This window comes from Adiantum capillus-veneris, chromosome 15, assembly GCF_014529385.1.
Source record: "Adiantum capillus-veneris isolate H3 chromosome 15, ASM1452938v2, whole genome shotgun sequence".
Taxonomy (NCBI): domain Eukaryota; kingdom Viridiplantae; phylum Streptophyta; class Polypodiopsida; order Polypodiales; family Pteridaceae; genus Adiantum; species Adiantum capillus-veneris.
The window spans coordinates 101038118-101182296 of record NC_140945.1 but is presented as its reverse complement, the minus strand read 5'-3'; the positions used below and the strand labels follow the sequence as shown (position 1 = coordinate 101182296).

Sequence of the window (144179 nt, the reverse complement as noted above, 5' to 3'; positions counted from 1 at the left end):
GGCAGGCACACCATTTTGCACATTATCTAAATTGTTGTTTATGAACCTACCACAACGTAATTTCTCTCCGGGGAGAACACCAAAACATGTCATTTTTCTACGAGACTCAATGCGCCTAATTGCCCAAACAATCCGAGGCACCTTTTTCTCTGGCCAAAGACTAGGAGTAGCGGAAGTATTTTGCTGGCTATGTGGTACATTGTAAATTGGAATAGTGACAGTAACAAACTCTGGCCTATGAGAGTCTTCTTCAAGAGTTTCATCGGCATCAAGAAAGATTGAGCATGATTTTTGCACACTCTTTTCCCTTACTGGAGCTCTATTCATCTCTGGACTTGGTATTTGCATTTCTAGAATTGCTGACTGAGCTACATCAAGAAGTTTTCTTTTCGATGTTGATGCTGAATGATTGCTCATAAATCTGGCTGCCAAGTCTGCCATCATTGGTCCTGTGAATGAATGCATGCCCTTCAAGTAGGCATTGTAGCGCACACTTTGAAGAACTGCTAGTGACATATCTGCACAAGTGACTTCATACAGACCAATGTTATTCTTATAACCAATTGAAGCACGCATACTTGCATGTTTTGCCCGAGAAAGATTTGTTCTAGGGACAAAAGCACCTGTCTCATCTTGAGCAACAAATCTGTCTCCCCAATGTGGCACTTCAACATCCCACCATGACAACCATGTTTCCAATGTTGGAATCTCATCCAAAATAGCATGGCCCATTTTCCAAAATTGTTTGAGTTCATCCTTGCATACTTGTGCTGCATGTTCTGAAGGTGCATGTAACCATTTTTGACACAATATTTTATGCTCCTCTTGATAAGAGCAATGTATAAACTTGACAGTGTGCTTAACCATGCTTTGCTCCCAATGAAAAACACATGATCTCTCTTTCTCAAGCATCTTTTTTTTCGCTCCACCAAAATAGACAGTATGAACTGCAATCCAATTTTCATTTGCCTCATCTGCCATAAAACCTCGAAATTCACGCTTATCAAAACCATGATCAACTACAACCTTATTAAGAATTTTCCAAAACTCTATCTGTGCATGCTTGTTTTCCACAGTAAATTCACATATTGCCAATGTTAATAGCTCTCTTACATATGGGTCGTAAACATGCGCCGACATAGTAGGCTAGCCCTCCACACGATGAACATGATCAAAATGCACCCACATATCTTGCAAATTTCCACCAGGGCGCATACGGTTCACCAAATCAACACCACTCCCTGGTCCCATATTAGACATTTTAAATATATGAGGTTGTTGTCCAGGTCCAAGCTGACCAGCAAAAAGAACACTGTGGAGGAAGGGATACCTTGATTTTGACTTTAAAGTCAAAATAGACTCCAAGCCAATAGGTGTAATTCCTTTTGCCCGTTTAGCTGACTCTAGGGTTCTTTGAACACGGTGCTTGTCTGACAATGGGGTTACGGAATCTAGAAAACAAGAGAACTCTCCATCTGTCATTGGTGAGTCACCACCAACTACTTGAGAAACAAGCTTGTCCATAATTAGGTCTTCTGTAGTTTTTCTTTCAAGCTGTTTGGCAGTTGTTAGAGTATCAAAGGTAGCTCGATGCATTAAGGCATCAGATATTGACTGGTCTGCAAATCTGCTCTTCCCCTCTGCAAACAACAGGGTGTTTATGAAAACCTAAGTGCAATACACATCTAGTTTTGACGGCAATGAAAGCATATAAGCTTTCCATTACCAACATCCAAGTGGCCTTTACTAGGAGCACGTGTTAATTTTCCTCGCCATTGAGACTCATTAAATTGTCTCCTTCCCTGATAGTATGGACATTCTATATTGGAGCATCTCAAATGCCCTCCACATCGACTAAAACGAATAGCCCCATTGAATATATCATTACTGCAGGTAACATATTCTGTCCAAACATGCCCATCAAATCTATGTTCCATCCCATACATAGCAAAGTTGTCATTTTGAGGAGGAAGTTCATAGGCAACATACCCATCATAATAAGTAGGCATTTCCAAAACCTTAGTGACACTTGTAGCAGAGGAGAGTGCAATATATAGATTGGTTTGCAGAGGAAGAGAACGAATAACATCAAGTACACTTCTGATGCATGCAGTGCCATCTTCAACATTGATTGGAGAATCTTTTGAGCCAGCATTTGACGTTGATGGCTGTTCGTTGCAAAGTACCTTGTAAAACTGTGAATATTCATGATCCAAATGGTAAAACAACTCATTTGAATCATTACGTGTAGGTTCAATTCTAACCTGCTCACCTTGTAGTGTAAGTGGATGCAAAGAGAAATTTTTGTTCTCCAACTCAAAATGTTGTGTTAAAGCTTCAACAATGATAGTGCAATGCCTACTTTCAAACATTAGCACAAGCTTCTGCTTATGCTTGGGACCGAAGATAGTGATATGACGAGCCATTGCATGGATTGAACAACAATCAACCTGGAGAGTAACAGAGTGTGTTTGTTGCAGACAACAATCTCTTGGAAAAGGCAAAATGTCTATATTAAATCACCTATGCCACGCACGTCTTGATATTAAGTGTGAAAAGGCCAAAACTTAGGGTTAAAAAACGTTGTTTTTTTGTTATTCTATTCCACTCTGCATGAGGAGATATGTCGGCCTCAACATTAGATAAAAACACCCTATGCTAAACGATTACTGATTTGCCTACACATGTATGCTCAACTTGTACTGATTTGTCTCGAAGTTTAAACCTATTGAAAGCATTAACGTATTTTTATTGCAATGTAAATGTCCCTCGATGTATTCATACAGAATTTTTTTTATTGCATTATTTTACTTTATTTTGGAGCGCAGTTTTTCTTTTTTCCCCTTAGTCACAACCGGCCGAGACACATTTTGCCCGACAACATCTCATAAGCTTGAGATTATTTGAAATTTGCATTTTATTTTTTTAATCTGGACTTAAGGTTTGGGATTTTCTAAAAACCTGCGCTCTGCTCTGCTCTGCTCTGCTCGTGGTCGCTGTCTGCAAGAAGCCTTGCGCCCTGCGAGCCATACACGGAAGTCGATGGTGCCTAAACGCTGTCCCCCCACAAGGTAGAAGCACGGGACACTGCCCTAACTGATACCGCATCGGCGCGGGACTATTTACGGTAGAGTCCCATTTTATTTTTCAAGTTTATTCAACGCTTAAGAGTTCGGTTATGTCTATGTATGACGAAATCTTGTTACTGCACTGAGCCTCAGATAACAAGAATGGACCTTGTTATTTACTGGTTATTTCAGTAAAATTAAGTCGTTTTTTATGGGGCAGGCCCGTCGTAGCAAGGCGGTGATGTTTTTGGCAGGGTCTGTTGTCTCTATGAAATCTTTGATCCCCTTTTTCGGCATCTAAGAGTGCGCAGAGAGGCTGTCAGAGAGTTGGTCGTCAGCACGAGGGAGTAGGGCTTGGTGGGCTTTTGAGAGCGCTATCACCACCATTGCACCATTGTCAACAAACATGCGAACTGTGGTCTCGCCTACAAGCAAAATGCAAAATGAAGGTGAATTAAACTTCGACATGCAATTTGCAGGGAAGCACAAACTTAGGTAGTTATAGCGACTAAAGATGGAGGCATGAAGAAGTTGTGAGAAAGGATAAAGATGAACAGTGAGTCTTCTTATGACTTATGACTTACCAATGCCACTAACTCCACCTGTTACTATGGCTACCTTCCCCTCAAGCCTACACACACACACACACAACCAAACACTTGACGTTAAGAATGGTGGTAAATGGGTTGACCGGTGGGAGGGGGGGGACTGTGTTGTTTGAACCCAGCTCGCAAAGAAACATGAAGCTGTAGCTTGCATAGTGGGCTCACATGAAGGAAGAAGAAGTAGAAATGATCCAACTGCTTGCTGCACCTACGATCTCCAGTGTTTTGAGATACTACGGATTTCATTTTGTAGCCGATATATCAATTTGACCAATCGATCGCATCTTGACTCTAAAGACTCCTGGTCAGTACTGTGCCCTTATCGCGTTGTCATGGAAGCCTCAAGCCTTGCTGTTATGACTTACTCTTTTTTAGTGTAGCATGAAGCTGGTATTTATGGCGAAGACGTCAAGGCTGGCTGCCAGAGCGTGTCAGTGTGCTATTGCTTGCTGAGAACAGTGGCCACCAAGTCAAATAAGCAATTTCACCAATGTCTTCACTTGTTTTGGGCAGGCCCGTCGTAGCAAGGAGCAGCTGGAGGGTTGGCCGTGGGTTTCTTTTTTGCTTGTATGTCAATACTGCGTATATTATTGCTTACTTGAAATGTTTTGGGACACTGCCCTAACTGATACCGCATCGACGCGGGACTGTTTAGGGTAGAGTCTCGATTTTAGGTTCTGGGAAAGGTTGATGTCCAGCTTGATGGTCATGCATTTCACCTCCACTGGCTGTGGTGTGATCTTAGGCACTGTCATATGAATTTCTGTGTATTATTTTATCTCATTGCATTATTTTGTGTATCCACAAGGGTCCTTAGCACACTGTCTTGTTGATACTTGTAGCGCCCATTAGTGAGGGGAGCCCTTACACCATGGTTTCACATTGCTTGCTGATTCGCATAGGCTCTACTTTGTGGGTTTTTGTCTACCGGGATCATGGCATAACCAGTCCCGCGCCAACGCGGGATGTTCTAGGACTGTGTCCAGCTAGGTTGGTATTACAACAATGGAATATTTTTATGTCAAGCATGCAATACTTTTCTTCAACGGGATAGTGGCATAACTAGTCCTGCGTCGACACGGGATAGTTTAGAGCAGTGTCTCAAAGTATAGAATAAGCTCAGTACAAAGCTTCTTCACATTGGCTTCAAGCCTCAAGCCTTGTTGTTATGACTTACTCTTTTTTAGTGTAGCATGAAGCTGGTATTTATGGCGAAGACATCAAGACTGGTTGTCAGAGCGTGTCAGAGTGGTATTGCTTGGCGGAATGTGCTAAGGGCTCTTCCTTCCTCGAGCTGAAATGTTTTGGGACACTACCCTAACTGATACCACGTCGACACGGGACTGTTTAGGGTAGAGTCTCGATTTTAGGTAGACACGCATTTCACCTCCAATCGCAACAAGTAGAGATGAGTGGCTTGCAGCATGAAACGTTGGCAATCTTTCATAGATGCTCAATTCATGTGGTTTCAATGTACCTTTGAACTCACAATTCTCTTCAAAAGGCAAGCAATTTTTTTTCAAGCTTGGCAGACTGCATGATACTCTGTTTTCTCACTCTTTTATTCCCTGAAGATGCTCTTCACTGGCTTTGTCGCTTGCATCTAATTTCAAAGCTCTCATACGCTTGCCCCCCCAGTTAGGTGGAAGTGTCTTCATCGACTCATTCCTTTTCCACTTATGCTCACCTAATGCCACATCACACCAAACCTTGAATTGACTTTCTATTTCCTTGGTGGTTTCAAAAGCCTGTTGCTTCAAGAAACACCTCTAATTTCTTGATCATCTCTGTGGATGATGTCTGCATGAATTAAGCTTATTGGCTGGTTTTCACTGGCATTGAAGACTTGTTGTTATGCTTTGGAGTTGCTGTAAAGCTTCATCAAGTGCCTGAGCACCTTCGTCAAGAAGGAAGTTAATATCCATCTGGTCGCATTGGCTTTCAATTCCACTCTTGATGATGTTGCCTGCTTGATAGTTTTCATCAGACATTAACTCGTTTTCCTCAACAAGTCGTTTGGAGTTCGCTGTCTGGTCAGTTTGCTTCATTTGCACAACATTCTGTAGATATTGACAGTTCAGGCAGGTTACACGCTCGCATACATGCCAACAACTAAGTGAGAAGCCATACAGAAACTTATTCCCTGATGATTTTCAAAGGAAAAGAAAAAATGGCAAACATTTTTCTCAGCAGATGATGTTTTGAGAGGGACGGTAGCTCTTATATCTTACGTGTGTATATGAGTTGGTCTGTTCCTTGTGTATGGAATGCATAGCATTGCCTTGATGGTCCCGATTTTATGTTCTGGGAAAGGTTGATGTCCAGCTTGATGGTCACGCATTTCACCTCTACTTTGTGGGTTTTTGTCCACCGGGATCATGGCATAACCAATCCCTCGTCGACGCGGAATGTTCTAGGACTATGTCCGGCTAGGTTGGTATTACAACAATGGAATATTTTTATTCAAGCATGCAATACTTTTCTTCAACGGGATAGTGGCATAACTAGTCCCGCGTCGACGCGGGATAGTTTAGAGCAGTGTCTCAAAGTATAGAGTTTGCATAAGTTTGTATGACCTTTAGTTATCAAACATGAATTTTTAAATGAAATGTACAAATGTCTTTATTATTAGGTCTGTTTAATAGAAAGTTTATTAGTGTTATTTTTTAAGGTATTATTTTTTTTTTTATGTAGCCCCTCCACTGCTAGGGGAGGTTCAAGAAGACGCGGCAGGAGTGCATCAGTTTCATAACCTGTTTGTAGTGATCAAGTTAGCTCGGTGGCCGAGACGGAGTTGCCAGATGAGAGCGATAGTCATGATATTGTTTTGGGTTCTTTGCATGAAGTGGACCAAGAGATAGCTAATGTTGAAGCTGCTATGCAAATAGTGCCATTTAGAATGAGACCTGAAATACGTCCAAGTGTTGCAGATGAGGATGATAGCACATTGCACTTGGATCAAGGAGAGGACATTCTAAGTAAAACAAGGGTTTTTAGTTGCTTTGAATGTCCTCCCATACCTCTTTGCAGGCTTATACCTCATGCTAAAGTTTGTGGTTTAAGGCCATATGTAAGTGGCTTGAGGTCTGCATTTGCCAGAGAAGGCTACATCAAAGACAAGGGTGCATTTATAGTTTCATTGTCTACATGTCAAATGGAAGAAACTCTAGTCAAAACTCTAGTCACACAGGTATGCTTTCTTATTTTTACCTTTCTTCATTTCTTTGATGATCATAAGTAAACGTATGTCTTTTTCTTGTAAGATGCTATTATTGATGGATGGGATCCAATATGGAAACAAGTCAATATAGAGTTTGAAGAAGAGGTAGCTGCACATCCACAATTTGAATCCCTTTCCCAAAAAATGTTCTATGTGTGGGAAGGGAATCATCGGACAATTGCTTGGTGATAAGAAATTAATGAAATGTACTCTACTAACAAAGAGAGGCATTGTAGAGTTTTATGTACAATAATTGATACTACAAAGGTGTCAGAGATTGCATTGTTGACTAGTCTTCAAAGAATGAACTTGTAAATAAAATGCTAAATCAAGTGCATTGTTTGATGTATTTATATTATTTTGGCACTTCTTTAAAAACAAATTATTCATTTATGTAGCATGAACACACATGCTTTGGTTACCTCTCACTTGAGAGATGAACTTGTCAATTGCTCAAATATTTGTGCGGCCGATCATGAAGATTATCTCCGTGCACTACAAGAGGTAGATCAGAAACTCATTGACACTCTCCAAAAGAGAGGAACAAAAGGGGAAGAGCCTTGGCATCCTCTTACACGGAGATATCTTGCTCGTTTGTTATTTGATGTAAGTGTACTACATTCTTAAATTTTAAGTATAATTGCTTTGTGATTTTAATGTTTTTATTGAATACTTATTGAAAGGTTCAAATGTCAAAGGAGCTCCAAAGTAAGATAGAGAGCAAGAAAGATACTCTATCGCCACAAGATCTGAAACAAGAAGAGAAACAAATAATCGGAGACTTGTACATCAAATATGGGGATTGTGCTGGAAAGGTATGGTTCTTTTGACTAGGTTACAGTTTGTCTTTAAGTGCTTTTTTTAATGGAAGTTATGTGGCAGATTTTGAATATTGTTGATCCTCGACATGGTAGAGAGTGTTTTGATAAAGTAATGAGTTTGAAATGGGGCCAAGAGAGTTGGGCGACATTAGAGAAGCTTAATTTAATTGCTCTTCACGATGCAAAAATGAAAAATAAGATCTTATGGTTATCATTGCTGGAGTCTAGCAAGATTACACGAGCGCCTTACGGATTGACTCAAGGTGACCATAGATTCCGTAGGTAGGTAACACGAGTTTGGGTTTCTATATTTAGTTGTTTCTTTTATAATTTATCTTCTTTTAGATTATATCACTTGATTGTTATAGTTGGTTGAAAAGAGAGGGTGTTGTACAAAGAGTGCGTGATGGTGGTGAGATACTTTTGCTTGACTATGTGGATGTGCCGGATGGAATCACAATTCCTCCAGCAGCTACATTGGAGCTCTACTATGGAGAGATGATAGTAGAGGCTCGTAAGTTCATGTTTCCATTAGAGGTGTCTTTGAAGGGCAGAAATAGTGATGCTAAGCTGCAAGCTCTTAAGAAGATCGACTACTATCGAATGGCTTCACAAAGACTGCTATATAGGTAGTGGTCACTAAAATGTAACTTAATTTTGTATTTTGTGAGTTTCATGGTGATAATCTAAAAGTTTGCTATATATTTTTTGTTAGATACTTTTATCATTTGTTCGAGAAACAACACGTTCTAGTCATTCCTTTGCTTGCTCAATCTTGGGTCCGTGTTGATAGTGAGGATAGCATGTATCCTCCCACTATGCATCATCGATCACAATGGGAGCTAGATCACTGTCCTTGGTGGATAGACATGGATCAAAATTATGTGTTGGGTCGTGAAAGAGAGATCTACAATGCACATAGGACTTCAAATCCCTCTACAGTTGTTGACACATCTGATGCAAATGCAAGGAGCGAGACCATACATGATAATAGATCCGTTCATGCATGTGAGTCTCTTTAATGACTTTGTCTATGTTTTGTGAGATATAAAACAATCTTTGTTGAATTTTTTGCGTGGCTATTGAGCATGATTAATGTATTCTTGACAGCTTTGCTCCCTAAAGATACAGGGAAGCAACACGAGACAATTGTTGCAACAGAAATGGCAGGTGTGAGCATAAAGAAAAGGTTAACTAATCTTATGACATGTGTGAGCATGTACTTTTATTGATCTCTTTGCTATGGCTCACTAATATCTTTGCTTGGTTGTGTTCCTTGATAGCTTCTCTACCAAAACATAAGGGGAAGCAACATGAGGTAGAGGATGAGCTTGATATGAGAGGTGCGTCCATAAATAATATAGTTTTCTTAACTCACAAAGGATTGCTAATCTTGTAATTTTCTTTTATTGCACTATGTTATGAAAATGCACCCATGGTTTGGTGATCTCATTGTTTATAACTGACAGATGCTATTGGCACACAGAGCTTGCATCATTCGGTGTGATTTGTTTTCACTAGAGAGCATTCTGTTCTACAGGCACCAAGAGATCATAGATGTTTAGCTATATCAGGGGATTATATTACCATTGCACGTGAGTTTTGTTCTGGTGTGTAGTCATTGATATGGATGCCCCACACGAGCATATGGTCAGAGTCCGGTCTACAAATGTTGGTGGATACATGAGAGATGGTAGGCTCATTCCATGGGATGTTGATTTTGTGTTTCTTGACTTGCCTTTTGGAGGTATCCTACATTGTACACCCTCACAACCTCCATGGGATACTTGCATTGAGGAGCATGTGAGAGCCGCCATTCATTTGACGCACAGTACATTGGCATATTCTGGATGGCTTGTTGTTTTGGGATCTATTGCAAGTATCGATATCTTCTATACTAAGCAAACCTTATTGTTGCTTTATTTGCATTTGTTGAAAATCATATTTCTATATAGTAGGTGATACTCTTCATTGGATTGAGAAGATGAGTAGAGCATCTAACATGGTTATTCATCGTCGAGTGATTGTTATTCATCATTCATCTTATGGATTTGTGGATGTGGGTGGAGATCATCAAGAGGTTGATTTTTTTTTTCTTTTGTGCCTAGTGTATGTAATGATTAAACTATAACATTCTATGTGTTTGTCATGTTTCTTTGCAGTGTGATAGTTCAATTCTATTCTTCATTCATAGGCAAGGTGCACCACCTCTAGTTTACCTTGATGAGAGTATGTCATTGTTTTGTGCAATGGGCATGACTCCTACAGATACCATCATGCAACACTACTTGCCAGAGTCCGCTTACGCAGTCATGGATTCTGGACTTGCATGGCGAGGATGCATGAAACGTAGCTCTTACTTCATTGCTAATCTTGTTGAGCTCTTATGTAGGCCGAAGGGCCTTTGTTTGGATTTTGGTTGTGGGACTACTCCTGTTCTCAAAGCATGTCTCTCTTCAGGACGTGCTTGTGCAACATTGGATAGTGATGATGCTTTGATCTCGACATATGTGTCATCTCTACTTCATCCCCAATCCAGAGGGCAAGACAGCCATGAGGCCTCAACTTCTGCAGATGTGGTGGATGAGGAGAATAGACCTCTCGTTGAGAACCCATTTGATCATTTGTGAGCATTCCATTTCTTTTGTTCATGGACATGTTATTTTTTGAGTGCCTCTCCTTACTTAAATTTTGCTTTTTCTAGCTATGTATGCTCATGGCAATATTTGACAATAGTTGGGTGGCTATTGATGCGATTTTAAATGATTTTGCAAAATCTTTTTTTGCACTATTCAAAGTCCATTTATTTGCTTTGATGTGTTCATTTTTTGCTTAATTGAAGTGCCTTGCCAGTGTACATTGAGGCTGAGGTAAAAAGGATGGTGCGAGATCCACGATACAATGTTCAAACCTCCGACAAGCCAAACAAAAGACATGCCTTCATCGATGATGAGTGCGATTCATGCTAAAGTACCATGTTTTATACTTGATGAAACCAAATGTTATAATTAATTTGTTGTTCAAAAATGATATCAATGTTCACTAAATTATTGTTGATGACTTGAAAATGGCAACAAATAATTCCTTCTCTTGTGATATCATGATGAGTGATTCATGCAAAAGTATCATGTTTTGTATATAATTTGACCAAATTTTCTCACTGTGGTCTCTCTCTCTCTCTCTCTCTCTCTCTCTCTCTCTCTCTCTCTCTCTCTCTCTCTCTCTCTCTCTCTCGCGTGCGCGCACGCGCGCGTTTGGATATCGCTCGGTTTTTTTCTTCGCTCGATAAAGTTTGCTCGGTGCTCGGTAAAACTTTGGATTTAGCAGTGTTATTCGGTAAGGCCTTGGCTTCAACCCACTTGCTGACATAACATGTGGACATAACAATATACGTGTTCTTTCTAGGAGTGACTTTCTCAAATGGCCCCATGAAATCTAAACCCCATTTCAGAAATATTACAAGTGGTTAAACTAGAGTTAATGGTGTCATATCAACTGTCGTTGGCCTTCCCATCCTTTGGCTAATGTCACAAGTCTTACAGAAAGCTCCAGCATCAGCCATCATTATCTGTCACTATTACCCTGCATGGAGGATCTTCTTATATGTAATATCAGTTGAGAAGTGCATCCCCATTATGGATTTTAGTGACTATTTGCATGCGTCCTCTCATTGGCACACATCTCCAAAGTACACCATCGATTCCTAATCTGTAAAGTGCTCCAACAAAGATGGCAAAATTCAAAATTTTGATAATCAAAGCCGCTTTCTTATATAGAGACCAATCTTCTGGAAAACTTCCCAGCTGAAGAAACTCATAGACATCTTGCCACTTTGGATCCGGCGGCTCCTCCTCAACTATAGTTTGATAACTCAACATCTACTGGCTCATCTCTCAGTGATGTTTCTGAACATCCCTCTCTGTCCTGGCGTCAGCATTGCATGTAGCCTTAGCTTTAGACCACTTCATCACATAATTAGTGGCAGCAATAATATACCAAATTAAGTGTTAAAGGCCATAGGACTAATGGGACCTACAAAGACAAGCCCCACTTTTCAAACGGTTAGGTTATCTTAATAGGATCTAAGGGTATTTTATCCTTTTGCTGTGTTGTTTTGTGACGATGCATTCATCACATCATTTTTCAAAAAATGATGCATCCTTAAATAAGGTGGCCACCAATAGCTTGATTATAACGCTTTCTAGTAGTAAATCTCCTCAAAAATCACCTCTAGATACGTCCATATGTGCTTCTTGAGAAATGTCAAAAAGTGCCTACTAATAATGTCATCTTTTCCAATTTAGCAATGAGGTTCACATTCTTTCATTCTTGGGGCAATCCTAGCTTATCCTAGCTTATGGAGCCTTCCCCTAGCTTCCCATGACGATGTTCACATCCCAAATGATGCCCATACATGTATCTCATCGAGGGGGGTCACTATGTATAAATTGTGTATATCGCGTCCGTTCAAGGACTATTTTTAGAACTCCTTATTTGTGAATTTTTGACAAGTAAAATACACCCTTTTGCCTTTCAATCTGTAATTTTTTTTTCCAATTTCATTTTGCAGTACCCTTTTGTATGCACGAAAATGTGAGAAATATGAAAATAAATAACCCCTTGTTTGAGAACATTATTACACAATTCAAATATCCCCTTAAAATTGTGAGTGACAATGGTACCCATTTTATAAATGAGGTGATAACGAGCTTGCAAGAAACATTGCTGAAGTGAGTGTGCCCATTCATGTCATCATTAGGTCCATACCCTCATATGTAGCTATTACGCCTCTCGTGGCATCATATAATTGTTTGAAAATTTATAATGAAAAAGGTCTCTCTTGAGTAAATATATGTGTGCAGTAGTCTAGTATATTTTTGCATGTCCTTTATGCTTTCTCATTCGATACCTATGTTGTGTCATAAGGGAAAAGAATCAGGCATTAATTGCCTTGCATGATTTAAATTTTCCCCTTGACTACAAAAAGCTATGGAAAAGACAAATTTCCAAAGCCAGGCGGCTTAAAAGAGAAAAAATTGAGATTGAGAAGCACCTAAACCGCTACGGTCAACGACTCTCAAAAATTATAGAGTACTTGAATTATGTTCATCCCTCTGGGGAGGTTATATATATGCTGAATGGTATCCTCTACCGGACCCAATATGGGTGTTGAAGCTTCTAACAAATGATAAGAAGGTTGTCATACTTGATTTGAATGGCCTACTAGTCAGTGTTGTAGAGAGCAAGTATGGCAAAAATCCCTCTGCATATGCAGAGGAAATGCTTGAGTACAAAGTTGATGCTCAAGGGATAGTGTTTTGTCACGCAAAGATAGCCACAGATTTTTGGATTGGTGCCTTCGATTTTTCCATGTTTTTATATGGAGCATCAGCATGCCAGGCAAGGTGAATGCAATTCTAGATAGTGTATTCAAAGACCAGACATCAATGTTGGAATTTGTTTTTACACAGTTCCATTGCATTGGTCTGAAGTGGAAGATTAGGGATAAGCCTGTGTTCTTTAGGAATTTAAAGCTCTTTTGGAAGAACAATCCAGATTTCAGGCCCAAAAACACTATCATCAGCGATGATAGTACATACAAAGTGTGCTAGAACAATGAAGGAACTTGGCTTATTAGTCCCAAGTTAGAGCACCAGACTATTGAGCAGCAACAACAGTTTTTGGGATGCATTTTGATTGGTTGGCTCTTTTTATTGATGCAATCAGAGGATCGTGCTAACTATACATTTGAAAACATGTTTGATATCGGCCCTAACTCATTTTTTATGCGGTCATTAGCATGATAGCATCAAAAATAAGAGCCACGGATGAAGTTGAGTGGAAGAATGAGCTCCCAAAAAACAAAGGATGATGACCTAGAAGCTAAGTGGCATGAGAGGGAAAGGCTAGACAGGGAAATATTGGAGAAGCAGATGCAGAAAGAAGAGGTTGAGCAGGAGCAGGAACCAGTGAAGCGTAAATACAAGCACCCTAGGCACGCCAAAAAGGCTCATCAGTAGAATTTCCTTTATGTGTATTCTTTTGTGATGTAACTTTATTAGCAACGGTACACTCTTTGTAGAATTCAAAACTATGTAAAGTCATTTGATGTTGTAGTATCATTATGGATCCGGATCACCGTTTCAATGTCCAAAGCTATTCTGACTTACATTTGAGATGTTAAGAAACAACTTTTGTGGTATGCGATTCTTTTGTGACCAAATCAAGGTTTCTATGTGCTAGCATAATGGGTATGCTAACTACCATATTGGATATACTGACTAGCATATTGGGTATGATAACTAGCATATTGGGTATGGTAACTAGCATGTTAGCTAGCATACTGGGTATGCTAACTAACATATTGGGTATGATAGCTAGCACACATATAGTTAAAATATGCATTATGAGCACAGTAGAAGTATGCTACATAGCATACAAGGTATGCTAGTTAGCATATTGAACATACTAACTAGCATATTTGGTGTGCCAACTAAGCATGCTTTGAGGTACATAGAGTATGCTAACTAGCATACTAGGTATGCTAACCACCATGGTAACTAGCATATTGGGTATGCTAGCTAGCATACATATAATTAAATAAGAATTCTGAGCATAGTATTAGTATGTTGCATAGCATTCTGGGTATGCTAGTGAGCATATTGAACATACTAGCTAGCATATTTGGTATTCCAACTAAGCATGCTTTGAGGTATACAGGGTATGCTAACTAGTATATTGGGTATTCTAACTAGCATTCCAAATAGCATATTGGGTATGCTAGCTAACATACATATAATTATAATAAGCATTCAGATCATAGTAGTAGTATGCTACAAATCATACTAGGTATGGTAGTTAGCATATTGAACATACTAACTAGCATATTTGGTGTACCAACTAAGCATGCTTTGAGGTAAACAAGGTATGGTAGCTAGCATACTGGGTATGCTAACTAGCATGTTAGCTAGCATACTGGGTATGCTAGTTAGCATATTGTACATACTGGCTAGCATATTTGGTGTGCTAGCTAATCATGTTTTCAGGTATACTAGGTATGTTGACTAGCATACTGTGTATGCTAGCTAGCATACTTGGACTGCTAACTAGTATGTTAATTAGCATATACTTTGTATGATAACTATCATACTTGGAGTGCTACTTAGTATGCTACTGAGCATATTGTGTATGCTAACTAGCATACCCAATATGCTAATTAGCACAACTAGAGCATACCCAATATAGATGTTAGCTTACCTATCATAATGTCTAGCATACCAAGAGGTAGCATAATCAGTATAGTAGTTAGGATACAGAATATGCTTGTAAATTGACTCTCAAGAAAAGTTGAGAACTTAAAAATGCTAATGTTGGTTTACTGAACATGGCTGTAAAGATAGTTGTAACCAGCATACAAGATAGTTATCATTATTGACTGCAATAAAATCCATAGCCATAATCACACACAAGAGATAAGAAATTGAGAGAACTGCATTACCCATAGTAAAAATTATGTTTAAAATCCATAGGTTACATCTTACAAACTAAACGGCATGCTATTATAGATTGCTTTATAGCTTTCTGGGGTAACTATGTACAATTGACTTCTCTTTGGGATGTGTTGCATATGTATTTTGATACATCGTACTAGATGTGAAAATATGTGGACGATGGGTTGTGCACTGTCTAGCTTGAAGGTGTATGCATTTAGTTGCTTGTAATACAATCCTTGCACAACATACGAGCCTCTGTCAATTACATTGCTCCATTCATCAATGTACATCTTCTCCAACTTTTCCCTTGCTGCAACACACTTGACTAGGTATAAATCCACATCCTTAGCATTGGTTGACGAATTTTGATTTACTGCAAATGTGTCACCAACACATAGAGCACTACTTAATGCATCATGATGGCCTTTGTATGTGAATTCATGATAGCCAATGACTTCATCTACTAGAACATCATCTGTCGGCTCAGAATCAGTTTCAATCTCATCGAGTAATGGCATCAAAAGATGATATTCCCAAGGTTGCACGTGAGCTTTGTTGACGCATTGATTCCAATTTAAGTGCATGCATGCATCACAAAAGCATGCCAATGGTCTTGTTGCAAGGGTAGTTGGATCCTGTAAGTTGTGACCACAAAAAGTATGCAAAAATGGCACAATTCCACTTGAACTCTTTGTTCACGTCCCCTAATTTAACTTTCCAAAACACACGGGTGCAAGTGGTGCTCCCTGTGTGACAGGTTGGCTTGGCAAAAAGCAACCACATCTTTTGCACATTTTAGAATAGCTCCAATAGGCTTCAGCTTTTCATGGGTCAAGGTTCTTTTCAAACTACTCTTGCACCATCGTGCTCTTCCTTGCCATGCCCTAATCCAAAGAAGAACCAGCTCATCTCGATCCCTGTCAGTCCACCATATCTTGCCACAAAATAGAAAGGCATGGCTCCCTTGAACTACAAGGCCACACCATTGGACCACACCCATTGTTGTTTAGGAGTCACACCCTCTTGTTGTAACCAGTCACAGTGTATCATGAAGCAGACCAAAATCACGAGAGTGCATGTGGTTCAATGTGTCGTTTAGAAAGGACATTTACACATGGTATTCATAAAAGCATGTGTATCTATCCTTCAGCCACATATAAAATAATGGCTTCAACATCTCAAACATTCTCATGCCAATCTTGCAATCTGGATGCTTCTCTTTGAACTTGTAAAACAAATCAACCTGCAATATCCATAAATGATCAACTTATGCTCCTAGAATTCTAACCAATATACAAAATTTCAACCAGGACATCGAGCATGCTCTTCAAAACAAATTAGTGTGTTAATCAACACACTCAATATGCTAACACTGTGTTAACAAGAAAAGTTACTAGCATACCAGGTATTCTAACTAGCATAACAGGTATGCTAACTAGCATATACTATATTTTGACTATATACCTGGAATGCTAACTAGCATACCATGTATGTTAACAAGCACACCTAGTATGTTGATCTTTGAATGGTAACTAGCATACAAAGTGTATTAGCTTGCATACCCAATATGCTAATGAGAAAACTGGGTATGCTAATTAGCATACTGGATATTCTCACTAGCATACAGTTTGTAAGCCAGAATATTGTATGCTCACACAATTTGTTAGCAAGAATACCAGTATGCTAATTAGTACAACAGGTATGCTAACTAGCATAAAGGTTGCTAGACTCCATCCCCACTCATTATGCTAGTTAGCATATAAGAAATGCTAGCTAGTAGACACATTGTGCTTACTAGCATATTAGGTATGCTAACTAGCATACTCATAGTCGACTTGCATATGAGGTATGCTAAATTGAATAACATGTGTGCTAACTAGCTATGATACTTAGCATGGTGAGTATGCTAAGTAGCATACACATTGTGTTGATTGCTAGTTAGCATTTAAGAAATGCCAACTAGTAGACACATTGTGCTTACTAGCATACTCATTGCCAATAAGCATATGAGGTATGCTAGGCTGAATAGCATGTGTGATAGCTAGGTATGCTAATTAGTATGGTGAGTATGATAAGTACTCAATAGGTAGCATACACATTGTGTTAATTGCTAGTTAACATATTAGAAATGCTAACTAGCAAGCACATTGTGTTTAGTAGCATACTAGCTATACTAACTAGCATACTAGATGTGCTAATTAGCATACTCAGTGCCAGCTAGCATGCTTAATTGAATAGCATGTGTGTTAACTATGTATGTTAATTATCATGGTGAGTATGCTAAACAACATATACATTTTGTTAATTGCTAGTTAGCAAATTAGAAATGTTAACTAGCAGACACACTGTGTTTACTAGCATACTAGGTATGCTAACTACCATACTAGGTATGCTAACTAGCATAATCAGTGGCAACTAGCATATGGGGTGTGTTCAACTAAATAGTACGTGTGCTAACTAGGTATGTTAATTAGCATGGTGAGTATGCTAAGTGGCATACTTGACATGGTAAATTTCTATCATACACAGTGTGTTAACAAGCATCCTTAGTGTGCTAACTAGTACACTAACAAGCATACTAGGTATGTACTAACTAGGTATGCTCACATAGTATGATGTCCAGCATTCATAGTATGGATACTATTATTAGACTATCGAATAGTATGATACTTATCAGATGATAGAAGCTATTATGCACTAAATATGTAATGCATATAATACCAAAGTTATGGCGTATCAATTGGCTTGATCATTTGAGGCTCATCCAGGAGGTGCACAAGGTGTGTCACGTAGCTTTTCCTCCCCATTCTCTTTCAACAAACATCCTTCTTGTTGGGGGATATGCAAGTCTCCTCTCTCCAAAATGTGTGGACCAATTCCTAGATTCTGTCTGTGATAGGGCTATGACGGTGTTGCCTATGACATGCAGCCAATGAGAACAATCAACCCATTGATAACATGCTTCATCCGTGATTTCAACTTGTGCAAGGAGCGATGGCCGACTTTAAGGACCCTTGATATTTTTGCAATAGGCATGTTATCCTTTGAATTCAACATCATCTGCAGTGTTGCATTTTAAAAAAACAACTCCTCATTAGAACCTAGATGCTTGAAAATATTCAATGTGTTGTGGACATTGGAGACAATTGAGCTCTATACAGTAGCCTCCTCCATTGAGGAATGTTCCTTGATTGCCTGAACAACAGGATGTTCAACAACTAGATTTTAGATTTCCCATTTTGCTTTTGTCCCAAAACCTCCAGTCCTCCTCTTCAAAGCCATCACAATCTTGGAGGAGGTTTTCTTTTTCTCCTCATCATTGAGGGCATGATGTCCTCGCTCACCCTGCATCTGTTTTTGCTCCTCTGTTTCCCTCTGTTTCCTCTTTTCTTTCTCTCTTGTATTTTCCAATAACAGAAAGAGGTGGATCTTGGGCGTTATGATTCATCACCTGTAATGGATCCCTTTTGCAAGTTTCTCTTGAGGATTGCAAACATACATAAAACATTAATTACTTGAAATCACTTAAATGTCATATATGCCTTCATCATAAGTTAACACTGACAATTTACTGACCAACATTGAACACATTGTCTTCATATCCAACATTAGAGCTAGTGAAAATATTGTTGTCTGGTTATCCATAGCTCTATGGAGATGGGAGGAGAAAGGGAAAAAAAAAAGAAGGGCAAGTCAAGGCCAACTAGAGAGAGAGAGAGAGAGAGAGAGAGAGAGAGAGAGAGAAAGAGAGAGAGAGAATGTTGACCATGCATGTGAGTCCACGACCCCACAACTTCAATAACCAAAAAAGAGGCCTCATTTGAACGGATAATAATTGTTTATAGACATTTTAATTTGAAAATGGACATTGTCTTGGATTTCAACATATGCTAACAAGCACTACTACCTAGCATTGTCACGGACAACATTTTCAGTGACACATTACTAACATGCTTGCACCCTATGACGTATGTGGGGGTGAGACGAATGATGCTAGACTAGAAAGACGTCAAGTATCACAGTCAAATAGTCTGCAAATTGCCTCCATATCTAAGTTGTGTACAAGTGCTAGAGAGGGCTTGAGAGTGGTGAGAGTGGTATCTAACCACTAACGACCAGGCAGTAAACTAACCATAACAAATGTAGCTATTGGTGACCTCAAGTCCTTGGGGTTATAAGTAGAAATGTTTTTAGGCACAAAACCTACCTACTATTGCATGAAGGACATCCGTATTTTCCAAATCAATTTGAAGGTAAAGGCCATAACAACATATTATTATGAGTAATTTCCAAAATTTTACTAACAATTTGATTCAAAAAACAATAGTCATAACTTGTTATGCCAGAACTTTCCATACAAACCATATTGGGCCATAAATAGTACTTTCATTCATTCAAATAGACAAATATCAATTGCAATGTAAATAAAAAGGCAGCTACAATGGTCGACAATGTCAAAAGTATATATGTCTCCATCAAAAAACAATAAACTCTCTGAAGAATCATATCACAATATCATCATCAACAAAAATATACAAAATCACCATGTCAACATGTAGTACCTATAGCTGATACCACAATAAAAACATGTGTGCTCTAGCAAATGAATACACGATAAGTAAACGATGACTACCTATAAATGCTAAAGCGGAGCAAGTCCTATGTCAAATGGTCAACAACCTTGTCAACAGTATTTGGAGTTAAAATACATGCATCATATATAGCAAAAATAATTAGATCCATCACATAAAAAGTACGTGTAAACCATATAAAAAATAGCATATCTCATGCTCTCACCTCAAGACAATAAAAAGGACCAATCAACTTGCATCTTTAAATCTATCTCCATGTGCTCTAAAAGAGAAATGAGACGGTGTGTGTAGTTGTACTCCTCCTTGCCTGTGAAGGATGAAGCCCATAGGCAACTCCTACAGAAAAAAAACATCAACTACAATTGGTCTATGCTCTATATTAGAAAATCCAAACTGTGAATAATTTTTTGAGAATGCAATAGTACTTACAAACTCATAGTGTAAAGTATCATATATCTACCACCACCCAAATGAGAAGCACCTACAATCTGTAGTCTCACTGCTGCAGCCTCCATTTGATGTCTGTATTTTTTTAGAGTCCTCTCCATCTCTTTCCTAACCTGTATCCACTCAATTGCGTCCAGCTAGATGAGCTTATCGTCCCCATTTCTTTGTGCATCATGTTCTTTTGAGCAGCAATGTCCCATGATATCCTATGCGCATGTGTGAATCTAGTGAGTAATCATTGCTTCTAATCCATCAACTAGCACGAACTTCCTATTTATTTGATCAATGATAGAAGTTATTGCACTTGTAGGTTGATTTTCACCACCTCATGATAGTATGACCAAATCAAAGGTTGCATGACTATCGAATACGCTTCCTCATTGCCTTTCCAACCTCATCCTATAATGAGACTATATCCTCATATATGTACAGGTTGGTGGGATTATGCTCATGTGCTCCCCAAGGTGTACGCGGTGTGCTTTATGGTGTGGTTGCAACAGTCAATTTTCATAAACATGTCACTTTGGAGTGTGGATGTTGGTGGAGTCATCCTCGCAACATCCCCCCCCCCCCCCAAACTATGCCAACATCTCAACCTCCTCAAACATAGAGGACCATGAAGGTGTAGCCTCTAGTGTGGTTGCAACTAGTGCCCTCGAGGTGGAGTTATTAAAGGGGAAGGACCATAGGGATCCATAGATGTAGACCATCTTCATCAACTGGGCTTGATGTAAACCTTGGCATCATGATACTTATCTGAGAATTCTCTGTGGCTTGGCCAATCATGCAAGGTCCACATGAGAATTCTTTGCACTTGAAATTCCCTTCTACCAATTGGTTGTAGCATACCCATCAGTGAAATTTTGCTCCGCAATGTTTTTAGCTCTTCCACAAGTGGAGACAAGTACACAATCATGTTTTTTACCTTGTACTTCTCGAGCACAATTAGAGAGAAGAGCAAGTGTCCTCTATTAATATCCAACCATGGTGAAAGGTTATAATTGTCCAGGCAAATCAACCACTTGCTCTAAAAAAATTTTAAAGCCGATATGAGTTAAACCCATCAATTGCCAAGCCTAATTGTATACTTCATGGCTCTTCCTTGAAATAGGGCCATCGTGATTCAATGTGCTTCCATGCAGCTAAGTCGGTTGGAACTCATATGACATCATCTGTGGACGTATTGTGAACATGCCATGTCATTAACTTTGCAATTGCATTTCTCTTAAACATATTCAGTATTTTGGGAACAATGGGAAAGTGCGGAAGGACTTTTATAGGCACCGTTACACCTAGCACATCCTCTCTATACTGCTTTTCTTTGTACTTTGGGTATTCTTGTATATGCTCGTACTCCTTACAAAATAGGATACAATCCTTTTGACACACATGGATTCTATTCTAATCCATGACTATTGAAGTGAGAAACTTCTTGGCATCTTCTCTCATGGGCGGCATTTCATTGCCACTCGGAAGGATCTGCTCTTTAAGTAGCCTGTAAATGTCAAATATCAAAGAAGGTCATGATGATCTACCAATGAAAATATCACAAGTTTCTATGATGGAAGTTAATTTTACCTAAAAAATTTGGTGACACTTACATCTCTCCAGCCATATATACAGTGATTATTAAGCATTGCAAGAGATGCTTGCAATACCAAATCTGTCACGCCATTATAGGGTGGGAGACGTGCAAGATTGTAAAGCACATCATGCTTGTTTTGTTGACTTTTCATCTTTCTAATTGCCTCTAATTTTTTCCTTCTATTGTCACCCTTTATGGTTCAATTTATATGGCAAGAAATGCATCAAGAATCTCTTCAATGTGCTTGTCTTCAATATATTGCTCAAATATACATTGGTGTAGAATTGATGTCTATTTTGGAAATTCTTCTCCTTTATGCGACCCATGGGTCTATTAGTGCTATGTTATGAGGCTCAACGTGATCTCATCTCCAACATCAAGGTTTACCATCGTATGCTTATCATTGAGGAACTTTGATCTTATTTGAGACTTCAAGGAGCCTTGACCTTGTGTATCTCTTTGTTGTGCAGCAGCGTGCTTCATGCACTTCCCCCCTTGACAAGGAGCTTTCCTAATTTATTTTTCATAGGAGGAGCAGGAGGGGGATCCTCCTCCTCCTCCTTGGACACCACCGCCTCTTTTGTGACTTGCAATGACATAACCAAGTGTGAGAATCCCATGCCCACCACTTTCTCTAAGCTCAGGCTAACTGGGTAGCATCTAAACGCATTACCTATTTGCTTTTGGGCATGTTTGCTTCCCCTCCTTGTGATGTGAGGTCCTCCCCCTAGGTAATTACCTACAAAAAGTGAACACGAGTTATGAGGCCAACTAGAATAGCAAGCGATGTGAAACCCATGCCGAAAATAGCCCCCCTCCTCTCATTACCTACAAATGTGCCTTGCTTCTAGTTGCACAGGTGCCTCCTTTCGCAACCTTAGCAGGAGGAGTGGAATTGTCACTTAGCATGGTGGTCCCTTTCATTCCTAGTAGTCTTACCACCTGCCATTGGCCTTGTCACTCAAGATCTCGTAACGGCTAGCACCTGCTAACGGTTGATTTCCAGCAATCCTCCTCTACATGCCAACAATCCCAAGCAAGAGTTAGGTGGGGCAACAGGGGGAGAGAGAGAGAGAGAGAGAGAGAGAGAGAGAGAGAGAGAGAGCATTGAATGAGTGCTCCATTATACTATTGAGGCATGCATCAAGTCGTCATCCCATCCACCTACCCAAATGCTGCCCATCGGGCATGGCATGCCTAGTCATCCATGCGCATCCATTGTGGCATGCCTTGTCACCCTTTAGAGCCCTACCACGTCAACACTTCACATGCCCAACCTTTCCCGGGGGCTTGTGAAGTTCTCGATGGACATGGCATGCATGTGCATTCTCTCGCATACATCATGGCATGCCCTATCACCCTCCAACACCCCACGGCACTTCACATACCCGCCTTGCCCAAGACGTCCTAGTAGCAGGCAACCCCATCCCCCCTACCACCAAGCCTCCCACCACATGATTGACCAAGATCCCTAGCTTTCCATGTCCAACTTGTGCACCATCAAATGGCATATAGAGGCCTACATTCCGCAACAGTAAGTAGCACATAGCATTAAAGGAGGAGGGGGCGGGGGGGGTAAGGGGGTCAAGGGTCGGGAAGTCCAGACATGACAGCCAAGGAGATCATAGCCATGAGATGGCTAATAAATCTAAACCTGACCATGAGTTAAACCCCTTAAACCACTACATGTTGGCTTACAATAAAGGTTTATAAAAATGGGCAAGGGTACAACATGTTTGCGCAGGTGAGATGGCTATCTCATGTGTCAAAAAATGTGGGCTGCAAGATCGTGGGTTCAAAACCTAGTAATGGGGGGTCTAGTTTTTTCATTGCTCGGGTTTAATTTCACGATGATTTTTGTGTTGTCCACATTTAATACGCCTCGACCTTTGTGCATGGACTTCCCGGCCATTCATCCCCTTTGCCCCCCTCAGTACTATATAGCAAGGTATATTAAAGGAATCCCATAAGATAGGATCAATGGAAGGGAAGTCGAGTGTGGATTCCAACACGATCTGGGCCATTCATGCAAGCAAAAAAATGGGCACGTGGGCATAAAAATCAGACATGAACGTCGGGCCTACGTGGGGCGGTCGGGCGGGGAAGTTGGGCCACACTGGCAAATGTGGGCTCACATGGAATCAAAGAGTGGTGATGAATTTCAAAATTGCACTGCAGGTGGGTTGAGGGTTAAATTTGAATTGGGAGGTAAGGCATCCCTAGGACATCGGTGAATTGGGAGGGGGACAAGCGAGTGGGTATGTTGGGGAAACGTGACACAACATCACAGGCCATGGAGTGATCATGTCCATTGAGTAAAGGTTCAAGGTTGCAAGGCTTTCGAGCAAGGGGCAAGAAAGGCTATTGTGTAAAGATTCCATCATTGAAACGAGGGAACAAGGTATATTTTGTGTTGAGGGTAGATCTCTTTGCTGTTTCTTTTTGTGTGTGTATGCCAAATGCATGAGGGGAGTAATGTCCTTTGCTACTGGACCAAGATGATGTTAGTGGGGGGATGTGTTGGTATTTAGTCGGTGCGATGCACGATGGAGTTGATGGTTATATTAACTTGTGGATGACAATCATGGGTCCACCTTGCACTTCCCTTTAAAGGTGAATCCACCATATCTTCAAAGCAAGTATGTGTTAGAGACCTAGACTACTCTAAAGGAGGGTGCTATTGGAGAAGCCCAAGCTATACTCGCATGTCCACATATACTTTACCAGGCATTTTGAGAAATTTAAGGTTGTTTAAAAAAGGTTAGTTGCTTTGTCTAATCTTAATTTCTTGCCATTTTTTGGCCCACTAAATACTTATGGTTGTCCCCTGCCTCAACATTTCCTTTCTGTGATGTTAAATCATTGCTGATTTTTCCTGCATTTTTCTCCACCCATAAAAGGAAAATTTTTAATGCTTTATAAATTTGTCTCCACTCATAGTTCTACCAATTGTATGCACAGCAATTTGACCCGTGTGTGTGTGTGTGTGTGTGTGCACGCGTGCATGCACGTGCATGCGTGTGTGTGTGTGTGTGTGTGTGTGTGTGTGTGTGTGTGTGTGTGTGTGTGTGTGTGTGTGTGTGTGTGTGTGTGTGTGTGTGTGTGTGTGTGTGTGTGTGTTTTGCTGTTTTAAATACATATATACACAAACGAACACAAGTGTTCACGGACAACCAGATCCTAGACACAAATCCTAGACAAGTATAAGGGTTATGCACAAAAATTTATTTGCATGTTTGAAAATAAATTATGTACATGGTATCAGTAACCTAGAATACATCATAGGAAAAATATAATCCCTAAGAATGGTAGTAGAGCTGCTCCCCATTCGAACGAGCATCAATTCCAAAACATAAAGAATAGCTTGTTTTAATCAAAGAAGGTAGCCCTCACATGCACCCATAATAAACAAGAAAACGCTCAGTTAGCAATTGTTTACCGTATACAGGTGATGCATGGGCATCCCAGTTGTTATCCATTTCACAATGATAAAACAAATAATTCTTTATGTGTTTCCATATGATCCTTTGAAAATAATTTCACATGATACTATACTTCTTCTTTTTATTCTTCACAGCACCATATATATACACTTAGAAAAAAGTATCCCATACCGATTTTATGTAGTAAAATACTCGGTATTTTTCCTCTAGAAGTGATAGAGGAAGGGTTCTTTTACATACATACGATTGGGGGTTTTTTTTATTTTTATCAATAATTTCTTAAGGCCTTTGTTCAATTTTAAAACCCAGTACATACCGTTAAGGTTTTAGACAACATAAGTAGAGATCAGAGTATCATAGCATAAGGCAGCAAATTCCCAGAATCAAGGTTAGCCACGTTTGTAATATGCACACAATATTGCTTATTTTTTTCTTAGGAATACGCAGCTCACTTCCTTGCTATAAAGCATTGAGATGTCTATATTTAAAGTATTTAACCAATCATTTTCAAGAGTATAATGAACCTAAAGTATTCAGCACAGAGTACCGACACAAGATAGACGGCATCCCCAGCAGCAGTACAGGCTATAATACTTTTACACCGAGATGTGAACCAAGATCAAGTCTTCCATACACAACCAAATCATCGAAGAAAAAATTTCCATCAGAATATTACGTTCCTTCCTACTAGAGAGCACAGTAAAATTCAGTACATATATTTGGAAATGAATACATGCCAATCATCTCCTAGTGCACCATGTTAGTCACCTAGGATTTAGTAGCTCACCACATCTTTGATCCAAATTTTGTAGTTTACTACTGAACTATACAGCAGCCAATTAAGGCCACTACCCCATTTTTTAGAGAACCATTTAGAATATTGGTTTCTATCATAGAATAGAGCTATGCTTGAATAAAAGTCCTCAGTTGAGATGCCTTACTGCCTGTTAGTATACCACATAGCTAGGGCAAATATACAAATGATCACGGGCTGGACCTTTATATCAGGGTCATTAATATGGTAGTAATTAGGTTTTCTATGATGCCCGGAACGCAAAAATTGCTCCATCTCGGTTTAGAGCAAAATTTTTTCCTCTTTAAGAGATATCCTATCGTACACTATTCATGAGTGCCCCAATTATCGGCCTTTTATTTTATAGAGACACAAAACCCTATCCATGTCATTAATATATATATTATTAAAAGTCAAGATAGGCCTCCTAGCTATTCAAATATTATGGAAACAGATTTTTAACGGTGCAAGCCTGATTCTTTACCCATAAAAAATCTCATAAAGGTGTCACTTTTTTCATCATGTCTTGTAAAACACACAGTCAGCAAAACAGGCTTCGCCCTGCAGTTAGATACATATTGAAGTTTTCTAGAAGCCAATCAAAAACCAGACAAAATACGACAGAGGTAGAGATAGTCCTCTTTAACCCGGATTTTTTCAGCAGATCTCTGACATAGTATAATACAATCAGTTCTCAGATCCACAACCCCACGGTATGTATCACAAAAATGCCCCTAATCATAAAAACAAAGCACCATTTTACAGTTTTTTATAGTTACGAACCAGTCATGAGCTAGGAGAAACACCCACAGCAATCCTATGTCCCATAGGGTATCATTCTTAGTACGTACGCTTCATTTAGTTTGTAAGTTAGAACCCAACAACATGTATGGAAAGATTATCTCCGCATCAGAATCAAAACATAATACCAAAACAAATACACAGTATTTTCCACGCAGACAAAGCTACAAGCTATTCAACCTGTGAACTCGGAGTAGTAGGTAGTCCAGCCCCCACGATGATTTCCTTCCCACTTGTCATCATAGTAGAAGACAATTTTATCCGAGTGCAGAACAGTTCTCACCCCTCAATGTAAAAACATTTACAAATTCCCTTACCATATACAGTAAACAAATGCCAAGTGAGTGCAAATACTCACAAGTTTATATAGCCTTGGTGTCAATACAGAGCGTACTGTACAAGATCGGATCCGTCAACCCGTAATCCCAGAAGATATGCATACTGTCATACTGCTACGAGAGGATGACACAGATGCACAAAGCCAAGCAGAAGTAGATGAACGAGCACAATCATCGCCGAGGCATGGCGTGTAGATCGATCAGCCGTGCAGGGTGTGGGTTGTCAGTAATAAGTATCTCGAAGGCAGAAGATAATGACCCACTCTTAGTCCAATTTAAACTTTTATGAGAAGTAGTAGTTACCAATTCCCCTTAAGAAGGAAATACCATGTTAAGCTAGCATTCCCATGCACCATAGAAGTTCTGAGCGGTAGACAAGAGGTAATATACCCTGGTAGGCTACAGCCCAATTTTGATGATGGTATTAAGAAACAATTATTCCAATCCTACTGTAGACAACCAGTTAGTATATCAAAGAGTACTACACATTTTTCAAAGTTCTCCTTATACAAAGACCACAACATCTATACAATACAAGTTAGGTGTGCTTCTCTTCTTTTTTCAGGGGGATTAGGCCAAAAAAGTTATAGTATTTTCTCGTACTGTAAAGAGCAGGCCTGGAGTAGCATTAGTACACATGTACTAGATGAAGGGTTTTTTTAAAATAGATTATATGCAAAAAAATACCATAAGCAACTATATGCAAGGTATTCAGAGGAAAAACCAAACATTATTCCATATATCTATCAAGGCTAAGTCATATCTTCCAGATATCTACAGCTTTGGTAGGCTAAAGGCCCCATACCGGATGATATTTTTAGGTACTAAGAACCAATTAGTCCCTGCCTATTAGTATTTCAAGGGGTGATGCATATTTTTCCAAGTCCCTTTATAAAAAAGCTTTCCTACACCCAGGTTAGGTGTTTTAAGGTATTTCCTTGTTTTGTATAAAGCCCAGCCTGGAGTGGCATTAGCACATATGTACTAGATGAAGGGTTTTTAACACTAGGTTATATCACTTCATAAGCAACTACATGCAAGGTATTCAGAAGACCTTTAAACATTATTCCCTATACCTATCAAGGATAGGTCATATCTTCCACATACCTATTGTTTGGTGTTTTAACCCGAGTCAATTAACCCGAGTCAAGGCATACCAGAGTTATACCCTATTTAGTATAAAAGAAAGGAAGCCATTGGAGTGGCATCAGACACTAGTACAGGAAGTTAGTATGCTTATTTACACTTATCCTTCATGGCAACAAACACCAATCTGATATTATCTTTTGCAATCCAACACGTGCGGCAATCTAATGAGTTAGCTTGCAGATCATTTGTAGAAAAAATATGCCAGCCTCCTCTTTCCGAACCAGGGAACATCTATAGCCCAAACACAGTGGTGGACATTGGGTTTAGGTCCGAAGTACTATTACGTTGAGTAGTCTATGAAGTGCGGGTTCTCAGAGCGATTATTCCTACTGGCACAAATTATTCCTCATCACAAGCTCTTCCTATGTCCTCATTTTGGCCCCTACTTACAAGGATACTTTGATTATTCTCCCCGAACCAGAGGTTTAAGCGTGGCATTAGCTAATCGTATCATGCCCCTTACTGAACGACCATCCATATGTTTCTATTGCGATAGTTGTTTGTGTGATCATGTAATGGATGGCTTAACCGTGATGTAAGAGGAACGTAGGCAGTTTATCTTCTCTTATTTATGATAGAATCTTTTTTTTGTAAGCAACAGTTTGAACAAGTGTGTGTGTGTGTGTGTGTGTGTGTGTGTGAGAGAGAGAGAGAGAGAGAGAGAGAGATGACTTCAAAACGGTGCAAAAGAAAGACCCATGTTGTGTTTCCATAGAGAGAGTTTATGGATGAGCTCCTCATTTTTTCTTTTCATGAAGATATCACTTGTTGGACATCTACCGCGGGTGAATCAAGTGAGGATCTTGAGATGTATGACCTATCCAAACCCAAAAGTACCAAGGCTGAGGTCAATGAAGATCCTAGCCCTTTGAAAGATCCAAACAATGACCCAAGGTAGATCTTGAACATTTTTTCATACATCTCCAAGACCTTCTTTTCATTCGACTAGAAGTTGTACTCATTGATGCTGGCAGATTTGTGGGGCACAATTAGGGTGTCACTTGATGGCTTAATTCATATGATGCTCAAGGAGTGATGGACCTAAAGAAATGGAACATGGTTAGAGAAGACTTAAGGCTTACCACATAGAAGGAGGCTCTCAGCAATGGCACATGTGCTTGAAATCATCTAGCCTGAAGATACACTACATTGAAGGATGGGAGCATATAGTCCATGTAGCCCATTGTCCTTCAAGGGATAGAAGACACTTGGGAATGGCGACCACCATTAGTGAAATCCAAGCAGAATGGTGCACTAGCCAAAGAAAGCATGGCATCTCTCTTGAGCACATAAGGGACTCAATTGTTGCTTGTGGTTGCATGATCAAAGGAAATGCTATTCACCATGATGTGTCTTCTTCAAGGCCCAAGAAAGAAACTCCAAGTCCTCTTCAAGAATTTTGATTGAGACATGCTTGTCTCGAGTAGAGCAAGAGCTTATGGCCATCATGATCAAGTATCAAACGAGGTTGGTGCTAGTTTGGTCAACAAAGGCTCAGGGAGTGGACATGCCAGTACATGAATACATGTGTCACCGAGGTGGGAATGCAAGGAGGAATAGCCTTGAAAACAAAAGGTGACCAAAAAGGTCTAGGAGATGTGGGTGTCCATTCAGGGTGGTGGTGCAACACTTTCATGATAAAGACAAAGTGATAAAGATATGCACTCATGAGGGGCACCAGCTTGTTTCACGTGTTGATCACTACCACTTGCTAATGCCTCCGTCCATTGCGGCATGCTCCATGGATGACTTGTTTGACATTGGAATATGCCAACATGTTGCAAAACTCTCGCGATCAAATGAGACTTTCCATATGGAGAATGCATCTGATTTAGATCGCATAATCTATCATTTTTTTATGATTCCAAAAGAGGTGCAGATGTTTCTACGTCAAATGCATGGTACATCAATGACCACAAAGCTGTGTATCAAAATGTTTCATGGATAGTGTGTGTCCATTTTGTATGGGCTTTGGTAAGGTATGATCACTAGTTGATCAATAATTTGGTGTAATTTCAGGAGGTTTTGTAGACCATGATTGGGTTGCAATGCTTGCAGAAGCCGTTCGCTTGCAAGACCTGAAGAAAGTAGCATTGATGCTCATCTTCTTGCCTCAAGTTCAATTCGTCTTGCTCATAACATAGTGCCTTGTATCGGGTCATTTTTATGCAACCGTACAACCCGCAAGAATCTGTTGAAAGTAGACAACCCCTCATCCTCGTCATTCAAGATGAGTGCATGCGGGAAATGGCTCTTTGGTTCTCGCAACATAATGCATGGGCAGTAGATAGAACATTCAAGACAAACATCTTTGGTTTGCCTCTCTATGCCACTGTCTTGCCCAACCAAAACGCTGTGGGGATTCCAATATGGTTGATGGTGTGCACAAGTGATGTGGGCACTAGCCAAGAAAAATGGGCCTTTGAGTTGATCTTCAAGGTGGTGTTTGCAAGGCTAGGTACAATTCAGCCCACTACCATTGTTATTGACAAGAATCAACAGGAACTAGAAGAAATTCTGAAGGTGGTCCATGAAGACCCTCACTGCAGGAGTCAAGATGAAGAAGCACGGCAGCAACAAGTAGCATGCCATGTGTTTCTTTGTTGGTTCCATGTGAAGAATGCATGGGAAGGTTTGCGATCCACCAGCTGATCAATACTTGCACCTTTTTTTGGCATGTCATGCAAATACAAGCGAACATTTACATTGGTGTCAACTTGTCTGTGCAGGTCTCTAAAGACAAGCAAGATGATGTGTATAGTCTCTTGCCAAACCTAATGCATTCACCAACCGAAGAGGTATTTGATAGGGGATGCACAAAGCAATTGCATACGTACTCAGCACACGAGAATATATAGCGTTCTGTCTCAAATGACCGGTGGCTGAGGTTCGGGCGGTATTTCCACATGGGAATGTTGATACTATAAACCTAGTTGAGAGATTATCGAAATATATCGAGTATAATCTACTCAATGCAAAGATAAACATGTCAATTTTGGTTCTCTTGCATGCGCTTGTCGGAGATTTGATTCATGGAACAGCCATCGGCGGAACATTGCTTGAGTTCTCCTAACAAAAGCAAGAAATTGGTAAGAGACGGCACACAACATTGAGATTTATTGCATTTGCACCCTAGTTGGATCTAACTCTCATGTTTTTTATATATCTTGGCTCTTATTTCAGCAAATTTTGGCCGTTTCAACCAGTTTGGTTCGAGTAAGCAACACACAGCTAGATTGGCAACAAGTGAAGCTATCCTCAAAAGATTTGAGAGTGACTCCACGCTTGAAGTGATAGATGAGAGAAATTTTTGCTTCAAAATCCTAAGCATGTCATCTACATTGAAGTGGTATCATGTGAGCATGCAATGCAACTACTATGATTGCCCAGATTGGGCATCAGAGTGCAAGCACCCAACTACTAATTGAAAGGCACTTCCCTTGCCTGCTAACTGTTCTCCCAACCCTTGACAATTTGCATGCTCGTATCCAAGTAGTAGATGTCCAATGCCTAGATGGAGTCGAGGAACAAGGGTCACCATCTTCAGAGGTGGGGGAGACAGATTGAGCATTGATGAACGGATCGATGACTACATCTATGACTTGAGAGGTCTTCTACAAACCCTTTAGAAGGACATGCACAAATGTGACATCAAGTTAAAACCTATCATTCTAAGTCAGTTGCTCATCTCAAGAAATAACATCTCTAGTTTGATTGTCCCCAGTGAGATTGAAATGTTAGCAAAGGGCTCAGTTAGACAAATCCAAGATCATGTTACCTTGGCACCACTTGGTCATGGGCTGCCTCGAGTAGCTGGTGTTGACGACGGACAGAGGGCTGATCCTGATATGGTCTCTATCCCTCCAGCTAGAGCGACTACTACAAGTGTTTTAAGGCACAAGCATCAGCGTGGAAGGAGCCGAGTTTGCTTCCAAAGGAGACGTTGGATATTTTGTCCTCATTGATGTAGTAAGAATCTTTTGCTGAATCCAATGGAGAGCCACTCATGCCACACATGCCATGCATTGCTGGGGCATTGCTCCTTTATTAGAAAAGGAAGCAGAGTTGGTTTGGAATTGCTGCTTCTTCATCGGCATGTTACCCTCTTTGCTGAAAATGCGAGGGTAGACATGGACAAGGATAGTATGCAATAGGAGAAGACATCCACATTTGAGTGAACATGAGCAAAAAATGACAAGTAGACAAGGGAATCCACCAAAACATGGATAAACAAGCGTTGAACCTTGTCTCAAATGAGAAACTAGGACCTTGCATAACTTAGATTAGGAAACGTAAGCAAAGAAATCAATAACAGAATCTACACCTCTCTCATTAAGTAGAAGCAAACAATGACTACTTCACAACAACTCTTCAAGTAAAAGCAAACATTGAATGCTTCACAACTTTACTTTATGTAATTTCCTTTTATATAAGGCTGAAAGTTGGTTGTGTGTTAACCCTCACGGCACACGGACACCCTATCGCCTACGACGGACATGTATAATGTATTTGGTAGAGTCAGGTACCGGGCTTGTCGGACCAATAGGGAAAGGTAGAGTGATCGTCGATGAGAGGCGCACTTTAACTTGGACATTCAAGGGATTAGTTGGTTAAGCATGGGCGCCCAAGTGTGAATGGGGTGAGCTCCTATAAAAGCCAACTAAACCTAATTTTTACTCATTCTCTCATTTGTGCAATTGAAGAGTGCTCTTGCTCCATCTCCATCTTCTTCTTCTTCACCTCCTTGTGTGTGTGTGTGTGTGTGTGTGTGAGAGAGAGAGAGAGAGGGAGAGTGTGTGTGCGATCGAGCATTACGAAGGCACGACGGCGGCGAAGCGGTTGAGCGCGGCACGACTGCAGCTTCTTCTTCATCGCGGCGAGGAATCCACCACGAAGGCGAGCGTAGAGCGGTGAGTGACACACCCTTTGTTTTCTTGAGCTTGCTAGTTTAGGCTTGTTGTGTGCTTGGAGCCGTTCATCCCCCTCAGGTGTTACCCAGGTCGTCCCCCTATTTCCCCAAGTGTCTATGGTTGATGCTAGGTGTACCCAATCCACATTGTCCGATTCCATCATACCCAGTAACACATCCATGTAAGGAGAATCTTGGCCAATGTCTGTATCCTTCTTACAAGTGTAACAATATTGTAGTGGGGCCGAGTGAACCGTGGTGTCAGAGCGATGATCAATAATGGTTTTACTCCCTAAGGGGTGTACCTTACGAGTCACCAAATCCACTCTAAGGATAGAGTCTTGGAATTGCAAATAGACATGATTTTTAGACCAATCGTGAACCATTTGTGCTTCCCTCATGAATGGTCGTCCTAAAATCATTTCATATGACATAAGGTGTTTAGAGAAATCCATTACAATGAACGTATGTCGTACCTTGTGTCCTAGAACTTTGATCTTAAGATCCTTGAGCATCCCCATAGGTTTGGCTATGGTACCATTTGCCATCTTTACCACAATGTTAGTAACACTGAGGCGGGGTTTTCCCATGGATTCCCAACAATCTTTTGTAACGATGCTAACTCCCGCACCACCATCAAGAATTCCCTTTATAGTTAATCCCTTGGTAGTGATGGGTAGGGTCGCATTAGACTCGTCGCCTTCAAAATACTATCCTAATTCGTTAATGGGTACCTCGATCACAGACTCGTGTCCATCTAAGTCAAGTGATTGCACATGATTTTCCTCATCAATCATAATCGAGTCAGGCCTATTTGGTTGCGCAAACTGCGGTAATCCCGTTCGTAGCTCTCCGTTAAGGAATGCTCGGAGTGCAAGGAATAACTCAGGATCTCCATACAGCTTTGCTATGATCGTGGTTCGGACCTCAGAAGACATGAAGTCCACTAGTTTGGCAACATTCATTGGCGTTTTGCAGGGTGTAGGTCCTTGACTAGGAACTGGTGAGGATGGAATCTCATATTCCTCAATGGGATCAGGTATTCCTTTGTTAAACATCCTTCCCAACAAGAAGGGTGTATGCTCACTTTCTGATGTCCTGTCCTCACTCCCTTCTTGGATGATACTAGATATGGCTAACGGTCTATGGTTCATGTGGGGTGGATGAACTTGCGTGGGAAACACTGTGTCATGAATTTTGACCTGCATGGGTTCTGGTTCTAGTTTCCTTTGAGTCTCCTCCACTAAACCTCTTAGATGTTTCACCTGCTTAATCTCGTCTACAGGGTTTGGGTACGTCCCAATATTCTTTCTACGATTCTTCCCTTTTTGCCCCTGCGATTTATCTTGGGGGTCTTGGATTGGATTTGGAAACACTTGTGGTGTTTTCAGAGGCTCTTTATGGTTTTCTCTTATTCGGTTTTCATTTGGTTCCATGTTACGGTTTTCTTTGTCGGTCTTTCCCTTTGTGGTATTGGTTCTAGTCTCCATTGTCTCGACTGAATCTGAATCATCCTCGAGGTCATTCATATACACGGGGTCATCTCCTGTTCCTATGTTTGTTTTGGAACTTGGCTTTGAATTTTCCGTATTCTGCGACTTCTTCCTTCGTGTCTTCTTTTTCTTTGCTTGGATAACTGACGCGGTATCTCTCTCTTCGAGGATATGGCCTGGCCCTTGAAGCATGGACCGTGTAATCGCATAAGCGGGTGCGACGGGTGGTATTGGCGACGTCACACTAGCAATTTCGACCAAATTCAGGGGTGTGATTTTAGGCGCATTTGGATTATAGGGGCATTGGGCAATCAAGTGATCTATGCCACAACGATTACATGTGAGTATTGGCATTGCAGGCGTGCTCCCTTGATTCACTTGCATCTGTGCAGCATTCTTTTGCAGCCTAATAGGGCAATCCGCTGCTCGATGTGGTCCACCACACTCGTAGCATTGAAGAGGTGGCCTCCTAGCCTGGGTGTTGATATTTTGACCTCTGGATGTGAGAGCAGCAGCTTGATAAACCGGCTTGACTTGTCCCCAACAATCTTCTATGTAGTATATAGGACACTCTTCCAATGTATCAAGTCCGTAGGCAATACTAGTGTCTATTTCCTCCTCACAACCATCTGCATAAGCATTAGATGGCTCGCAACCCACTTGGTTCATAGGGGCGACTCTTGGATGCGGGGGCTGCGGTCCTAGCACAGGAGGTGGTAGCGGTGTAGCTTGTACAACATTTTGAGATCTAGGGACCATGTGTTGCGGTAGTTGCTCAACAGGTGGAGTAGGCATCAATACAGGAGCTCGAGGCGCATCCGTCCAGGCTACAGGTGGTCTATTTGCCATCATACGTTTGATCATTAAACAATCCTTAGCTTGGTGACCATACCTACCACATGCGTTGCAAGTTCCATTAAATTTTACTCTAAACGTAGGGCACTCACTAGTGCTATGTGGACCTAAGCAAATGGAACACCATTGTTGCTCCCTTCTTGGATACATGTGACTATTTTGAGGGGGTTGATTATCCTTAAGAGACTCTTGGATTGCCTTGGTGAGGTCTGTCAAGAATGTCTCAAATACCTTTGGCTCATTGGCAATGGGCTTTGGAGTCATGGGTTCATACTCAATGGCTTGTGAGCTAGTGGATCTCGTGTCAATAGACACCCTCATGCCTGCTATCATCAAGTTGTCCTCTAATTGGATTGCATTGGTAGTGACATCTTCCTAGGTTGTGATACCTCTAATCACTAGTCCATTATAGATTCCTTCATTCCTCAACCCTCGAATGAATCGATCAAGCAGTTGGTTATTGTTGAAGCGCTCATTTACAGGGCAACGAGAGTTTAAGTGCTTTAGACGACTAATGAAGTCCCTTACTGACTCTCCTTCCTTACGTTCAGCCTTCTGTAGCTGAGATGCTACACCCCAAAGCACACCTTCTCGTATGTACTCCTTTAGAAACAACCTTCGAAGGGTAGGGTAGATTGTTTTCTCGTCCACCCTTAGGGTCCTATACCAATCTCCAGCCTTCCCACTTAATGTCAAGCTTAAGGCATTGCACTTATGTAGTTCGTTGCGTTCCCCTAAGGAATCACATACTTGTTCAAACACTTCAATGTGTTTCCTAGCATCTTCGTCCCCATTGAATTTTTGCGTGAGTTTGGCAATTTGTAGTGCCTTACTTCTAGGCTCTCTATCAGATGCGTGACGCATATTTTCCGCGATAGATCGACCTATGGTTTGAGCAAACGCTGCCAAGTCACCTATGTGAGGAGGTAGGGCCGGTGGAGGTACTCTTGGAATCATATGTGGGAGAGGAACGGGTACCGGTCTTGGCATATGTGTAGATGATGCAGGATATGGAACATAAGCGGGCATAGGTCCACTCGGATAAAAGCTAGGGAGCGGCACTCGAGGAGCATAAGCAAGTGGTACAATTGGAGGTGTGGGGGCCATGAGTGCATAAGGGGCTAGAGGCACATACGGTCGAGGCCCCATATTAGGTACTACAACACTAGGTAGTGGCACTGCGCTAACCGTAGATGTCATCGGTACATTCTCTGTCAGGCTTATCCCTGGAGTGAGCACTGTGTTTTCCTTGATAGAGGGTTGAGCCAAGTTAGGGAAGCTAAAGTTTTCGCTCGGAGGCTCAGATTGCATAGAGACCCCAGGTGAAATGACGTAAGATGGGTCCATGGGACTCATTAGAGGAGTCTCCATTTGTGATAGAGTAGGTTGTTGAGCCTTGCTCGTATCCAAAAATCTCATGGGGCCAGTTGAGAGTATATTTACCCCTCGGTTTTGCCTTTCTGATTCAATAATGCCATGGATAACATTACAGATCATTTTCTGTTGATCTTCGATGCTCGTGGCACTAGAGGTGGATTGTACAATCTCTATCCATCCTACATGGTAGGCGTGGCCAGAGTGTAGATCCGTCAACACCTCAGTGTGGAGGTCGTATGTCCAATGATCATTAATGAACAATCCTTCTAGAGTCGACGTGTTAACGGTTTCTTGTGAGGTAGAAGCAATGTTGCTCCCCGTGGTTTTACTTGTCACCAACGGTACTCTAGAGGGAACTTCTGAAGGAGGCAGCTCAACAGGGCCTTCTTGGTAAGAAGTTGGTAGGATATCCACATGGACACTCTTTGGGGGTGTGGGGTCCACGTGCGATGTGAAAGGAGATTCCACTTCCCCACCCCCTTCGTGTGCTTCATTTGCATCAGGTTCCGAGCGAGTAGCTCTACCTAATGTTTCCATGAAACGGCTAAACATACTAGTACTAGGCTGTGGAGCTTCGGGAGGTGCATGGCCTTCTCTCTCAGTGTTTTGGGTAGGGTATGCTTCCATGATTTCTGAGTCGGAGGAGGAATCACTAGCGGCTATTTTAGGGTCTTGGGTGGTGCTACCTTGTGTCCCCGCTGAGGGTCTAGAGCTTATCGTGGATGGGTAATGGGTGTCCGTATGAACAGAGACACCCTCAATATGCTCGTGTTCTAGCACCCGCCCAGAGCGTAAGTGCATGTGCTTTTGATAGCCTAAGGTGTCAAAAAGCTGCTCTAGGAGGCCTTGTGACTAGTTTTTAGCGTGTTTTTTGTTTGTTTTTTTTGCTAGATTTTTTAGAGCGTGTCGTGGAATGGGCCGTGTGATAGCTCGAAACGAGCGTATCGGTTAGAGGGTCGTGTCGTGCTTTACAGCCCTCCGTTTGGTCACTCTATGCCCTCGGAATCCCTAAAACTGTCAATTTCCAGTAGGGAACTAGGCCCAAACTAGAAAGTCTAAGGGTGCAAGTGGGAAGAGAAAGGAGGAGAGTGGAGGACTTGTCCCACATGCTCTCATTCTCTCTTGAGGGAGTAAGGTATATATATAAGAGTGAGTCTAGTATATATCATAAGACTGAGGACTGAGGCCTGGGCCTGGGCTTGGGCTTGGGCTTGGGCTTGGGCTTGGGCTTGGGAAAATGATCCCGATCCCGATCTATCTTTTATACAAACCAACCCGTCCGTTTTAAGAGTAACGCAGAAATGCAGAAAATTAAAAAAACGCAGAAAATTACAGAAATTGAAAACGCCGAACTTGAAATTGCGGAAATTGAAAAAACGCAGACAATAGCAGAAATTGGAACTTGACAGCAAATACAGAAAACGCAAAAAACAGAGATCTCCACACACTCCTTCCCTGCCTTTCCTATGATAGAAATTGCACCACAAGGAAGCGTAAAGTGCTAACCGAGCTTAGTGTAGGGCATATCCCCGGCAGCGGCGCCAAAAATGTGCGCTCCTTGCCGCACTGTCGAAGCAAGGGACTTGCCAATACACCGTGTGCGAGCCACAAACGGCTCCAAGCACACAACAAGCCTAAACTAGCAAGCTCAAGAAAACAAAGGGTGTGTCACTCACCGCTCTACGCTCGCCTTCGTGGTGGATTCCTCGCCGCGATGAAGAAGAAGCTGCAGTCGTGCCGTGCTCAACCGCTTCGCTGCCGTCGTGCCTTCGTAATGCTCGATCGCACACACACTCTCCCTCTCTCTCTCTCTCTCTCACACACACACACACAAGGAGGTGAAGAAGAAGAAGATGGAGATGGAGCAAGAGCACTCTTCAATTGCACAAATGAGAGAATGAGTAAAAATTAGGTTTAGTTGGATTTTATAGGAGCTCACCCCATTCACACTTGGGCGCCCATGCTTAACCAACTAATCCCTTGAATGTCCAAGTTAAAGTGCGCCTCTCATCGACGATCACTCTACCTTTCCCTATTGGTCCGACAAGCCCGGTACCTGACTCTACCAAATACATTATACACGTCCATCGTAGGCGATAGGGTGTCCGTGTGCCGTGAGGGTTAACATTGTGTTACATTGCGTTCAATATAATTAGGGTACGGAGATATCCTGTGCCATTTACAACAAATGACAAAAGGCATCCAAAATATGTAGTGGGCAAGTAGAGTTGTATACATTCAAGCAAATATGTGCTAACATACATAATAGGTGGAGAGTGAGGTGAAACTATGTCGACATGTCCATTTCCCAAAGAAGCCAAAGCCTACATCCTTGTGTCAATCATAATACACCATCATGTAGACTATGCATTGGCCGCGAATAAACTTAATGCTTCACCAAAAATACGGCACAACTTACATCGACCCAACCAACCAAGATGGAGCTTCACACCGCAAGGCACTACATGCACCATTCATGCAACTGCCTCTTGATCTCAAAAACATCCTCATACTTGAACCTATTCCTTGTCAGCCAATTCTTGTTTGGTCGCCATATGAGACCTCCTGAAATTAGCTTTTTGTGAAACAAGAAGTTATCATTAGATTGCACAACTCGAGGTCAAAACGCAAGAAGGCTCAAATCTAGCATGCACGACATTTGACTCTACCTAACAAACTTCATCACATTAAACCCACAACCAGTGGCATTCGTCTAATGCGGAACATCACAACCTGTGAGCTCAAGCACTGAAACATCCCTAGTCAAGGCGTGTTGGATACTAGCATCGTGCACTACTTGTGCAAGGCTTCACAAGACACCACAAAATAGCCATGTAAAACCATTAAGAGAGAGTGTTGCCCAATACAAAAGCGAAAAAGATAGCAAAAACAATCAGAATGAATGTGAAGATACATGTGCACTCTCTCGAGACACTCGAGCGAGTGCATAAGGCCTAGAGAGTCAAAGTACAATAGGTAACTTTTCTTTCTTGTTAGTCAAAGAAGTATCGCACCCACGTTTATCTATAGGGCAAGCAAGGACCAATGGTCGTGCCTGTGAAAAGCCAGAACGGTTAGTCGCACTACTTTCCAATTGGCAAACAAGGGATGTAGAAAGCACGTGCTAGAGCATACAAATACCTACACACAACTGGCCAAAAGCAGAAGACCAACTCACTCATGTCAACACCCATAAACTGTTGCAAGAGAAATTGGCTGAGAAGATTAGTGTCCATGGTATATCACAATGAATCAATGATATGGACCTTGTTTAGGATGTGTTTTGGTAATCCATGCTCAACCCACCTACAAGGAAGCAAGCATACACACACAAGGTTAGCACCACAATATCTGCAATCAAACTTGACAGGTTAACGCAAGACATTGTCCACACTGTGCAAACAGGTTCAAGGTCTGGGACGATGCCTCCCCGTGCAATATACTTGATAGCAAAGCCTGGTCCACATCAACTGTCATCTTGAATTTTGTTGATGTAAAAACAATAGATGCCATTGACGCTAGCCTGGCAAAAAACAATGAGGACTCAACACACACAAAAAAGATGCTCGACAACAAACAATGAAGGGTCTACACATCTAGCAGCAATAGCGTTTCCCCCCGTGGTAGTAACCCTGCCACCCCCACCCTCTGCAGCATTCACACTGCCATTTTGAATGGTGAAGTTGAGGCACACATGGACCCCAAGGCAACACTAGCTGGTGTAGACACATCTATGGCAACCTTGGCCTTTTGAATGAATTGAATGGCCAATTTTTCCCGATGATTTGGTGAAACCACCTACATTAAAGCATAAGCACCCAAGAGTCAGCAATGGAGCAAGCCCAAAAATCTCAAAAGTGATAATATGAAAATTTGCGACTCCCAAAGGTAGAAAATATGATTATTGTAAATATTAAAAAACTAAAAATTTATACGTACCAAAAATTGAAAATCTTGAAAAAATGAAAATCTCAAAATCTGGAAATTACCAGCAAATGGAGATATATTACATCATGCTGTTGGAAATCGATGTTCAGTGTCATTGAAGCAAATTTGGTAAATACATATGCGGTTTGTTGACCCGAGGAAGACATGGGATTGACATCCTCAATCTCACCTCTGGATGGCGATGGTGGAACGTCCTCAGCATGCTCAATGTCGTGTATGGCTGGCTGCACTAAGACACCATGTATGGATGGCGGCTCGGCTAGCTTCTCATCGACATGTGCGGCTACTAGCGAATCAAGAAGGATGGTGGGTGCAAAGGATCTCGACCTCTGGTGTATTTCCCATGCCAATTGAGGAGATAGATGTAGATGATTCATTCTTGGACCCCACCTCCTCCTCTCCACCGCTGTTATGCTCAATGGCCTCTTCATAGTTGTCCCTAAAACCACCTTTAGCATCCAAGCCATCTTTATCACACCCGCACTCATCTTCCTCCTCCACATCCTAATCCAAACCATCTATATCGCACCCACACTCCTCCTCCTCCACCACCTCATCCAAGTCATCTTTATCACACCCGGTATGATCCTCCTCATTCACCTCCTTACCCTTGTTGCTATGAAAATCTAGCTCATCATCGTCAATATTAGCCATCATCCCATTGAGCCACGTCAACAACTCCTTGACACGAGCCACAAGGATGAGCGAACAAAGGTAGCCAAGGACCACCACGTGGCATTGATGACACACAAAGACATAGGTAGACATAGGCACTCAAGTAGACAAGCAAGATCATGCGAGTGTTGGCATCAACGCTAAGAAGACAAGGATGGGCACAAGCCACAGACAAGTAGACACTAGCGGCTCTGAGGAAATAGACAAGGTGAGATGAATGTAGGCATCCAAGTAGACATAGAACACTACGTGTCCTCCTCAATGGCTTTGAATGAACACAAATAGGCAAATGAAGATAGCCACAGACCATTTCCTGGCCTTGAGGATGGATAGGCAAACAAAGGTATCCACGAACCCTAAACCCGGCCTTGAGGACGACTTTGAATAAACAAAGACCTCTAGAGGGCCATAGTTATCCAAGAGGACATGGACCATGTTGAGAACTCTTCAACAGCTCAGGGTGTGAACACGGGCAGAGTGAACGAAGGTAGTCATGGACCATTATGCGGCCTTGAGAGAAACGGAAAGGCGTAGGTAGACCTAGGCGAGCACTCAAGTAGACAAGCATGAGCGTACAAGTGCTAGCGTCAACGCTAAGAAGACAAGGATGGGCATCAAGACACAAAACATTGTGTGGCCTCCTCAATGGCTTTGAATGAGCACGGGCAAGCAAATGGGGTAGCCACAAACCACTGCCTGGCCTTGAGGACAGATAGGCAAATGGAGGTAGCCATGAACCACGACGCGGCCTTGAGGATGGCTTTGAATAAACAAAGACCTCTAGAGGGTCATAGGTATCCAAGAGGACACGGACCACATCAAGAACTCTTTGACAGCTCAAGGTGTGAACACAAGGAGATCAAATGAAGGTAGCAATGGTCCACTACGCAACCTTGAGAACATGCAAATACGGAGGGGACAAAGGCACACAAGTAGACAAGCACGAGCATGCGGGTGCTAGCATCGACACTAAGAAGACAAGGATGGGCACGAGCCACAGACAAGTAGACACGATCTGACATGTTGAGATAGACAAGGTCGTACGAATGTAGGCATCCAAGTAGACATAGACAACTACATGGCCTCCTTAACTATGCAGCCTTGAGGACGGATCTGGATGAACAAGAGCAGGTAAATGAAGGTAGCTATGAACCCTAAACGCGGCCTTGATGACGTCTTTGAATAAACAAAGACCTCTATGAGGACATAGGTATTCAAGTAGACACAGACCACATTGAGAACTCTTCAACGGCTCATGGTGTGAACAAGGGTAGACCAAAAAAAGGTAGCCATGGACCACTGTGCATCCTTGAGGATAGGCAAAGACCGAGGGCACATAAGCATTCAAGTAGACAAGCATGAGCATGCAAATGCTGGTGTTGATGCTAAGAAGACAAGGATGGGCACAAGCCATGGACAAGTAGACATAAGCCACTCTGAGGAAATAGACAAGGTCAGACAAAAGTAGGCATCCAAGTAGACACACACCACTGCCTCGCCTCCTCAACGGCTCTGAATGAACACAAGTAGGCAAATGGAGGTAGCCACGGGACCACTACCTGGCGTTGAGGACGGATAGGAAAACATGCAACAAATAGACAAGGGTAGACAAACACGGGCAACAAATGAGCAAAGACAGATGGATGTGGTCGTTCATGTTCACACAGATCACCCCAACTATTCCAAAGAAATAAACAAGGGCCATCGAGAGACACGAGTGCGGGAACGGGGCCATCTATGTATAAGTAGACATCGGCAAGCAAATGCAGGAAATGAATAAGGGAGAGAGGCAAGCGATTGGGCAACCACGAACCACGCAAAGATGTCTGACATGACATAAGCATTCAAGTAAACAAGCAAACCACATGCAAGCAAGGAAACCTAGAAGCAAGCAAAGCAGCCCTATGGAAAACATGAGCAACTACGTATAATCCACAATAACTCAAAATAAACAAATACACCATATGCAAACACGGAAAATCTACATGTCAGACAACTACAAAATTTACCTATATGAATACAAGATATGTTGGGGTTCACCTTTAAAGGAGGGGAGTGCAAGGCGTGAACCCGTGGTAGTCATACACAAGTCAATATAGCCATCAACTCCATCTTGTTTAGTTTGGCTACATACCACAACAATCATTTAGCTAGCATCATCTTGGCCCAATAGTCTACACCCTAGGTATTAACATGTATGTGAGCATACATCAATACAAATATGTGCATACTAAGTTTCTGCCATGGCTCTAGACATGCAAGGTAGACTCAACCATGATGAGGGCGATCACTAAAACAGGCATGAAATAGGCAAAGTTAGCACGAAAATGAGGTAGTATGCATACCACAGATGGCAGAAGAAGTAATGCATTTTCAGATGATCATAACTCGCCAAAGACCTTATAGTATGAAGTGTGCATGTTCGGTTTAGGGTCTAGGAAATAAACCTAGTTGAATTCAGCATGTGCTTAGTCTCACAAAAAAACATTTTCTTGGCCATATAATTTAAGGAAAAACAAGCGAAGATTGTGTCAAAATCTAGGGCATTTTGAGATGATCATAACTCCGCCAAAGACCTTACAATGTGAAGTGTGCATGTTTGGTTTAGGGTCTAGGGAACAAACCTATTGAATCCAGCATGTGCTTAGTCTCACAAAAAAACATTTTCTTGGCCATATATTTTAAGGAAAAACAAGGAAAACAAGCAAAGACTGTGTCAAAATCTAGGGTATTCTCGAGAAATACCCATTTTTAGACCTTGAAAATCAAGCCCAATGTTTACATTCACCTTTAAAGGCAAGTGCAAGAACATATAGACTCATGGTAGTCATCCACATGTCCATATAGCCACCAACTCCATCATGCATGGTATTTACAAGCGTACATGCCTGCTATACAACCAATAAATATACCTAGCTGAATCTAGGACATGCCTAGATTCACCTTTAAAGGGAAGTGAGGAAAGGGAATCGCAAGTCATAGACTAATGATAGTCATCCACATGTTATATCAACCATAAGCACTACAACACTCCAAGTTCCAATATATGCTCTCACACAACCACACCAGACGCATGCATGCGTGAATGTCCTGTAGTGTTTCAATAAACACTACAACACTCCAGGTTCCAATATATGCTCTCACACAACCACACCAGACGCATGCATGCGTGCATGTGTGCCTTTAGGAAGGTTTATGGGCTCTAATAGGATGGCACATTCTGCTCCTCCCCCAAATCAAAACTAGAATGCCACATCACGAGTGGATTCTGCTGGTAGCTGAATGACCCCTACAACCTCTCACACCCCCAAATTCCCTGCAAACCTTGGACAGCCATCTGCCAACTCCAATGGACGTGTGTGACAGGCCTTTAACCGAAGTTTCCTTCCTAGTGCTAAATCGCTTCTTTATAACTGATGTTTGGTTACTATTGCAGGTTTCAAAAGAAGCTACTTGACATTTATCTCTAGCTCCCTTGCAAAGGAAAAAGGATCGCCTTTTTGTTAACATTTTGTATTACAACTCTCCGATGGACTTACCTAGTCTAAGATCTTTTTTTGGGGTGTTCTTTTTTGGATTACTTGTCCCCTTCTTGGGAAAAATGTATGTTCACCTGGAGCTTTAAACCTTCCCTAAAGCTTTTACTTTATAACTAGAAGCTTGTGTTTACCTCCACAGCTGAGGCTTTCTCTTGTCCTTGTACCCCTGCTGACCCTGGTTTTGTTCCTAATCTTGGTCACGGTTTGGCTAGTGTGGAGCATCTGCTTGTTCCCCCAAAGGTTAAGAGGGTACTCATGTTGGGGTTAAACCACATACCTTCTTGTCCTCTTGATCTACATGAGGCCTTTAATGAACTTTATTCGGTTTTGTTAAATCTTTTTTCTAACAAGATAGTCTTCTTACCTCCTAATCTGGATATCAACTCGGTTAGGCAAGCTTTTTATGATTATTGTCTGGGCTGGCTACCCCAAAAGTTTGGTTATGATGCTGATGTAGATATGAATGTCATCTTCTCCTCTCTTAAACATCGATACCTTATTACATCTGTTTACAAGGCTCCAAACAACCCTCTTTTTCTTTATAAAGCACTAGTACAAGAGGAAATTCAACAGAGACTCACCGGTAGTGACTTCTCTCATTGCTTAGAGGACCCTTCTAAGACTATCAGGGATATGCTTAAAAGGATGAACATACCATCCTTGGCACCTTTACCCTTTCTAATGGAATCTTTCAAATTACACAAGAATAAAGAAAACTTTAGAAATTACATTCCTAAATCTTTCCCTCTCCATAATTGATGGCAAAGTTCAGAAAGCTCTAGCTAAAAAGCATACATCCCTCCAAATTACTCCTATAAAATACATCCACTGAGCTAGCTATAGACCTAGCAATTGGGCACACAAAGTCATCCTATCACAACTAAAACCTATTCTTTTCTGCAACTTGGATACCCTAAATGCCTGTATGGACATCCACCAACTAGTAGCTGCATTTTGTAGAAATGGTTTTGAAAAAGAAAAATTGTGGAGATTGATCAGGAAAATTCTACAAAGTTATTGTTCCTCCAATTTTACTTGTGACTTTAAGGCACTCCTACACATGCTGTCTCTTAATGATGGGTACTAGGACCCCCATGAGAGGGGGCCACTATCCCTAGTGCGGGATTGGAAGGAGAGATACACACATACTGCCTATAAAAATTTGTTTATAACCACATGGGCAGGTGCACCAATAATAATTTTTTTTTCTTTAAGGATCTCTCTTGGTCCATGGGATACTCCCTTTAACCCCCCCCCCCCCCCCCCCCCCCGAAATTTTGGAAAAGCTTAAAAGGGGCTTAGTACATTATTATCTCATGCATGCCTATTATACGTGTGTAAACACTATCATTTTGGTGCAATGAGCATTTTTTCCCATCACTTGGTAGATATGCCCTTCGCTTATATGGTTTCTCCTACATACGGTAGCCCCCACAAAAAAACGTTTTTTCTGGACTGGTTGAGGAGTGGCGCCACTCCACCACTACCTTGTGCATGCATGGCTATGGATTTAAAAGAGGTGCCTTTTACGGACCTGGTGCAAGAAGAGACTTACTACATTCAAGTGCTTGTGTATGACAATACCACCCTTGGCTTCACAGAGCAATTATTGGGCCCCTTTTCCTACATTCAACACAATCCAATAGCTATGGAGAGCATTACCCAAGTGCCAACCTCCTATCATAAGGAATTTTTCTTTGCAATGCATTTTTTGGTTGACATCTATAACACGTGGGTTTTTCTTTGTGACACCTATCTTCCACTGACTAGTGTAATTTTTTCTTGTTCGCTGTGATGGTGACATGTATAGAGGAAACCGTTACCCTAAAAGCTTCTGCAAGAATGATCTCTATATGATTTGAGAATGGCATACCTATGTATTATGATCAATTCCTAGCTTTTTCATTGAACAGAAGATGGTAGCCTATTCTGCATTTGTTGCTTTTGTGATGAGCCCTGGTCTCTTGTAACCTACACACACACACACACACACACACACACACACACACACACACACACACACACACACACACACACACACACACACACACACACACAAGTGTACATAAATACAAAGGTATGCATATTAAGGTTTTGTGATAGCTCCACCACAGCTCTAGAGATGCAAGGCAAACTTAGCCACAATGAAGCCTATCATTAAAAACGAAAACATAGTACAGTGAGGTGCTATGCCCACCCTGAGCATGCCCACCACAAGAAAGGCGTATTGATAGGCAAACATAAGCAGAAAAAATAAGTAGCCAATAACCAAAACGAGAGAAAGACTTGTAGAGAGCTATACATGCTTCTCATGGCCTTTGTAATTCACTTTTGGATGCAGGCAAGGCGTTTTTGAGGTAGACTTTCATGCGTTCCTCCACAATGTTGTTTATGAATTCATTGCGAGGCATTGTTCTAAACTCGAGATTCAACTTATCCCATTTCTCCTCCGCTCGCAAGCGATGGAGTTTCTCAGCCTTCTTCACATTCAATGACCATTTTCTTTCCTTGTTCGCAAAATGTGCCTCCGTGCTCTTTTTCCATTGATGCTTGTCATTGTGTCTTTCGGGTGCTTTACCTCTTGAACCCATTGGCACATTCAAAGCACGGCCTGCTTTTCGTAATGGAATCTGCACATCCAAGCCAGCCTCTCTTTTTAGGTGCCTGTCCATACGCCACCTTACAAGCTCAAAATGGAATTGATTTGGACACTCCTTGCTAGCTCTGCATTGTCATGCAAGTCTTCCTTCCGGCAAAAAAACCTCCACGTATGGCAATGGTACTATATTTGCATGGCTTGCTTGAAGGCTTTCCCATCTCTGCCTTCATACAACAACCCCATCTTTTTGTGCATCTCGAATGCTGGTCCCTACACCACGAGTTTCATCGGGTTTCTTGTCTTCCTCTTCGGAAAAAGAGTTGCTAGAAAGTTTCCAAGAGTCCCTCTCCTCCCCATCATCCATCAAGCCCTCTTTGAAAACGCCCTCTAGCTTTTTGGAAGGCCGGAAATCGACTGTAGACTCAGCTGCATTTTTGTCACGCTGCTTCGCGTGGCTGTTGGAGAGGGCATGCCGTGAGGATGTAGCCTTGGGCTGCTTCAAGTTTCTTTTGGAGACATTATGGACTGCTTGCCTCCCTTCATTCCCCCAACATGCCTACGTGGGGCCATTGCAATCCTTTGCAATATCCAGTAGGCCTACTTACTTGTCCACCATTTGTTCTATGTGCCATTTGCAAAAGGAGGCCCACTTTTTTTAGGCGTGCAGGCTTGACCACCTTCCACCTAGCTCCCTTGTCCTGCGCAAGAGGTGCGCCGGTGCAATGCAAACCACGATCAAGGCACTCCCCCACCCGCAACCACTCTTGCCCTCTTGTGCCCGCAACCCCCTCGAACCTATGCATGCAAACCACTCCCCGCAATCCTCATGCAAACGTACGACGTTGCCAGCATGGAGATCCTTGCCCCTCGACGTAAGCCCAAATTTGCTAGCGTGGCCCAACTTCCCCGCCCGACTGCCCCACGTAGGCGCGTCGGCCATGTTTACTTTTTATGCCCATGTTTACCTTTTTTTTTTTGCTTATGTGGATGACCTAGATCGATCGCGTTGGAATCCGCGCCCGACTCCCCTTCCACTGATCCCACCGCCTGCCTCAGGACTAAGTAACATGGGGTATTGAATGATGTGGGAGCCGTGGGATCGACGTGCGAGAAGTGAGACACGAATATTAAAAAGACGCTCAGCTGTTCGATGTGTCCGAGTTTACTTTACAACATTTTTGTTTACTTTATATATTTTTGTTTTCTCTACTTAGACAATTAAATGCACGCGCGCTCGTCGTTAGTGCACTAGCCTCTCATTGTGGCTGGTTGGGTTCCAACCTATTCCGTGCACTTGACGTTGACCTTTTGTCTGCCGTCTGCCACTCTCGAGATTCCCCCCCCTTCAATGAAGTCCATTAATCCCACTGCTCGAGGGTCATTAAAGACCCCGTGCAACTTAGTCATGTGGCACCGCCTGTGCTTCCTTTAATATACCGTGTTATATAGTTCTGAGGACCACTAGCACCCCCTCGTACTAATTAACACCTCCTTTTGGGAGGTGGGATCAATGGCTCACGATCACCGGTTGATTGTGACCGTTAGGTTGCGTAGGAAATGCAAAAGATTTCCACTTTTCCGGATCTGAGGCTTGAACCCGCTACCCTCTCCCGCACGGAATTGACTCTAACCACTAGGCTATCGCGCGTTTGTTGAAAGGTATGTGTGTGGTAAGTTTATAGATCATGGTGTCGCGAACAAGTTTATGTTTAGTTCACACCTACTTCACACCGAGTTCACATTGAGTTCACACCAAATTTGGTGTGGTGTGCAGACCCTCCCAAGCTCACACTTTGTTCACACCATATTCGGTGTGGTGCACATACCTCCCGAGTTCACACCTAGTTCAACCGACGATCGGACGGCTCGAATTGCACCCGCCTTCCGACGCTTAATGTGGGTCATTGATCTCACCTCCCTAAGGAGGCGTCAATTACCTCCCCCCCCTCCCCCCGTTGGCACTGCATGGTTGTAGGTAGTGATATAGATGTGGTGCCCACCAAATTATGTATAGACATTCTTTTAAGCTTTTTAGGCAAATAGCATATCTTTCTCTCTCTCTCTCTCATGTGCGCTGCCAAAGCAGTCGAGATATCTCTCTCTCTCTCTCTCACACAGCAGGCAGTGCCGCCGTGTGCGCGTTAGTGCGCGTTAGTGTCGGTTTGTTACTTAGTGTTGTGGGCCTACATTTGGAATCAAGGTTATATAAAGGCCTTTCCCGTATTCCGGGAGTGCAGCTGGACTCGTACGTACATGGCACGCCGAGAGTAGAGCGCCCAGCTAGCTTGCTCCAATTACGCCACAGAAGAAACCGCCAAAACGCGATGGAGCCCTCACACTCCACGCCTCTTCTGCATGGAGCAACGGCCCTTGAAGATGCAGCCTCAACCCCCGACAACCTTTGCATCCCTGTAAGTTAGATGCAATAAATCTCAAAGCCCTTCGCAGATTGCATCATTTTCTCCTTTTCTGGTCAATCTTGCATGCATACCGACCGGCATGCTAGCTCTTTCTGAGCTTTTCTTGCACTCAACTATACCTTTTTATGCAATCAGAAGGGCTTAACAAGGTCATATCTTGTGATGGGGACGCTTTCTAAATTGGGATGATATAAGGGAATTCCACTTAAGAGGCTTTTTTTAATTGACAAGATGTAACATTCTATTGGAATGGATATTGGTGCTTCTTATGAAGTCATTACTCTGCGGAACTAAATGTTGCAACAAAAAGTAACATTTTTCAATTTTATCCTTGTGATGTTGGTAAGAATACACAGATCTAGGTGCTACTGAATTTCACCTATAAGGTCATGTGTGTTTGAATAAGGATGTGAGAGAGGAATGAATCCAGGAAGAGCCTACATTGTCCACTCAAGGAAACTGCAAGTAGATGGAGAACTAGGTATCGGATCTCAATAGTGGATGGAGAAGAAGATATATGCTCTCCCATAGGCACACATGAGCATGTCAATTCAAAGGTCCGTGTACTGAGTTTCTATCATGGCTCTAGAGATGAGGAGAAGACTCATTATCAAATAAAAGGAATTAATATGGTAAGAGGGTATTGTTAGGTGTATGCACCATCATAGGTAGCTCAACATCAATTTGTTGTAAATAGCTTGGGAACTTCGTAATGCAAAAGTTGCCTGACTACAACATTTATTGGCACTATTGAGAATTTTTACATCTGTATTGTCTAAGTTCAGCTTTGTCATCCGATTCAGGTTCAGCTTTGTGATCAAGTTTGTGTGCTAGCCAGAAAAATTGTTGGGAGGTTCTTTTACCATTTATGTCAAACACATTGGTAGTAAAGAAACTTATTTGTGTGTGTTCCCCAAGTTTAGCTTTGTTATTCTAGCTTAGCAAAATAGTTGGCAGGTTTTGCAATCTAAATAAGATGTATTTGATTATCCTGAAAGTGTTAGAATGATGCCAACTTCTTTGACATCCTTATTTCAGGCTGGGTGTTAGATTTTTTGCACTGTGGCATGTATGGGAAATTTACTGGAGAACTACATAAGCACCCATTGTACGCTTGCAAATGTTTGTTCCTTGGCTTCTTTATTATACAACACTACCATTGTGATGTGGTATCAAAGTTTCAACTTTATGCGTGAACTTGGAGGAGTGTCTGTGAACTTTTATTGTGGTGGAGCTGGTAAGAAGGAGAGTGAAAATGGAAGAGGCTGGGACTTGGAGTTTATTGTGGTGGAGTTGGTGAGAAGGAGAGAAAATATGGAAGATGCTCGGTGTTTTGCTCTTTGGCACTGACAAAAAGAGGCTTCACTTGCAGAAGTTTGACTGTGCTTGCATGTTGCAACAATTACAGAACAGTTTGTTGTTTATCATGTGCTTTTGCTGTGAAAGCTATTGTGTAATTTATTTTTGAGCAACGCTTAGAAAGCACGATAGCAACAATTGAGTTGGTGGTAGCTTGTGTTTCTGGAGGACTTGCATTAGAGGTGACTTGCTTGGTGTTGCAGTAGGCAACTTTGATACCAAGAAGGAGATGTGAGAGGAGCACGTGGATAGGAAGAGACAAAAATGAAATGAGAAAGCTGTAGAGGTCTTTTTCTTGCGCGAAAAAAGAACCTTCTAGTGGTTTATAAATTTGTCCAATGGGCTACATAACCCCAATCCCCTGTCATGAGGGAAAATTGTACAAAGTCGAGGAATCCAAGGATTGAAATCCTAGTTTATTTGATGAGCGGGTTTTGCTCTAAGATTGAGCCAAGGGATCGTCAGGTTGAGCGTCTTCGCTCTAAGGAACTTACGAAGGGAAGGTAATTTCCCAGGCTCACTGAAACTTATGTACACCTTTGGGTACATGGATAACACACGAAGATGCAGACCTATACCAAGGAATTGGAGGAGAGTTTGTTATACTCTCTTGAGCGTCTTTTTGCGCGCAAGGATATTCTGACACGAGAATCTCTATTTGAGATGTGTTCGGTAGAAGGAATTTGAGTTTCTCTACGGAGAAGAGGTTTTCTGATGGTCGTTGATTATTGAGTACGCTATGTGCCTTGACCATTACAGTAGCAACTTTTGGTTGCGGTATATGTTTTTCCATGAGCAGATCAAGTAGCATTTACACGCTGCTGAAATAAATTCGAACTATTATGTTCGTAAGAATATAGTTCGCAAACCGTTTCAAAATGGTAAGAATTACATATGGGAGAACATCCCTGAGAATCAAAGAGGGTACACTCTATTGTGAACCAGGTTTGAACGTACGTTTAGAAAATGCTATGGCTAGAATCCTATTTGCCTGAGATTTTGCAAGGCGTCATTGATGCTCGCAAGATGAGTCATTTTTATTATACTGTAAGGAAGAGACTCTAATGGGCGTTTGGAAAACATTGCTGGTGGTAATAACTCGCAAGAGGAAAAGATTGGAAGGAAGTGTCGCCGTGCACAAGGAATCTTCGGATTGGAACCGTCCGCCTACGTTGAGCGACGGCCTAGAACAAGAACCTTCTTTAAGGTGATCGCAAATTGTGAAAGAAAGACATTGAGCTTAATGCTCTATGACTTGGGCATTCCCTATGTGGGAGGGCACAAGAGGTTTAATACCCTCTGGGCTAATAGCGCAGGATTATGCGCAAGGACAGATACCTAGATTGATTTCTAGGAAGATTATTCTTGTCGAATTTGAGAAGACGGAATCAAGTTAACAGAGTCTCGGATAAGGAAACTTTGGATCAGAACAACTGGCCTACCCAAAGCAAAGGCCCAGAATAAGAACTTACTTTGGTAAGATGACACACTTTGTCTGCCACAGGAAGATTCACATGAGCTTAATGCTCTCGACATGCCCTATGCGGGAGGACAGAAGAGGTTTAATATCCTCAGGACTAATAGCACAAGGTTATGCGCAAGGACATAGACGTAAATTGATTTTTAGGAGGATTATTCTTCTCGGGATTGAGAAGGTGGAATTGAGTTCAGAGATTCTCGGAAAGACGCGAATGACGAGTTCTTACATGGCTCGTAAGTTTGATGAATGGTGAAGGATATCCTCGAGGTACTAAAGGAAGGACATGAACTGGTAAGGTAAGTATTGAATTATGAAATTTTTTGTTTAATTTACTTTTTACGTTCTCTACTGAGAAAGGACCAGCTCAACTCACCATTGAGCAAGATTTGAAATTTGTTCCGGTTTCTCCCCGGCAGTTCAGTTGGACCTCTACAGTTGAGGACAACTGTTTATAAGTGAGAGGGATGTTGCTAAATTGCCTTTATTTGACATAAAAATAACTCTACATGAATTATTGGATTTATAAGTGAGAGGGTTTTCTCGCTTGGAACACCAGGAAAAATAATTCTAAATGAATTATTGGAATTTTAAGTGAGGGTTTTTCTCACTGGAGACATCCGAGTACAGAGTATTACTAGTGCGTCATTCAAAGTAATGACGGGAGCATTGAGAATAGGAATATCTGTAAGGCCACCAAGAATGGGTACTTCTGATGCGTCACATCGGATGGGTGACAGGGAGCATCGGAAAGAAGTATCCGACCATCCGGGAACGGACATCTCTGATGCATCATAGGATGGGTGACATAGAGCATGGTGAAGGAGATTGTACCGTAAGTTCTGTAGGAAAGGACTAGGTGATGGGTATTCCTGATGCGTCACAAGGTGGGTGACGGGTGCATCGGAAAGGGGATATCCATAGTCAAGAGGAAATTCCGAACTATGTTGGAATTGTGCACAAGGAAAAGCAAGCACTTGAATGAAGATGGGCTCAGAGGAAACTTAGGAAAAACAGATGCTTTCTGAGAAAGCGGGAGTGCTTTTCGGGAAAGCAGATGCTTTCCGGCGAGGAAGTCTATGTCTGCATTGCAACTGTGCGTGTGATTGCATCCAGGGACGCCTGGGAAGTGTTGTGAAAGCATTGTTTTTAACTTATAAGGTTTTTATTGAGTTTTTGGGCAGATTCAGACTATTTCTAAAATATGCCGGCTGCCCATTTAATAAGTGGGCAACCATCTGATAAATAAGGCAACAGATCAGCGAGCGTTTTCTCTCTCTCTTTTTCTGGCAGAACAGCGAAAAAAAAATTGATTTTTTTTTTTTTGGAAAAAAAAAAAAACGGCCGCGATCTCTATGCGAGCAGCTTTTCGTGCCCGTGGCTGGGAGCTATAAAAGCATCACATGACCTCACTCAGAGAGGAGAGGATCAGTTTTTGCAAGAAGGAGATGCTGTTGCAGAGTTCACCCGCAAAGAAGACGTTTGCCGGTGATGCCCATGACTGTCCCAAGTGTACCAGATGTCACCAAGACCCAGTGCGCGAGTTCCCTTGCGAAGAAGTGCCTACAGAGCGTGTTTCCATCGCGACAAGTTGCTGTTTTTCTCTGTTTTCAGCCCATAAACGTCGTAGACGGGGCTGATTCATGAGAAGGAACCCGAGAACACACCTCTTTTGTGTGTAGGATTGGAAGAGAGGATTTTCCATGTAGAGATCTCTTCCGGGGAATTGCTTTTTCGAGAACCGAGTTGTGTTACGAGCGTCGAGACTTTGAAGGTACGATTTTCATGTTATGATCTCTAAGTATTTGATTGCAGGTGTACTTCCTCTTCGTCAGGGAGTAGGAGCAGAGGAAGGCATGAGCCTCTGTAGGAGAAAAGCGCTCTGAGGAACTAGAGCCAGATCAGCCCAAGGGTTTTGTACCCAAGTTTTGGGAAGCAGATCCATGGATTGAAGAGAGGTAGACTCTCGAGATGTGATCCGAAAGTTGAAATTCCCAAGGGAAGGACTTCGTGTCCAGGAAAGCGGAGTTAATCTGCAGGAAGAGGACTCTGGAAACAGAGTTAGAAAAGAGTTGCAGGGATGTCATGCCCTGAGTCTGGAAGGTGAGATCCAGAGGCGAGAACCTTGGTTCTCAAGGATTTGGAATAAGGAACGGAAGTTCCTTGGAATAGGGTTTTGCCCTAGGAATCAGAAGCCAAAGCTTCCGTGAACCATCAAGTCTTATTCTAGAACGAACGTGGTAATACGTTCGGTTCAAGTGCTTGTATAGACTTCTCCTCAGTAATAAAGATACTGTTAGGGGGGGGGGGGGGGGGGGGGGGGGGGGGGGGACCAACCCATCTTCTGGTCCCCAGTACTGTGTCGATCTTCTCACTCTCTTATCTCTCTATCTATTTCTCTCTATATCCTTTGGCTTCAGTACTAAGTGATAAAGTCTATTTATCTGAATGTATTTTATTTTGTTATGCGCTCCCGTTTGTGACAGTAGGCTAAACAAAATCTTCTCAATGAAAACTTTGGATAGCTGAAATCTTCAATTTTGATGCAATTCTTTGTGACAAAAGTCTTTGGATGAAGGCATAGGTTGATGAGGCCCGAGGGAGCTTCACAATGATCTATATCGAAGAGGGGTGGCTAATATTGAGAGAAAAGCACTGCAAAAATAGAGAATATAGTAACCAAATGGACTGTATTGATGCAAAACAACAAAAAAAGTGAAGATAAATGGTTAGATCTAGTGAGAGTCTGAGAGAGGGCTTCTTTGTGGCCATGCTCCGCCTTGTGAGGCTTTCCTAGGTTCTAGGCATCATTGTGGATTTTCTAGATTTAGTCTGGTTTGGCCACTTGGACCTCTTTTGGCTGGGCCTCCTATTTTATGGAGGTGACCCCTCATATTTTCACATTTTATGGGTTGTGCGGTATTTGGGAGTGGGTCGGGCATATTGACAAGCTCTCTATATAGGGGAGGGGGGCACTCCCCATCTGGGGCAGTCAGTGCAGAGGCTTGTAGAGGGTGACTTGTGGCTGCATTTTCGTTGTGGAGAAGTCTCTCCAGCTTGCGTTTTTGCATCGATAGGGAGCTGACAGTGCTCTGTTTCGATTTTGTTCGAAGAATCCTTGAGGGTTTGCGTTTTTCAGCTGATATACGATAGACGAGTGCTATTGTTTTTCAGCGAGGAGTTGGACAAGGTTGGGGCTGTTTTTTGAAGGCAAGGGGGTGGCAAAGGTGGAGTGGAAAAGGGTGAATCGAGTGATGATCTCGTTTGCAACTGTGAGTAAGTCTTCTCTCGAGACCGGGCAGCCAATGGATCTTAAATCTATCGCGGTAGGTCTTCTTGGAATTGACCTCCTATCGCATACCGCCCACCGAATGGGCAAAGGACACGATCTTCATCAAATCCTATAGTGTAGTGTGTCAGAGCACGCGCGCGCGCGCACACACACACACACACACACACACACACACACACACACACAGAGAGAGAGAGAGAGAGAGAGAGAGAGAGAGACTAGCGCTAGCAAGAATAGAGAGGGATTGCTGGAGAATTTCCACTGAGAGAAAATGCTAGTGATGCAAAAATGTTGGAGAGAGGAAACACACCACACACACACACACATGTTGGAGAGAGGAAACACCACACACACACACACACACACACACACACACATGTGCTAGAGCGAGAAAACGCTAGACAGAGGGTGTGACCAAAACACTGGAAGCTCTATCATTGATATACTCATACAATGGGGGGTAGGCTTCCTTAGATAGGGAAGCCAGAAAAATGCCCTACCTACATCTCTAAAACTGAGCAAGGCCTAATAAAGTTTGTAAAGTCACTGAAGTGACATAATGCCCCCATTTTATAAGGGAAAAAATGCAGAACACTGAAACTTTGTGTCACATGCACATCTAACCCTATGTGCATGTGGAGAAGCTGTAACTCCTACCTCTAGGGTTGAGGACAACCTAGGAAGTGTTCTGGCACCCTTGTGAGCTTGTACATAGGACATGCATGTCGAGGCACTTTAGATTAGTTGCATACCCTTTGATTGCACTTGAGCACAACCATCATTTGCTAGGTATAGGCATTGGGGAGTGAGAGGGATTGCTGGAGAATTGCAACAGAGAGAAAATGCTAGTGATGCAAAAATGTTGGAGAGAGGAAACACCACACACTCACACACACACACACACACACACACACACACACACACACACACACACACACATGTGCTAGAGCGAGAAAATGCTAGACAGAGGGTGTGACCAAAACACTGGAAGCTCTATCATTGATATACCATACAATGGGGGGTAGGCCCCCTTAGATAGGGAAGCCAGAAAAATGCCCTACCTACATCTCTAAAACTGAGCAAGGCCTAATAAAGTTTGTGAAGTCACTGAAGTGACATACTGCCCCCATTTTATAAGGGAAAAAATGCAGAACACTGAAACTTTGTGTCACATGCACATCTAACCCTATGTGCATGTGGAGAAGCTGTAACTCCTACCTCTAGGGTAGAGGACAACCTAGGAAGTGTTCTGGCACCCTTGTGAGCTTGTACACAGGACATGCATGTCCAGGCACTTTAGATTAGTTGCATACCCTTTGATTGCACTTGAGCACAACCAGCATTTGCTAGGTATAGGCATTGGGGAGTGTTCCCCTACAATTGCATTAGTACCCAGCGTGGGTACTTATCTGCATACAAAGCACCTCTTGTTAGTACTTCATCGACTTATTACTAAGTGGCATTTTAGCAGCAAATTACCAAATCGTGGGTTTTTAGTGGCATTACATAACCCAGCTTTAATTCCATATTTAAGTGACCCTAGGGGTCACTTCTCAAGCATAAATCAGTACCCTTAGTACAAGCACCAAGTACCTGCAGTACCTCAACATCTCTAGCGTTTTTGCACCAAATCAGCCAACACCATCCCATCAGCACCAACGTTTTCAGTTTGCAGCCATAACCTCGCGGTACCGTCGTAGATCCAACCGTCAATACTAGCGTTTTCGGTTTTCAGCCCAAGACAACAGATCAGCCAGCGTTTCAGTTTTCAGCACATCGGCGACAACAAATCAGCCCATACTCTCGTCGCAGTTGCAGATTCCATCAGTTACCCTAGCGTTTTCAGTTTTTAGCCCTTAATGTCAAACATTACCCTTAGTACCTAAGCATCTCTAGCGTTTTTGCACTAGATTAGCCAATAGCATCTCATCAGCACCAACGTTTTCAGTTTTCAGCCATAACCTCGCTATACCGTCACAAATCAATCCATTAGGACTAGCGTTTTCAGTTTTTAGCCCAAGACAATAGATTAGCCAGCATTTTCAGATTTAGCCCTCAAATCAGCCAACATTTTTCAGTTTTCAGCCCATCGACGACAACAAATCAACTCATAGCCTCGTCGCAGTTGCAGATCCCTTCAGTTACCCTAGCGTTTTCAGCTACTAGTGTCCAAGTATCTACCGCAAGATCCCATCAACATCTTAACATTTAGGACCATTGTATCAGCATTTGTGCAATCTAAAGTAAATACCTCTCTAGCGATAGAGAGGGGGGCCCTTGGAGGGGGGTTTGGGACCCCATATGGTGTTAGTCTCTATACTGATGCAAGTGAAAATCAACATGTAAACAAGTGATGATTCGTCGAGCCCTTTGTTCCTTCCCTCAACTCTCTACGTGCCCACATTTGCCACACGAGTAGATTGAACAAACTCTTTGCAATGAAAACTCTAGGATAGGGGAAATCTTCAATTTTGATGCAATTTCTTTGACAAAAGTTTTCGGATAAGGCATAGTTTAATGAAGGAGCTTCTTAATGATCTATATCGAAGTGGGATGGCTAAATTTGAGAGAAAAGCGTTGCAAAAAATAGAGATTCTAGTAAGAAAATGGATTGTAATGATGCAAAACAACAGAAAAGGTGAAGATAAGTGGTCAGGATGATCTTCTCTAAGGTCAATATGAATTGAGTTTTGGATCTCGTCTCGCGGGTTTCTCGTCTAGATCTAGCAAGAGAGGGTTTTTTGTGGCCATGCTCCGCCTTGTGAGGCTTTCCTAGGTTCTAGGCATCATTGTGGATTTTTCAGATTTAGTCCGATTTGGCTGCTTGGGCCTCTTTTGGCTGAGTGTCCTATTTTATAGAGGTGACGGCTCATCTTTCCACAATGTATGGGTTGTGTCATGTGACACATCCCAACCCCATGTGTTCGTGGACAAGCTACACCAGAGCAGGGTTCAGTCAGTCCAGTCAATTTAGATTAGTAGTGATCTGGCACTTTTGTGAGTCTATTCGTAGACCGTGCATGCCCAGTCACTTAGCATAGATGCATATCCTCCGGTTGCACACAGCATGATCATCGGAATTCCCATCAGAATCCATTAGCATTAGTTAGGGAAATTTTCCAGTGCATTTAGCCTATTTTTCTATTTTTGGTTATTGTCACTTATTATTTTTAAGTGACTTTCCAACAAAAGTAGGTAGGGCAATTTTGCTAAGTTAATATATAAGCAAACCCAAGTTAGCACTCTCTGACAGAAGAGGCAGCAGGAGCTTCCCGCTCAACAGGCAACTTCTCAGCAGTACCCCCCCTCAGCAGTAGACCCTCGCCATCCACTCCTTCCCTTTGGCGTTTGCTCCCAGCAAGCCATCGCCTACAAGTCCTCTTGCCTGGCGTTTTTCACCCTCAGCAAATACATCCCAGCCAGCGTTTTTCAGCCTTGACAAAAACGCTATCATCACTTGCAGATTCAGCGTTTTTCAGCCAGGTAAAAACGGAACTCAGCAACAGCAAAAACGCAGAATTCAGCAGTTAGATACACACAATTTTCAGTAGATACACAGTAGCAAATCAGCCCCCAGATTGGTTGCAGATGATCCCTCATTTTCAGCCATAAAAACGCAGCCAAAACAGTCCTTTTCAGCCACCGAAACAGTCCCCAAATTCAGCCAATAGAAGATCAAAGATTTCAGCCTAAGTCGCTGTCGTCACCACCGTCGTCGTCATCGGCATAGTCCCATTGCATCAGTCCATTGCATACGCATTGTACACCTTTGTGCAATCAAAGTAGACCACTCTCGCCGACGAGAGTGGGGCCTTTGGAGGAGGGTTTTACAACCTCTCGGGTGTCGTATCTATTCTCTCTCCTTCTCTCAGTCTCATTCACTTGCACGCACAATATCCACTCACTTTGTTCGTGATCATAGCACTCTCCATAAGACGGAAAGCTCTCTTTCCCTAAGAACTAAAAGGAACCTTGAGCAATAAAGATCACTAATCTTGAGAAAATACAACATTCATTCTGCTGCACCTTACATTGGTATCAGAGCTTTGGAAGTGTTCTGCATTACTCAAGGAAAGAACCACAAGAATTTTTTTTTGCTTGTTGCGATCGCACGAACTCAAGTTTACTTGGGCGTGGTTTTCTTGAAGAGTGACAGGAATCCCAAGAAAGAAGGGCTTGTCCAGCCTCCCCTTGTGTCTCTTTTCAGTCATTGAGAGCGGACCGTGCACTTAGCGGCCGGCCAATCGACGTGAGGTGGGAAAAAAACAACCTTGGTGTGAGCGCAAGGCCGCCAAGGGGTGCGCCCGCAGAAAGGAGTAGAACTCGGGTGAAGAGAAGATCCTTCTCCAACGCGATTTGCAAGTGAAAGAAAACCTCAAGAACCTCAAGAATTCAAGAACCTCAAGACCCCCAAGAACCCAAGTTCCTCGTGAACTTAAGAACCCACAAGAACCTACAAGAACCTACGACTTCAGAATGATCATCACTCGAAGCGGAATGGATACTTCGCTTGAAGGTGATGAGCATGAAAGAGGCGAAGAAGAATTTTCCCCACAAGGAGGTTTTTTTGACCCTTCCCCATCTACGACACCGATTGCATTAACTCGAATAGAGGAGTTGGAGCTGTTGTTTATGGAACAGAATTTACAACGCAAAGCAAAAAATGCCGCAAGAATAGCAGCCATAGCGCGTGAGCGTGAGCAAGCATGCTTGGAAGCCAAAGAACGACAAGTCAAATTGGATCGTGAATTCCAAGAAAGAAAAGCAGAAATGGAACGCAGACACGCAGAGAACCAAGCAAGACAAGCAGAATTTCATCGCGAGAACAAAGCACGACTGTAAGAGATGTTGCGACTCTTTTCTCAAGTGCCGACACCGATGTAAGAGATTCGGGAAAAGGAGACTCTCTCAGTCTCTCCATCGCATGATACACAGGATTTTCATGATTGTATGGCATGATGATGTTTTGAACGACAATGATAAGCACAATGATTTTCATGATGATGAGAAGCATGATGAATTGAATGACAATGATAAGCATGATGATTTGGATGCCAATGATTTGCATAATGATTTGGATGACAATGACAAGCATGATGATTTGCATGATCAAGATGTGATTTCTCACAAGCATGATGAATTGCATGAAGATGATGTGATTGTTCACAAGGATGATGTGTTAGTGGATGCTTTTCCTAGCGAAACTAACCTCGTAGATTTGATCAATCACGAAGATCCGATCTTGGCTTTCGAGTCGAGGTCCAAAGAACCCCCAAAGGACGATTCGATCATTCAGGACGAACCGATCTTGGCTCTCGAGCCTTGGTCCAAAGAACCCTGACAGGAAGTATTATGTGTTCGCATGATTGATACGCACGCATTGTTCGAGTGTTTCATTCGTGAAGGTTTCCTGTATTTTAGTCAGCATCATTATGTGATCCCTTTTCCTAGGCATGACATTGTATGTTGAGCACGTTTCTCTCATGGATGAGCACGAATGTATGCGGATTGTTCATGAAAAGCTGAAAAGTTTGTATGTAAGGAAGTCGCATTCCATGTCTCTTCCTTGGCATGACACAGTTTCCGAAAGAGCACATGATAGTATGAGCACAAAGTATGGGCATTTCCATTGTGATTTGCCACAGTTGATTGTTTTTGATCAAACAGAAAAGATTCGACCTCATTGTTTGCATGTGTTTGATGAACGGGTGGTCACTCCGTCTATTTGTTCATCTACATTGCATGCAAAGTCTTTAGAGAAGACAATATTTTTTTCCTTCACTTTACATGGAATGCGTATGTTCATGGTTTTGTGTTGGAGATGGTTTTAGGAATTTTCAGCCATGGAGATTCTTGAAGACGAAAGAAGCAGGTCTCTAGACGAAGTTGAAGCATCAAAGGAGCCACAGAAGACTGTGTGTTGCTTTCGGCGCGGCCCCAAAGAAGCAAGCATTATAGACCTTTATGAAGTTCAAGTACCGCACGACCCACACATCAGAGTGGGCCGGCGAAGAGTCCCTTCCAGGATTCCGGATGCTGTTGGCGATCTCTCTCGACGCCGTACAGTTTGGTACCGGTACCTCACTTTGAAAAGGAGGGGATGTCACTTGACACATCCCAACCCTATGTGTCCGTGGACAAGCTACACCATAGCAGGGTTCAATTAGTCCAGTCAGTCTAGATTAGTAGTGATCTGGCACTTTTGTGAGTCTATTCGTAGACCGTGCATGCCCAGTCACTTAGCATAGATGCATATCCTCCGGTTGCACACAACATGATCATCGGAATTCCCATCAGAATCCATTAGCATCAGTTAGGGGAATTTTCCAATGCATTTAGCCTATTTTCCTATTTTTGGTTATTTTCACTTATTAATTTGAAGTGAATTTCCAACAAAAGTAGGTAGGGCAATTTTGCTAAGTTAATATATAAGCAAACCCAAGTTAGCACTCTCTGGGAGAAGAGGCAGCAAGAGCTTCCCGCTCAATAGGCAACTTCTCAGCAGTACCCCCCCTCAGTAGTAGACCCTCGCCATCCACTCCTTCCCTTTGGCGTTTGCTCCCAGCAAGCCATCGCCTACAAGTCCTCTTGCCTGGCGTTTTCCAACCTCAGCAGATACATCCCAGCCAACGTTTTTCAGCCTTGACAAAAACGCCAACATCACTTGCAGATTCAGCGTTTTTCAGCCAGGTAAAAACGCAACTCAGCAGCAGCAAAAACGCAGAATTTAGCAGTTACATACACAGTTTTCAGCAGATACACAGTAGCAAATCAGCCCCCAGATTGGTTGCATATGATCCCTCATTTTCAGCCATAAAAACGCAGCCAAAACAGTCATTTTCAGCCACCGAAACAGTCCCCAAATTTAGCCAATAGAAGATCAAAGATTTCAGCCTAAGTCGTTGTCGTCACCACCGTCGTCGTCATCGGCATAGTCCCATTGCATCAGTCCATTGCATACGCATTGTACACCTTTGTGCAATCAAAGTAGACAACTCTCGCCGACGAGAGTGGGGCCTTTGGAGGAGGGTTTTACAACCTCTCGGGTGTCGTATCTCTTCTCTCTCCTTCTCTCAGTCTCATTCACTTGCACGCACAATATCCACTCACTTTGTTCGTGATCATAGCACTCTCCATAAGACGGAAAGCTCTCTCTTTCCCTAAGAACTAAAAGGAACCTTGAGCAATAAAGATCACTAATCTTGAGAAAATACAACATTCATTCCGCTGCACCTTACAGGTTGTGTAGTATTGGGGAGTGGATCAGTTTGTGGTAGTCAGTGTAGAGCCTTGTGGAAGGTGCCTTGTGGCTGTATTTTCGTCGCAAAGAAGTCTCTCCAACTTGCTTTTTTGCATCGGTAGTGCAGAGCCTTGTGGAGGATGGCCTGTGGCTGCATTTTCATCGCGGGGAAGTCTCCAACTTGTGTTTTTGCATTGGCAGGGAGCTAAAGGTGCTATGTTTCGATTTGTTTGAAGAATCCTTGAGGGTTTGCATTTTTCGGTAGGCCCCTTGGTGGGATCTCAATGGAAGTCTCACTCAAGGTTGCTTGTGTGAGCTGGTTGACTAGACTAGTCAAAGGTGGTAAACTAGTCAAGTGGTCAACGTTAGGTGTCTCAACACCTAATGGTTAACAAAGTGCCAGATTTCGAAGATGGGAGGCCTCAAGCTCTCGAGCAACTCGAATTGCTCGATTTTAGAGGCTAAGGCTTGCACGATTTAGATCTTGTAGCAGCTTGTGAGCGCCAATTCTCTTCCAAACTTGCTTCACATTTGGGTTTGCTGAGTGTGCGTGGATACACACATACACTCCGACTCTCACTTGATGCTTTGCAAACCTTTGCCAGCGTTGAATTTTCAGCTTAGCTCCCAATTCCACTGGTCAACCTCACTGACAAAATCTTGCTTGATTCTTAGCATTGACTAGTTGCTCGACTTCGTCACGTGAGGATTCTGCTTAATTCTGCTCCAGATTCCATTCCAGCTAAATTCTCCCTCTGCTTTTCAACTTAGCTCCCAATTCCACTGATCGACCTCACTTGAAAAATCTTGCTTGATTTCTAAGTATTGACCAGCTGCTCGACTTGCTCACTTGAGGCTTCTGCTCTCTCCTCCAGATTCCTCTCGAGCTAAACTCTCCCTCTGCAGAGATCCGATTTTGATAAAAATTGCTTCCAAGCTTCAAGGGGAGTTGCACGCGGTGGGGTAGGTGGGAGGAAGTCGGAGCTCGGGTACCTTGCTCTGATACCACTTGAGGGGGAAGGGATCCCCGTGCTAGGTGTGCAGGAAGAGGGAAGGGGAGAAGGAGAAGAGAAGAGAAGAGAGACAAAGTTTTTTTTTTTTTCCGAGAAAAAGATCCTTCTATTAGTTAATGAGAACTGCCCGTAGGGCTACATCCACCTCTCCAAGAGAGGGCTACAACAAGAATGATGGGGAGACTCTCCCAGTGAAAAAAAGCAGCATATGTACAATGAGGCTAAATCAAGAAATGGGAGGAGGGAAGAGCCACACAGGTGGACAGTAGTGCCATCTGAGCACCCCCTGGGCTATGGTGAAGAAAGGCCGAGGGCGCCAGAGTCCAAGGAAAGCCTCGCAGCGCTCTCGCATGCGGTCGGAGCTACCTTGTAGTCCCTCAAGCTGTCCTCTGAGAGTATGGATCAGCTCTAGCCAAAAGTCACGAACAGTCTCTGCTGGTGGTACAGGGCGAGCCTCAAAGATGTGAAAACAGCGGGCGCACCAGATGAACCAAAGAGTCAGGCCACTGATGAGCTCCCAACACTCATCTCTCTCATTGCACCACTTCTGTGGAGTAAGCTCTGTAGCAGGCTGGAGTGTAGGTCGCCCCCCCTGCATCGCTATCATCCTGTTGGTGGAAGATAGCTCAAACTGGAGTGCCGGGCCCGTGAGGGTGGACCAAGCCGCTGCCCCCCAAGTGTACTGTCGAGCCGTGGAGAGGGCAGGCATCAGCCGAAGAACTCGTAGCCACACCTGCTGGGCCGAGGGACAGTCCCAAAGACAATGCCGCTGACTCTCCACCAACTGGTCACAAGCTGCACATGTGGCCGAGAGACCACTATGTACAAGCCAGCTCCCTACTGCTGTGGCTCTGTGTGCAACCAGCCACTGAAACAAAGTGACGCGCCTCGGCTGTTTGGAGTCCCACAGCCTCTGCCAAAAGGCTGCCAAGAAATCGACTGTGAGGCCCTCCTCCTGCCAATGACGTGCCGCAGCGGGGCGGGCCTCTCTCTGTGCGGCAAGTATATGACGTCCAAGCCGGACAGTGTATTGAAAGAAAGGGACTCCTGGGCGGTCTACAGAAGAGAAGGGGTCCCTCCATAGCCACTCACCAGGATCCCACTGTACTCGTGCCAGTGGACAACACTCCCAAGCCCATAGCCTCCAATGTCCAGTCTCAAGAGCTGCTGGGTCAGGGTCTATGACGCAAGTCCTCCCACAGATGCCCACAACTCGAATCCTCTGGAAACAGCACTCTGCTACCTGCGGGGCCTCTACTGCAACTCGCTGTAATCGTCCCCCACCCTGGAGCTCAAAGAACAGGGCTGGGACAGTCTCTGAGCAGGCTCTGATTGAAATGAGAACCTCCAGTCGAGTGAAGGCTCCCATCCACCTGGGTGCTACTGGCTCGAGAGGCGTGAGCCACTCAGCTGGAACTGACTCTGAGATGTCCTGACACATGCTCTGCACCCCTCTCATGCCCTGCAGCTGCAGCTGGAGACCCTGCACCTCCTCTGACAAGCCTGTGAACTCTAGCCAATCACCTAGAGAGCGCGCTGGACCTGCTGCCATGGGACCCCAAGAAACATGAGGCCGACTCGCAACCAAGTGGCCTCTCTGAGTGCTAACCATGGGGTTCCAGATGAGGGGCTGTCGTAGGCGCTCCTCCATGCACGTCGGCTGTCTCTGCTCTTGGCCACGCCGTAGGAGCTCCCAAGATCGAAGCAAACTCACAGCGAAGCAGTCCTCCAGTCTCCTGCTCAAACCAACTCGGCGCATCTCTGTAAAGATCCATCTGGTCGAAGGTTGCTAAGGGCCTCCTGACTGAGGCACCCTGGCACGAAGCCTCTGCAGCAAGAACTCCTTCCAGGGCTCCTCGCCTGGAAGAAGTCCTCTGACAACGAACTTCCCAAGAAGGGCTCTGCTCTGCTGTGCTGGATCAATGATCCCAAGCCCTCCTTGAGAACAAGGAAGTGTGATGACCGACCAAGCTACCTTGGCTCGGGCAATCTGAGTGTCACGACCTGACCAAAGGAAGTTCCTGATCAGCCTCTCTACCTGGCTGATACAAGAACTCGAGAAGATCCAGCACGAAGTGATGTATCACATAGTCGCCAACAGAACCTGATTGGCAACTACTACTCTGCCAGCCAGCGAAAGGCGTGCTGAGTTCCAATGTAACAGCTTTCTCCTGATGGACAGGAGAAGCGGAGCAATCTGCTGCTCGGGGGACAAGTCCATGCCAACCTGACAACCCAAGTATCGAACTGCAGTCCCTGGGGGAATCCATCTAAAACCCTCTCCTGGCATCCAATCTGGCACAGGAGCACTGCCAACCGAGAAAGCCACTGACTTTCTCCAGTTGATTAGTGCGCCCGATGCACAGTAGAAGGTCTCTAAAGCCTGCTCACATCTGTGAAGATTGGCCTCCTGGCCCTCTAAGTACAAGGCTGAGTCGTCGGCAAACTCAGCGTCCAGAAGCTCATCTCCTCGTATAGGGAGTGCTAAGCCCCTCAGACCAACCTGCTGTGACACCAAAAATCTGCTCATCGCCTCCGCATAGAACAGAAAGAGGAAGGGGGCAAGAGGACAACCCTGTTTGACCGATCGTGTGAGCATGAAACGCTCACCTCTACCTCCTGCCAAAAGCACCTGACTGTGAGCCTGTCTGTACAAAGCTGACACCCCTCTGATCCAAGCATCAGAGAAGCCCATCCTGCGTAAAGTGCCCTCTAGAAAGTCCCAGTCAACTCTGTCGTATGCCTTCTCAAAATCGAGAAGAAGAATCACAAGGTCCTCCCCACGGAGCCGTGCCAAGGCAGAAGCCTCCCAAAAAGTGAAGATGTTGTCAAGGATACTGCGTTCCTTGACAAAACCTGTCTGAGTCCCATGGATAAGGCTCTCCAAAAGTGGCCGAATCCTCAAACTCAGAGCCTTGGCAAGAATTTTGTAGGCTGAGTTGAGGATGGTGATGGGGCGCCACTGTCGAATCTCATCCAAGGAGCCACCCTCCTTAGGAATGAGGTAAATCAGGCCCTCACTCATGCTATCAGGCATCACTCCTGTGTGCAAAATGTACTAAAAGGCACTGCAAAGATCTGGGCCAAGCAGGTCCCAGTACTCCAAGAAAAAGCTGGGAGTCAACCCATCCTCACCTGGACAGCTACCACGAGGAAGGGCCCTAAGAGCCGTGTGCAGCTCCTCAAGCTGAAGTGGCAGCTCTAGCCTCTGGCGCATCTCCTCTGTCACAAGACAAGGCATCTGTGCCCAAACCTGCTCCCTGCATGCATCCTGCCGCTCTGACTGGGGCTCAGCCGACAGTAACTCACGGTAAAAGTCAGTAGCAACTGCACGCATATCCTCGGGCTCACAAACGACTGACCCATCAGGTCTCCTCAACTGATTGACCTTGGCATGCGAGTGTGTGCGCTCCTTGCCGCACTGTCGAAGCAAGGGACTTGCCAATACACCGTGTGCGAGCCACAAACGGCTCCAAGCACACAACAAGCCTAAACTAGCAAGCTCAAGAAAACAAAGGGTGTGTCACTCACCGCTCTACGCTCGCCTTCGTGGTGGATTCCTCGCCGCGATGAAGAAGAAGCTGCAGTCGTGCCGCGCTCAACCGCTTCGCCGCCGTCGTGCCTTCGTAATGCTCGATCGCACACACACTCTCCCTCTCTCTCTCTCTCACACACACACACGCACAAGGAGGTGAAGAAGAAGAAGATGGAGATGGAGCAAGAGCACTCTTCAATTGCACAAATGAGAGAATGAGTAAAAATTAGGTTTAGTTGGCTTTTATAGGAGCTCACTCCATTCACACTTGGGCGCCCATGCTTAACCAACTAATCCCTTGAATGTCCAAGTTAAAGTGCGCCTCTCATCGGCGATCACTCTACCTTTCCCTATTGGACCGACAAGCCCGGTACCTGACTCTAAATAATACAACGTTTATAGATCATAGGGTGTCCGTGTGCCGTGAGGGTTAACATGCCCCCCTTCCTGATGTAGATTCCGTCCTCGGAAGCTATTGAGTTGAAGCTGGTTCGTCGAGGTGGAAGAGCATTTGAGATGAATGTCCTTAGCCTTCTTCAGTCACTGCAAAATCAAACAACATTGGCACAGTAATGGCATTCTCTTAAAAAGCATATGCAGTTTTAGGTAGACACATTGATTGGTCAAAGAATTTCAAACAATTTGATAGCAATGAACATTAAATTGCAATGTAATCAAATGCATAAACAGATGTAAAGGTAGAAAATTAAACAAATCTGGGGTCACTAATTTGACGGTCGAAAGGCACTAGAGATCGAATATTAATACCATGGGTAAGCTTTTTAATTTTCTCTGGTCAATTAAGTTGTTTAATCGCGAGAGCCAAGTATTGATGTTCGAGGGTTGACTAGAGGCTATACCTAGAAGACTTTGTAGTTAAGCTACCATAAAAGGAATTTCTCATGAAATCATCGCCTGACTGATTACTTTTTCTTTGACCCCCCAAAGTCTTTTCACATTGATTCAATTATGATGTGTGTGCTTATTTTGTATGCCTTGGGTTTTTTGCTTTTCAAGGAAAAGCGCCCACACTGGGAACCTCTAGGGCTCTAGTACCATAGGCGATACATGTGAGTGAAGTACCAAATCAAGCCGAGATTTCTCTTCCAGCTTAAAATTTTACATTGTGGCACTTTGATTTTTTGTTTGTTCATTTTCAACATTTTAATTTTGTAACTTTGGGGGGCCATATAACATTGTTACACTCCCCAGGTTCATCACATTAGTAAACTCCCTTTATAATACTTAAGCTAAAGGTCAATAGGGTTAAGCCCACTAGAAAGCCCTAGTACATTTCACACAATGCTGCTTAAATCGGATTAAGAACCTAAGTAACCATTGCTTATTAGGAAGGCATTCCCCATGGTATTAAGAGAAGATTTCTAATATCTAGCTTGGTCAAACTAGCTTAGTCTGACTGCTTGATTTTTACACCTAAACAAGTGATTATGACAAAAGATTGCATTGAATTAAATGTTTGATACTAAGCCAATGCGCTGAATATTATGCTATCAATCACAATCAAAGCAGACAAACATGGATGCACAAAAGATAAGGGCAATGCTAATGGACAAGAAACACCTGTTTGTGTTGATGGTCGCGCTTGATTTGAAGGTTCCATGAAGGTCCAAACCCTATCAATAGCAACACGCTCCTGTACACACTATGAAACAAAAGGAATACCTCCAGGAGGCACATTAGTGGGAAAAGAGAACTTCGCTAATCTCTCAACTCTAAAACAGAAACACTCCTATCGTACTAATCTTACCTACCCTCCATCATTCAAGTGATGAGGATCAAAGGTGTTTTATGGCATAGGTTTCTGTTTCACTGTACCAAATGTGACATGTGTAGGTCTGAGTCAATGTTTTGACTTTAATGTGCATACTCGTTTGCTAATTGCTCTTGCTCTTTTTTTTTTTTTTTTTGTGAGTATAAAGCTTTATATGTACATTCCCTAAGATTGGTGATTGAGAGGTCAGGGAAAAAGGTTGAGAGGGAAACAAATGAATGATGACTGTCAGCAAACACTCCCCCCTTCCTTGGGTCATACCGTTTGAAATGAGCTTGTCACCCTTTGAAACCAATTATTCCAGTTGGTAATAGGTGAGGATTTTTGCCAGTAGTTTTCTATTACCCTAGGTGCCTTGTCAAGTTGCAAGGGTGGTAAGGTACTCTCCCAGGATTGAACTTGAAGTGGTTCATCAGGTGATTCTTGAACACTGGGAGGTGTGGATTCTTTTGTAGCTTCATGGAGGTCCACTACTATAGATGGAGGCTGTGTAGAAGCTTGTACTTCTATGGATGTATTACATGAGGAGCTAGAATCTTCATGGGACTCCCCCCTTCCTGAGCTAGGTGGAACAAATCGTTCTTTCTTTGGTACCCAAACTAGCTCGGGAGCGGGTGTGTAGCATTCTGTGATTTTTTTCTTTCCACGATCATTGATTCGTTTTGGAGCTACGGGATTGGGCTCACTTGGGTCAGGTGATAGGTAAGAGCACAATCTACATTTTGGCACCCAGATTTGATCATTTCCTTGATAGTAGCCTTGGGCTTCCAATAGTCGTTTAGGGATCCATCGCAACATTTTCTTACTTTTCTTGGAGTGAGTGGTACGTTTCTTACAAGGCTTCTGTTTTTTAGCACTAGCTATGGTCACTAAAGAAGCTTTAGGGACCCACTTGTATGTTTTCTTCGTTACATTAGGATGAGTCTTGTCGGAAGCGATATGCATTGCTTGTAGCATATTTAAGGGTATAGGCATTTCATCCCCCTCAGGTGTTACCCAGGTCGTCCCCCTATTTCCCCAAGTGTCTATGGTTGATGCTAGGTGGACCCAATCCACATTGTCTGATTCCGTCATACCCGGTAACACATCCATGTAAGGAGAATCTTGGCCAATGTCTGTATCCTTCTTACAAGTGTAACAATATTGTAGTGGGGCCGAGTGAACTGTGGTGTCAGAGCGATGATCAATAATGGTTTTACTCCCTAAGGGGTGTACCTTACCAGTCACCAAATCCACTCTAAGGACAGAGTCTTGGAATTGCAAATAGACATGATTTTTAGACCAATCGTGAACCATTTGTGCTTCCCTCATGAATGGTCGTCCTAAAATCATTTCATATGACATAAGGTGTTTAGAGAAATCCATTACAATGAACGTATGTCGTACCTTGTGTCCTAGAACTTTGATCTTAAGATCCTTGAGCATCCCCATAGGTTTGGCTATGGTACCATTTGCCATCTTTACCACAATGTTAGTAACACTGAGGCGGGGTTTTCCCATGGATTCCCAACAATCTTTTGTAACGATGCTAACTCCCGCACCACCATCAAGAATTCCCTTTATAGTTAATCCCTTGGTAGTGATGGGTAGGGTCGCATTAGACTCGTCGCCTTCAAAATACTGCCCTAATTCGTTAATGGGTACCTCGATCACAGACTCGTGTCCATCTAAGTCAAGTGATTGCACATGATTTTCCTCATCAATCATAATCGAGTCAGGCCTATTTGGTTGCGCAAACTGCGGTAATCCCGTTCGTAGCTCTCCGTTAAGGAATGCTCGAAGTGCAAGGAATAACTCAGGATCTCCATACAGCTTTGCTATGATCGTGGTTCGGACCTCAGAAGACATGAAGTCCACTAGTTTGGCAACATTCATTGGCGTTTTGCAGGGTGTAGGTCCTTGACTAGGAACTGGTGAGGATGGAATCTCATATTCCTCAATGGGATCAGGTATTCCTTCGTTAAACATCCTTTCCAACAAGAAGGGTGTATGCTCACTTTCTGATGTCCCGTCCTCACTCCCTTCTTGGATGATACTAGATATGGCTAACGGTCTATGGTTCATGTGGGGTGGATGAACTTGCGTGGGAAACACTGTGTCATGAATTTTGATATGCATGGGTTCTGGTTCTAGTTTCCTTTGAGTCTCCTCCACTAAACCTCTTAGATGTTTCACCTGCTCAATCTCGTCTACTGGGTTTGGGTACGTCCCAATCTTCTTTTTACGATTCTTCCCTTTTTGCCCCTGCGGTTTATCTTGGGGGTCTTGGATTGGATTTGGAAACACTTGTGGTGTTTTCAGAGGCTCTTTATGGTTTTCTCTTATTCGGTTTTCATTTGGTTCCATGTTACGGTTTTCTTGTCGGTCTTTCCCTTTGTGGTATTGGTTCTAGTCTCCATTGTCTCGACTGAATCTGAATCATCCTCGAGGTCATTCATATACACGGGGTCATCTCCTGTTCCTATGTTTGTTTTGGAACTTGGCTTTGAATTTTCCGTATTCTGCGACTTCTTCCTTCGTGTCTTCTTTTTCTTTGCTTGGATAACTGACGCGGTATCTCTCTCTTCGAGGATATGTCCTGGCCCTTGAAGCATGGACCGTGTAATCGCATAAGCGGGTGCGACGGGTGGTATTGGCGATGTCACACTAGCAATTTCGACCAAATTCAGGGGTGTGATTTTAGGCGCATTTGGGTTATAGGGGCATTGGGCAATCAAGTGATCTATGCCACAACGATTACATGTGAGTATTGGCATTGCAGACGTGCTCCCTTGATTCATTTGCATCTGTGCAGCATTCTTTTGCAGCCTAATAGGGCACTCCGCTACTCGATGTGGTCCACCACACTCGTAGCATTGAAGAGGTGGCCTCCTAGCCTGGGTGTTGATATTTTGACCTCTGGATGCGAGAGCAGCAGCTTGATAAACCGGCTTGACTTGTCCCCAACAATCTTCCATGTAGTATATAGGACATTCTTCCAATGTATCAAGTCCGTAGGCAATACTAGTGTCTATTTCCTCCTCACAGCCATCTGCATAAGCATTAGATGGCTCGCAACCCACTTGGTTCATAGGGGCGACTCTTGGATGCGGGGGCTGCGGTCCTAGCACAGGAGGTGGTAACGGTGTAGCTTGTACAACATTTTGAGATCTAGGGACCATGTGTTGCGGTAGTTGCTCAACAGGTGGAGTAGGCATCAATACAGGAGCTCGAGGTGCATCCGTCCAGGCTACAGGTGGTCTATTTGCCATCATACGTTTGATCATTAAACAATCCTTAGCTTGGTGACCATACCTACCACATGCGTTGCAAGTTCCATTAAATTTTACTCTAAACGTAGGGCACTCACTAGTGCTATGTGGACCTAAGCAAATGGAACACCATTGTTGCTCCCTTCTTGGATACATGTGACTATTTTGAGGGGGTCGATTATCCTTAAGAGACTCTTGGATTGCCTTGGTGAGGTCTGTCAAGAATGTCTCAAATACCTTTGGCTCATTGGCAATGGGCTTTGCAGTCATGGGTTCATACTCAATGGCTTGTGAGCTAGTGGATCTCGTGTCAGTAGACACCCTCATGCCTGCTATCATCAAGTTGTCCTCTAATTGGATTGCATTGGCAGTGACATCTTCCCAGGTTGTGATACCTCTAATCACTAGTCCATTATAGATTCCTTCATTCCTCAACCCTCGAATGAATCGATCAAGCAGTTGGTTATTGTTGAAGCGCTCATTTACAGGGCAACGAGAGTTTAAGTGCTTTAGACGACTAATGAAGTCCCTTACTGACTCTCCTTCCTTACGTTCGGCCTTCTGTAGCTGAGATGCTACACCCCAAAGCACACCTTCTCGTATGTACTCCTTTAGAAACAACCTTCGAAGGGTAGGGTAGATTGTTTTCTCGTCCACCCTTAGGGTTCTATACCAATCTCCAGCCTTCCCACTTAATGTCAAGCTTAAGGCATTGCACTTATGTAGTTCGTTGCGTTCCCCTAAGGAATCACATACTTGTTCAAACACTTCAATGTGTTTCCTAGCATCTTCGTCCCCATTGAATTTTTGCGTGAGTTTGGCAATTTGTACTGCCTTACTTCTAGGCTCTCTATCAGATGCATGACGCATATTTTCCGCGATAGATCGACCTATGGTTTGAGCAAACGCTGCCAAGTCACCTATGTGAGGAGGCAGGGCCGGTGGAGGTACTCTTGGAATCATATGTGGGAGAGGAACGGGTACCGGTCTTGGCATATGTGTGGATGATGCAGGATATGGAACATAACCGGGCATAGGTCCACTCGGATAAGAGCTAGGGAGCGGCACTCGAGGAGCATAAGCAAGTGGTACAATTGGAGGTGTGGGGGCCATGTGTGCATAAGGGGCTAGAGGCACATATGGTCGAGGCCCCATATTAGGTACTACAACACTAGGTAGTGGCACTGCGCTAACCGTAGATGTCATCGGTACATTCTCTGTCAGGCTTATCCCTGGAGTGAGCACTGTGTTTTCCTTGATAGAGGGTTGAGCCAAGTTAGGGAAGCTAAAGTTTTCGCTCGGAGGCTCAGATTGCATAGAGACCCCAGGTGAAATGACGTAAGATGGGTCCATGGGGCTCATTAGAGGAGTCTCCATTTGTGATAGAGTAGGCTGTTGAGCCTTGCTCGTATCCAAAATCTCATGGGGCCAGTTGAGAGTATATTTACCCCTCGGTTTTGCCTTTCTGATTGAATAATGCCATGGATAACATTACAGATCATTTTCTGTTGATCTTCGATGCTCGTGGCACTAGAGGTGGATTGTACAATCTCTATCCATCCTACATGGTAGGCGTGGCCAGAGTGTAGATCCGTCAACACCTCAGTGTGGAGGTCGTATGTCCAATGATCATTAATGAACAATCCTTCTAGAGTCGACGTGTTAACGGTTTCTTGTGAGGTAGAAGCAATGTTGCTCCCCGTGGTTTTACTTGTCACCAACGGTACTCTAGAGGGAACTTCTGAAGGAGGCAGCTCAACAGGGCCTTCTTGGTAAGAAGTTGGCAGGATATCCACATGGACACTCTTTGGGGGTGTGGGGTCCACGTGCGATGTGAAAGGAGAGTCCACTTCCCCACCCCCTTCGTGTGCTTCATTTGCATCAGGTTCCGAGCGAGTAGCTCTACCTAATGTTTCCATGAAACGGCTAAACATACTAGTACTAGGCTGTGGAGCTTCGGGAGGTGCATGGCCTTCTCTCTCAGTGTTTTGGGTAGGGTATGCTTCCATGATTTCTGAGTCGGAGGAGGAATCACTAGCGGCTATTTTAGGGTCTTGGGTGGTGCTACCTTGTGTCCCCGCTGAGGGTCTAGAGCTTATCGTGGATGGGTAATGGGTGTCCGTATGAACAGAGGCACCCTCAATATGCTCGTGTTCTAGCACCCGCCCAGAGCGTAAGTGCATGTGCTTTTGATACCCTAAGGTGTCAAAAAGCTGCTCTAGGAGGCCTTGTGACTAGTTTTTAGCGTGTTTTTTGTTTGTTTTTTTTGCTAGATTTTTTAGAGCGTGTCGTGGAATGGGCCGTGTGATAGCTCGAAACGAGCGTATCGGTCAGAGGGTCGTGCCATGCTTTACAGCCCTCCGTTTGGTCACTCTATGCCCTCGGAATCCCTAAAACTGTCAATTTCCAGTAGGGAACTAGGCCCAAACTAGAAAGTCTAAGGGTGCAAGTGGGAAGGGAAAGGAGGAGAGTGGAGGACTTGTCCCACATGCTCTCATTCTCTCTTGAGGGAGTAGGGTATATATATAAGAGTGAGTCTAGTATATATCATAAGACTGAGGACTGAGGCCTGGGCCTGGGCTTGGGCTTGGGAAAATGATCCCGATCCCGATCTATCTTTTATACAAACCAACCCGTCCGTTTTAAGAGTCACGTTTTTTATTTTCGAAAAATTTAGCCGCCCGCTCGCTCGCGTTTTTGATTTCCTTTTTTTTTTTTTTTTTTCAAAAAATTATTTTTTTTTTTGGGAGAAAAAATAATATAATTTTAAAATTATTATTATTATTATTTTTTTGGGTGCAGAAAATACAGAAATTGAAAACGCAGATATGCAAAAATTGCAGAAAACGCAAATATGCAGAAATTTCGGAAAACGCAGAAATTGAAAAAACGCAGATACGCAGAAAATTAAAAATGCAGAAATGCAGAAATTTCAGAAAATTACAGAAATTGCAGAAAAAACGCAGAAATTGCAGAAAATTAAAAAAACGCAGAAATGCAGAAAATTGCAGAAATTGAAAACGCCGAACTTGAAAATGCAGAAATTGCGGAAATTGAAAAAACGCAGACAATAGCAGAAATTGAAACTTGACAGCAAATGCAGAAAACGCAAAAAACAGAAATCTCCACACACTCCTTCCCTGCCTTTCCTATGATAGAAATTGCACCAGAAGAAAGCGTAAAGTGCTAACCGAGCTTAGTGTAAGGCATATCCCCTGCAGCGGCGCCAAAAATGTGCGCTCCTTGCCGCACTGTCGAAGCAAGGGACTTGCCAATACACCGTGTGCGAGCCACAAACGGCTCCAAGCACACAACAAGCCTAAACTAGCAAGCTCAAGAAAACAAAGGGTGTGTCACTCACCGCTCTACGCTCGCCTTCGTGGTGGATTCCTCGCCGCGATGAAGAAGAAGCTGCAGTCGTGCCGCGCTCAACCGCTTCGCCGCCGTCGTGCCTTGGTAATGCTCGATCGCACACACACTCTCCCTCTCTCTCTCTCTCTCACACACACACACACAAGGAGGTGAAGAAGAAGAAGATGGAGATGGAGCAAGAGCACTCTTCAATTGCACAAATGAGAGAATGAGTAAAAATTAGGTTTAGTTGGCTTTTATAGGAGCTCACCCCATTCACACTTGGGCGTCCTTGCTTAACCAACTAATCCCTTGAATGTCCAAGTTAAAGTGCGCCTCTCATCGGCGATCACTCTACCTTTCCCTATTGGACCGACAAGCCCGGTACCTGACTCTAAATAATACAACGTTTATAGATCATAGGGTGTCCGTGTGCCGTGAGGGTTAACAGAGTGCCGAGGTCCCACTGTCTCAAAGAAAGCACCTGTCACTCTGTCACCCACCTGAGTCCACTGAGATGCCGGTCGGTGAAAGGCAAACTCATGACGCCTCTCCTCTGTGCAAGCAAGCTCCTGTCGAGCCTGCTGTAACTGCTCCTCCAACCATGGACTGTCTGGATGCTGCTCCTGCATCCTCTGTAGTGAAGCAATGCCTCGTCTGAGACGCTGCTCCTCCTCTCTTGCTGCTGCCCGTCGAGCCAAAGACTCCTGGAGAAAAAAATGGCTAAGCTGAGCTAGGCCTGAGGCCACTCTGTCTGCAGGAAGAGCCTGGCTGTCCATGCCCTCTGTCCAGAGAGCCTCTACCCGCTCTCTGAGTGCTGAGTCCAACAAGACTCGCTCTGGGATGCGAAGCATCGTGCTCCCACTCCTCTGCCTGTCTGCCACTGTGAGGATCACGGGTGCATGGTCCGAGAAGGATGTCCCTGCCAGGATGCCCACTGATCCCCCCAAGTCACTGAAGTGATCACTAGTGTAGAAGCGATCTATCCGCGATAGATTTACTCCTCCCACTCTGCGGTCCGATCTAGAGAAAGCAAGACTCTCTAGAGGCCTCACAAAGCCAGAGTTCTGCCATGTATCCGAGACACTCAAAGTCAAACAAAACCTCTCCCAAGCTGCTAACTCCACTCCATGCACAGTAGCATGGCTGCCTCCAATCTTGTCAGAAAGGTCCTCCAACATGTTGAAGTCCCCTCCTACACACCAATGGTCAGCCTGTGGCAAAGACTCGACAATCTGCGACCAAAACTCTGCACGAGCACTCGCCGCATTGGGCGCATAGATGTTCAGGAAGCCCACAAGGCCACCCTGAACGTGCATAGTGATCCACTGAGCCCTGCCTGGCACAATAATCCCTTTGCCCACAATGGCCTGCTACAATGAGTCCGCAATAGTCATACATACCCCACCCTGGATACCTCCAGGTCCAAAAGCAGCTGACCAAAAGGTGTCATATCGTCCACGCAAAATCTGACCACAACGCCGAATGCGGCTCTCAGACAAATGGTGCTCCTGAAGCATGAGGAGATCAATCTCTCCACCCACAAGGCAGCGCTGAAGCTCTTGACGCAATCGGCCCCGCTGTCGTTGAAACTGGGGCCCACCTAGTCCCTGCACGTTCCTCGAGACGATCCTCATGGGGAACGAGAGAGAACAGATGCTGCCGCAGGAGCAAGTCGGGATATCTTCGAGGCTGGCTTGGATGGGGAGTAATCCGCATCCGAGCGTCCTCTAGATAGGCGAGACTGCAGTGAGTGCCTAGCCCAAGCCCAGGTAGAGTGAGCCGTGCGTAAAGCAACCTCCTCTGTCTAAGAGTCCTCATGAATGTATACATAGCAAGGCAAACACTGCGTATCAGCAAAAAAGTACACCACAATGTGCCTACATCCTGCTGAGTCTGGGGGTGTCACCGCAAACTTGGCCAGTGGCCACAAAGTCTGCAACAAATCTGTAACTCCAAGTTCACCCATGTGGTGAGAGAACTCGAGAACCTGTGTATGCAACCATCCCACCACTGAGTCGAGGGACCACTCTGTCTCGGTCCTACCACAGAGGGGGAAGGAGAAACCAACTGCTGAGTCCAAGGCCTCTGCCCCCCTAGCAGCGAGGAACAAAGCGTGGACCCTGAAGCAGGCTGCCTCGTGGTCTATTGTGGAATCGCCGAGAAAGCGAGTGAACCCGTAGTCGAAGAAATCCCAGCGGCCTCGGAGGTCAATGCTCGTCAGACCACGGGGGATGGCTGTAAGGGAAGAAGTCTGAATCTGCAGAGGGGGTCGTAAGAAGGGCAGACCCTCTCTCGCTAGGCGACTCGTGGTAAAGGCGCTGCCAAGAGATCTCCTAGCCGCCGGCGAGGGACCAGTCTCCCAAGTCGACTGTGGAACTGGAGTAGGAGGGGGAGAAGGAGCAGGGGGGGGGCGGAGGGGAAGAGAAGCGGGGTGGGGCGGTAGAAGTAGATGGGCGAGGAGGGGAGTGGGCGGGAGTAGATGGCGGGGGGGGGAGGATGAGGAGGAGGAGGAGGGGAACTCTGAAGGTGGGGCAGCTGGCGAGGGTGAAGTGGAGGTGGAGGCTGGTGTAGGGGGCTCCTCCTGCTCAAGAGGACCAAAACTGTTCCCCGTGGGAACCCACTGCTGCTGAGTAGGCACCTGCGGGCCACTCTGAAGGCCAGGCTGTCGCTGTGGCCCCTGGCGACGACGGCCACGGGCCTGCTGCCACCCCTCCTCCGCTGGAGCCCCAGGCTTGGAGGGTGGCTCTGAATCTGTGCGCTGCGCCGTTGGCCGCGGCTGCGGCCCAGCCTTGGCAGGCTGGGGCTGAGGTTGAGGTGTAGGTCGAGGCCTCCTCCGTGGACAGGCCTTCGCTAAGTGGCCCATATGTGTGCAAATGAAGCACTGGTTCGGGAGACCCGAGTACTCAACACTCTGTCTAAACCAACCCCCACTCACCCGAGGCAGAAGGATGGCCTTCGGGAGCGTGTGGGTATCTCTGACCAAAACTCGAATTGAGGGAATGCCAGCTGCCTTGGCAGCTACTGATGCCGCCGTGCGAGGTGACTCCAGGACAGTCCCGATGGTGGAGCCAATCCTGGAGAGAAGTGGTAGGTACTCCCTCCGTAAACCTGGAAAGCAGACTGAGATGGGGATGTCTGCCTCCTCTACTAGCACGTCCGAAGTCGGGTCAAAACCATGTCGCCACTGTCGAAAGTGGGCGCGTGATGCTCGGATGGCCAGTGGACTCATAGCAATGACCTTGGAAGCCATCTCGGAGGTCTGGAACTCGATTTGGTAGTACCCCCGTCCGAGAATCTGGACATCCAAGATCTTGCCCACCTCTGTGAGAAGGCGGGCCTGGAGAAGGTCTCGCAGCTCTCCTCTGCTAGGTCGGGTGCCGAGAACCTTGCAGATGACCGAAGTCGCCTGCAATCTCTCTACCTCTGCGACAAGGCTCGCTTGCTCTGTAGGCGATAGAGCAAGTCGAATGGTGGACCCAGCGGGGTCGGGCGAGGGGGCTTCTGGCGAGTCCCTCTGCGGTGAAGCTGGAGTCTCCATCTGTGTCTACTGCTGTGGCGTAAGAAGGTGGCGACGACGGGAGGGCGGTGCAATTCGGCGCGCCAACCACTGCTCCAAAGAAATGAAACAGGTGCTGAAGGTGTCGATTTGCAAAGAGTTGTCGATGCGGAGGAACCCCACGGGCGGGCTAACGGGCCAAGGCCGGGGGGGGGGGGGGGTGTGTGCAACGGGCAGGTATGGATAAGGGTAGTGCGAGGGGGGGGCAGCGGGGGACTGAGGCGGCAGCTGGGCTGGGGGCGAGCGGGCGGGCAGGGATAAGGGCAGCGCGAGGGGGGGCAGCAGGGGACTGAGGGCAGGCGGGGGGGGCAGGAGGCAGCCAGCTGAGGAGGGTAGCGTGCGCGGGGGGGGGGGGGGGGGGGGGGGGGGGGGGGGGGGGGGGGGCAGCGGTAGCGCTGGGGGGAGGGTGGGAGCGATGGGGTTAGCACAGCTGCAGCGAGCGCATCGTTCGAAGAGAGACAAAGTTTTGGTGGAGCTATGTGAGAATACTTTCTCACACTCCTTATTCTTCTATATGACCAAAAGAATAAATTAGATGGGCAGCCGGCCACTTGGCTTAAACCCTAAAAGTAAAGAGCACATAACATTTTGTAAAGGATTTACAATATCCCTTTTTGAAGACCAACATTTTGATAGCTATAAACACCTAGTAAAATCAAACACTTTGATTATAAACTAAGGAAACAAGTAAATTTAACCAAAGTCTTCCATTGTTATGATTTCATTGTCTCCAAGTAAGTACATGTATTACATGTACGTGCACACTTTGGGGCTACAACCCAAAGAACACATGGTAGTCCATCAACCTACATTGACCCCCTATGGATGTTGCCTTCATACTTAGCCAAGCCTATATTTCCTTCCCTATTTTGTGAACCCTTAAGCCTCAACTTCTTGAACACAAAACCCTATTTGTGAACCCTTAAGCCTTTTTGATCATACAAGCCCGTATGTCCCCCCTACTTTGTGAACCCCTAAAAGGTAGGGGTTCTTTTTCATAAAAGGTAGGTTTAGAGTGGTATACATGTTGAAAGGTGTATCAAAAATGTTTTGTGTTTTTTTTTGGTGTAGAACACTTATTGAGGTGACATAAATAGGGTTCTATTTCAATTGCTCTTTTGCATCGTTTGCTCATTCTTTCTAGAAATATTCTATTTGATAAAAAATCTACCAAATGTTTTCTCCATGATGGTGTCCACATTACTTTAAATAGGGTGACATAAAGATGCTGTTGCGCTGTTCACATGAGAATAATACCCCACCAGCATAGTAGCAATCATGGGAACTTTAACCGCTAAAGAAATCTTAAAGAAGATGCCGTCACGACTAGTGTTGGGAAGTGCTTTACCCCTCCATTGCAGAGTGTTTGTATTGCTCAAAGAAAGATGTTCCAAACTGTGTGTACACTCAATAGTCGTTAAGGTCCAAGGAGTACCTAGGGTAAAGGGGCCATCACTTAAAACATGGGGCCAATAGAGGGACATTCAATTTGAATGGTCTGGAGTAAATGATAGGATTGATAGTTTTCAATCAAATTGATACTAAAAGATAGATCATATCAAGATCTTGCCATTCCCAATGCCATCCCAATCATAATTTTGATACATTTTGGTAATATTTTTCATTTAGTTTTAAGATGCCTTGTTTTAGACCCCGGTCCATTATTGGCCCCTTTACCCTATAGGCATGCAAATGTTCGATCTTGTCGATGAAGATATGTGGTCACTTATGTGAAGAAAAGAGAAAGCCGCCAAAACCCATAGTCACAAGGGATGCGTCCCGAGGAGTGGGAACAGGGCTTAAATGGAATTTTAGTGTAGAAAAGAGGGCGAGACGGGTGGGGACGAGAAGCCCAAAAATGGGCGTCCCCTGTGACTATGCCAAAACCTAATGTGGTCATTTATGTGATGTAAAGAGAAAGCTGCCAAAAGCCAATGTGGTCAAGCAATCGATCCACAAAACCTCCACTCAAGTTAGACTGAGAAGTCTGCATCATGTCTCTCTACCCTATGTTGCAGCAGTCACTAATAAACTGCATGACCACCGCTGGATGGTGTCCCATCAGAAGGTAGAGTGTTCTCCAAGTGAGACTAAGCAGCCTCCATTGTGCTTGTTCTATGAGAAGTGGGATGGCCAGACTAGGTAGTTTGCATTGTAGTCATCTCTAAGAAGAGGTGTGGCCAGATCAAGATGTTTGTGCTATCATGCATGTATCTCCTTCCTCCAATTTTTCAATGTCAACCAAATCATGGTCCACGTTGACGATGCGATGAGACCACAAGTCATAGTGACTATCGTTTTGTCGAGTTGGAAAATTACATCTTCCTGAGGCGAGGATGTGTATGCTGTCAGGTTATCGAGGTTGACTTCATACAGCTCTAAAGGTAAGAATTTATATGATCGATTCGAAACAACTGAACAGAGGCGTGCTCGCTACCGCTCTCTGCCATCGCCCACACTCTCCCCCCCCCCCCTTCTTTTTTCTTGAAGCACGTCGGTTTGTCTTTTTCGTATCCGACTCACCTCCTTCGCCATCGACCACTGCTCCTCCTTCACAACAGTAGACATTGATGGAGGATCTTGCTCCGCCTCATAGGGATTCACATGAAGCCCCCTCGCTCGACCTTGCAGAGCCCACCATCCAACTTGCTCTTTCTCCGACAGAGCAAGCGAGCCTGGCAACAGAGGCGGAGCGCCTTCAGGCCACGTCTGCCATCTGCAAGATTACACCAGCTGCCCAAGCAGAGGCCAGGTGTGCGACCTCCTCCAGGTCCCCCTTATTGCGGAGGTAAGAAAAAATTGAGATATAGCTCCTCGGACGTGGTTACCATCAGATCGAGTTTGAGACTCTCGAGATGGCTTCTAAGGTCATTTCGATGAGCCCGCGGGCCATCCGAGCAGTCCGGGCTCATTTTTAAAAGTGGCGTCATGGTTTCAGTCCAGCTTCTGATTTTCTTGTTGAGGAAGCAGATTTGCCCATTTTGGTTTGCTTCCTTGGCCTGAGGAGAGAGTACCTCTTGCCTTTATCCTGGATTGGTTTCGAGATCAAGGCAGTCTTGGAGACTCCGCACTTGGCAGCTTAGTCCTTGCCAAGGTTGTAGCAATACCTATAGTATGCGTTTTGGTTCGAGACACCCACACTCTCTCGATGGTAGTCCTTCTACTTAGGGTGAGTGGCGGCTCGCTCTGTCAAAGCATGGTGTATTTGGGACTCTTGAACTAGTGCTTCATATGTAGATAAATGGGCCATATTGCGAAGGCTTGTCCTCGCAGTAGAGGTCGACCGACGTCACACACTCAGCCTCTCAAGGCTGGTTAAGCACAACAGACAGAGACCCAAGGTGCACAGACTTGCACTTTTTCAGAGACGGGTGGCTAGTGAGCTACTAGTTGGCAGCAGGTATATGGGCGCTGTTGTCAGAGACGAGCTCGCCATGGCTGACCTACAATAAGCCAATAGCATTGGGTTCCTACAGGGAACCATTTTGACCCTTCACAATAGGATATTTGTGAGGAGTCTTCTTCCACCTCAGCCTCGTCGCCGCCTCGACCATCTCTGAGCGAGGTCCTTTCCAGTGCTCAGCTACTACAGACTCTAGGTCAGCACTGGCTGATGGCGATCTACCAACCATTGTTCTTGTTGAGATGATACATAAGCTTTTAAAAGAATTTCCCAAGGTAAGGAGCCACAAACTCATTGCTACACGACTTGACCATGCCATGGGTATGACTAGCTTTCCATCTATAAAGCCGGCTACACGAACCTTTCCTCAGATGTCCAAGGATGCAACAATTCAGGCATGTCAGGAGATGCTCAATATGGATCACCCAGATTACGAAAGGAACAAACAACTCCTGCCAATCTTTAGGTACTACTTTTTGGCCAAAGATGCCAAAGAAGATAAGGGAAAATGTGACCTACCCACTATATTCTCCCATTGGGATGGCCTTTACTGTTTAATCCACACCTTACCCTGTGGATTTCACTAGATTCTCTTTACATCATTACAATTTAGGACCAAACGATTTCGGGCCGAGGTGCAATCTGTGCAGTTGAGCTTCAAATGTTTTGCAGCACCTCTCTTGGCGTGGGTCATAAATATACATGTCACCCCTCACGATGTGGATGAGAATACACAACCAGTGTATTCGCACGGGAAAAGAAAATCTCTAGGCATTCAGGTTGATCCTAAAGTAACAAAGAAAAAGAATATCAAAGCAAAGGTGGCGAAGGACACGGTAGAGTCTCTACTCTCATTGCCAATGTCAGAGAGCCAACAAACTAGGGTGGACGCATCTTCTGCGATGCTCTCTGTCTACTTCCATCCCTTGTTCTACTATGCAGTGTCTACTTCCACTCTTCATGACAAGTCGGCGGCTTCTCCCTCACAGGATCCTCTCCCTTCTTCTCCCATATTCACCCATATTGCAGTGAATATATCTCTCACTCCACCTACAACAACCATCTCAGATATACCCACTACACCCGTTGTACTTACTCCTAGCTCACTAGATGTGCCACTTGCGCGTCCTTTAGCACCACCTACATCTGCTGGATCTTCAAGGGTGGCCGACTCCACTTCTCTTTTTGAGCTTTCTGAGAAGATATTACAGACTCAAGGAATGCTATGGCCACCATAAAGCTAGGAACAAAGCAGTTATCTGCTACGCACCAACGTCACTCCGCCACATACGCAGCAATGGAGGGATCTGTGTGAGTCGCCGAGAGTGCCATCGCAGATCGGGATGCTACTATTTTCGCATTGCAACAAGCTTTGAAGATAAAGTCCCAAACCATTGACGACCTTAAAGCACAGGTACAAGGATTTCGAGAAATGCTTCTATATGAAGATAGGTCTACCCAGGCTCCTGTGGACATGGGGTATGGATGGACTGGATCAGAGACACAGGTACAGACTCCATTCAAGTACTATCCTCAGCAATATCCTCAGGGGTCTCAGTCGTCGAGCTATATGACACACATGCAGAGCATTCCTTGCTGTGACGGTGTTGCTGGTACACACCGCCATGGTTGTGCTACTTAGCGTCCTCAGTACACTACCGGACAGGTGCTCCCATTTGTTGTGTAGCAAGTTGCTGCTCCTTTTGCAGGCAGCCAGTTTGTAGACAGCAGAGTCGAGCACAGCCTCTAGGCGAGCCGCAGGGTTCCACCATTGATTTGATGGCTCCACCTTCAGAGACTGACACTTCGGATGCGGCTGTGGCGACTACTCTTTCTCTTGGGTGACAGTATCCGCTTGCAGTTCAATCTTTTCACCATGGCAGTGTCTATCAGCTTCAATTGTTTCTCTCACCGAGACGGTGAGTGGTCTTGTGGCGGGCAACCTGTAGCATGGCTACAATGTCACTGGCACGGGACAAGCAATTAGTTACAGTTGGGATGGGTTTCACATTGGATGGACTCTCGCCTAGTCGGTGACACGTGGCAGGGATACGGGTGGTGGTCTAGTCGACACCGTGGCCTGCGCAACACCACCACAATTCAGAGATAGACTTTGCTGGAGTGGATATTTTGGAGCCGTTGGTGGCTCTTCATGATTGTATATATCCGTAGTTGGTTTCGATCATCAGATCATTATCTACTTTGTGTGGTCATTGGTCTAGAGTCTAGCATCTTGAGTTCATACACAACACGTCTGCACCATCCCTGCATAGTTGAGCCTCGACACCCTCGTTGTACCCATGAGTTCTAAGTTGGAGGTGAGTTGTTGACATTCCAGAGTCTGTATTGGTTTCTTTGAGTTAGTCGAAGTTCATGCTGTTCAGGTTTCACTATTGAGTCTTGCTGTTGTTGCTCTGTTATTCATTATCTTTTGTGTTTTCATTCTGTGGAGTGAGATCTCACGTACATCATTGAGGAGCACCCACTATAGAGAGCATGACATATTATCTCTGCTATAGGTGTCGATCGGCTGGCACCAGGGGATGGCTTGTCAGATGTTGTAGATGGACGAGGTTGTCGAGGAGGAACTAGAAGAGTTGGACCTTCACAAAGACTGAGGCCTAGTGTTGCTCGTTGTGCGCTAGTGAGCACACCAGTGAGCTCCTCCACATGCTACGCCTTATCCTTAGGGGTAACCACATGTGTAGCAGGTGATGGTTGAGGAATGGTGCTTACCGCAATGAGGTTGATCTTTGGAAATGTGAACTCTTGTTGGTTTAGACTCAGGTTCGAAGACGTGGATGCTTTTTGCTTTGGATAGTCTTTGCTGTAATGATCTTTTGCCTCAGGGTAATGTTGGCAAGGCGGAGATCCTTCAGGGAGGGGACATTTATTTTGGTAATGTCCATACTCCCCACACCTGTAGCATAGAATGGGGCGATTGGACGGGCGAGGTGGGGGACGAGGTGGTCTTTGCTCTTGCTACATAGGGTTGGCAACTGAGGTGTAGAAGCTTTGAGGACCTGAGGGGGCACTAGCATGATAAAAACTTTGAGATGGAAAGGTGCTTTGCATACCTTGCATCACTGACATAGGAGGGGTTGTGAGCAAGGGTGGCATATGGTTTGGTTGACCATAAGGAGAAACCATATGGGATACAGGAGCCAAGCTTTGTTGAAGACTCGGGGTGAGGCTCTGTTGTAGGTGTCGTAGTCCCTTCAGATAGTAGCACTCACAGCTTGCGCTTGATATTGTCCAAAGCTTCTTGATGTGGAAGCTTCTCCCACCGAAGAGAGAATGATCTCTCCTCTTGAAGAGCTCTTTGTAACTTCAGCGCTTCTAGTTTTTTGCGTAAAAAGGTTAAAGGATCAGAGGGACTTTCTAAAAGACTGAGGTGGTCTCTACTTGAGGAGAGTCGGTGAACAGCTTCCTAGCTCCTTCTATCCGAGTAGCAGCTGTGACAAACTCCTCCAGAGTGGTGTCAGGTCGGAGACTCTCTCGGAGTTTTTGCTGAGACGTTTTGGGAAGAGCTTTCTCCACCCACTTCTTAGCCATGAATTCACCTGGTTGCTAAGGAAGCTTGGCGATGAGAGACTTTGATCCGGTCATGAGCTCTGCAAAAGTCTCTTTGGGCGGAGCATCAGGTTGGCCAACTCATCCAGAACCTTCTCTTGGAAGTCCCCTGGTCTGAAAGCTTCATAGAATTGTTGTCTCTATGTGGCCCAAGTTGTAAAGTGGTTTTCTGCAACCTGACTGTACCATTTGTTTGCTAAGCCATCCAAGGTGGATGGGAAAAGTACTAAGTAGGCATCTTCTCGGTTGAGGCCACGACCCCTGCAGAGGGAAACAAATCTCTTGGCATGGTCGTTGGCATCCTCGGTGGAGAGACCCTTGAAAGTCGAAAACTTGATATTCACCTTAGCCAGAACGCTAGTGAGCTCCTCCATGGCTGTTTGTGCAAGAGCCTGATGCTCAAGAGCTTGCTGTAACACAGTGGGCAAGAATTTTACAAGGGAAGGTGACCTGGGAGGTGAAGAGCTGGTTGAGGGAATGGAAGTAGTTGCGGGGGAAGGTAGGGGTAATGGGGCTGGTGGACTTCTACGTGGCACGAAGGGTTGACACTTCCTGTAATAGTACTTCAGAGGACTTAGTAGTGGGCTTTGTCGCTCTTTTGACTGCCTTGTATGTGTCATGCAATAACCAAAAGGCCCCCAAGCTTTGGACACGAAGAGCTGTAACTTATTGAACATTGGTCCACACGCCACTAGACAAAGGCGAGTGACTGGACCACTTGGCTAGACCTGGACGAGAGAGGACTAGAGCAAGCCGAGAGACTACTAGACCACGACGAGAGACTAGACAAGCAAGTCTAGAATTAAGCAGGTCAAGGTGAAACAAGACTGGACCAAGCTGGAGCAGCCCAACCCGGTCAAAACCAACAGACTAATACAGAGAGCTTAAACCCAGTAGCTCCTCGACTTGACTTTCCATGGAGTGAGACTTCAGTTGAGGTCCCACAGGGCGTGCCAAAAAATGAGAGCACTTATAGCGGAGATAATGTGTAGTGCTCTCTATAGTGGGTACTCCTCAATGCAATGTGCGTGAGATCTCACTCCACAGAATGAAAACACAGAAGACAATGAATAACAGAGCAACAACAGCAAGACTCAGCTGTGAAACCTGAACAGCATGAACATCGATTAACTTAAAGAAACCAATGCAGACTCTGGCATGGCAGCACACTCAGCTCCAGCCCAGAACTCATGGGTACAACGGGGGTGTCGAGGCTCAGCTGTGCAGGGATGGTGTAGACGTGCTGTGTATGAAGTCAAGATGCTAGACTCTAGACCAATGACCACAGAAAGTAGATGATGATCTGATGATTGAAACCAACTACAAATATATACAATCATGAAGAGCCACCAACGGCTGCAAAATATCCACTCAGCTAAGTCTTATCTCTGAACTGTGGTGGTGGTGTGCTGGCCACGGTGTCGACTGGACCACCATCCGTATCCCTGCCATGTGTCACTGACCAGGCGAGAGTCCAACGTGAAACCCATCCCAACTGTAACTAACTGCCTGTCCCGTGCCAGTGACACTGTAGCCCTGCTACAGTCACCATCAGCTCCACCATGCACACTATTGACTGAATGTCTAGGGGTTTCTATTCACGCAGAGGACTACATGAATAATGAATTCCTGGAATCGCAAGTGATGGGCCATGACATGGTGCCTACCAAGGCAGAGGACTACATCAATAATGAATTCCTGGAATAGCAAAAGCCAGCACCAGGCTTGTCCTGTAATGGAGGTTTCTTGGGCAGCTAGCAAAGAGCATGACAATTTTTGATTACAGTAATATGGACACCCAGAAGGAAGTGTCAAAAATTTTACTACGCAGGGCATAAATAATTGCCAAACCTTCCCTCTCAGTAATAGTGCAGTTTCTTTCCACCTTGGTCAGTAGTTGACAGCCACAGTAGACACAGCGATCCAAGCTGTACTCTCTGCTAGGCTGACTGCCGACGTCACCTACAACAGTCAAACTAGTATCAGTAAGGTAATTGACAATTTTGGGGCAGCCTACATAGGTGATTCGGTGAAGTGCTTCTTGAGATAGGCACATGCTTGGGCCTCAACTTGATACACCTGAAAGGGAATAGAGGCACCAGTAAGTCGACTCAGAGGCAAGGCAGCATCGGCATATTCTTATGCTTTGTCAAGAGTGCTTTTCGGAGCTATCACCATGGGTGGCAGTGGTGAACAGGTGTAGTACATCTCCATACTATTCCAGAGTTGCGTAAACCTTGAAGAGACGCGAATTACGAGCGCTCGCTGCTGCTGGCCGCAACCCCCTCGCCATTGCTAACCTCCCCCTCCTCCCTCATGTAGCTCCTCTCTCCCGAGTCCCCCACCGCCCCCCCCACCCCGCCCCCTCCTATTATTTTCTTTTATGGGATCGGGGGGCTATCGATGGACATTGGCCGACCCAGCCTTGTATAGGCAGGGGTTGGGGGCACTGTAGTAGGGCTACAATGTAAGGGGCACGAGACAAACAATTAGTTTCAGCTGGGCTGGAGTTCACACTGGACGGACTTTTGCCTGGGCAGTGACACGAGGCAGGCATAGGGGCGGGAGTCTAGCCAACGAGATAGACTTAGCTGGATTGGATATTTGTAAGCCGTTGGTGGCTCTTTATGGTTGTATATATCCGTAGCTGCTGGAAGTTATGTGTCTCATCTTGTATGGTCATTCTCTCTTGATGTCTAGCATCTTGAGTCCATGCACATCACGTCTGCACCATTCCTGCACATTTGAACCTCGACACCCCCATTGTACCGTGAGTTCTGGGCTGCAGCTGAGTATGCTGCCATGCCAGAGTCTTCACTGGTTTCTTTGAGGTAGTCGAGTCCCATGCTGTTCAGGTTTCACTGTTGAGTTGTGGTGTTGTTTGCTCTGTTATTCATCGTCTTCTATGTTTTCATTATGTTGGAGTGAGATCTCACACACATTGCATTGAGAAGCACCCACTGTAGAGAGCACAACACATTATCCCCGCTACAGGTGATCTCATTTTTGGCACGCCCGGTGGGACCTCAACTGAAGTCTCACTTCGTTCAAAGTTGAGGCGAGGAGCTACCTGGTTTAAGCTCTCTGTATTAGTCCGTTGATTTCGACTGGCCCGGGCCTGCTTCAGCTTTGTCTCGTCTAGTTTTCCATCGACCTGCTTGTCTAGTCTCTCGTCATGGTCTAGTTGTCTCCTCTCGTCCAGGTCTAGCCAGGTGGTCTAGTCACTCACCTTGGTCTAGCGGAGTCTGGACCAGTGTTCAGTAAGTTACAGGTCTCCGTGCCCAAAGCTTGGGTGGGCTTCTGGTTACTGCATGACACATACAAGGCAGTCAAAAGAGCGACAAAGCCCTCTACTAAGTCCTCTGAAGTACTACCATAGGAAGCGTCAACCCTTTGTGTCAAGTAGAAGTCCAGCAGCCCCATTACCCCTACCTTCCCACACGGCTACCTCCATTCCCTCAACTAGTGCTACACCTCCCAGATCACCCTCCCTGGTAAAGTTCTTGTCCAGTGTGCTACAGCAAGCTCTTGAGCAACAGGCTCCTGCACAGACAGCCATGGAGGAGCTCACAAGCGTTCTGGCTAAGGTGAATATCAAGTTTCCGACTTTCAAAGGTCTCTCCACCGAGGATGCCGACGACCATGCTCGGAGATTTGTTTCTCTGTGCAGGGGTCGTGGTCTCAACCGAGAAGACGCCTATTTAGTACTCTTCCCATCCACCTTGGATGGCCTAGGCGATAAATGGTACACTCAGTTTGTAGACAACCACTTTACGACTTAGGCCACATTAAGATGAGAGTTCTGTGAAGCTTTCAGACCAGGGGACTTCCAAGAGAAGGTTCTGGATGAGTTGGCCAACCTGATGCTCCAGCCCAAAGAGACTTTTGCAGAACTCATGATCAGAACAAAGTCTCTGGTCGCCAAGCCTCCTCCAAAACCAGGCGAATTTATGGTCAAGAAGTGGGTAGAGAAGGCTCTTCCTAAGACGTCTCAGCAAAAACTCAGAGAGAGTCTCCGACTTGAAGCCACTTTGGAGGAGTTTGTTGCTGTTGCTACTAGGATAGAGGGGGCAAGGAAGCTGTTTACCGACTCTCCTCAGGTAGAGACTGCCTTTGTACTCTTGGAAAGTCCATCTGACCCCTTGACTTCTTTACGTAGGGAACTAGAAGCCCTAAAGTTATAGCGAGCTCTTCAAAAGGAGAGGTCCTTCTCTCTTAGACAGGAGAAGCCTCCACATCACGAGGCTTTGGAAAAGATCAATCGCGAGCTAGAAGAGCTTAGGTCTCAGAAGGAGCTCATGCCGCTCTCCAAGGCACTCTCTAAATGAATGCTCCCTTCGGGTTTATTGCCACTTCGATGAAAAGTCTGGACATGAGGACAAGGATTGCTACTACCTCAAGGGATTGCGATAAATACACCAAAGTCTCGGTCCTACTCTCCAACAAAGGTTAGCACCTGCATCCAACATGGTTTCCACCTATGGCCATTCAAAGGCAAACATCAAGTTCTCACTCATGAGATCAGTAGGCCGACAACATCTAAAAATCGCACAGAATTCTCTTTGGATTTTTATCTACAGCCGCCTTGACCATCTTTGAGCGAGGTCCTTTCCAGTGCTCAGCCCTACAGACTCTGGGTCTCATAGCACTGGTTGATGGCATTGTTCCTGTAGAGATAATATATGAGCTTTTAAATTTTTTTTCCCAAGGTAAGGAGCCACCGACTCACTGCTACAAGGCTTGGCCATGCCATGGGGATGGCCTGCTTTCCATCTGTGAAGCCGGCTGCACGAACCTTTTCTCCACTGTCCAAGGATGCAACAATTCAGGCATGTCAGGAGATGCTCAATACGGATCACCTAGATTACGAAAGGAACAAACAGCTCGTGGCAATGTTTAGGTACTACTTTCTGGCGAGAGATGCCAAAGAAGATAAGGGAAAATGTGACCTGCCCACTACATTTTCCCACTGGGACGGCCTTTATTGTTTGATCCACGCCTTACCCTGTGGATTTCACCAGATTCTCTTAACATCATTACAATCTAGGGCCAAACGATTTCAAGCCGGAGGTGCAGTCTGTGCAGTTGAGCTCTAAATTTTTTGCAGCACCTCTCTTGGCGTGGGTCATAAATATACATGTTACCCCTCACGATGTGGATGAGAATACACAACCAGTGCATTCGCACGAGAAAAGAAAATCTCTAAGCATTCAGGCTGATCCTAAAGTAACGAAGAAAAAGAAGATCAAAGAAAAGGTAGCGAAGGACACAGTAGAGTCTCTACTCTAATGTCAGAGAGCTAGCTGACTAGGGTGACATACCTTCCGTGACGCTCTCTATCTACTTCCATCCCTTGTTCTACTGTGCCAGTGTCTACTTCCACTCTTCATGACAAGTCGGCAGCTTCTCCCTCACAAGATCCTCTTCCTTCTTCTCCTATATTCACCCATACCGCAGTGAATATATCTCACACTCCACCTGCAACAACCATCTCAGTTATATCCACTACACCCGTTGTACCTACTCCTAGCTCACCAGCTGTGCCACTTGCGCATCCTACATGTGTTGGATCTTCGAGGATGGCCGAGTCTACTTTGTTTGAGCTTTCTAAAAAGATATTACAAGAGTCCAGGAATGCTATCGCCACCATAAAGCTAGAAACAGAGCAATTATTTGCTATGCACCAATGTCACTCCGTCACATACGCAGCTATGGAGGGATCTTTGCGAGTCTCCGAGAGTGCCATCGCAGATGGAGATGCTACTATTTTCGCATTGCAACAAGCTTTGAAGATAAAGTCCCAAATCATTGACGACCTTAAAGCACATGTACAAGGATTTTGAGAAATGCTTCTACATGGAAATAGATTCTCCGTAGTTCATGAGACCCTACACATAGACTCCATTCCAGTACTATCCTTAGCAATATCCTTACGGGTCTCAATTGTCGAGCTATATGACACACATGCAGAGCATTCCTTGCTGTGATAGCGTTGTTGGTGCACACCACCATGGTCGTGTTACTTGGCGTCCTCAGTACACTACCGCACAGGTGCTCCCATCTGTTGTGCAACAGGTGGCTGCTCCTTTTGTAGGCGGCGAGTTTGTAGACAGCAGAGCCCAACAGCCTGTAGGCCAGCCGCAGGGTTCCACCATTGATTTGATGGCTCCACCTTTAGAGACTAACACTTTGGGTGCGCCTGTGGCGACTACTCTTTCTCTTGGGTGACAACATCCGCTTGCAATTCAGTCTTCTCACCATGGCAGTGCAGTAGTGGTTTTTTTTTTGCAGTCTTAAGGTCTTTTGGCAGCTTTTGTTGTTTCTCTCACCGAGTTGGTGAGTGGTCTTGTGGCAGGCAACCTGTAGCAGGGCTACAGGGTCACTGCCATGAGATAGGTAGTTAGTTACAATTGGGATGGGTTTCACACTGGATAGACTCTCGCCTGGTCGGTGACACGTGGCAGGGATATGGGTGGTGGTCCAGTCGACACCGTGGCAAGCGCACCACCACCATAGTTGAGAGATAGACTTAGCTAGAGTGGATATTTTTGCCGCCGTTGGTGGTTCTTCATGATTGTATATATCCGTAGTTGGTTTCGATCATTAGATCATCATCTACTTTGTGTGGTCATTGGTCTAGAGTCTAGCATCTTGAGTTCATACACAACTCGCCTGCACCATCCTTGCACAGTTGAGCCTCGACACCCCTGTTGTACCCACGAGTTTTGGATTGGAGCTGAGTTTGCTGCAATGCCAGAGTTTGTATTGATTTCTTTGAGTTAGTCGATGTTCATGCTGTTCAGGTTTCACTGCTGAGTCTTGTTGTTGTTGCTCTGTTATTCATTGTCTTCTTTGTTTTCATGCTGTGGAGTGAGATCTCACGCACATTGCACTGAGGAGCACCCACTATAGAGAGCACGGCACATTATCTCTGCTAGAGTGACATTGTTTGGTGGAGGGTTGTCATGTGTCTACGCCTTGCCCTTTCCTGAAAATGAATGAATATTGTTGATATTGGAGATTGCTTTGTGTCATTCTTTGGAAAATTTAAGACCTCAAATTATGTCCAGTGTATAAGTTAATTTTCACTTGCACAGTAAGGATCATGCAAAAGTTTTGGATGTTAATTGGCAGGCCATTCTTGAAGACGATAAGCTTAAGCCCTCCGATATGGAGGCACAAGTCACTCTATATACAGAAGATGGCTCTACAGATTTGTATGGAAATCGAGCATTAAGAGCCAAGACGGGGGGCTGGAAGGCATGTCGTTTCATTCTAGGTGCTGTTTCCTTATATTGAAGGATCTCGTTAACACTTTATTTCTGCATATGTTATTTGTGTTTCCAGTGTGATTTATTTCACGTATTGTGGGAATTTTGGGAAATGTCATAACTCTTAAGCGGCAGTCTGTTGAAGGGACACCAGTCTGAAAGACTTCTTATTCCCCAAATTCGTACCCAAGTTGCTAGGAAAGGACACAACTTTTTCAAAAGACACAGTAAATGGAAAAGGAAGGATTCTATGAACTATACAATCTGAATTTTTGAGCATAAAAGTCCAAAGGTTGTGTATTCATGTGGTATAGCAGCAAACTTATTTGCTCATGTGTAGCCTTCTTGCATGCATACTGCGGATGTGAAGGAAGAAGGACAAAAGTTTATCTGTGTCCCCGTTATCCGTCTTTCGGTGCATAGCGGAACATCTTCAAGTATTTAAATGCTTACCTGGAGGCCGGTATTTCAAGTATAAACCCATAAAATAATGGTCTTCAGAAACATTTCCATGAATGCTTACCTGGAGGCTGGTATTTCAAGTATAAACCCATAAAATAATGGCCTTCAGCAACATTTCCATGTGTGGCCCAACATCATTTTCTCTCAGCCCTTTTCTTTCTCATGCTGTCACCCAACTGGCTTCTTTTAGGGTCTCGGGCAGTGGCAGTACTATTTAGACAAGAGCTATGAGAGCGGCTCAGAGTGGTAGCTAAAGATTTAGAGGCCACATACAAGTGGATTAGCTTGCAGCTTGCACAGGATCCAGTCATCTACATAAGCCCTTTGTTACTTCTCACACAGAGTAGGGACCACGAGAGGAGTCTTCCTGATTAAAGACTGCAATGCCCACACATAGAGTCCACAATGTGAGGTGTATGATTATGGTGACAAGAAGATGCTACATTGCCTAACATTGTCAAAGTTGACAATGCGGAAGCGTAGAGTTAGGGAGAGAATGCACGAGAGAGAAGAAGAAGAAGAAGAAGAGGATTTTAACGTTGTAGGAAACTATCCCAAGAGACCTCAAAGATCTATCCGACGAGAGTTGAACTCAAGACCTGTTATTCAAGAGGGAAATGGCATAACCAATCTACCACACTTGGGTGATGAAAAGGTTATATTGTTTTCCTCTTTTTATTAACACACACACACACACGAGAAGAAGAGGATTTTAACGTCGTAGGAAACTAGAGAGAGAGAGAGAGAGAGAGAGAGAGAGAGAGAGAGAGAGAGAGAGAGAAATGAAATGAAATGAAATGAAATGTTATATTAACGTCTTCAAAAGGCCAAAATGACCTATGAGACCAATCAGTTACAAAATAGTGAATCTAATACCATGTCTGGGTACAAAAGAACTAGAAAAGAACTAGAAGTGGAACAAAATACTACTACTACTACTACAATCTAAAACTACGTGGGTGTAGCAGCTGATACAATAGGTACCCGGTAAACTGGATGTAACAGTGTGTGAAACAAAGATGGAAGAAATGGTGAGGATCCATCCTCATCTGCACTCTGGATGTCGAGAGAGTATGGCTCGAATCTTCTGTTGTAGTCTCCGTCGATGCTGTGTAGCTCCTCTCCTCAGTCGCGGTCGTCTGTATCTCTGTAGCTCCAATGCTCGGTCGATGAGAGTGCCAGTAGTGGTCGAATGAGTGTGGGACGAGCTCTGCAGTGGTGGCTGCTCCTCTGGCTGTCCCATATCTAGTGAAAAGAAATCTGTAATGTGTCTCTGGGACTGCCTCTCTCTAGCTCTCCCCAGTAAAGTGTCTCTATATAACTGTGTAACTCAAGTAGATATAGTCCAAGACATCTCTGATCCTCATAACTCATGACCCTAGATAGAGGACCAAAACCCTCTCTGAATAAGCAGTGGAAACGCCCCCGTATCTCATAGAACACTGTGCAATGACATATGTAGTGCAACTCTGTCTCTGGCTCTCTCTGGCATAATCGGCATATCCTGCTGTCTGCTGGTATCCCTCTGAATCTACCGGTCTCAATCTCGAGCTGATGTGAGGATGTGCGTATCTGACCAATGGCACAACGCAAACCATGAGACATATGTGTGTCCATGTAGCTGGGTCGAATCACAAACCCATCTCCTGTGAGGTGGAGAAGAGAAATGAAATGAAATGAAATGTTATATTAACGTCTTCAAAAGGCCAAAGTGACCTATGAGACCAAAAGTTACAATGTGGTGGATCTGATACAAAGTCTGAATACCAAAAATAAATAAAAAGGTGCTTAAAAAAAGGGGTACCAATGTAGTGAATGAATGGGGGCTAATACAACACAATGTGGGTGTATCCTCAAAAAAGAGCTAAATCACAGGAGATCCATCATCAGTCGTTGGCGGATCTCATCAATCTCCTCCTTGGTCAGTAGTCTGACCGGGCGTCGTGCATATCGAGCCAGAATGATCTGAATCCTCTGATGTAGCCTCCGTCGATGTTGTGTAGTCCTCCGCATTTGTGGGCGTCCGGATCTCCCTAGCTCGGTCGCTCGGTCGATCAACGTGCCTCTTGTGTGAGGAGAGAGTGGGCTCTCCTGTGGTAGTAGCTGCTCCGGTTGTCTAGTGTCCGCTGTAAAGAAGTCCGTGATTTGTCTCTGAGACTAGCTAGCTTCTCCTCTCATTTGGCTCTCTCTGTGTCTGCGCAGCTCGAGGAAAAACAATCCCAGGCATCTCTGGTCCTCATACCCCATGACTCTAGAGAGTGTCCAAAGCCCTCTTTGAACAGGCATTGAAAGCGGCCTCGTATCTCATAGTAAACTGGGCAGTGGCATGTGTAGTGCAACTCTGTCTCAGGCTCCGTGTGACATAGGGGACATGTCCTGGCCTCTGTTGGTACTCCGCTGTATCTACCAATCTTGATCTGAGCTGGTGTAAAGATGTGTGTATCTGGCCAATAGCACATCGTATCCCATGAGATAAGTGGGTGCCATGTATCTGGGTCTCGTCACAAAGCTGTCCTCCGTAAGCTGGAGAAGATGCTCTTTATAGAAAGCCACCTTTGTGCCCAACTCCTGTGCCGGATGTATCCAAGGCCTCCTGGTGTCTAGCTGAGTCAGTCGGGTGATCTAGGACTGTGTAAGAGTCAGAGAGGGTGCATCCTGGAAGGGGGGCTAATCTATCCATGCTGAACCCATGTACCTGAAACCATGATGCGATCTCCCATACCAGAATGCTGTATCTCCCCGCATAGCTGACTGTCGAGAGGACTCAAGTGCTAGGCGGGCATATCTGTCTCTGTGAAGGTCCCATAAGCGGTGTATGAAGGAGACTGATCTGGTGAGCGCCTCAACCACTAGTGGGGGGGGGCAGCTAGCTTTGCTCAAATAATGTCATGTGGTACTGAAGCCTTGGCCCTAATAAGCCGCGAGATCATAGAGACCGGAGGCTTCTCCATGTCCCCCCATCCATCAGTGCGACCTGACCTCCCATGATGGTCCAATGAAGGCCCCCATATGTGAGCTCCATAGGGCAATGCGGAAGCCACCAGAGTGTCAAAGAGCTAGAGCTTCGTCCGAGGTTCCTGAAACGAAAAATATGAGCACATCCTCTCCAATACACCCAATGCTGCATAGGCTCTGGTCAGTCTAGTCTCTGTTGCTCTCCTCAATGAAAAAGCTGGCCCACTAAAGACCATCCTGAGGTAGGTGTAAGCATCTGTATATTCCACTGTCTCATGGCCGTATGAGAATGCGGGTGCTGATCTCCTGATCCACTTTGGGGTGGTGTTAAACACCATAACCTTGGTTTTACCAAGGTTGACAGACAAAGCACTGTCGTGGGCAAACCTATGCAAAGCATCCAAGTGATGTTGCATCCCCTCCGGAGAGTCGGAGATCAACACAATATCATCATCATATAGCAATAGTGGAATCCATGTCCCTGCAAGCTGTGCACCTCTATCGCCATCTCTCTCAATATAGGCAGAAACCTCATCCACTTACATACCAAATAGAGTAGGAGAGAGCGGGCAGCCCTACATCACCTCAATAGTGGAGTGAACTACTGTAGATAGCCCCTCTGAAGTGCGACATGCCCTACTACTGACATGTATAATGCCATTATCCCCCAAATCAGCTCTATGGGTACTCCCATCTCCTATAGTCGACTCATCAATCTAGCTCTAGGCATTGTGTCGAATGCTTTGCGGAAGTCCACAAAGCTACAATAGATCCGTCTCCCATGTGGTCTGCCCTCCTCAATAAGGGCTCTTAGTGTCAGAATGTGGTCAAGAGTTGAAAAACCTCTCCCCTCCCTCTCTGCCCATTTGCTCAGCTGTTGCTCAAGAATGGATGCGTACAACCGTGCCAATGGCTCCTTTCCCAATAGTTGGAGGTCTCTCTCTCTCTCTCTCTCTCTCTCTCTCTCTCTCTCTCTCTCTCACACACACACACACACACACACACACACACACACACACACACACACACACACACACACACACACAACTCTCCTCGTCGGCTGGATCTTTAAGGTCTCTTGGGATAGTTTCCTACGATGTTTAAACTCTCTTCTTCTTCTTCTCCTTGTGTGTGTGTGTGTGCGCGCGCGTGTGTGTAGAAAGCGAATTAGGGTTTGCGTCACCTGTTGCTTGTGTGCGCGTTGCCCAATTGCGCGATCTGCCTGCGGGGCACCTTCTGCGAACTGCTGCCTGTGCGCACCTTGGACACCTGCACAACTTGCTGCCTGTGTGCGAATTGCTGAACTGTGCGACCTGCTATGGGGCATGACCTGCTGCCTGTGTACGAGTTGCCCACCTGCACGACCTGCTGCCGTTGCTGTGAGCTGCCCACTTGGTCGTGCAAGCTCCCCGCTTGCCCCTGGTCGTGTAGGCAACCCGTCCATGCCCCTCCTGGCGCCATTAGCACTCTGTTTAGGTGACGTGGGGGATACACGTATGCACAACATAGACATAGTGTGGTCTTCTCTCTACCACGAGAACTTTCCGCACCCTCTTCTCTTTTGGTGGATTTCAAGCATGAAAAAGCAGAATGACAAAGCTGACCCTTTCAAGGATGCCATTCAAAAAGGCAAAGAAGAAATAGGTGAAACCATTAAAAGATCAACCGTAACCTCTTGGGCACAGTAAAGATACTCGAAGAACGCGTGTTGATCCAAGAAAGCAAGATAGCCACACAGGAGGAGCGTGTGACGGCCTAAGATAAAGAGATTGCATAACTCAAGAAGGAACTTGCTGAGGTCCGATCACGAAACACACTTGAAGAGGGAGAGCTTCAACCCTTAGTAATTGAAGAACTCAACACGATTAAAGAGCAAGTGCGGGCCATCAAAGAGGGAGAGGACCAGCACAAAGAAATGACGACTTCTTGGGTGGATGTTATCACAAATACTCAACAAAAAGCGGTTGAGGCCGAGAAATGGATTGAGGTTGCCAAGAAAGGAAAAGGCAAGGAAACAACGTCCACACCCACCATTATTAACCTGACACTAGAAAAGGAGCAAAGAAGACGTGTGCGCGCCTTACATGTGAGAATGTGGCCTTAAAGACAAAGATAATGTGGATGAAGAGGTAAAAGAACTCATGACTATGATAGGGGTTAATGAGCCGATGCACTTGAGAGCTTGGAGAGTGGGCAATAAGAAAAATGGAAGCAATGGGGAAACCTCAAAGAAAGGGCACTCATCCTTCGTTTTTCCTCCATGGAAGTGAAGAACTTTTTAAAGAAGAGACCAACTCTTAAGAATACGGGCATCTTTCTCGGAGATGACATTACCCTCTCACAGATCGCTCATATGTAGGAGGTAATGCCGGATATTAGAGCGGCAAGGGAAAAAGGTAAGTAAAACCGGCCCGTGGTGGGGCGGTAGGCTTTGGCTTTCACCCGAAATTCTTTACATTAGACACACACAGAGAGAACGTGCAAAGGAAACCTGCGACGGGAATTAACACTTAAGCACACACACACGGTTCGGAAGCTAGAATGCTCCGAGTAGACGCTGACAATTTGTAGGCCCCAAAATTGGCGCCCCTTTCGGTATTTCTTTATACTTTGAGAGGGTAATTTACAAAGTAGAGTCCTGGGAATCCTTTACCTGTATCCCGTTAGATACCACCTGTTTTGGCCAAATTTCGGCAGCATAACAGCCCTAAAACTTGCGCGAAACCAATTCCCCTGCTTCCACTCACTTCCACTCACTTCCACTGGCATCAACCCTCTGATTTCTGCCCAAAAACAGTAAATTCAGCTCGCTGTATTTACTGGTTTTTGCCATGTTTTCAGCCCTAAACAGTCCCTGAATTGTCCTCTGTCAGTGGCGCACTGTTCCCAAGGGTTCTAGCGTGCGTATGGCTGAAAAACAGTCAAAATACAGCGCATAACCAGCGCTGAAATTGCACCTGTATGGTGAGGTTATCACCCTGTGGTAGCAATGCCGCGGTGACCCGTAAAAGGTGGACAGTGGCATTCGGTTTGAACCTTTTCCCTCAACGGCTGTGTAACGCACAACATTGTTTTCTTCATCAAGTAGCCATCTCGAATGGAATATCCCGCTACTATCTCCCCATTCTGTATTCGACCGAATACATCTGCAAAATCTGGATCTGTGGCATACTGATCGACCATATCCTTGAAGCTTTTATGGTGGATCACGGATATAGCCGGAACCAATGGCTTTCGGGACAAAGCATCTGCCACCAAGTTCTCTGTGCCTGCACATGGACAATCTGGAAGTGAAACTGTGACAAGATGTTCGCCCACCGCATCTGCTTTTTCGATAGCTGCTTCTGTGACAAGAAGTAGCGTAAACTCTGATGATCTGTGAAGACCGTAAAATCGGCTCCGAGTAGGTAATGTCGCCACTGAGTAAGAGCATGGATAACCGCCAAAATCTCTTTCTCATATATCTGTGCTATCAATTCCGCCTTGAGAACAATCGGCTCTCGTAGGCAAAGACATGGCCTTCTTGCATTAAGACCGCACCCAGACTACGACCACAAGCATCACAATATACTTCGAATAACTTATGCAAATCTGGCAAAGTCAAAACTGGTCCTGTAGTCAATTTCTCTTTCAATGTTTGAACGGCAGTCACCTCTGTGGGTCCCCACGAGAAAGGGACTCCTTTCTGTGTCAAGATATGCAAAGGGGAAGCAACCTCTGCAAACTTTCTAATGAACCGCCGGTAGTAAGAGCATAAGCCCAAGAAGCTTCTAACTTCAGAGACATTGTTCAAATCGGGCCAATCACTAATAGTGTCAATCTCGGCCGGGTCCATCTGCACTCCTGCTGCTGAGACGATGTGTCCCAAAAAGTGTATCTCTGGTAGGAAAAATTCACTATTCTTTGCTTTAATCACCAACTTGTGATCTCGCAATGCCTGAAAGGCCGGTAGCGGATGTGCTCTATGGTCTGCCTCATCCTTGGAGAAGACAATAATGTCATCAAAGAAAGTGCCAACAAAAGATCTGTACTCTCTGAAAATCCTGTCCATCATTCGGGTAAAGGTCGCTGGAGCATTGGTTAGGCCAAAACTTAGAAGGCATCACCAAAAACTCGAATAGACCGAAGGTTGTCCAAAAAGCTGTCTTGTAGACATCTCCCGGCACGATTCGGATCTGATGATTCAAAAATTTGTTCTTGATGGTAATTTTGTTGAGAGCTCTATATTCAATGCACATTCTCCAAGATCCGTCTTTCTTCAAAACCAACAACACTGAAGAGCAGTAAGGTGAACTACTCGGCTGGATAAGACCCTTTTCCAAGAGGTCTTTCACTTGGTTCATAATCTCTTCATTTGGGGCTCGGCTCACACGGTAAGGTGGCCGGTTCGGTGGTATGCTTCTAGGTATCAGATCAATAGTATGATCCTCAGGACGAGATGGTGGCAACTCAAAGAAACAATCAGCATGTGTGGAAAAAATCTTGGCGTTCTTTTTCGAGGTCAATCATCATTAGTCCTCTCCAGAAAATCGAGTAAAGAAACCGAATTTCATCAAGTACAATCTCTTTGTCCTTCATTTGGCAAAGTCTCTTTCTCAGCTTGATAGTCGACCACGGCGTTCTTCTTGTGGTACCAAGGGATTTCTCGGAGGACATCACAACTTTCCTAAGGGCATTACATAGAAGTCCTCATGCCCTAAATACCCCTAACATTGCAAATGAAGTTTGTCAATGATCGGTGTAATGGCAATATCCCGTCCGAGTGCCGCTAGAACTGCCTTCGCCTATTGGGCGTAATTCCAAGTCGAGCCGCCAATTCAAGTGAAAAGAAGTTGGACTTGGCTCCTCCATCAAAGAAAATGAGAGCTTCCTGATCTTTTACTTTGCCCTAAGTGCGCCAAAATTTTGTACTTTCGTTCATCTGATTTGGTTTGGGCCCCACGCAATGTGGTACCAGTTCTGTTTTCATGTGCCTTTTCTTGCCATGTTCCTCTGTTGCTTTAGAACTCATCGATTCTTGAATAGAATTCGACTTTTGTTCCAGGCAGTAGTCTCGGATCTTTGTAGAGAGTCTGCAGCAAAACCGCTCAATCTGTTCCTTAAAAGAGACCTTCATAAATGAAGAGGTTGGTAGAAAAGAGTTCCAAAATCTCTCGCAATAAGCGTCCAAAGAATCTCCCTTGCTCATTTAAAGATGATTCCAAGCGGTTCGTCTATCTCGTTCGTACTCGAGAGTCAACCAAGAAGAAAATAAAGAGCCTTTTGAATTTCAACCATGTAACTGGAGCTTCCTTCCTTAGAAGAAGAGTGGACCACCATGTTCGAGCATCTCGGAACCCAGAAACGGATTCAAATTTAATCCACTGTCCACCTTCTTTAAATTCTTTTGTTTTCTTGCTCTTGTCTTTGAGGAAGTCATATTGGTTGGCTCTGTAGAAGTGCTTCTTTTCAAGAGTGCTTGTCCATGTCTTTCTGCGAGTACAGTTTCCGCTTTTCTGCACTCGTCTGTCTTTTCGGCTCTCCTCCCTACCTGAGAGGAGAAGCGATGACCACACGCCATCTCGAGTAAATCTTATCAATCGGGTAATTCTTCAGGTGTTTCACCAATCTCGGGTCCCTGGAGTACTTAATCAATCTGTTCACACATATGCCAATCTGTAGTTGACGTTTGTACTCCTTTTTGGAAAACTTGTCCTACAAAAAAAATTTGCCCAAATATTCATTCTTTTCTTCAGTTCTCGCGTCAGATTTTCAACTCTTCTTTGCCTTCCCACTGAGAGGTGTCATCTCTGTCAGATTCTTCACGAGAACCCATGTGTAATTTGGGATTCTTTATGACTTTATGCCCTGTAAGACGGAGCAATGAAGACGGGAGCGCGCCTGATGCGCGATGTATGAAGGGTGGGAGTGGCTAATAAGTCCGGGGTGCTGCAAAAAGTCTGCGTGTGCTGCAAAAAGGATCGGATCCTTCGTAGAAGAAGAATCTTTCTGTGCTTTGTACCACTGTAACAAACTTGGACACTCCAAGTCAAGATTCTACCGCGACACAACAGAGATTCACTTCAAAACAGTTCACAATTCACAGTTGATTCGACACGGCCCGATCGAGTTCCGTGCCTAGAGATATTGGCCCTAAAGACTGGCGCCCCTTTCGGTATTTCTTTTTGTATTGATCTGTGTTCAAAGTACAAGAGAGTAGGCAGACGCTCACTCTCAGACTCTGCGTCCAAATGCTCTGAGTTGTGAGGCCTTGCCCACCAATTAAAGGTTACAAGGGATGCCCAAAAGCAGAGCCCCAAAAGTTGTTCTTTTAAAAGCTTTGTAAAAATAAAGCATCTATTTCCAAAAGCTGCCAAAAAATATTGCGTAGAATTCAGCTGCGTAAAAAGCAACCTTCTGTATATCCTTACCATGTCAGCCAGTCACAGCGGAATTTGCACCGCAAATCACGCCGCAATTTTTGGGAATCCGTACCAGCCTGTCGGCGCATTTGATGGTGGGTTCTGTACAGTATGCCATGTGTCACTGCCCGCGGATTTTCCGGGATTGCCTGCCTGCTTGCTGGGAGTCTGTCCGGTGTATCTGGGCATGCCACGTCACTAATTTGTGACACTATTTGGCATGTATGTGGATGAGGTTTCTGACTACATTGAGAGGGATGGTGATAGAGGAGCACAATTGGCAGGGACATGGATCCCACTATTGTTATATGTTGATGATATTGTGTTGATTTCTGACTCCTCGGAGGGGATGCAACGTCATTTAGATGCTTTGTACACATTTGCCCACGATAGTGGATTGTTTTAACCTGTGGGAAACCAAGGTTATGGTGTTTAACACCACACCACATTGGGTCAGGAGGTCAGCACCCACTTTTACATATGGCCAAGAGACGATGGAGTATACAGATGCATACACCTATCTTGGGTAGGCTTCAGTGGACCGGTGTTTTCATTGAGGAGAGCAACAAAGACTAGATTGACGAGAGCTTATGTAGCCTTGGGAGGATTGAAGAAGATGTGTTCGCAAGTTCAATTTCGGGAACCTCGAACAAAGCTGTGGCTTTTTGACACTAGTGTGGCTTCAACTATGCTTTATGGTGTTTAGATTTGGGGACCCTCAGTGGACCACCGTGGTAGATCTGGTAGCACTAATGGATGGAGATGTATGGAGAGGCCTCTAGCCTCTATGATCTCTCGACTGATTCGGACTAAGGCCTCAGTGCCACATGAGATTATTCGAGCCGAGCTAGCTGCCCCCCCTCTCGTAGTCAAGGCCCTTACTAGATTAGTTTCCTTCATGCATAATTTATGGGACCTCCCCAGAGACAGATGTGCTCGACTAGCCCTTGAGTCATCCAACAGCTAGCGCTTTAGGGGGATTGTAGCGCGGATAATGTGTCGTGCTCTCTACAGTGGGTGGTCCTCAGTGCAATGTGCGTGACAATCTCACTCAAACAGACTGAAAAGAAAGGAAACAATAGACATCAACTGAGCTCACAAAGACACAACAGCAGACAGAACATATGACTCGACTATCTCAAAGAACTAATACAGACTCTGGCGTGGCAGCACACTCAGCTCCAGCCCAAGACTCACAGGTACAATGGGGGTGTCGAGGCTCAGATGTGCCGGGATGGTGAAGACGTGCTCTGTGTATAGACTCACTCTAGACGACTACATGAAAGATGATAAACATGACCCAACAGCTACTACTCAGATGTGCCACCATAAAGAGCCACCAACGGCTCATAAATGTCAGCCATCTACGTCTCTCTCCAAACTGAGGGTGGTATGACCTGGCCACGATGTCCACTAGTCCACCGTATCCCTGCTACGTGTCACTGCCCAGCCCAGAGAGTCCAGTCCGACCAGACCAACTGTACTAACTGTGTGTCTTGTGAAAGTGACATTGTAGCCTGCTACAGGGAGACAACATACTGGTATGGTAGATGACATCATGGTTTCAGTCACATGGCTTTCGCATGGATAGATTGCCTCCATTCCAGTACTCCTTGGATGCGCCCTCCCTATCTCTCACATGGATAGAGATCACTAGACTTATATGTCAGGATTTGATTCAGGTAGAACTAGAAGCACATGGATACAACAGATACAAGAGTTGGTCACGAAGATGGCTTATATAGAGAGCATCTTCTCCAATTAACAGAGGATGGATATGTGATCAGACCGGCCTATATGGACACTCATTTATCCTATGGGGTACGATGTGCTATTGGTCGGATGTGCACATCATCGCATCAGCTAGAGAATGAGATTGGCAGATTTAGGTGAATAGCAATAGAGGCTAGGATATACCAGTTGTGTCATCTAGAGCCAGGGACAAATTTACATCACATTTGTTATTGGCCGGTATACTATGAGATACGAGGCCGCTTTCACTGTCTATTTAGAGAGGGCTTTGGACCGTTGGCTAGATTCATGAATATTAGGATCAGAGATGCCTCGGGTTGTTTTTGCTAGAGCTGCACAGACACAAGGAGAGTCTCTTGAGGAGACTAGGCAGTAGGAGACATTCACAGAGGGAGGTATCTGCCTTCTTTAGAGCAGGGACTCAACAGCCGGATGAGCATGCTTCACAGTAGACTTTAGAGCCACTTAGAGCAGAGGTATATTAGTGGACAAAGCCAGTGAGCTCGGAAGAGCTAGACGCCCATGTTTATGAGGGCGACCACGACATTGATGGAGGCTCCATCAGAGGATCATGCCTATTCTAGCACGATATAGGAGACGCCCAATACGACCATTTATAGAGGCGGACATTAACGAAGCTTTTCAACGACCGATGCAATACTTTCTCGTACAATGCTTGATCCCGGGCATCCTCGGGCATTGATGATGATGATGATGATTTTAATCTGACGATTTTGGTCTTTCACTTTACTTCATTTTTATTTTTGTACAGAGACATTTGATTAGATCCACAAGGATTGTATCAGTTTGGTCTTATAGGTCATTTTGGCCTTTTGAAGACGTTTAATATAACATTTCATTTCTTTTCATTAGAGAGCTCGATGTGGGTGAGTTGGGGCTTGACAGATGCTCACATGACAGAGAGCAGATAGAGTATGGGAGATACCTCACGGAGATAACGACTACACATGGGTTAGCCATACTTAACGGCTTACAACGATTTCCCGGAGTAGCAGGTTTCACATGCTTTCTACACAAACACGGGGCTAGTACAATAGACTATGTTATGACACAACCGAGCTTTATTCCTTGTATTTAGGATTTCACAGTGGGAGCCAGACCAGTGGGCGTTGTAGTGGATCATGCTCTCCTGACATTGTCCGTCTCATTTCAGTATAGTACAGCACAGACATCAGGAAGCAGGTCATACCTGTTATACATTTATACAAGAGACTGACTCGGTTTATATAGAGGAGATCTGGGATCGTCTATGCACAGCTGGCCTATGCCTCTTAGTGGAGGAGTGCGCCACTTTACTGACCGAGACACTGCATAGTGCAGCATCAGAGGCATACCCACACACTCGACCGGATCGGAGGCGACATTCTTGGAGCATGCCCCATAATAGTTGGTATGATGAGGAGTGCAGAGAGATGAGAGCTCAGCTTTAGAGGGATCTTCTTTTCGGAGTCATCTCTTGCAGACAGTCTCAGATTGTTTTTCGACGCCTTGTGCGACGGAAGAAATGAGCTTACTTGGCCCAGATGGAGCGAGACTTGTATCAGTTGTTCTTAAGTAGAGACTCGAGAGAGGCATGGCGACTCTTTCACTCCCCTCCCCCAGTGATTACTTCTCTTGATGTGTGGGGCCAGTATGCGACCTCGTTATATATGGTTCCTGGACAGGACCCCCTTCCGGATCCTAAAGAACCATGTCCACCTACGAGCACCTTCTTTACCACTGTGATGGTAAAGAGAGCCATTGAGACATGTTGAGGACTGGGAGGGCATATGATCATGATGGTCTAGTAGCGGAGCACTTTATACATGCTAGGGATATGCTGGTTGAGGTTCTTGCACTATTGTTCAATCGGGTCATGTGTGAGGGGTCACCTGAGACTTGGAGGTTGTCTATTATTGTGCCTATCTTCAAGGCAGGTGATCCTACAGAGCCAGGAAATTACTGCACTATTATGGTTGGACACACATTGGCACGGTTGTATGCATCTATTCTTGAGCAGCAGTTGAGTAATTGGGCAGAGGGTGAGGGTGTACGAGCAAAGGGTCAGGTTAGTTTCAGGAGGGGTTTCTCCACTCTTGATCATATTCTGATACTCAGAGCCATCATTGAGGAGGGCAGGTCACGTGGGAGACAGATTTATTGTAGCTTTGTGGATTTACGCAAAGCATTTGACATGGTACCGAGAGCTTGATTGATGCGCAGACTGCAGGAGATGGGGGTGCCCATAGTGTTGATTTGGGGGATTATAGCTTTATACAGATCAGTGATGGGACATGTACGCACCCCGGAGGGGATATCTGACTTAGTTCACTTCACTATTGGGGTGAAACAGGGTTGCCCATTGTCTCCTACTCTATCTGGTATGTATGTTGATGAGGTGTCTGAATACATTGACAGAGAGAGCGATGGAGGTGCTCAGCTGGCAGGGACGTGGATCCCATTGTTGTTATATGTTGATGATATTTTGTTGATCTCTGACTCACCTGAGGGTATGCAACGACATTTGGATGCATTACACAGTTTTGCAAAGGATAGTGGATTGTCTGTAAACTTTGGTAAAACCAAGGTTATGGTGTTTAGCACCACACCACAGTGGATCAGGAGATTAGCACCTACTTTCACATATGGTCATGATACTGTGGAGTATACAGATGCACACGTACCTTGGGGTAGTCTTCACTGGGCCGAGGTTTTCTTTGGTGAGAGCAGCAGAGATTAGATTGACTAGACCTTATGCGGCCTTGGGAGGCTTGAAGAGGATGTGTTCGCAGGTTCAGTTCCAGGAATCTTGGACAAAGCTATGGCTCTTTGATACTTTAGTAGCCTCAACTATGATGTATGGGGTTCAGGTATGGGGACCTTCTGTAGGCCAGGATGGTTGGAGACGTATGGAGAGGCCCTTGGTATCTATGATCTCTTGACTAATTAGAGCCAAGGCCTCCGTACCTCACGCTTTCATTCAAGCAGAGCTAGCTGCCCCCCCTATGGAGATTGAGACGCTTACCAGATCAGTCTCCTTTGTGCACAGCTTATGGGATACTACTAGAGACAGATACGTTAGACTGGCCTTTGAGTCTTCTAGACAGTTAGCGCTATAGGGGGGCAATTCATGCTATAGGGGGGCAATTCATGCTGGTATGCACATATGACATCATGGTTTCAGACGCATGGCTTCACCGTGGACAGGATGCCCCCTTTTCAGTACTTTCTTCAGGAACCCTCGTTGTCTCTTACACGGGTGGAGACTACTAGACTCATTCGTCAGGGACTTGATCCAGCTGGACACCAGGAATACATGGATAGACCCGCCTCAGGAGTTGGGCACGAAGATGGCTTTCTATAGAGAGCATCTTCTCCACCTCACAGGAGATGGGTTTGTGATTCGACCCAGCTACATGGACACACATATGTCCCATGGTTTGCGTTGTTCCATTGGTCAGATAGGCACATCCTCACATTAGCTCGAGATTGAAACTGGTAGATTCAGAGGAATACCAGCAGACAGTAGGTTATGCCGCTTATGCTAGATAGAGCCGGAGACAGAGTTACATTACATATGTCATTGCACAGTGTACTATGAGATACGGGGCCGTTTCCACTGCCTATTCAGAGAGGGTTTCGGTCCTTTATCTAGGGTCATGAGTTATGAGGATCAGAAATGTCTTGGACTATATCTACTTGAGTTACAGAGACATAGAGACACTTTACTGGGGAGAGCTAGAGAGAGACAGTCCCAAAGACAGATTACAGATTTCTTTTCACTAGATATGAGACAGCCAGAGGAGCAGCCACCACCGCAGAGCTCGGCCCAGACTCACTCGACCACTACTGGCACTCTTATCGACCGAGCATTGGAGCTACGGAGATCCAGACGACCACGACTGAGTAGAGGAGCTACACAACATAGACGGAGATTACAGCAGAGGATTCTAGCTATACTCCCTCGACACTCAGAATGCAGCTGAGGATGGATCCTCACCATTTCTCCACCCCCCATTCTGTCATTGTTTCACATTCACATAGTTCCAGCTTGTAGCAGTAGTATTTTGTTCTAGTTTCTTTTGTACCCAAACATGGTATCAGATTTACTATTTTGTAACAAATTGGTCTCATAGGTCATTATGGCCTTTTGAAGACGTTAATATAACATTTCATTTCATTCTCTCTCTCTCTCTCTCTCTCTCTCTCACATTCGTATGCTTGTTGATCGTTTGGAGCTAAGGTCTGATTGATTTTCACGAAGCAAGGGGATAGCTTAAGCAGTGGCAGCGTTTTTCAAGAAGCAAGGGGCTTGCTTAAGATGAGGGGCAGCTTGCAGAGGTCGTTTGAAACTCTTAATTAGGATTCCCCTAGAGGGAGAGGCGGGGTTCCTGTTCTTCTAGATATGATGTACACGTGGGGGGCTGCGTCATGCTCAGCTTGCTCAGGACTAACACAGCTATGGGAGGGCGGCCTTGGGATCAGGTTTGAGGTGGGACGGCCTCAACATTGCGTGCCTGATTTCTCGGCGACAGTTTGGACACAGGAGAGAGAATAAAGGCAGGAGAGAGAATAAAGGTGGGAGCTGATCAGTAGAGGCTCAGTTTCTGATCTGTATGGTGGGTCGATGCTTCAGGGTTGTTAGGGGGTAGATCAGAGCCTCCTGTAGGACAGTGCGTGCTTTTGGGCCGGAGTTGGTTCACCCTCTCAGAGGACAGTATGATAGCATACAGGGCAGGGCTGAGAGATGGTGCTAGGCATTTACTTAGGCATTTTTCCCTCCCATTTTTATGATTTAGCTGTTGTACATATGTTGTTGATCATGGGAATCTCCTTTTCTTTCATATAGTGTACCCTCTTGGTGGGGGAGATGTAGCTGGCTTGGTACATTAAAAAAAATAATAGAAGGATATTTTGCGCAAAGAATATGTAACAAGCAGCACAGAGTTGGAGGAAAAAATGATTGGACTGTAGCCATATACAGTGGCCACTCCAAGAGGAGTTGTCTTCTCTCTTCTAAGTTCTCTCTCCACCTGCCCATCACAGAGCATCCCTCATCCTCCTCTGATCAGGCTGCATCCTCCTCCCTGGGAGACTTTTGACATGCCACAAAAGATGAGGCGCGGTTTCCGTGGCATGATGACTTGTCAAGATTCCCATCATACATCTCCATAAAAAACAATTGCTGTTTTTAAGAGGCAGCCCGTTTTTCCAGATTTTACCCAAGGGTGGGTTCGAGTGACTTGTTCATGTGCCAAAGATAAATGCCATGAGAATGTACCCAGGGTAAGAGTAAGGCAGCTTGCTAACCTTTTGGGAAGTTAGGCTTTTAAGACTGAAAGGGTGACGACCTGGAGTATCACTATGGAGTTGCCCATCTTTCAATCTATCATTCTCATCCAAACAGGAACCGGCCTGAAGGGTTGCATCAATTGCTGAGTTTGCTGCCAAATTGGTTGATGATGCATACTCAAAGGATATACTGAACAATTACGACGAGGAAGGGAAAGTACATATCCATTCTCATCGAAAGCATCTTCATGCACATGATACCCACTTGCATAAAAGTGTAGGGTTCTGTAGGCTCGAGAATAGCCAAAGGTTGTTAAAAGACTACTGACCAGTGCAAGCTTTCTTTATGCAAAGATCTCCATTGGACTGAGGTCTGCCAGACATCCTATCTGAGACAAGGATACCTTCCCATCCTGAATCAAACGAGTGGGGAAAGGGTATTGAAGTATTTTTCCTTTAGAACAACCCAGAACCACTTCCCAAGACCAGTAATCCAAGGAACTTAAATGTCTGTATGCATATTAGTTCACATAACAGGAAACATCATTGACCAGGGTTGATTTTGTTTGAAGAACATATTCAGCAAGGTTGATTTGGGTGCCAACACATGATAAGAATATTGAGTAGTATTTAAATTACAATGTGATGTAGTAGTGCATTCATGACTCCTACATGATCAACCTTGAGCAAACGCAACACTTTGTGCTTGGATTGTGATTTGTTGAACTCCATTTTTTGCGACATAAACCTTGATTTGTCAGGTTCAGCCCATGTTAGAAGAGGCAAATAAAACCAAACATATACCTTTGGTTTAAATCAATTGGTATCTATAATAGCAGGAGGTTTTTACACGTAAGAAATCTGAGGATGTACTGCTTTTTTTATGATTTTTGACATACAGCAAATGAATGCTGTGAGAGGCTGGCTTACTATGGAATCGGTCTCAATTTGGTTACGTATTTAACTACCGTGCTAAAGCAGGGCAATGCTGCTGCTGCAAGTATTGCCAACAATTGGGCTGGCACTTGCTACATATCACCTTTTGTGGGGGCATTCATAGCAGATGCATATTTGGGACGGTACTGGACAATTGCTTGCTTTTCACTAATATATTTCTTGGTATGTCTGCAGACTTTCCTCTATATCTTTTAACAAGAGCCAAATGCAGAAATATCTTCACACAAATGATATCTGTATATGTAGGGTATGATCCTTTTGACATTAACAGCAGCCATTCCATCACTGAGGCCATCAAGCTGCTCTAGCTGTACAGCAACAGCAGGACAATTATCTGTATTTTATATTGGTCTGTATCTTATAGCACTAGGCACTGGAGGGATAAAACCGTGTGTGTCGTCATTTGGAGCTGATCAGTTTGACAACGATGATGCAACCGAGCGCGAAAGCATGAGTTCATTTTTCAATTGGTTCTATTTTTCCATCAACATTGGAGCAGTTATCTCAGGCAGCTTGCTTGTGTACATACAAGATAATTTCAGCTGGGCTTGGGGCTTTGGAATTCCTGCTGCTGCTATGGGAATTGCTGTTTGCAGTTTTTTGTTTGGCTCTCCTCTATACCGCTATCAAAAAGCGGGTGGGAGTCCTTTGACTCGTATGTTGCAAGTTTGTGTTGCAGCTTTTAAGAAACGGAAAGCAATAGTACCAATGGACCTGAGTAAACTGCACGAAACAGAAGAATCCTCCATTGCAGGAAGTCGCAAACTTGAACACACCAATACACTGCTGTAAGTATGAGCCAGTCGTCTATGCCAGATGTTCACTTTTTTTTTCCGAGAAAAAGATCCTTCTATTAGTTAATGAAACTGCCCGTAGGGCTACAACCACCTGTTCAAGAGAGTGCTACAACAATCATGATGGGGAGACTCTCCCAATGAAAAAACAGCATATGTACAATGAGGCTAAGTCAGGAAATGGGAGGAGGGAAAAGCCACACAAGTGGACGGTAGTGCCATCTGAGTACACCTTGGACCATGGTGAAAAAAGGCCCAGGACGCCAGAGTCGAAGGAAAGCCTCTCGGCGCTCCCGCATGCGGTCAGAGCTGCCGTGGAGTCTCTTGAGCTGTCCTATGAGAGTATGGATCAGCTCTAGCCAAAGATCGCGAACAGTCTTTGCTGGTGGTACATGGCGAGCCTCAAAGATGCGGAAGCAACTGGTCCGCCAGATGAACCAAAGTGTCAGGCCATTGATGAGCTCCCAGTAGTCCTCTCTCTCACTGCACCACTCCTGTGGAGTAAGCTCTGTGGCAGGCTGGAGTGTAGGTCTGCCCCCCTGCATCACTATCATAGCTCAAACTGAAGTGCCGGGCCCGTGAGAGTGGACCAAGCAGCTGCCCCCCAGGTGTAGTTCCGAGCCATGGAAAGAGCAAGCATCAGCCGAAGAACACGAAGCCACACATGCTGTGCCAAAGGACACTCCCAAAGACAGTGGCGCTGACTCTCCACAAGATGGTCACAAGCTGCACATGCGGCCGAGAGACCACTATGTACAAGCTAGCTCCCAACTGCTGTAGCTCTGTGTGTGACCAGCCACTGGAACAAACTGACTCGTCTCGACTGTCTGGAGTCCCACAACCTCTCCCAAAAAGCTGCCAAGAACTCAGCTGGGAGACCCTCCTCCTGCCAATGAGGGTGCTGCCGCAGGGCGAGCCTCTCTCTGTGCCGCCAGTATGTGACGTCCCAGTCGAACAGTGTACTGAAAGAAAGGGACACCCGGGTGGTCTGCAGAGGAGAAAGGATCCCTCCAAAGCCACTGTCCAGGATCCCACTGTACTCGTGCCAGTGGACATCTCTCCCAAGCCCACAGTCTCCAGTGTCCAGTCTCAAGAGCTGCTGGCTCAGGATCGATGACACAAGTCCTCCCACAGATGCCCACCACTCGGATCCTCTGAAAACAGCACTCTGCCACCTGCTGGGCCTCTACTACAACTCGATGTAAGCATCCCTCACCCTGTATCTCGAAAAACAGGGAGGGTACAGTCTTTGAGCAAGCCCGAACTGAGATGAGAACCTCCAGTCGCGTGAAGGCTCCCATCTATTTGGGCGCTGCTGTCTCGAGAGGCGTGAGCCACTCAGCTGGTACTGTCTCTAAGATGTCCTGACACATACTGTGCACCCCTCTCATGCACTGAAGCTGAAAGCCCTGCAACTCCTCTGACAAGCCTGAAAACTGTAGCCAGTCACCTAAAAGAGCGTGCTAGACCCACTGCCATGGGACCCCAAGAAACATGAGGCCGCCTACCAACCAGGTGGCCTCTTTGAGTGCTAACCATGGGATTCCAAACAAGGGGCTGTCTCAGGCGCTCCTCCGTGCAAGTAGGCTGACGCTGCTCCAGGCCTCGCCACAGATACTCCCAAGATCGGAGCAAACTCACAGCGAAGCGGTCCTCCAGTGTCGTGCTCAAGCCAACTCTGTGCATCTCTATGAAAATCCATCTGGTCAAAGGTCACCAAGGGCCTCCAGCCTGAGGCACCCTAGCACGAAGCTGCTGTAGCAAGAACTCCTTCTAGGGCTCCTCACCTGGAAGAAGTCCTCTGACGATGAGCTTCCCAAGAAGGGCTTTGCTTTGCTGTGCTGGGTCTATGATCCCAAGCCCTCCCTGAGAACAAGGAAGAGTGATGACCTGCCAAGCCACTTTGGCGCGGGCTATCTGAGTGTCACGCTCTGACCCAAGGAAGTTCATGATCAACCTTTCTACCTGGCTGATACAAGAACTTGAGAAGATCCAGCAAGAAGTGATGTACCACATAGTAGCCAACAACACCTGGTTGGCCACTACAACTCTGCCTGCCAGAGAAAGTCGTGCGGAGCTCCAATGTAACAACTTCCTTCTAATAGACAGGAGGAGGGGAGCAATCTGCTGCTCGAGAGACAAGTCCAAACCAACCTAACAGCCCAAGTACCGAAATGTAGTCCCTGAGGAAATCCACCTGAAACCCTCACCTGGCATCCAAGCGGGCATAGGAGCACTACCAACCGAGAAAGCCACTGTCTTTCTCCAGTTGATCAGTGCGCTAGATGCACAACAGAAGGTCTCTAGAGACTGTTCACACCTGTGAAGGTTTGCCTCCTGGCCATCCAAGTACAAGGCTGAGTCGTCTGCAAACTTAGCGTCCAGCAGCTCATCTCCCCGAATAGGAAGTGCTAAGCCTCGTAAACCAACCTACTGCAACACCAAAAACCTGCTCATCGCCTTAGCATAGAACAGAAAGAGGAAGGGGGCAAGAGGGCAGCCCTGTTTGACCGAACATGTGAGCATGAAACGATCACCTCTACCTCCTGCAAAAGCACCTGACTGTGTGCCCGTTTGTACAAAGCTGACACCCTCTAATCCAAGCATCTGAGAAGCCCATCCTGCGTAGAGTGCCCTCCAGAAAGTCCTAGTCAACTCTGTAGTAGGCCTTCTCAAAATCGAGAAGAAGAATCACCAGATCCTCATCACGGAGCCGCGCTAGAGCAGAAGCCTCCCAAAAAGTAAAGATGTTGTCAAGGATATTACGCTCCTTGACAAAACCTGTCTGAGTCCCATGTATAAGGCTCTCTAGAAGTGGCTGAATCCTCAAACTCAGAGCCTTTTCAAGAATTTTGTAGGCTGAGTTGAGGATGGTGATGGGGCGTCACTGTCGAATCTCATCCATAAAGCCACCCTCCTTGGGAATGAGGTAGATTAGGCCCTCACTCATGCTGTCAGGCATCTCTCCTGTATGCAGATGTAGTGAAAAGCACTACAGAGATCTGGGCCAAGCAAGTCCCAGTACTCCAAGAAAAAACTGGGAGTCAAGCCATCCTCACCTAGACAGCTACCACGGGGGAGTGCACTAGGAGCCGTGTGCAACTCCTCAAGCTAAAGTGGCAGCTCAAGCCTCTGACGCATCTCCTCAGTCCAAGACAAGGCATCTGTGTCCACACCTGCTCTCTGCATGCATCCTGACGCTCTGACTGAGGCTTTGCAGACAGTAACTCATGGTAAAAGTCAGTAGCAACTGCACGCATGTCCTCTAGCTGAGAAGCAACTGACCCGTCGGGCCTCCTCAATTGATTGACCTTGGCATGCGTATGCCGAGGTCCCACTGCCTGAAAGAAAGCACCAGTCACTCTGTCACCCGCCTGTGTCCACTGAGATGCCTGTCGATGAAAAGCAAATTCATTGTGCCGCTCCTCTGTGCTAACAAGCTCCTGGCGAGCCTGCTGTAACTGCTCCTTCAACCAAGGACTGTCTGGATGGTGTTCCTGCATTCTCTGCAAGGAAGCAACGCCCCGTCCGGAGACGCTGCTCCTCCTCTCTCGCTGCAGCTAGGCGAGCCAGAGACTCCTGAAGAAAGAATCGACTAAGCTGAGCTAGTCCTGAGGCCACTCTGTCAGCAGGAGAATCCTGCATGTCTAAGCTCTCTGTCCAAAGAGCCTCCACTCGCTCTCTGAGTGTAGAGTCCAGCAAGACCCTCTCAGGGATACGAAGCATCGTGCTCCCCCTCCTCTGCCTATCTGTCACTGTGAGGATCACTGGTGCGTGGTCCAAGAAGGAAGTCCCTGCCAGAATGCCAAGTGTCCCACCCAAGTCACAGAAGTGGTCACTAGTGTAGAAGCGATCTATCCGCGATAGATTCACTCCTCCCACTCTGCGGTCCGAACGAGAGAAGGCCAGGCTGTCTGGGGGCCTCACAAAGCCAGAATGTTGCCTCACATCCGAAACCCTCAGTCATACAAAACCTCTCCCAAGCTGCCAGCTCAACTCCATGTACAATAGCATGGCTACCACCAATCCTGTCCGAGGGGTTCTCCAAAATGTTGAAGTCACCCCCTATGCACCACTGCTCTGCCTGTGGCAAAGACTCAACAATCTATGACCAAAACTCTGCTCGAGCCCTGCCTGGCACAATAATCCCTCTGCCCACAATGGCCTGCTGCAAAGAATCCGCAATAGTCATACATACCCCACCTTGGATGCCTCTAGGTCCAAAAGTAGATGACCAAAAAGTTCACATCGTCCACGCAAAAGTTGACCACAACGTCTAATGCGGCTCTCACACAGATGATGGTCATGCAGCATAAGAAGGTCAATCTCTCCTCTCACAAGGCATCGCTGAAGCTCCTGACGCAGTCGGCCCCTCTTACGCTGAAACTGGGGCCCACTTAATTCCTGTACGTTCCATGAGACGATCCTCATGGGGGACAGATGCTGTCGCAACAGCTAAACGTGCTATCTTCGAGGCTGGCTTGGATGGGGAGTAATCCACGTCCAAGCGTCCTCTAGATAGGCGTGACTGCAAAGAGTGCCTGGCTTAAGCCCAAGTAGACCGACCCATGCGTAAAGCAACCTCCTCAGTCCAGGAGTCCTCATGAATGTGTACATAGCATGGCGGGCACTGCGTATCAACAAAGAAGTGAACCACAATGTGTCTACATCTTGCTGCATCTGGAGGTGTCACAGCAAACTTGGCCAACGGCCAAAGAGTCTGAAGCATGTCTATAACTCCTATGTCTCCCATGTGATGAGAGAACTCTAGGGCATGTGTCTGTAGCCACTCCAACACTGAGTCGAGAGTCCACTCAGTCTGGTCCTTGCCGCAAAGGGGAAAAGAGAAGCCAACCACTGAGTCCAAGGCCTCTATCCCCCTAGCTGCAAGGAATAGAACATGAACCTTGAAGCAGGCTTCCTCAAGGTCTGGTGAGGAGTCGCCGAGAAAGCGTGTAAAGTCGTAGGCAAAGAAGTCCCATCGGCGCCGAATGTCGAAGCTCGTCAGACCACGAGGGACTGCTGCAAAGGGAGACGACTGAACCAGAAGAGGGGGTCGCAAGAAAGGTTGTCCCTCTCTCGCCAAGCGACTCGTAGCAAAGGCGCTGCCAAGAGATCTCCTAGTAGCCGAGGACGGCCCTGCCTCTTGGGTTGACTGTGGGACTGGAGTGGGAGGGGGGGGGGGGGGGGGGGGGGGGGGCAGGAGCAGGGGGGGGGGGGGAGAAGAGGGGCGAGGGGGATCGGCAAAGATAGAGAGGCGAGGAGGAGAGGCAAAGGGAACAGGAGACGGGGGGGGGGGGGGGGGGGGGGGGGCGGCGTTGAAGAGGTGGGGGGAACTCGGGAGGAGGGGGACTGTCGAGGGTGAAGTTGGGGTGGAGGCTGGAGCAGGGACCTTGTCCTGCTGAAGAGGACCGAATTGGTTCCCCATGGGAACCCACTGCTGCTGGGCAGGTGCCTAAGGACCACTTTGAGTGCCAAGTTGTCGCCGAGGCCCCTGCCGTCGTCGACCACGAACCTGCTGCCATCCCTCCTCCGCTGGAGCCCTAGGCTCGGAGGGTGGCTCTGCCTGTGTGCTCCGTGTCTCTACCCGCTGCTGCTGGCCAGCCCTTGAAGGCTGGGGCTGGGCTTGTGGTGTAGGTCGGGGCCTCCTCTGTGGACAGGCCTTCGCAAGATGGCCCATCTGTCGACAGATGAAGCACTATTTTGGGAGGCCCGAATACTCCACGCCCTGTCTAAACCAACCCCCACTCACCCGAGGAAGTAGGATGACCTTCAGGAGAGTGTGGGTGTCCCTTGCCAGAATGCGAACTGAGGGAATACCAGCTGCCTTGGCAGCTACCGAGGCTGCCGCGCGAGGTGTCTCCAGGGCAGTCCCAATAGCCTATCCTGGACAAAAGTGGTATGTACTCTCTCCGCAAACCAGGAAAGCAGACGGAGATGGGAAGGTCTGCCTCCTCTACCCGAACATCTGAAGCAGGGTCAAAACCATGTCTCCACTGTCGAAAGTGGGCTCGTACTGCTCGGATGGTCAAGGGGCTCATGGCGATGACCTTGGACGCCATCTCGGAGGTCTCAAACTCGAGCTGATAATAGCCTCATCCGAGGAACTGAACGTCCAAGATCTTGTCCACCTCTGCGAGAAGGTGGGCCTGGAGAAGATCACGTAGCTCTCCTCTGCTGGGTCTCGTACCGAGAATCTTGCAGATGACGGAAGTCGCCTTTGCAGGCGGTCCACCTCTGCGGCTAGGCTCGCTTGCTCTGTCGATGAGAGAGCAAGTCGAATGGTGGGCTCAGCGGGGTCAGGCGAGGGGGCTTCCGTGGAGTCCCTCTGTGGCGGAGCATGAGCCTCCATTTGTGTCTGCTGCTGTGAAGAAAGCGGAGGAGCGTCGACGAACGAGGGAGGTCTTGCTAGACCGAGCATGTCGAGGGTGCCGGCGAGACCCGTCAAGCAGGAAAGAGGAGTCGATGGAGTGTAGACGAATGCTGGTGGTCGAGGCACAGGGCAGGCAGGCGGGGGGTTGGGTAGCGGCGGGCGGGACGGGTGGGCAGCGGGCTATGGGTAGCGGGCGGGAGGATGCAGCGGCAGGTGTAGCAGGCAGGGGGCAGGGGGAGGGCAGCAAGTGGAGTGGCGGGCTAGTGGGGCTGCGGGGGAGCTGTGGGCAGCTGCAGCGCGCAGGGGGCGGGCTGAGGGCTGCGCGCAGGAGGAGGAGGGGATGAAGCTACGCGAGGGCGGGGGCAGGGGGTAGCGATGGCGGGAGCAGGGGGGTACGGACAGCAGCAGCGAGCAGCCTCTCCTTGGCTCGAGGATATGCACCTTGCCCCCTTCCTCTTTCTGCCAGATGTTCACTTTTGTAGCAGTGTTATAATAGATTTTCGTCCAAAGGGAATGTGGATCTCGTGAACCACATAAAGGGAAGCATTTTGTTTTACCTTATTTGGGAATTTAGACAAGTAGCAAATAGGTGAGGTATTTAATAATGGTGGGTTCCAGACTTTGGTAAGCAGCTCTGTTGGGGGAATCCCACTAGATCACGAGCCCTGGCACACCTGGATTGTACTCAATTTTCCTGCTTATTGGAGGCGAGCCTTCTTTTCGTTATGTATTCTGATCATGGTTTTTGCATTTGAGTCCTACTTTCAGGAGATACTTTCAGCTCCGTTGTGGTGACATTGGAGATTGTTGCTTGGTACACAAGGAGGTGGGATACAGGCTGTCCACTAGACAGCTATTGGACTACCTGAGGGCTACCTTTCTTAACAGTCGCATTCCCAAGATTGTGATGGTCTTTCCTTTGAGGAGAGGTTGTTTAGGTTCAGTTCGGGACATTGGACCAGGCTAGTTCAATTCTTATGTGGAATAGCCATGACTTCCCCTGATAGGGAGCTCTAGACGACGCAAGCCAAGCTCCTGTTAAGTCAAAAATCTTCTCATCGCCTCAGCATAGAAGAGAGAGAGGAAGGGGGCAAGAGGGCAACCTTTTCTAACCGACCACGTGAGCATGAAGCGTGCCCCTCTTCCCTCTGCCAAGAGCACCTAAATGTGCACACATCTGAAGAGGGCTGTCACACCTATGATCCAAGCATTTGAGAACCCCATCCTGCGTAGAGTGCCCTCCAAGAGATCCTAGTCAACTCTGTCGTATTTTCTCAAGGCGTATCACCAAATCCTCTCCTCGGAGACGCGCGAGGGCAGATGCCTCCCAAAAGGTGAAAATGTTGTCAGGGATACCACGCTCCTTGACAAACCTGTCTGGGTCCCATGTATAATGCTCTCAAATAGCGGCTAAATCCTCAAACTTAGAGCCCTTTGGCTAGGATTTTGTAGGCTGAGTTGAGAATGGTGATGGGTCGCCAGTGCCAAATCTCATCCAAGGAGCCTCCCTCCTTGGAATAAGGTATATCATATTATCAAGCCCTCACTCATGCTGTCAGGCATCTCTCTAGTGTGCAAAATATACTGGTAGGCGAAATCCGAACCAAGCATGTCCCAATACTCCAAGAAGAAGCTGGGAGTCAAACCATCCTCCCTTGGACAGCTACCTCGGGGGAGTGCCTTGATGCCTCATGGAGCTCCTCTGGCTGGAGAGGCAGCTGTAGTCTCTCACGGCAAGAATCACTGGCGCGTGATCTGAAAATGTTGTCCCTGCCAGAATGCAAACAAATCCTCCCATGTCACAAATGTGATCATTGGCGTAGAAGCGATCTATCCGAGATGGATTCACTCCTACTCTACGGTCAAAGCGAGAAAAAGACAAGCTGTGTGGGGGCTGCAGAAAGCCTGCATGCTGCCAAACATCTGAAATCCTCAAGATCATACACAAACGCTCCCATGCTGCCAACTCAGCCCCGTGCACTGTAGCATGGCTACCTCCAATCTTATCTAAGGGATCCTCCAACATGTTGAAATCTCCCCCGACACACCATTGCTCTGCATGTGGCAAGGACTCTACAATATGTGACCAAAACTCAGCTCGTCCCACTTGCCACATTGGGCGCATAAATGTTTAGGAAGCCCATGAGGCAACCATGATCTTGCATAATAATCCACTGGGCCCTGCCTAGCACAATAATACATCTGCCCACAATGGCCTGATACCATAAGTCCGCAATAGTCATACATACCCCTCCCTGAATGCCTCTAGGCCCAAAAGCAGCTCATAACGGCCACATAAAATCGGACCGCATCGCCGAATGCGGCTCTCACAAAGATGGTGCTCTTGAAGCATAAGAATATCAATTATACCACCCACAAGGCATCACTGAAGCTCTTGACGCAAGCGACCCCTCTGACACTGAGACAGGGGTCCACCTAATCCAGGCACATTCCATGAGATGATCCTCATAGAGTCGGTGAGAAAAAACCGATGCTGCAACAACAACCACCTTGCTATCTTCGAGGCCGGCTTGGATGGGGAGTAATGTGCATCCGAGCAACCCCGAGATAGTCGTGACTGTAGAGTCTGTGCAACCCAGGCTGAGGTAGAGCGTGCTGTCCGTCGGGCTCCATCCTCTGTTCAGGAGTCCTCATGTACATATACATAGCAGGGTGTACTCTACGTGTCAGCAAAAAAGTGTACCACAATGTGCCTACATCTTGCTGTATCCGGTGGTGTTACATAGAACTTGGCCAACGGCCACAGATTGTGCATCAAATCTTTTTTCCCCAAATCTCCCATGTGATGAGAGAACTCGCGAGCCTAGGCCTGCAGCCAGTCCATCACTGAGTTTAGAGTCCACTCAGTCTCGTCCCTACTAAGGCGAAACCAACGGCTGTGTCCAGGGCTTCTACCCCTCTAGCTACTAGAAATAGTACGTGGACTCTGAAGCAAGCCGCCTCAAGGTCGGGAGAGGAATCGTGTGAAGTCGTAAGCAAAGAAGTCCCACCAGCGACGGATGTCGAAACTAGTCAATCCTCGTGGGATTGCTACAAAAGGTGATGTTTGCACCAACAGGGGCGTCCGCAGGAATGGATGCTCCTCTCTCGCGAGACGACTCGTGGCAAAAGCGTTGCCAAGGGACCTCCTAGATGTCGATGAAGATCCTGAAGAAGTCCCACCAGCGACGGATGTCGAAACTAGTCAGTCCTCGTGGGATTGCTACAAAAGGTGATGTCTGCACCAACAGGGGCGTCCGCAGGAATGGATGCTCCTCTCTCGCGAGGCGACTCGTGGAAAAAGCGTTGCCAAGGGACCTCCTAGATGTCGATGAAGATCTTGTCCCTTGAGCCGGCTGTGAGACAGAAGAGAGTGGATGACGGAGCACGGGGGTCAAGTGGGTGGAATGGGCGGGGAGGGGGGGGGTAACTGAGGGAATGGGGGGAGGTGGAGGTGATAGAGGCGGGGGGATAGGGCCAGTGGAGGCAAAGCTGGAGGAGGAGGGGTTGTCAATGGCGAAGTTGAGGTGGAAGGGGTATCTATGGGCTCGTCCTGCAGCAAGGGGTCGAAACGGTTCCCTGTGAGAACCCATTGCTACTGGCTTGGTGTAGGTCGACCACAGGGGCGCCAAACTGACATGGTGGTCCCTAACGACGTCGACCACGGACCTGCTCCCAGCTCTCCTCCGCTTGGGCACCAGTCTCAGAGGAAGAACTTGCTTGAGCTCCCTATGTCTCTGCCTGCTCGGCCTGGCCAGCCTTAGGAGGCTGGGTTTGGATCTCTGCCGTGGGTCAGGGCCTCCTCCGTGGATAGGCCTTCACAAAGCACTGATTCGGGAGGCCCGAATACTCCACATTCTGACGGAGCCAACCAACACTCACCTGAGGTAGTAAAACGACCTTTGAGAGGGTGTGGGTGTTGGGTGCGGATGATCTTATAGATAACAAAGGTGGCCTGCCACCTTTGCCTCTAAGCTCGCTTGCTTTGTTGGCGAAAGAGCAAGTCGGATGGCAAGAGGACAGGGAAGCGGGCTGATGGGCAGCGAGGGGGGCTTGTAGCAATGCATGCAACGCGAAGGGGAAAGAGGGGTGGGGGGGGATGGTGAGGTGGAGCTGGGGCGTGCAGGTGAAGCGGGTCTAGAGCAGCGAGCATCCTTCGGAATAGCCATGACTTAGGCAGAGCTTATTGTTGTTATAGAGATGGAGAGAGGGGATTGATCTTGCTTGTTTGGGTGAGGGTCTAGCTATCCCTGTTAGATTTCCAGGCTTATTGCTAGAGATCCAGCCGCATATTGCAGAGATTGGCACTATTGTTTTGAGTGAGGGTGAAGCATCATTTGATGGTTGCCAAGAATCTCGTTTCTTCAACTAAGAAACTTTAAGAAACGTTTCAAGCGTTTCAAAACTCCTCTTGATGTTTCAAAGGCTAATGCTTTATAGTTCATCCCAAAGCACGTGTTATGATATGTATATTACTTTGGTTCAAGTTTTAACTTCAAAGTGCCTTTTTACTCTCTCGTAGTCTTTCACAGTGCATACATTTTGACTGTTTAATTGTTTTTTCACCCAACATTCTTCAGAATGTCTTTTTTTATTGGGTTTCTAGGGCACTTTTTTTGTGGTAGAGCAGGCCATATGATGGTTCAATGTACATGGAGAGTGAAGCATCTAGAGCATAAACAACAGATGATGTTTAGTAGAGGTAGATACGTGTCTCTAGAGGTACTAGAAGGTCCGATGAGAGTAGGAGAAGGCTATACCACATGCTTCTCTAGAGCATCTTGTAGTCCCTTTATTTTTGTGAGATACAAGATGAGATTTCTCTTGCTGTGACAAAGTATGAGGAGAACCTTCCAGCTCTTGGGGCTCATGAAATGTATATGTTAGGAGATCTGAGAGATTGAGAACCAAGATATAGACTTGGTTTTGATTGATTGTATATTTCATGGATTTTGAGATCATTCCTGTGATCGCCATATCTTGCACATTTTTTCTTGGGGACTGTACCCTCAAGATATTTTCTTCAATAGAAAATTCTTTCCTTTGGAACAGAGAGAGAGAGAGAGAGAGAGAGAGAGAGAGAGAGAGAGAGAGAGAGAGAGATGTGCAGCAGAAGTGATCGATGGTGAATGCTTAGTGCGTACTCAAGGTTCCTTTGACTGCATGAGAGGGTTCCTTTTACTTCGTGTGAGAGATGTGCAATAGACTAGAGAGAGAAGAGAGAATGATAGTGTGAGTGAAGGTTCCGTGAGTGATAGAGAGAAAAGAAGACTAACACTGCATGGGTTCCCAAACCCCCCTCCAAGGGTCCCCCCTCTCGATCCTTAGAGAGTATGTCACCACGATTTTACGAAATTCTCATTAATAGGAATTTTTTGACGATTCCTGAGTCACACATCAAGCAGGCACGAAGCCTACGATCTTTGCTCTGTTGGCCCTCATCTCGCTCCTCACTCTCATCTGACAGCCGCCTGGCTTGTCTATTGCCTTCACCAAGCAGCTACCGCCTTCCAGCTTGCTGTGGAACCGCCTTCTCCGTTGATCTCTTCCGCCTTGCATGCCGTAGGTGGCAGAAATGAAAACACATGTAGGCGCCATGCCTCTGCTAGCATGCAGGAGGTAACGGACTGAGTCTACAAAGGCCGAGGGCCGTGGACAGGGGTGGGCCACTGCCTGAGGATGTCGTGCATGAGCTACTTTGGAGCCAGCAATGGTTTCTTTAAAAGCTTTCAGACGAGATCAACCAACGGCACGTGCTAGCTAAGTGGTTACGACAGCTATCTCAAGGCTTTGAATGTGGAGTGGCTTGGTTTCGAATCTCATTATAGGTCTTTTTAAAGGAAAGAGAAATGCTAAGGTTAGCATTAGGAGGAAAGGATGGGAATCTAGTAAAGTAATGAATAAAATAAGGATTCATCCAGTAGGTCTTACACATTTTGGTAGCTTCTTCGCTTATTTAGCGGAATCTCCACATATTCCCTTGCTTCCCTGGCCCTTGCTCTTAAGTAGCTGGCCTGATTCGCTGCTCGCAAGCAAGTGTTATTTGCTAAAAAAAAATCTCAACCCTCGTCTACTACTAGTCTTGCTCTTCAGCCTACTTGTGTGTCATCTCCCTCCTACACCTCAGCCTACCTGTGTGTCCTCGTCTTTTGCTCTTGCTCCTGCTTCCGCTACGCGTCGCCGTCGATGTCTCCCTCCCGTATCTCAACTTGACATGCGCATCGCCATCTCCTAGCCACCTATTCAAGTGGGATCTTGCAAGATTCCCCTTAATGGGAACTCTTCAAAAATCGTTAGAGAGTTATTTGCTTTAGATTTTGATACAACGGTCCTAGATGCTGAGATGCTGATGGGATCATGTGAGAGATGCTTGGATCTACGAGGCTAAGGGCTGAAATGCAAAAACGCCAGTGGAACTGATGGGATTTGCAACTGTCAACGAAACTATGGCTGATCTGCTATGGCCGACATTGATGGTGGGCTGAAAACTGAAAATTGCTGGCTGATCTGAGGGTTAAATCTGAAAACGCTGGAGTGACTGTTGAATCTGTGACCGTACGATGAGATAAATGGCTGAAAACTGCAAATGCTAGGGCTGATATGGTACTGCGGGCTGAATCTGATACAGTAGGCTGATGCTAGGCAAAAATGCCAGGGTTGTTGGAGGTGATGGTGGAAAACGCTATCATGCTGAGTACTGCGGGTACTTGGTGCATGTATTGAGGGTATTGAATTATTATTGAGAAGTGAACCCTAGGGTCACTTATATGTGGAATTAAAGCTGGTCGGGCTAGGGTTCACTTGGGGTCACTTATATGTAGAATCAAAGCTGAGTTGGGCAATGCCAATAAAAAACCCACAATTTTAACTGGCCGGCTAAAATTGTCACTTATTACCAAACGATAATGAGTATTGTTATATCTAAATGGGGGTGTGATCACTCCTTAAGAGGTATTGAGTACGGTACTCTCCAATGATTGCTTTCCTCCCCACCCTCACCCCACACAGGTAACCATGCAATATCATGCAAACACACGCAGACTAGGCAGGGAAAGCAAGGAACTCTCTCTCTCTCTCTCTCTCTCTCTCTCTCCTGATTGCGTAGACGGTAGATTGGCATGCACAAAGCACGGGTCCGTGCACACACCTGTGATAAGCGGAGTACTTATTTTTATTCCTGTTGGAGTGCATGAAAGCATGTTTTTTTTGGGTCCATCGCAGGTACCTTGACAAGGCCGCAGTAATTACAGAGGATGGGGTTAACAGTAATTCATGGGAGTTATGCACTGTAACACAAGTAGAAGAACTGAAGTTGATACTGAACATGCTTCCAATCTGGGGTACTTCCATAGTGTTTTTTACAGTTTATGCACAAATGTCAACGCTTTTTGTGGAACAAGGCAGTACAATGGACACATCGATGGGTCCTCATTTCAGCATTCCACCTGCAAGTCTATCAATATTTGACACACTTAGTGTCATTATGTGGGTACCTTTATATGATATTTATATTGTACCTCTGGCGCGGAGGTTTACGGGACACGATCAGGGGCTTACAAAGCTACAACGAATGGGTATCGGGCTAATCATCTCAATATTCTCAATGGTGGCTGCTGCTCTTGTTGAGATAAGAAGGTTGGAAATAGCCCAAGATAATGATCTGCTTGAGGACACAAGTGTGCCAGTCCCTATGAGCATCTTTTGGCAAATTCCCCAGTATTTTCTAGTGGGTGCTTCAGAGGTTTTCATGTACATTGGGCTGCTGGAGTTCTTTTATGATCAATCACCAGATGCAACAAGGAGCCTATGCAGTGCACTTGCACTCGCTGCGAATGCTGCGGGCAACTACGTGAGCGCTTTGATCCTTACAATTGTTACAGTTGTGACCACAAGAGGGGGAGAGCCTGGATGGATTCCAGACAACCTTAATATTGGTCACATTGACTATATGTTCTGGCTATTAGCTGGGCTCAGCCTTGCTAATTTCTTTGTTTACTTGGTTTGTGCACATCTGTACAAGTACAAAAAGGTTCAGAAAAATGCTGAAAAAAGTTAAGAGGTACAATGTTTTTGATCCAATTGACCACCAAATTATTGCATTTCTTTCTACATGGTACACAGGACTTTAGTTTGCCTAAGGTCTAAGAAATTTTAACATTGACCTTTGGAGGTCTTTAATGAAGCTAACCCTAAGGTCTTTAAGCTCCATTGTAGCATTGCTCTTTGACAGATCATCTCTCATTTGGACCCTTTGACTCTGACCCCGCGTTGAGATAGATCCATAAGCACATGTCTATTTTCTAACCCTTGTTCCCGTTTATTCTCCCACATTAAATGATCAATTTAATATGAGAAAATCATTTAGGTTGGTTAGATATTTGATTTTATGACATTACCTATCTCTTGAAATCATAGTCGTCCTCAACTACGAGGTAGAAGAGATAAACCTAAGTCATTAGTCGATGTTTCTTAGCGGGTAGAGGATCCCTTTTTACCCTACGACATCATTCCCAAGATGGATGACTAATCCTCTTTGAAATTTTGAATAATCATTGTGAATGTGGCCTCAGTGAAATCCATGAAGATGAATTTTTTTTCTTTAAATTTTTTTTTTCGACACACCAGAGGGTCCACAGGGGTAGGTGACCCCTGAACTATCACAGACGGTTTCAAAAGTTCTTAGGAATCCTTTGAATTGTGCCAAAAGGAAGAAAGAACTTCTTGAATAATATTCCATGTGCTAAGGGTTTTGCACACACAACTTCCTCAAGTAAAAGTTAAATGTGGCTAGGCTAACGCATAGATTTGGAGAAGTCATTATAGAAGTTTTCTGTATTGACATGATTGCCTTTAGCTTTATGTGCTTGCGTTAGTCAAGCGTTGCGCACTCAAGGAGCTCACATTTCGTTTAGAAGTAGGGAAACTAAATTGTTTGCAAGAAATATGTTACCATGGCCTCTCTACTTACCACTAGGATAATGTGAAAGCTTAAGCTTCAGATTTTCCCTCGAGGGTGTCAGGCATTCAGAGTAATGTGGCAATGATATCACTAGTTCTCTTCTTTCAGAAGAGCCTGAGGAGTTATGGTTAGGACATAAGTTGTCGTATGACAAACTCATGACATTTTGGTTGTGAAACTGATGCACATGTACCTAAGGAGCTTTGTGCTAAGCTAGATCCAAAATCTTTGTGCTAAGCTACATCGAAAATCTTGGAAATTCATCTTTATTGGCTATGGATTGGATGGTCAGTTTGACTGTCATTAGTGGGATCTAGAGAGTCGATCTGTTATTTGTAGCAATGATGTTGTCTTCAAACAAACTAAGATGCACAAACAACGAGTAAAAGAGGTTGGATTCCAAAAACTAACGTTCTTCGATGTATCACCTCCTATGTAGACAATTGAAGAGCCTGGTATTTAGCGAGTGAACGCTCCAGATGATAAAGCTACTGAGCAGGCTAGTACTAGTCGATCGATGAGAGATTAGAGTGTCTCGCATCCGCTAGAGCGATTCATCCTCGGCATGGATTCTGTGTCGTTGATTGATGGTGGTGAGTCTTTTTGTTACAAAGAGGCTAACAGTGGAAATTTCCGATGAAAGTGAGTTGTCTAACATCAAAAAGAACAAAACTTGGGATTTGGTTCCATTTCCAAAAGTTAAGAACAAATTTCCTTGTAACTGGATCTATAATCGGAATTTTCATCCAACGGAATTATGCCATGCTGGCTACGAGACTTAACATTGCACATGCATTGGGAGTTGTCAGTAGATATATGTCCAATCCTAGAAAGAAGCATTGTGATGCTCTCATCGATTCTCAGATATTTGAGTGGCAATGGATATACAATTTTGCTATGGTCATGGAGAGCTATCCATTAGGGGATATGTTGACGTTGATTATGGTTATGTTGACAATCAAAAATCAATGACTGTTGGATCTACACTTTTGTTGGTTATGTTAATTTTTGGAGATTCGTTCTTCAAGATTGTATATCAATTTCCAATATAGAGGTAGAGTATGTCGCTTTTATTGAAACATGCAAAGAAGCTATATGGCTTACTCATGTAGAGTTCACTGTGATAGTTAGAGTGATGTTGTTGGCTAAGAATGCGGTGTTTCATGCAAGGACAAAACACATTGATGTGTGTTATAACTTTAGTCACCATTGCTTGGAAAACAAGAAGCTTGATGTGGTGGAGATACATACATCAGAGAATGTAACAAATGCACTTACTAAGGACAATCAATTTCAAAATTATTATCAGTTGATGGGCATCGAGTGAAGATGCGATATTTATCACTAACTATACAGGATGTATAGTTTTACACTCTCCCACATCGGTCGTCAAGTGGGAGAATATTGGATTTCTCACCATGTAGGTCGGGCGTTTGTTGCACATCACTAACTTATGTCCGCCAACCTTTAATTGTACAAATATACAATTTATGAGACACACACAAACCAATGCACTGTCATGTGCTATAGAGAAGAAGAGGGTTGTACCTCTCTCACCTTATCTGATTGTTCTATGCTCTCTCTCTCTCTCTCTCTCTCTCTCTCTCTCTCTCTCGCACCCGCCTCCTCTGTTTTGCTTCCCTTTAGTCGCCTATACACAAATTTAGCTTTGATGGATGGACCTCCGCTTACTTTGATTTTATGCAAGGATTCAACCCAATGCATTAGTAAAAATATTGACTTTGCATAGGCCTTCTACAAAATCCAAATTTTAAGAGATTAAAGCTAATGTTGTGGAGGTTAAGGAGATAAGGAAATTCTTGAAGATAGTTTTTAATAGGCTTTCTAGCCTTTTTTTAAAGCCCATATAGGATGTGGATTTAGGAGGCCCCTTTCTCTTACTACCTTTTTGCAAAAAGGGGGAAAAGGGACTGTGGCATCAAGTACTCCCTCTTTTCTCTTTCTCTCAAGACATAAAAAACGTGCATAACTAATGGTGGCCTTTTGGAAAAAAATCATTTCACTTATTTTTGGCATAAAACTTCCCCCAACATATATGAATGTCAAAAAATCTATTTTGGACCTTTTTTTTAACTTACACTTGCCAAAAGTTCATTACTTTAATAATTTTTCCTTCTAAAAAAACCTTATTCTCCTTCTCCCTCTCCCTCCTTGCCTCTCTTCTCTTCTCCCCTCTCTCCCTCCTCCCTCCCTGCCCTCTCCTCCCCCCTTCCTCTCTTCTCCCGTCTCTCCCCTCCCTCCTCCTCCTCCTTTCTTTCTATCTTTTTGTCCTTTTCTTCCTTAGGATCAACTGCCATGGTGCTCAATGACACCATAAATTTTGTTCCTCCACCACGTTCTTTGTACACCATATTTGCTTGTCCACAGAGTTTGCACTGAGGGCCGCACATGTGGGTGAGCAAAGATCATCATAAGAATGTCGCACTGCTGGTGACATTAATGTCAATCTTTGGGTGGATAGCTAGTTGTACCTGTATGATCATGTAAGCTGCTTCCATCCAAAATTTAATAACCTCTCGACGTTTCTTCAATATGTTGGGAGAGGCTATCAGGTAATTGTAAGTAGTTGTCTATGGGTGCACGTGATTCTTTGCATCGGTGGATGCACCAATGTCAAGCACTTCAATTCAACACATTGGCATTATAAGAAAAAAATGTCTCTTTGGACAGTGAGGTTGCAACCCTTCAACAAGAAATTCACTAGAGAAGGAAGCCAACATTTCAAAGCTTGGAAACACCATCGCGAACTTGGAAGAAACAGCCCCTGGTGCAAGAGAACACAAGCATACATTTTCATTTATTGAAACACTTGCACATGCTGATGGAACATGCAAACAACGAGGGATAGCCACAAGGTGATTTGTTCTTCACTTGCTTTTACGTTTTTATATTGATCACTCAAATTTATTTTCTTTTACAAGACAAAAACTTTATTTGGGAGGCATGCGATGGATCAAGCAAAGATGAACAGGTCAACCTTCTCACATGTGAGGTGATTTTCAAATTACGTTTACTTGCGGAGAAGCGCATGAGTGATGCAGTCACCAAGGGGTTGATGCATAAAATTTCATTAAATGTAATCAGAGAAGGTGATGTGCAATATGCTTGTGATGAGGCTCGGATTAGCACTAAAGCCTACAAAGCTTTTTTCCAACTTCTTAAGGATCTCCTATGAAAGCATGGCATTGTGGAGATCTTTTTTTTGTTCCACACAAGGTCAACCTTGCAAAGAAGGCCACAAATAAATATGTGTTCTCCTGCATGGTGTATACCTACACATTGAGGACACAATGCCTGCTTCATTTTATGTTGAATGCATGTCAAAGACAAGGGGAAAAGCTAAGTAGAACTCCACGAGATCTTTAGAGAAGGGCTTTCCTTACACAATGTGAAACAATATATTTGTGGACCTCAAAATTCTACAACAAGCCATACTTCGATTCTACGCGTTACCTCTCAAGAATGTGACTCTTTTATTTTGGGTCTATTCTTGTTATCTTGGACTATGATGGCTAAGGTCTTGCCTCTACTTGTTTTGTAGTGATTGACACAAAGGTTGATTTAGTGCTGAAACTCGTGAGATGACTGCCGAATAGTGAAAGGTAAAAGGCATGAGAGATTGAGTGTCACTCTAATGAATGAATCCCTTTTCCAAATAAAGCAAAGGGATTCAATTGAGCCACCTTCCACCCTATCTTTTACTGTGCAATCAAAGAAAATCCTAGGAAGGTGATGGGGTATAAGTGGACCTCTTTATTTTCCAAGAGCTTATAGAGGTTATTAACATTTTGGCAAATAGGTGAACTCTATATGTGCAAGAATAGTGGGTGTATAAGAGAGATAAAAGAACGGTCAAATGATGCACCCCCTTCCCCTCCAAAAAAAGAAAAAGGAGATGAAAAAGTTTATTATTTTAGGCCTTCCATAACTCCTACATATGACCTCTGATTTGAGTGGAGATTGTAGATCTGTGATGTACATGCTGAGCTCTTTTCGTAGATATGCTACATGATATGGTTTTATTCGCTAGATTTTACATTTCAGTTTTAGAGAAAAAAATAAATTCAAATAAACTAATCGTTTTGCTTATTTGAATTTAAAAGTTGTCCCTTGATTGCTTATTTGGTAGTTTAAGGTTTGACTCCCTTGAACTACCAAATAAGTAGGCCCTCCTAGAGATCATTCTCTTCCTAATGATATATGGTGGCTTATTGAGGTACCCAACGAGAACAATAGAGTACTTTCATGGATTTTTGAGCAAACTCCATGGATTGCAGAAGTAATACACTCCCAACTTGTGGGTGAAAAGTTGAGGGTTGAACAATGGAGTACTTTCATGGATTTTTGAGCAAACTCCATGGATTGAAATGGTAATACACTCCAACTTGCGGGTGAGAAGTTGGGGGCTGAGACTTTACGTAGTTTCATGGTGGAGTGGAACTTGGTTGGGGACTCAAAGACCATAACGTGTTTTCTTGGATGTAAACAAGGGGCATCTTCCCTTTATCCGTGTCCATTTTGCACTCGGGGATACACACCTAACAAACAAAAAGCACAAGAACTTTGTAAAGGGTGGTTACTAACCATTTTTTTGTCGGAGATGAAGACAAAGAATGAAATGTGTCTATTTTGAGATGACCCGTGCTCAATGCGTTGGATTGTGCACTGAAAGACAAGAATTTGGAACCCGATATTTATGTTTTCTCTATCTAATGTGCAATTATTTATATGACACGCCTTCATGCATATTTTTTTAGGCTATTTAAGCTCCACACATTGACAATGCTTTCACAATGAAGCCATTGCAAAAGTCCGAGGACGCGATCACCAAGGTGGAGGAACTTCTCAACTCGATTGGCTATCACGGGGAAAATGTGTCAATTGTTGCTGCAAAGAACACAGGGGAGGCCCATGAGATCTCCCAACATATGTCAATAAGTGAAAAAAAAGCAAGACACTTCTTGAAGAAAGTTAATATAGGAAACTCATGCCAAGATGACACTCAAAGAAACTCCAACAAAAAGGTAGCTAACCTCTGGGAGCTCTAAAAAGAATTATGCAAAGCCACAACTGACAATGACTCAAATGGCAAGCTTGTAAACAAGTGCAAGCAAGTTTTGGAACTTTTGATAGTATGGTGAAACTGATGGGTCCTACCAGCATAATAGAGGAGCTACACCAATCATTTCAAGTGGTGTTGGCGGATTTCATAAAGGTTGCTTGGGGTGAGAACAACATCACATATTACATGGTAAGCCATATCACATAGTGTTTTTTTTTTCATTTCATAATTTGCATCCTTCTCTCATGTGAATGTTATATCTTGTGCACAAATATGGTTCGCTACTCCCCTTGGTGGTGGTGTGGTACAATCTAATTATTTGGAAGAGATGTTCAATTGGTCCTTCCACAAGAAATTTTCTTATAAGCTCATCCTGGAGCATGCGCGACAATCCAAGATTGCAAGGAAGTGCGCAAATTGCATTATCAAGAGTACAACAATGTGGTGAATGCCACAAAAACCTACCACGCATGCATCATGGTGCTAACATACGATGCGACAAGGGTCGAGGTGGATTTGTTTCCTACATGTTTGTAGATTTACTTTGATTAAAGTTTTGAGCTCTAGAAGCACCCCTTAAAAGAAATAAAAGCTGAAACAATTTATAGTGTAAAAATTAGGCCCTTATAAATATAAGGTCCACTCAATTTTCACTTGTTTATTCTCTCAATCTCATAGGTGAGCTCCCACCACATTCCATCACGTGCACAAAACAAACCGCCAAAGACCATTTGACTGCCAATGCAAACACTCTCCAAGGTTTTGAGAAGCGAGCGTGGAAAAAATGCCTGTGAATGTTGGAGTGTTCAGGGTACTCCTCTAGCTTTAGGAAAGGTAGTCAAGGGGAGGGGTCATCATGGGTGTTGGAGTAGCAAGCACATGAGCAATAGGGCCCATGAAAAGACAGAAGACCAATGCCCAACCATGGATAGAAGATGAAGAGAAATTATCATCTGAGGTTGATAGAGAAGGGCCACCACGCCACCAAGCGCAAGCAAGAGGGTCACGAGTATGAGTGGTGCATATGGATAATGAGTTAGAGGTAGATTTGGCATGGTAGTGTGCTCAGATACCATGTGCACACCGGGGTTCAGTGGTAGGGAAGGCACTAACCCATGGGATTGAAGCTCTCCCTACACAGCAAGGAAGATAGGTCGACAGGCAAGGAGCAAGGAAGACAATAAGAAGTCACTAAAGGTGGCGCCACCAGTGGCGAAGCATGTAGACCACCACAAATCTAATTTCTTTAAGAAGCCTAAGATCCACCCGTCAGGAAATGGTCAAGTGATCCCCAAAAACTTCCACATCATCGCAAAGTTTCAAGGGCGTTTGCAAAAATCCGACACTACTAAAAGAAGACAGAGTTGCTCATTTTTCGAGCCCCCTTTGGTCACATGATGAAGGAGGTGCGTTAAAGCTATAGAAATCAATATAGAATGCAAGCGATGGCATCGACGACGATTCAAGAAGCTATCAAGGCCCACATTATTTTTGTGTTAGAGGTTACTAACCTTTGTGCTGTACATGCCAAGAGAGTGACTATGCAACCAAAGAACATGAAATTTCTCCATTGATTAAGGTGAGACTTTGAGCATTAGTCAAAGTGGAATATATAATTTTATATTAGCCACCCTACTTTTGTATCCTAATATTTTGTTGATGATAAAAGAAATGGAATGAGAGTTTTGTCTCTTCAATGTTCAAATGTATTTAAGTTCTTCAATTTCTTAGTGTTGGAAAGTTCAATTATGTGTTTTTTTTTTCACAACCTTTGGGTCCACTAGGGCAAGGGTGATTTGGATGGATGAACCCTTGAAATTAATGAATTTTTATGTTGGTGTCCTGGGAGAAAAGGGGGGTGGCCACGAGGGCGTGCAATCAGTTAAACAAAGGTCGTGTAGATCAGCCAAATAGAGACCTGTGTTTGGCTGATTTGCACGCCGTTGTGGCCACCCCCTTTTGCCAATTAAACAACTTTTATGACCCCTAGGACACCAAAAAAGCACAAAAATTCATTGATTTTAAGTGTTCATCCATCAAAATCATCCCCTCCCTCCTTGACACTCCCTGATTTGCACGCCGTTGTGGCCACCCCCTTTTGCCAATTAAACAACTTTTATGACCCCTAGGACACCAAAAAAGCACAAACATTCATTGATTTTAAGTGTTCATCCATCAAAATCACCCCCTCCCTCCTTTTACATTATGTTGAAAGAAAAAGGGTAGAGCTTAATAAATGACAATTCATAGTTTACCACACTTAGAACTCTTGGAAACATAATTGAACAGAATGTACAAAATAGAGGCAACTGCATATATTTCATAAATACTTCAATGGAGGGAAATACACCATTCATGTGGGGTGCCTAGAATTTTCTTAGCCATTTCTTGGCATCTCTCATGCGCATAAGGCAACTCACCAAGCAAGACGGAGTACTCTAAGGTCAGTCCAATAGAAGGTGGATATCCCTATTTGGACAAGCACATTGTGGCAGAATCTGGTCTTAAATGTAGTACATGCCAGGGATCTATGTACTGGAAATAGAACATGAGCAGTTTGGGCAATGGTGTTTAAGCATAAGACTTTGCCCAAGCCCTTCACTGACCAGAAATGACCTTGGGGAGTGAATTGATTGTGTAAAATGAAAATCGGAGTTCTTCAATATAATATGCAAGGGAGGATTGTGGTACAAAGGCCATGCGCTCATCACCTGTTTGCGTTGCATATTGATCAAGATCCGTGAGATCCTGTCACTAACCAATCAAGGGTGAGAAAATAAAAATTAAACTATGCATACATGAAAAAAAAAAAGTATAGATTTTACCTCATGCTCATTGTCCTCCTCCTCTTTATTACCCTTGGCATCAAAGTCAATGCATAACTTGACTACATCGACAATCTTGGCCTCATTACATGGGAGAGGGGAGGAGATGCACTGGACTAGGCATCCTTGCAATCACAACCTTGGCTTGCATGGCTTGAAAATATTCCTTTCCATGTGCAATTGTTATGCTACCAGAACCTCTTCACACACAAGTGTGATAGTCTCAATGGTAGAGTCAACGAGGGATAGGAGCTTGATCTCAAGGTCATTTGAAGTGGATTCTAGGTAAAAATTTGGACCTTGGTGCATAACACACTTAGGCAATCATCCATGCACAAGTCGAAGACTTTCTCTAAGTCACACAAAGAAAGAAACTCCTCCCTATCTACTACCATTGATGTTAACGACTGATCTTTACTTTTGGGATGGCCTCATCTATTAGTGTAGCATCCTCTAGAGTGGCACAAGTGCTAGCCACAACAATGGGTTTTTTCAGCACTTCCTTGAGCCCCCTTAGGTCGTCAAGAAAAAGTCCATGGCCTTTGGCCACAGGGTTCATGGGACACCCTGCGCCTCCTTGGCATTCTTGACAATGGTGCCAATCTGCATGTGTGGCAATTGCACCTCCTCCAAATTGGGTTCCTCTCTAACAAGGAAGATGAAGGTAGAAATGCAAGAAAAGTACTCCACCCCCAACTTGCGTTTCCATTAGGAAGAGAATGGGGTCTAGGAGGGCCTCTTTATTTGGCAATTTAAGGAAGTTAAAGCTCTAGTATTAAGAAAGAAATTAAAAGAGAGCTTTTGAAGTTAGTTTATTTGAATTTAAATTTTTCCTCCAAAATGAAATTTAAAATCTAGCAAGCAAAACTATATCAAGTAACATATCTACAGAAAGAGCTCGGCGTGTAGATTATAGATCTATAATCCCCACTCAAGTCGGAGATTGTATGTAGGAGTTATGGAAGGCCGAACATTGTAAAGTTGTCCCCACCTTTTCTGGGGAAAAAATGACATCCTTTGCCCATTCTTACACCTCTCTTACACATCCACCATTCTTGCACACATGGCATGCACCAATTCGTCAAAATGTTAACCACCTCCATAATCTCATGGCAAATAAAGAGGCCCTGCTAGACCTCATCCTCTTCCTAATGTTTAATGCCCATCAATTGTGGAACCTGCTTGTCTAGGAAATGGATTGCATCGGCTACAATTTCCTAAAACCATCACAACTTGTTTGTGGATGTAGCATTGGAGGGTTGCAAGGCACCTAGAATGTGGCACGTGGGGGGATATCTGCAAGGTCGAGGAGACGACTGAAAAGTATGTAAACTTCGTAGTGAGGGAAAAAATGTCCCAATGGTCCTAAGTGTGTCCACACACACATCACTACCATAAGTATATGGTAACAAGCTATTATTGAATAAAAAAATATATTCCAATTCCAGAATGCGCCAAAGGTAGGCATATCGGTTACAGAGGGAAATGTTTTCAGAAATGTAAGAGTAACAAAGCTATACTACCAATAGAATAGCTACATCCACATCCTAGTCCTTCTCGACCTTCATTTTGTCTTCCACTCTCTTTTCAATCTGCAAAGATTTAACATAAAGTGAAGCAATGAGTGAAAACTTTGATGGCCCAAAAGCTTTGGTGAAAAAATCTTCACCTTGTGACCTTGGAGGAAAAATTGAGCTTTCTAAAGGTCCTCAAAGCCCATAATGGCTAAATGTTCTTATAAATTGTCAAGAGTCCAATGCTTGTTCACTTGGACAACTTCCGAAGCATCATTGGGTATGTCACTATAATGTCAGAGTTTGCATAGCTCTCGCAACACACTATAAGGTAATCCACACTCCAAGCTTGCACATCCAACGATCATTAGTGAACTTGTGCGTACAAGGAGGTGCACGATTTTAGATTGCACATCCTAGTACATGATGCTCCAACCCTACAACGGTACCTATCTCCATTCTACATGCCGTAAACAAAACCCCACTCCTCTTCTAAAAGACTCCCCAAATCCCCGTACAAACAATGTGGTTGTCTTCACAAACGCAAACTCTTTAAAGATATGCACAAAACAATGAATAAGCAAACACCAACTCAAGCCCTTAGACCTACAAACTTTAGAATATTCAAAGAGTTTTGAATATCTGATACCATATTTTGCTTAAAAGATGCTACCAACTATAAATCTCAATGTGTCCACTCCATACTTAATAAAGAAGATACCTTGATGGGTTCAAGCTTCCCATAACCTTACATAGTAGTAGAGACAATATATGAGTGTGAATAGAAGAAAATTCTACTCTGGATCTATTTGGTTGGACAAAGGTGTGTGGAAATTGGTGCTTCAATATACGTGTGTATAGCTTTGAATGTGCTGGAGAGATTGTGGAGTGGCTACTGCTCCACCAATGTAGATGAAAATATGATTGCAAAAGCAAGAAAACACATAATTATGTGGCCAGTGACCACACCCATCTTCGTATTCTCAAATTAAGTCCTCACAACATGGTGGGAATCGAGCAAGTTGTTGCAATTGCATGCTTGACATTGAAAAAACATGTTGCACAATGGCTATGGTTCCCTTGTCCTTGAGATTCTTGAAGCCAAGGAGATTTCTTTTTCAATGATGGTCCAAGTTTCCACGGTTTCGAACATGGTGAGAGCCAGTATCAGATGGCTGCATATATATCCAAGCACCTTTTGTGAATTCTTTTGGCAATGGGTTCTAGAGAAAGAATTTTACTTTTTAGGTATAGGATAGGTTTGGGGGGGGGGGTTTGGAGAGTAGAAAATAACGTTTTATTTTTTTGGAAAAAAATTGAATGTTTTGGTTTCTGGGTGTATGTTTTCTACTTTTGGAAATAAAAAATTACTTTTTTGACTACAAAATAGGTTTGGAGAACTTTGAAAGAGATAAAAGTTGAATTTTAAACTTTTTTAAAATTTTTAATTTTTTGAGGTTTTTAAAAAACCGTACCAGAAAGGAGGGAAACTTGGAGGTTTCAAATTGCCCCCCTCCCCCAACTTCTCACTAGATAAGAGGCCATTAAGAAGTGTAAAACTACTTTGTCCCCCTACTATTTTGAGGGCAAAGAGTGAGTGCACCATCCTATTTCTATTGGTTGGATGGACTCTAATTAACCTTAATTTCAAAGGGCCCTTAGAGGGTTCATACTTTTTCCAATAATCTACATAGTTTAGCACCCCTCATTTTACATGTTTACTCCAAATCCCTAAAATCAGTATCCTTTTTTGTTTTTAGGAAGGCATTGGGGGTCGGGAGGGGGGTTTGGGGGACATCTCTTAATAATTATGTGACTAATACATGAATGAGATAATTAAATTTTATTTTTCTCATATTTTCACATACAGAAGGGTAACATAAAATGGAATTGAATTCTTTTTAACAGATTGGATTTAAAAATCGTGTATTTTATTTGTCAAAGTTTCACAAATAAGGAGTTCTAAAAATGGTCCTTGAATGCATGCAATATAAATCGTCCCCCCCCCCCCCCCCCCCCCCCCCCCCCAAAAGGCCCCCACGCGCAAGGACAAGGTTTATCATTCCTCTACCTACCTATCTCATTATTTTTCCCTTATCCACCATGCTTAGAAAGGCTCACCTTATTCCTAAAGCTTTGCAGAGAGCCTATCATATATGCTAAACATCTCTATGAAATCCCTTAATCAAGTCATGGGAATCCCTTAATCAAGTCAAGAGTGACATTATAACTCAAAATTTGGTGACTTTGACCTCTTCAATGCATTCAAAGGGCCCAAAAGCCCTCAAAACAACCTTTTTCTATCCGCTTACACTAAATTTATATAAGGATTCAACCCCATTTGGACAATTTTTGGCATTTCTTCCTCTCTGGGTGTAGTCATTTTCATGGTTTTTGGGCCTTTCGGACACATCACAATTAGATCAAAATCACCAAACTTTGAGCCACATTGTTGGCCTTTCTTTATTCTGGTTAATTTTAGTGTCTTCCTTGAGGAATTTTAAGGGTGTTTAATATCTTACTCCAATGTAAGTAGTGCAAGAGAAACAGCTAAGCCTGAGGAGTGACATGCAACGTATGAACTAAAGAAAACAATATTAAATAAAATCATTGAAGGGACCCATGAGCGTAAAAAACCATTTTCTTTTGCGTATATTTTCTCTTGCATGGATTCAGCATAGCCAAATGGCTATCCAAGTACCAATTTTCCACAAAGGGGATACCCTTTAATGAAACACACTTTTTTTTTTTTACTGGTGGTCGATCTTGTGCAAAACTAGGCAAAAGGTGGTTTCCTCTCCGAGCACTATGCTCGAATGTCCGTTCAACCCTTTGTTAAAGAATCTTGACCCTAGGTATAAATTTGGATGGTGTCCACCTACTTATACAATTGACCATGAAAAGAAAGTATTCTTTTAAAACATATGCTTTTTTTCCTCTTCTTTTCTCCTATACTTTGGTTGATGTTGGTTTAAGAAGCCCTCCGATAAATCAAAAGCAGTGAACAAAGAAGAGAGCTCAAAGTAAGAAAAAAAGCATGCAGCTGAAAGACGCCCAATTAAGAAAGGAATTGATATCAAAATCCCACTGAAGTCGCTTTTAAACAAGACAAAATTTTCTAAAAGAGTCACATGCTTGAGGGAGATTAGGAGAGCATACAAGGCACTCACTATGAAAATTCCTAGATTTCCTTTCTAGAGCTTTGCAGGCATGTTGCAGTGTAATTCAAAATAGATATGAGGTGGAACATTTTCTAGAGAGCACAAAACATTTCATAAAGAACATACAATATCTCTTTTTGAAAACAAGAATTGTGTATAGCTACACACCCCTTATAAAATTACACGTTTTTATTATAAATTGATGAGATACGAGATACAAAAATTTAAAAGGTTTTCCTAACTTAAAGATTCCGTCAATAACAACAAAAATAATGCGCTAGTCTAGAGCACGCAACAACGGGCAATGACGAAGCATGTAGATTTGCAAGAGTATTAGTTGGACGTGAGAAAACAACTTTGCTAGAGAGAGAGAGAGAGAGAGAGAGAGAGAGAGAGAGAGAGAGAACACTTTAAAGAGAAGAAAACACTAAAGATGAAGAGAAACACAAATATACAATTGTGAAGTCAATCACCTCTTTATATGGACAGAGAAGGTTCATATATCTTTTGACTTTTCACCTTCATCTGTCTTTTCATTTCCTAAACTCACCCTTCACTTACACACTTAATATGTTTTGAAAGACTTTTTATTTTTTCGAGATAGTGGAGACCTTCCTTATGGCTTCTACTAGCTCATTTCGTATTCAATTGTAGGAATCTTCCCAAATCCCTCCATAACCTACTCGCACTGTCTAACAACCAGCCAGAAGTGCCAACACAAGAATCAAACAGGGGTCGTTGCACATACATTTCATACCCTATGATCTAACCATATCAGCATAATGGTGGAGCTAGCATCTAAGGCACCTCTTTAATGTAGAAAGATAAACCATTTCACCTATGTTTCCCTAGCTTCTGTCGCACATCCCTTTACATGTGCTAGCGCAACCCTTCGGATGATGCTCGTTCTCTACTTCTGCTACTACGAGCACACGCAATAGGGGCCGATTTCATGAAATCGTCAACGTTGCCCACACTCGTGAAGAGTATCTCGGTGAGATCCTCATGGTTTTTCCAATTTCCTCCAGGTGAGGCCCCCTTTTCCCTCTCAATCTCACCCTTCCCTTTTCCCTTTTTCACCTAATAGGGGATTTTGTTATTTTTCAGAGCTGGTACCTCTACTTGGGCTAAAATCTTCCATTGTTATAATTTCATTGACTCCATATGTACTTGTGTAACTCCCAATATAGGCTTTTAGTTTCAACCACAATTGTAGTATTTCTTGAGTTTATTTATGTACATTCAATCCAATCCACTTGTTTAAAAGTAGCATATCAAGGCCTAAAGCATAATCCATGACATCTTTTAGTCATATATTTGAAGCACTTAAATACTCTTCCAATGACGGCGGGAGCTGTTTAAGATATGCAAAGGCCTCGCAGGGAAAATATGCAAGTGGATCCAAAGAACATGGAAAATTAGTTTTTTCAAGACTAACCTATTCTTTGGAGGTAAGACTTCAGGTAGTCCTGCACTCCTCGTCAGCACTCAAATAGTCAGATACTTCTTCTTACATAATGTATGGTAGACAAGGAACTGCCGTGTTTCTGAAGGAGGTTTTGAGGTGGCAAGCTTCGCAGAAATTATACAAGAAAGCAAAGTGCTAATATGGACACTCGGGCGCAAGCAACACTCGGAGGATTGGTCTAGGACTACTTGTGCCTTGTTGTCAACAAATGGAATGCCTAGGATGGGGGCAAATCTTGGCCATCAATAAATAAAAGATCTCAGAATGACAAGATTATGGACCTTGTGTATCAAGGATGAGAGGGCAAGTTGGTAGCGGTGGCTGCCCTAATAGCCGATGTAATTGTGGTCCCTGGATGTTGTCATGGCTTAATTCACTCACAATTGTGAGTTTTGCTTTTTAAAAAAACAAAGAAAAGTTGAAATGACCAAAGCTGGCTCTAACTTTGGCTCTACCTCTTTTATCTCCTCTACTTCTTTCTCTTTTTTTTTCTTCTCTTCTATGGGTTTTTGCTCAAATCCTTTGTCCTCTTTTTTCTTCTACCTCTTTCTCACAAGATGTGAGGAAGAGAAATATGTGTACTTGGCTATGTTCCTATCCCTATTGTTTATTCTAAGTATGAATGGGTGACATTGGGAGACTAGGGTGAGCTATTTATAGTTTCATGAAGCTAAGGGATGAGAAGAGTTTGGTATGAAATCCTTGTGGTTCATTGGGAAATATTGAAACCTTACAAAATTGAAAGCATGACATTGGCACATCTTTTCTCCTCTAACTACACAAAATCCCTACAAAATTTAAATCAACTTGTTTGGAGCTATGCACCAAACAAGTAATTGTCATTGATAATATAATATTTTGTACAAAATGCTCATCAATGGTTACAAACTACCAAGAATATTGGCAATTGGATAGGTCTCGAATTAGGGAGTAGGGTTTGGCTTGAAAATAGATAATACTTCTTGGAACGTGCAAGCCATAAGAGCAAAAAGAAAAAGTAAGACTACAATACACACAAACATAAGATGATAGAAACTTGGGGATTATAATCAGATGGGAAGGGCATCCCTTCACCGTTGTGAATGTGTATGTCCCTTGCAATGCAAAAGAAAGAGATAAACTGTTGATGCATCTTAGAGATGCTCCTATTGAAGGGGAGTGGCTGTTGGTTGGAGACTTCAGTATGGTAGAAAAGAGCAGGGATAGAACAGGATCCTCCAGTATGTTGGCTGGCTCGGAAATGTCTAAATGGCAAAGTTTGTGTGAAAAGTGGGCGATGATCGACTTATGGTAAGTCGGCCCATGGAAGAGCACGCCTGGTTTCACCTACCCAAGCCTCCAGTATGCCCGCACTGCCTCTAGGCTGAACAGATGGTATTGCTCACACCAAGTTGACTGGATACTGTCGTTGATGGAGATGAAGGTAGTCCCAACAAAAAGCCTTTTGGATCACATTCCTCTGCACATACATTTTAAGAAGAATACCAAGAAAGCATTGGGTAAGCTCAAAAAAGATGTCGACCTCAACAAGCACAATGCGTGAGAACTCTTTGCTCGGAGCATTCAGAAAGAAATCAAAACCTCGGGCCCCCGATTCAAGAAAGCTAGGGAGGTACACCTTTTGCATCTTACAACAGAGGTACAATTGCTTACCTCCATAAAATCCAATGGGCGTGCTACTGAGGAGGAACACAAACGATGGCTCGAAGCCAAATCTAACCTTGCTAATGAGCAGTTAGAAGATATCAGAAAGGCAAGGCTTCACTGTTAAGTATGGAGCCTGATTTACCCTTGTAATTTTCTGTGGTAAAAGCGCACATTTGTAAGGCCCCCATTATGAGGAGAAGCCATCGTGCGTGAAGGAAAATCACTCACCGGAAACCAAAATTTTCACGGA

General features: G+C 44.7%; 1 protein-coding gene and 1 pseudogene across 1 annotated transcript; both read left to right on the top strand.

Annotated features, from left to right (window-relative positions):
- Window positions 1–49827: 49827 nt before the first annotated feature.
- Window positions 49828–127371, top strand: LOC147441172 (protein NRT1/ PTR FAMILY 8.3-like). The gene is made up of 5 exons (XM_086482860.1): window positions 49828–50161; window positions 94150–94294; window positions 112050–112267; window positions 112352–112893; window positions 126494–127371. The coding sequence occupies exons 1-5, from the start codon at window positions 50075–50077 to the stop codon at window positions 127326–127328; spliced, it is 1827 nt and encodes a 608-aa protein (XP_086338986.1). The 5' UTR covers window positions 49828–50074; the 3' UTR covers window positions 127329–127371.
- LOC147441173 (uncharacterized) lies at window positions 109045–109842 on the top strand (annotated as a pseudogene).
- Window positions 127372–144179: the final 16808 nt, after the last annotated feature.

What these genes read in the sequence shown, in the direction of transcription:
- LOC147441172 (XM_086482860.1), top strand. Translation starts at nt 50,075, where the DNA reads ATGGAGCCCTCACACTCCACGCCTCTTCTGCATGGAGCAACGGCCCTT. An exon ending in GGCATGTCGTTTCATTCTAG is followed by an intron (nt 94,295 to 112,049) that starts GTGCTGTTTCCT and finishes TTTGACATACAG; the next exon opens with CAAATGAATGCTGTGAGAGG. An exon ending in GAACACACCAATACACTGCT is followed by an intron (nt 112,894 to 126,493) that starts GTAAGTATGAGC and finishes GGTCCATCGCAG; the next exon opens with GTACCTTGACAAGGCCGCAG.